This window comes from Clarias gariepinus, chromosome 14 (assembly GCF_024256425.1).
Source record: "Clarias gariepinus isolate MV-2021 ecotype Netherlands chromosome 14, CGAR_prim_01v2, whole genome shotgun sequence".
NCBI lineage: Eukaryota > Metazoa > Chordata > Actinopteri > Siluriformes > Clariidae > Clarias > Clarias gariepinus.
This window is the reverse complement of record NC_071113.1, coordinates 2,808,614-2,931,077: the sequence shown is the minus strand read 5'-3', so window position 1 is coordinate 2,931,077 and position 122,464 is coordinate 2,808,614. Positions and strand designations below refer to the sequence as shown.

Below are 122,464 nucleotides of genomic sequence, written 5' to 3'. Positions count from 1 at the left end.
CCTGCGTATAGGACGATAAATTCCATAACCATATGAGAGGACACCACTAACACCAATCCCCAACCATCCACACAGAAAAAAAGCTTCAACTCAACATAATTTTAAATTCATTCATATTGTATTGTTGGTCCAACTTCTTACAGTGGTATTTGTTAAGACAACAGATACAATTGTGCTCTTAAACTCTACATGAAGCCTTCAAAACCATTACTGGACTAAGACACAGGAGTTTTACAGGAGTTTACATTAAGGTAGCTCATTTTTATTATTGTGCACACCCACCAACCCACCCACACACACACCTATACAAAGGAAACCCACACACGCCCCTCCACACCATGTTTTTACTTCATCTTTTACACACGCTTCAGGGTAAGGAATTAGTTCACGTGCACGTTACCTGGCTCCGAATGCACGTCTCGCGCTGGGAGCACGCCTGTGTCCCCTTGATGTGCATGCGCCACCGGGGAGCTAAACGCTACGGCAAAAGAGAGAATGTGTGTGAGAGAAACAGTGCATGTAGTTATAACCCACAAAATAAATAAAAATAAAAGAAACCACGTGCACGATTGAGAAGAGAGAGATAGTGAGAGTGGTTTAAAGCTTACACTGTGAGAGAAGCGCGAGGAAGACCGCGAACACCGACAGGCTCGTGACGCACATCATGGTACTTCAGTGTGTTGCTTTTAAACGACAAACGAGCTCGAGCTCGAACAGGGCGATAAATAGGCTCGCGGTCCATCATCTCTCCTCACCTGGATTCACCTCACCTGGACATCGTTAGAGCAGTCAGCCAATCAGCGCGCTGCTGCCGCCACCTAGCGTCCGCTCACAGGAAGTGACCACAGTGCAACAGATTTCATCAGCGTTCTGAAATTTCAGCTTCAAATAGTTAAAAGTGGTGATGGCCAGATAAAGCCTCATTTAGGTGTCGATCCTTCCTATTAGTGGACAAACTTTGTGTAGCAACTAGATCATAACATTGCAAGCAGCATAATTAATATGTACATGCAGCTGCACTGGTCAAGGAAATGTTCGTGCACATAATCAACATCTCTGAATCTTTGAAAAAGTGAAGAGTGCACGAGCCTTTACTTAAGAGCCGAAGTCACGTCGGTCACGATTACGACAACCGCGAGGCTTCGTTTGTAATTGGTCACATGACTCTCAGGGAGCTTCGGAGCTTCTGTGTCAAAGGCTACGTTTACACTGTCGGGTAAATGTGACCCAAGTCCGTTTTTTGCTCATATGTGACACATATCCGATATGTTCTATGTCCATGTAAACAGGAAAAACCCGCATGCATTCCGATATTACGAGATCGGTTTCAGGCCTCCTTCATATGTGGAAATAATTCAGATATAAATCAGATATGTGCTAATGAGATCGGATTTCCTGAGTCATTGCGTTCTGCGACTTCTTCGCGGTTTAATGACGTAATGTTATTCTCCGGTGGAAGCGCGTGTGGCATTATAACATCGCAGGTGACATGGAAAAGTACCCCCCCCGTTTTTTTTTATGCTTATTAGGGCTAAGTAAATTTAAGAAATTAGTATTTGGTTAATAAAGCATATGCGCAGGCTGCATTATGCGGTTTTTTTCCCTCCTCCTCTGTTTTAAAACCATGGTGACGTTTTGCGAACTTTGCATATATCGCAGAGCGTCAAGCATACTTCACCTTCGTCTATCTTGGCTAGTGTGTAGCGCAAGAACCTCCCTTTAAGTACGCGCGATGCTTCAGATGGCATGGCAAGTGTAAACACGTGTATCGGATATGAGTCATAGTTGAAAGAACGTGTAAACAGACGGTCAAAAAAATTATAGGCAACAAATCAGAATTGAGCATCGAGGCCTGCAGTGTAAACGTAGCCAGAGTAACATTACTGGTGAAAAGGTTAAAGTTTAAAATAATCTGCAGATCTTTAATGTAATCAGTAATATTATTATTATTTCAGGTTAAAGCCCATGTACTGTACATGTCTGTCTGTCTTTCTGTACAGCAGAACTCTCTGTCTGACATATTAATACAAAGAAATCACATTCTGTAAGGTTGAGTACACTACGCCTTGTTGTACTTCTTTCGTCATCAAACAAATACACTCCCTGTTCGGTAATCGGAGAGTGAATTAGATGAGAAATCAAAAAAGTAGATTGTTTAAAAATATGGGATGAAAATATGAACTAATCCCCAGTAAAATATTTAGTTCAGCTTTTCTAATTAATATCTATTGGTGCAGGTGTTTGTTTACATTCAGCAAGTAGCTTACTAGTAGCTTATTGTAATTAAAACTCGAGTGGCATGGATCCGTGTCGGAAACGCAGTGGTTAATGACTGATTAAACAAAAACTCCATATATGGGTGTAATGGCTTTGCGTGGCAAGACAGGGAGGCATAAAACAAAACATACTGGTTGGGTTTCAGGATATGGCACATAAAGAAAAAAAAACATTTAAATCACAAAAATACTCATATTTTTAATGTTTCATAGTCATAAATTTAACTGAAACAACCGTAGAACCATGTGATAATGTGTCTATTGTATTTCTTCAGCTGACACAGGAAGTGGTGTGTGTGTGTGTGTATCTGCGTTCCATTCCGAAGCTTACTTCACAGGGTGCTCCCTATCCATGCTCCATTTGCAGGGAATGTTGGTAAAGAGCAGGGGTGAACTGGGACCAAAAAAGTGGCCCTGGACTTTCTGGCCCACAGCAGCTCACATCATAATACATTGGCTAATGAAAATATTAATTTTTAACACCAATTATAAAAATATAATTAACACAATACAGAAATCAATGCTATTTAAACATATTATTTAAAGTATTACTGAATATATATTGGGTCATATTAGTAAAACAAAGAAACAAAGGAAAGAACATCAAGACAAACTAAAGACAATATTTTAAAAAGAAAGCAGTAAAACTTAACAGGTAAGCTGGAATAAAATCAGTAGCAGCATTAGCTCACTCTAGTAAACTAGTTACTTATTTGAATTATTATTATAGTCAATATTAATAAAAAAAAAATTAAGAAACGTTATTTTGAATTAATATTGACTACCATAATAATTACTAGCACGAGTTAATGCTACTACTGATTTTATTTCCGATTGCCATTCTTTTCACTTGGCACTGGTAGATCAGGGGAGAGGTGTTGGTCATCATCAGCAGGCACTGGTTCATCATCACTGATCTGCTGCACTTACAGTTCACACTGATGAGTGGTGTATCTTACACTGCATCAAGATAATCTCTCTGCGAAATGTTCATGATATCTCCCAAACAATAAGGCCAATTTGTCTTTTCCTTATAAAGTGTTTAGATAAAATTCCACCCATACAAGTGTGACAAATATGCAAAGAAAAAAATTAAAAAGGGGCAAATACTTTTTCATGGCACTGCACATGTAGTCAGATTGTTCCACTGGGATGAAACTGTGCCAGATGGAGTTATAGCACTTTCAAAATCATACGATCTTTACACTGATCTGAATAACTTTGAAAGATGAATGCTTTTTAACACCCTTGTGACTCAATAAGAGAAAATGCTAAGAATATTTTCTAACAGCCTGTAAAGGCAGTATTGTCTTGCATCATTTAAAATAAATAAATAAATAAATAAAAATTCACAATACTGCCAAAATGTCTTATTTTGCTGTCAAAATGTTTATAAGCCTCCTGGGTCTTTATACAGAGTTTTATATGTTGTTTGTCTTATTGTTCTTTCCTTTGTTTGACAAATACAGTGGTGTAAAAAACTATTTGCCCCCTTCCTGATTTCTTATTCCTTTGCATGTTTGTCACACAAAATGTTTCTGATCATCAAACACATTTAACTATTAGTCAAAGATAACACAAGTAAACACAAAACGCAGGTTTAAAATGATGGTTTTTATTATTTATTATTATTTAATATTATTATAAAAATCCAAACCTACATGGCCCTGTGTGAAAAAGTAATGGCCCCCTGAACCTAATAACTGGTTGGGCCACCCTTAGCAGCAATAACTGCAATCAAGTGTTTGCGATAACTTGCAACGAGTCTTTTACAGCGCTCTGGAGGAATTTTGGCCCACTCATCTTTGCAGAATTGTTGTAATTCAGCTTTATTTGAGGGTTTTCTAGCATGAACCGCCTTTTTAAGGTCATGCCACAACATCTCAATAGGATTCAGGTGAGGACTTTGACTAGGCCACTCCAAAGTCTTCATTTTGTTTTTCTTCAGCCATTTAGAGGTGGATTTGCTGGTGTGTTTTGGGTCATTGTCCTGCTGCAGCACCCAAGATCGCTTCAGCTTGAGTTGACGAACAGATGGCCGGACATTCCCCTTCGGGATTTTTTGGTAGACAGTAGAATTCATGGTTCCATCTATCACAGCAAGCCTTTCAGGTCCTGAAGCAGCAAAACAACCCCAGACCATCACACTACCACCACCATATTATACTGTTGGTATAATGTTCTTTTTCTGAAATGCTGTGTCACTTTTACGCCAGATGTAACGGGACACGCACCTTCCAAAAGGTTCAACTTTTGTCTCGTCGGTCCACAAGGTATTTCCCCAAAAGGCTTGGCAATCATTGAGATGTTTTTTTAGCAAAATTGAGACAATCCTTAATGTTCTTTTTGCTTAAAAGTGGTTTGCGCCTTGGAAATCTGCCGTGCAGGCCGTTTTTGCCCAATCTCTTTCTTATGGTTGAGTCGTGAACACTGACCTTAATTGAGGCAAGTGAGGCCTGCAGTTCTTTAGATGTTGTCCTGGGGTCTTTTGTGGCCTCTCGGATGAGTTGTCTCTGCGCTCTTGGGGTAATTTTGGTCGGCCGGCCACTCCTGGGAAGGTTCACCACTGTTCCATGTTTTTGCCATTTGTGGATAATGGCTCTCACTGTGGTTCGCTGGAGTCCCAAAGCTTTCGAAATGGCTTTATAACCTTTACCAGACTGATAGATCTCAATTACTTTTGTTCTCATTTGTTCCTGAATTTCTTTGGATCTTGGCATGATAAATTTAAATTAGAATTATTGTATAATTTTAAAACGACATTGTCCTCATTAATAATAATAACAATCATAAAAAATACAGTGGAACTTTGGATTCTGACCAACTTGGTCTGCGAGCATTTTGCAAGATGAGCAATTTTTATTTATAAATTTTTACTTAATAAATGACCGAGGTCTTAAAATACAAGTAATACTCATGCGCTTTTTCTGCCAAGCATCATGTGATCACAACTGAGCCAGTTGTTCTTTCTCTTGTGCTGTGGGATTGTGGGTAATCATCTCCCATGCTTAGTCTCAGTGTATTTGCGTCACTTGTATAGTCAATATCTGCACACGCTTGTACTGTTTATTATAACATCGTGGCCACGTGTGTGCATGCATGGCATTTAAAAAAAATAGTTTCCGAGTGTAATTACTGTTCTTTAGTAACTGTACTGTAACAACAGGCCTCGTAAAGAAAAAAGTTAAACAGACTGTAGCAGTGCAGGAGATGATTCTGTTTAACGACAATGCAACGTCACATTTCAGCAAATCTTCAAAAGGAGGCAAAAGCTAGTGTCATTAGAGAGGTTCACTGTGTGTGTTAGGATAATTTTTTACATATTTCTACATAAATATATATTTTATTTTATTCTTTTTGTTATAAGGTAAAGTTTAATAGAAAGTGTTTACAGTTTAACTTGTGCGTATGTGTGTGCACGCACCATAAAGCATGTTGAACTCCTGCAACAAAATGTTTTTGGATTAGATTTTACTTCATAAGGTGTTCAATAGTGAAATTAAGGTTCAATCTGTGTGCATGTTTGAGAACAATTCATAAAAGCCTGATCAATAAACAATACTGTCTTTGCAGATTTTTAATATAAAAGAAAAATGTTTAGGAATAAACAATTTGTAAACATGATTTAGGGTGTTTTACAGCAATTGGTTTGAAAAGTCACAATATTTTAAATCTTTAGTTGTTTTCATAATTTAAATCTGTAATTACAGTTTGTGCGTTGACCTTTTTTTGATTTTACATTAACAGTTTTTGTAGTTAAATAATTTAAGGGTCAAATTATTGGGCTGCAAACAATAAGATGGGTAAGAACTAACTAGATTTAAAAAATGACGAATTGAGTCAAGAACCCATAAACTTGTTAAACTCTAGATGGATATCGCTAAACCATCAACTTTGTGAAAGAAATGTCAGGGGAAAAGAAAAAACAAACATGAGAGATAACATACACTTAAAGTTGCATGGCAAAAAAAATTAGTAAAAAAAACAGCCATGTTTAATAGTGCAAGTTACAGCATTTCCACAAATGTAATAAGATGAGAATGTCACAGCTGCGCATCTATAAGAATGCCACCTGTTAGACCCATACACTTTACCTCAGCAGGACTGAATTTTGTTGCCCATCATGTTTATGTGTTTTTACTTTACATTTAGCATCTCAACAGCAATTTTTTTTTCTATTACAGCAACTCAATTTTCCAACTGTTTTAGTTGAAAACTCCCTGAAGGTGAATTAAATCAAGATGGAAAATACAAATTTGAGGTCTACTGTACACTTATCCTAGGGATCACAGATGCTGCACTTTGTGAGGGTCAGTATACAGGTAATTTTAACTTAACATTCGAATTTCTGCATATACAAATTGCCTGTGATTTGCAGCCATCATTTGTAGAGGAGAACAAATCATGGAAAAACAAAAAGACACTTCAATCTTAATTACAAGAAACAGTCCAAGAACGTGGAAAACCTTGCAAACTTAGTTTTCAGTCCAAGTAAAATCAGCATCTACATGCACATGCATTTGAAAGAAAGTCATCCTACACAATAACCCTTCCCTCCTCCCCTGTAGGGGGTGGTTCGTCTCTTTTAATTATTTTTATATCATTGCAGTTCTGGGAAAAATAATTGAAGTTTCCATCATTTCTTATGGGAAAATTAGCCCTGGGGTTCCTCTTATTTAAGAAAGTCTCAGTATGGGTATGCTTTATATATTGCATGTTATGTCAACCTTCCCACTTCCAGTAAACTTAGGATAATTGGCTCCAAACACAGCCAGGACACTGCAAACATTCACAAATGGAGACATAGCCAATAAAGAGATGAGCCAACAAAATCTTTTCAGGAATCAGACATTTATTCAGAGCCATACATTCGAGGGTTCATTGCCGGAACTTGTGCACAGTTGAAGACCAAGAGCATTGAGAAACTGTTGAACTTCCCTCAGTGTCCATTTCCTTTAGGGCACGGAGAGGGATATTAATAAATTTAGCAAGAGTTGAAGATCACATTTTAGAGAACTTCCTACTTGAGGCTCACCATGTCAATGAAACCACAAAATTAGTTCTTCCATCCTGTATTAAAAAAAGTTACAGTTTAAGTGTTGCAATGGGCTCACACTGGAGACTCCTTCCATAAATGTTAATGCTTGTCGGAGCACAAATCATGTTTAGAAGTTACCTTTTCCCCATCATACAGTTCACACTGCTAGCATTCCCAATCCAGATCCTGCAACCAATTCATTTTCGTCCCGCAACATCGCTTTCACAGGGTGATGGACAGCATGAAAACCTGCACATAGAATTATGGGAAAAAAAGTAGGAAAAAAAAAAAAAAAAAAGAGAGAAAACACATCTCTCCACCCAGGTATCCCACACACAAACCACACCAGATTTTTACTTCATCTTTTACACACCCACTTTACACACAGGGTAAGGAATTAGTTCACGTGCACTTTACCTGGCTCCGGATGCACATCGTGCTCTGGGTGCGATCCTGTGTCCCCTTGATGCGCATGCGCCATCGGGGAGCCAAACGCTACGGCAAAGGAGAGTAAGAGAGTGTGTGTGTGTGTGTGTGAGAGAGAGAAGCATTGCATGTAGTTATAACCCACAAAATAAACAAAAAAAAATAAAATCACGTGCACGTTTGATAGAGAGAGATAGTGAGTGTGGTTTAAAGCTTACACTGTGAGAGAAGCGCGAGGAAGACCGCGAACACCGACAGGCTCGTGACGCACATCATGGTACTTCAGTGTGTAGCTTTTAAACGACAAACGAGCTCGAGCTCGAACAGGGCGATAAATAGGCTCGCGGTCCATCATCTCTCCTCACCTGGATTCACCTCACCTGGACATCGTTAGAGCAGTCAGCCAATCAGCGCGCTGCTGCCGCCACCTAGCGTCCGCTCACAGGAAGTGACCACAGTGCAACAGATTTCATCAGCGTTCTGAAATTTCAGTTTCACACCTCTGCTTACCGACATATACATTAAACATATGATCATTTAGGTCGGGATGATATTTTTTTAATTAAAAATATATATATACATAAAACTTTTCCCACTAAAAATATTGAATTATATGAGTTATGTGCAAAGAGTTTGTTGAACAAATTAAAATGTTAAAGCTGAAAATAAGCTGATCAGTCTTGATGTAATCAGTGATATTATTACTTCAGATTCAAGATGATAAATTAATACAAAGATTAAAAAATTAGCGAAGGTGATTTATGATGAAGTAGTTTGCTCTGGCTCCATCAAAATGCGATGTGGTGACATAGCTTACAGCGGGTTATGGTCGCTGAACTGCTGGATGTCCAGGTGGTGACCTGAAATATTGTGGGCTTTATAGAGAATTGGAGTACCTTTGAGAGCAAAGCTGGCCTGTTAGGCTCATAGCCTCAGAAGAGGTCTAGTTAATCAGTGACTACCCAGAGCCAGAGGTGGAAATTAACGAATTTACTTGTGTTACTGTAATTGAGTAGGTTTTTTGTGTACTTCCACTTCTACCTTTTAAATTAGTTTTTAAAATCTGTAATTTTACTTTTACTTAAATGTTTTGTTTGAAGTATTGTACTTTGCTACATTTGAAATCATATTCGCTAATCAGTAAAAAAAAAAAATGAATGGAAAAAATAAAGATAATGCAATGTAGAAGGAAAAAAAAATGCGCCCTGGAAACCATTGATGGACGTGGAGAACAAACCCGCTAAATTCACAAGAACGATGAAGACGGACAAAACAGATGCCAGTGATGCAGACCCAGCTGAAAGTGAAATGCCATTAAAATCTTATGAAGCAAACCCCTGGTCATTGTAACGGCCACTACTATGTTGTATGACACATTACGTATGTATGTTGCCGCCCCTCCCCCAGTGTGTGCGCTGTGGGAGTGTGGGTGTGAGAAGGAGAGAATGGTGTAGGAGCTCAGGTGTGCTGCTCACCCCCGAAACGCTCTATTCTTTTACCCTTCTCTTTACTTTTACTTAGGTTTTGTATTGTAATTTCGTGACACTGAAGGAATAGGATAAAGGTTTTGTGCTCAACGTTATTCTTGGCTCTGAGCTCTTTTTTCCCTCGGCTACCCGGCACAAAGAGTCACAGTATATTTTAGCAACCACTTTGATTTCAAGCACAAGAAAGACAACAGCTTTATTTTGCAAAGGTGTTCCTTCAATTAAAAACAACTAGTTTGAGATTTATAACACTAGAATCCCTCATCCCACCCCCGCTCTTAAAAAAGTAACTCGGTAACTTTTACTGAGTAAATTTTTAATGAGCTACCTTTTACTTTTACTTGAGTAGATTTTTTATAATGGTAACTTTACTTGTACTTCAGTTAAGTTTATTACTCTTTTCACCTCTGCCCAGAGCCCAGGCCAGGAAGCAGACGAACAGCCTAATATAACCATCCTCCAGTTGTACAAAGTCATCACTCAGGGTACACAAAATTTAAGAAAAACCCAGAAAGTCTGTTTTAGTAATTTAATTAATATAGAAACCAAAAATTTCTATTAAGTTTTAGTAATTAAATATTAGTTCTCTCACATTTTAAGCAGTTATTGTAAATGAAACTATCACAGATCAGAAGTTTGGTATACTGTGTTAAACAGAAACCTGGATTAAAGAGAACAAGTATATAGCTCTAAATGAAGTTAGTCCTTCTGAATACAACTACACCAGCCTCGGCTAACTGGTAGAGGAGGAGGCGTCGCAGTTATTTAAAATGATAATCTAACTATCGTACAAAAACACGGACACAAGTTTAATGCATTTGAAGCTCTCTATAGTAACATAAAAAGTGTAGATACAAATATGAAAGTCAGCTCAGTTATCACTTACAGACTCCCAGGGGCGTAATCTGAATTTCTCTGTGAATTTGCAGATTTCCTCTCAAATCTGGTCGGTTCTGTAGACAAAGCGTTAATTGCTGGAGATTTCAAGCTCTGTTAGCAGCTCTGTTCATATCTACATAGAAATACCATATATGAACTGTATCAGTCAGGATTTAGGTCTCATCACAGCACAAAGATAGCCTCTGATCAGGGTTGCGTCACGATACAGTGAAACATCAAATTGTGAGTAATGCGGTTTGCGAGTGTTCTGCAAGACGAGCAAAGATTTTGAATAAATTTTGACTTGGAAAATGAACAAGTCTTGGTTTACGAGTACCGAGTATCAGGTTTCATGCATATGCTTCTTATTTTTACGCCGATCGTCACGTGATCACAACTGAGACAATGTTTTTTCTCTATTTTGCGCTGAAGAATTGTGGGTAATAGTCTCCCCTGCTGGGTCTCATCAGCATCTCAATTATCATCAGCGGATGGTATAATCAGCATCCGTGCGCGCGTGTTTACTATAACACTGTGACCACGTGTGTGTGTGTGTAAAACGCATTTTATTTTGTGTCTGTATGTCTGTGTATAAAGCATGCATGTAAAGCAAAAGCAAGCCTCATTAGAGAGTTTAAAGATCCATTTTTTCTCTCTGCTCAAGATTCAGCCTGCTCAATATGTCTCTGTGCATGCGTCATTGGACACCATGCCACACACACACACACACACACACACACACACACACACACACACACACACACACAGACATCTCCTACTTTACAGACACACGGACACACACACACACTCTTTTTCTCTGCTCTACACAGAAACATTGCTCTGTCGTGATTCTTTCCAAGGGTAAAGTGCAGGTTAATTTGTTTTATTTTTACTTTACAGCAGTGATTCCATTAGTGTGTTACTCAGTCGAGTGTCATTAGAGAGATTTCTTGTTTATTTTTCTGATAAAACAGTGTTTCCATTGTGTGTGTGAAAAGAGTGAAGGGAAGGTAAACTGTGTAAAACCAGAAGGGGGAGAGGGGAGCTTACTTTAGATACACAGACACACACACACACACACATACAAAGCGCCTGTGCGCACAAATGGAAACACATCTGTCGGGATTTATTTTTACTTTTTTTCAAGGTAAAGTGCAGGTTAATTTGTTTCATTTTTACTTTATAATTTGTGTTTATTATTTTTATGTATTCTTTTTTTTTGGCCTGTGGAAAGAATAATTTGAGTTTCCATTATTTCTTATGGGAAAATTTAGTTTGGTTTACAAGTGTTTTGGAATACGAGTGCATTTTTGGAACGAATTATGCTCGTAATGCAAGGTTCCACTGTACTTCTGTTACCTGTTACAGTGCAGCTTTTAACACCATTAATTATAGTATTATCTTTTACAGATTAGAAAATGTAGAAGGAATTATGGGAACAGCCCTCTCCTGGCTCAGATCCTATTTGACTGATCAAGATTTCTGACTGATCGTTATCAGTTAGTCGATTTAAATGGCGACTATTCTGCATGTTCTCAAGTGCAGTTTGGTGTGCCACATGGTCTGATGCAGACAGCTGTTCTCTGAGGACTCATAACTGCAGTCATTTGTTTCCTACAGTCTGACTAAGCCTCTAATAATGAACTGGGCTCCATATTAACTTAAAGACATCAACTGTTATACTAAACAGCTTGTTCATCAGGGACAATGTAATCTTTTTGATTCATACACATTTTTCAAATTTCCATAATTTTCTTTTTGTGTAAAGCTGCTTTGCAACAATGACATATGTTAAAAGCACTATATAAATAAAATTGAATTGCATTGAATAATCTTTTTGATTTAAACATTTAAATCACAAAAATACTTATTTTATTGCTTTATAGTCATAAAATAACCTGAAACAAACATAAAACCATGTAATCATGTGCACCTATCGTATTTCAATTACGTGACACAGGAGGTGGTGTGTGTGTTCTATCTTGGAGTGTACTTTACAGTGTGTTCCCTACTCCATGCTCTGTTTGCAGGGAATGTTGGAAAAGAAAACTTCCGATGGAGGAGTTTTATTGAGGGAACACCCTGCCAAGTCACCAGCGCAGCGCTTACAATGGTAACAAGCACCTTGGATACCTGTTGCTGCTGCTGTGGAAATTTCACACCATGAACTAAATATTTATTGAAACAAAAATTGATATAAAACAATGCATATAGAAATGCGTATTACTTCATTTAGCTATTAATTTAGAGAACGTAGGGAGATTTATTTACTTTGACAGGTCATTCGTCCATATAATGAGTTCTTGATTCATTTTAAATTAAAATTGTATCCTTTTAATACTGTGTGACATTATCCTCAATAATAAATATTAATCCTTTTTCAAGCTTAATGAAAGATGGCTTGTTTAGATGATTTTTTACATGTTGTGATACATTTGTATCTGGCAACAAACAGCCACAGAAATGTGTGGTTTGCACATCCGTGAAGCATGCATACACCTGTAAAAAAATGTGTTTACATTAGATTTTACTTCTTTCTTATAAGGTAAGGTTTAATAGAGTAAATGACGTTCAACCTGTGTATGCTCGCACCATAAAGCATCTCCTTCCACCAAACATGTTCGGATTAGATTTCATTTTGTTAATAAAGATTAGTGTAAATAGCGTTTTTATCTTTGTGTGCAAATGTTTAACAATGCAAAAGTCTAATCAATTAAATTTGCCTAGACAGTATTTGTATTAGTTTAATTGTAGACAAGGTTTAGAGTGCGTCTCACCACAATTTGATGAATCTGATTAGTCAACCATGACATTTAAAAAAAAAAATTAACAAGTTGTGTAAATAAGGTTTAATTCATGTGACAATTTTAAAATCTATTGGATTTTAAATTAGTTATAGTATATTTAGTATATTTAAAAAAATATTTAGCAAAAAGATGAACTAGATTTAAAATTACTGGAACCAATTTAAGAATCAATAACATTAAAAACTCTGGAAGTGCAGTTTTGAACCATCAACTCTGGAAGAAAATGTAGTCAAAAAATGTTTAATATATATATATATATATATATATATATATATATATATACATATATATATATACACAGTGGTGTGAAAAACTATTTGCCACCTTCCTGATTTCTTATTCTTTTGCATGTTTGTCACACTTAAATGTTTTTTGCTCATCAAAAACCGTTAACTATTAGTTAAAGATAACATAATTGAACACAAAATGCAGTTTTTAAATGATGGTTTTTATTATTTAGAAAGAAAAAAAATCCAAACCTACATGGCCCTGTGTGAAAAAGTAATTGCCCCCCTTGTTAAAAAATAACTTAACTGTTAACTCTTAGCTTGCTGTGATAGATGGAACCATGAATTCTACTGTCTACCAAAAAATCCTGAAGGAGAATGTCCGGCCATCTGTTCGTCAACTCAAGCTGAAGCGATCTTGGGTGCTGCAGCAGGACAATGACCCAAAACACACCAGCAAATCCACCTCTGAATGGCTGAAGAAAAACAAAATGAAGACTTTGGAGTGGCCTAGTCAAAGTCCTGACCTAAATCTCATTGAAATGTTGTGGCATGACCTTAAAAAGGCGGTTCATGCTAAAAAAAAACTGAAATAAAGCTGAATAACAACAATTCTGCAAAGATGAGTGGGCCAAAATTCCTCCAGAGCGCTGTAAAAGACTCGTTGCAAGATATCGCAAACGCTTGATTGCAGTTATTGCTGCTAAGGGTGGTCCAACCAGTTATTAGGTTCAGGGGGCAATTACTTTTTCACACAGGGCCATGGGGGTTTGGATTTTTTTTCTCTCTAAATAATAAAAAACATCATTTAAAAACTGCATTTTGTGTTTACTTGTGTTATCTTTGACTAATAGTTCAATGTGTTTGATGATCAGAAACATTTTGTGCGACAAACATGCAAAAGAATAAGAAATCAGGAAGGGGGCAAATAGTTTTTCACACCACTGTATATATATATATATATATATATATATATATATATATATATATATGTTTAGTGAAAGAGCATTTCCACACAGAATTTACAAATGGGGTTAAACATCGTCCATAGGACAATGTTCATGTGTTTTTACTTTACATCACTCTAAAAAACTGTGCTGTTGTACTGTAATGTACTGTTTGGTGTAACATTTTTATACTTAAAAATTTTGAGTAAATATAAAAGTTGCAAAATCATATAAAATATTGTGGCGTGGGTGGGGTTTGGACTAGTAACCATCATGCTTTGCGGGAGGGGTTGTTAGGTGTTCACCATGTCGAGGAAAGGTGGTTGGGTTAGTGGCTTCGGCCAGGGTGTGTGTGTGAGTTAGAAGTGGGTCCTGTTGATCTGTGTGTAGTGTTACGTCCCCAGGTCTAGGGTCCCAGGGCGTAATAAATAAATAAAATCTTACAACCGACTTTGGTCTTTGTTTTCTTTTATTTTTTTACACACACACACACACACACACCGGAAGCTCTCGGCTTCAGGGTTGGGCCAAGGCCAAAACAACAAACAAAAACCCTGCCCTATCTCCTCCCAGAAACTAACTAAACTACAAAGAAAAACTAAACCAAAAACACAGGGCTAAACTAACTCCCTAACTAAACATTCAAAACAGGAGAAAACGGGTCTAACTGAAATGGCACCCAACCCCTACTGCTTCCATAAACGTAAATGTATAAACTAACAAAAAGATAACTATTTACAATATCTACAACCATTAACATAAACACAAAAGACCAAATCACACACCACATACGCTCACAACACAGGCGCGACCAACAGCTCAATTTTCAATACACAAACAAGCACAAACAACATCTCCAAAAATATCACACAGCGCGCGCTTCCGGCTTCCCTCGATGATCTTAAAAAGACGCGCTGGTCCAAAGACGGCCAATCCCGGCGCACGTCACGCACGTCCAATCAGGGCGGGGCCACCTGCAGGAAAGGGAAAGCGAGAGAGAGAGAGAGAGAGAAAGAGCGCGCGCGCACGCCGCCACCAGCATCCGCGCCTCTACACTTACATTTACATGCCACACACACGGGCATGTAACACCCCCACCCATAAAAGTCAAAATCCTATTTTGACTAAAAACATACGGAACGACAACAAAAAAATTATTGTTCACGACCTAGATAATGCGTCCGCTAAAATATTTTCTGTACCCTTTTTATGCCTTATGTCGAGGTTAAAACTTTGGACAATTAGTGACCACCGCATCAGCCTCTGATTTGAATTCGCCATTCGGAGCAGGAAGACTAAGGGATTGTGGTCTGTATAGACTACGACAGGTAGGGAACTACCTCCGACATAGACTTCAAAATGCTGAAGGGCGAGGAGCAATGCTAAGGCCTCCTTCTCAATAGTGCTATAATGCAGTTGTGCTTTTGAAAATTTTTTTGAGAAGTAGCACACAGGATGGTCAATTTCTGCCTCGGTTTCTTGTAATAAAACCGCACCTGCGCCCAATGCGCTTGCATCCACCTCTAACTTAAATGGCTTAGAAAAGTCAGGGGCGGATAGAACCGGCGCACTACACATAAGATCTTTGGCAGCATTAAAAGCATTATCACATTCGACACTCCAAGCGAAGGTTTTGGATTCACTCAGTAAGTCTGTTAAAGGGCACACAACAGAGGAAAAATTTTTGCAGAACGCACGGTAATACCCAATCATTCCCAGAAAGCGGCGCAGCTCCCTTTTTGACTTGGGAATGGAAAAATTCCTGATTGCTTCCACTTTGGCGCTAACAGGACGCACCTGGCCCTGCCCAACCTGCTTACCCAAGTAAGTGACCACAGCTTTCCCGAATTCACATTTTTTTAAATTCACCGTTAACGACGCTTTGTCTAAACGAGCAAAGACCGTGCGTAGCAAATTTATGTGGGCACTCCACGAATTTGAATAAACGACCACGTCGTCCAAATATGCCTCGCAATTTTTCACACCAGATAAAACTTTGTGCATTAACCTTTGGAAGGTAGCTGGAGCATTTCGCATACCAAAGGCCATAACGGTATACTGTAAGAAATTATCTGGTGTTACGAATGCGGAGATATCCGAAGCACGTTGTGTAAGTGGCACCTGCCAATAACCTTTTAATAAATCCAATTTTGTTACAAAGGACGAGGCACCCACACGGTCAACACAGTCTTCCATTCTAGGCAACGGAAAGCAATCAGGAATTTTTCCATTCCCAAGTCAAAAAGGGAGCTGCGCCGCTTTCTGGGAATGATTGGGTATTACCGTGCGTTCTGCAAAAATTTTTCCTCTGTTGTGTGCCCTTTAACAGACTTACTGAGTGAATCCAAAACCTTCGCTTGGAGTGTCGAATGTGATAATGCTTTTAATGCTGCCAAAGATCTTATGTGTAGTGCGCCGGTTCTATCCGCCCCTGACTTTTCTAAGCCATGACTGTTGACTGTGTAGTTTATGCTGTTTTGTGCCGTGATGAATAAAATACTCCCAGCCATTTGCATTGGGAAGCAAGGAAGCTCACTCGTCTCTCCAAGTCCCTTCGTAGCAATGAAAAACGCTACAATTGGTGTCAGAAGTGGGATGGAGAGTAACGGGTTAGAGCGCACCCCGGAGCAAGCTACAGCTCCGTGCGCAGTCAGCCGGCGAGGCGACCTGCAGCTGCACCTGCCGTCCTACAATGGCGCTGTCGAGCCCCACGCGTTCATCGCCCAGGTGGAGCTAGCCGCCGACTTTGCGGGCTGGTCCCCGGCGGAAACAGCCGTCCGGGTGGCCCTCTCGCTAGAGGGTGAGGCGCTCCGGTCGTTGGAAGACCTCTGGGCGGATGAGAGGAAGAGCTGGGCGAAGCTGTGGGAGTCGCTTCACTTCTGGTTCTGACCGTCAGGAGGCCGCGTGCGAAGAGCTAGCGGCCACTGGGGGCGTTCGCCATGGACTTGAGATCTCTCGCACGCCGGGGCTACCCGGAATTAGCGGCACCGGCTTCCCTGTCTGAGGTGCTACGCGAAGCCGAGCGTGCCGAGGCCATCATGGCAGAACAGCCGCTTGGTAGGTGAACCTAGCCGGGGACAGGGCTACCCGTCGCGGCTAGGCCTCGACTCAGCATCCGAGATTCCGGGACGACGCCGAGGCCAAGGACCGCTGGACTACTGCTGCAACGTTCTCAGGCCTGAGGACAACGTACCCCAGCAGCCGTTACAACTAGCTGCGGGGAAGCCGCCTCACACAGCCGTCTCTGTTTCCCCAACTGCCGGGCCCAACTTCCGGTCCGGTCAGGAAATCGCGCGGGCGTCTACGTAAATTTTGTGGCCTGGACAACGTTTCGCTACGGGCGCTCGTGGACACCTGCTCTACAGTTTCTCTGCTGCGCTGGGGAGTATTAAAACAGGGCGAGCGCGGTTGTATGCTGCCGGCCCCAGCCTTGACCATTCGCACCATGTCGGGGAGCTATTTGGAGATACGGGCCTGTCGCACTGTGCAAATACAAGTAGGTGCAACCAGTCTTTCTCATCCATTCTTTGTGGCAAACATTGAGGATGATTGTATCTTGGGGTTGGACATTTTGGAAAGGTGGGGTGCGGTACTGAATCTCGCTGACGGAACGTTACATGGTAACTTCTGGTTAGCCAGGTTGCTAGTTCCCAAAGCGCAGCCGGACGTGTTAGTAGCGCGCACCAGGGGGGCGGAACTTCCGGTGGACGCGCCATGTAAACATCCGGTAGCAGACCGAGCGAGAATAATGGCCGAGCTTATGCAGCGTAGCAGCATGGGGCTAAGTCAGACACAGACAGACACAGTGAAGTCCCTTTTACACGAGTTCGCGGACATTTTCGCGGCAGATGAGCGCGAGTACATACATACTAATTTGGTGCAGCACACGATTGATACGGGTAACGCAGCTCCTGTTCGACTACATCCGAGACGCCTTCCCTTAGCTAAACGAGCTATCGCCGAGCAGAAGCTGCGTGAGATGGCCGACTCGGGCGTCATAGAGCCAGCGTCCGGACCGTGGTCTTCACCGGTTGTGTTGGTGCGTAAAAAGGACGAATCGTGGCGGTTTTGTGTCGATTACCGGCGGTTGAACGAGGTAACGCGCAAAGATTCTTATCCGTTGCCGCGAATAGATGATGCGCTGGAACACGTTGCGGGCTCGGCGTGGTTTAGCTCGTTAGATCTGCGTAGCGGGTACTGGCAAGTAGAGCTTGCCCCGGAAGCGCGACCTAAAACCGCGTTCTCGATCGGGCAAGGGCTATGGCAATTCCGGCGCATGCCGTTCGGCCTATGTAACGCTCCAGCTACGTTCGAACGGTTAATGGAGAAAGTGTTGGCCGACATTCCTCGCAATCGTTATGTCGTCTACCTGGACGATTTACTGGTGCACGGCAAGGAGTTTGAGGTCGCGCTAGCTAACCTACGGGAGGTATTTTTGGCTATCCGGCGGGCGAATTTGCGGCTCAACCCGAAAAAGTGCCAGGTGTTGCGGCAAGAGACCGTGTTTCTGGGACATGTGATTAGCGCTTAAGGGATTGCCACCAATCCAGCCGAAATTGCTGCGGTACAGAATTGGCCTGAACCGTTAAACGTGTCGCAGCTACGCACCTTCCTCGGGTTAGCCTCGTACTATCATCGCTTTGTGAAGGATTGTGCCACAATCGCTAGTCCGCTGCACGGTCTCACGAAAAAGAATCAGCCGTTTCGCTGGGACAGGGTGCACGCGCGCGCTTTCACTCGGTTACGGGAAGCTCTGGTCACGTCGCCCGTTCTCGGATATCCTGACGCGTCGCGTATGTTTATCCTCGACACGGACGCAAGCGATGTAGGGCTAGGGGCTGTCCTGTCTCAGGTTTCCGAGGGTAAAGAGCGTGCTATCGCCTACTTCAGCCGCGCGTTGTCTGGACCGGAGAAAAATTACTGCGTCACGCGGCGCGAGCTGTTAGCGGTCGTCGCGGCCCTTAAACATTTTAGGCCGTATTTATATGGGCAATCCTTCTCGCTGCGGACCGATCACGCTTCGCTGGTGTGGCTGCTTAGTTTTAAAGAGCCCGAGGGGCAGTTAGCGCGCTGGCTCGAGCGGTTGCAGGATTATAATTTTACCGTTCAGCACCGAGCGGGAAAACTGCATGCTAACGCCGATGCTTTATCCCGCCGGCCGTGTAGCAAAGAGCGTTGTCGGCACTGCGAGCGGGTTGAAGAGCGCGTGGGTGGTCGCGACAACGAACACTCTCCGACCCCCGTGAATCAGAACATTCTCCCTGCGCAGTCCTCCGGAGCCCCCGTCAATAATCAGCCGACCGAGCCGGCGTGCAGCCGAGTTACTGCGTCGCCTAAATCATCACCTGTAGTCGTTCCGCCTGTGCCGCAGATGGACTGTGATCAGCTCATTGCCGAGCAGGAAAAGGATCCGGCGCTGCATCGGGTACTAGGTTGGGTTAACGCGGGCCAGAGACCAGATTATGCCGCGGTCGCTCACCTGGGACAATAGGAAAAAGCCCTCCACTCGTAGTTTAATCGACTCGTGTTGCGGGGGGGCTTACTCTACCGCCACTGGGAACGGCCGTGCGGCGCTGGCGAATCTTTTCAGCTGCTGGTGCCGCGGACCCTGCGGGCATGTGTGTTAGGGATGGTCCATGGGCACGTGGGCGCGGGACACTTTGGAGTCACTAAAACGCTGCGGCGGTTGCGCGCTCGTTTCTACTGGCCGGGCTGCCACACGGATAGTGAACTCTTTGTTCACAGATGCGACATCTGCACGGCCAAGAAGGGCCACCCCTGCAAGACTTTCGGGTGGGGGCACCTATGGAGTGTATGGGCGTGGACATTCTCGGGTCGTTTCCCATTTTCGATCGCGGGAACCGGTATGTGCTAGTGGCCATGGACTACTTCACCAAGTGGCCGGAGGCGTTTGCTGTGCCTGACCAGAGCGCTTCCACCACTGCCCGAGTGCTGGTGGATGAGGTGTTCAGCCGATTTGGCGCCCCGGAGCAGTTACACAGCGATCAGGGGCGTAACTTCGAGGCGGAGGTGTTTGCGGCGGTGTGTGAGCGCCTCGGGGTGAAGAAGACCCGCACCACGCCCCTTCATCCACAAAGTGACGGCCTCGTGGAGCGGTTCAATCGGACGCTCACCACCCAACTCGCCGTGCTGACCAGCGACCGGCAGAAGGATTAGGACGAACATTTGCCTCTCGTGCTGTGGGCATATCGCACAGCAGTGCAGGAGTCCTCTCAGCTGACGCCAGCTGCGTTAATGTTCGTTAATGTTCTACCGTCACGCTTCCAGGACTGAGTTCGTCATCGTGACCGGGGACGGTCCCAGCTCGGGTGGGGGCAGTGTGGCGTGGGTGGGGTTTGGACTAGTAACCATCATGCTTTGCGGGAGGGGTTGTTAGGTGTTTACCCTGTCGAGGAAAGGTGGTCAGGTTAGTGGCTTCGGCCAGGGTGTGTGTGTGAGTTAGAAGTGGGTCCTGTTGATCTGTGTGTAGTGACTGTTGACTGTGTAGTTTATGCTGTTTTGTGCCATGATGAATAAAATACTCCCAGCCATTTGCATTGGGCAGCAAGGAAGCTCACTCGTCTCTCCAAGTCCCTTTGTAGCAATAAAAAAACGCTACAATATACTTCATGAATTGATTACAAGTCAGTAAAAAAAAATAAGTAGACGTGAATAACTATATTTAGTAGAATGATGTACAAAATTAAGTAAATGTAATGAAAATCAGAAGTTAGTGCAAAGTGAAAATGGGTAAAATAATTGAGTAGATATACAGTAATTGAAACGGAAGGTAGAAGAAACTAAAAATTATACTATTATTTAACAAACAAATGTGCTACATTTACTTAATATTTTACCTGAATAAAAGAAACAATACACACATTAACATTTTAATTAAAGTTTTATTTGCCAAATTTGACAAGACATGAAGTCTAAACTCAACCTGGTTTACTTTGCAAATGACATGGAACAAGATCATAAACAATGAGCTGAATTGATCTTATTAGTAAACAGTCTTACAAACAACACTTCTGCTACAAGTATTATATTGTTAATATGTGCAAAGTAGACTTTTATATTAGAATCTAATGAGTCAGATTTAACATCTGAAAGATTGCACACCCTCACACTTCAGTTTCCTGCAAACTGTGGGATCCATACAAATGTGTGTGCAGACCTTCTCAGGTCTTAAAGAAGCAATGACAGTCTAAATAAAGACAGGACACTGAATATCCATGACCAACAGTACCATGCTTCATTCGATAATGATCAAAATTCCTTTTGATGATGCGACAAGTGTGCAGAGCTTACACTGCCACCCCATAAGCTGACACCCAAAAAAGGAATTATACTATACAAGTACGTACAAGTATGACTGTTACTATAAAGTCTACCAGACTGGTAAAATAGTACTTTCGTTCAAATGCATACTTTTTGGACTAATATACATCACACTGATCTATATGTAGTGTTCAAGTCAAAACGGGACTTGTGATAAATTTTCTGAAACGAAGATTTGAACTGATTTGATGTTACAGAGCTCATTGCTGGTAAAATTCAGGTGAACATTCTAGCGGAATGGTTTCACAAAAAAACGGACTGCTTTGATCACCAAAGGCATTTTGCTCTTACAGAACAATGCACAACCTTATACATATACTGTCGAAAAAAAATTGAGAGAGAAATAAAGGAAGCTTTTACTCTACTAAGTGCGTTTTTTGCACAATCAAATGTCCCGCTTTGACTTGAACGTCCCTTGTACATGTTGTCCCTTGTATAAAAATGAAACCCAACTTTATTTTACACATTACTATCAACTATCATTTTACTTTAGTTAATGAAAAATCTAGTATATTCTAGTGAAAAACTTAGAATATACTTTATTCTAAATTCCTTATAGGTAAAGTGAAATATTTCAAGCCTTGTTTTAATTTCCATCTTTGATTCAATGGTTACATATTTAATACTTCTGTAACATTTAAAAAGTTGACTCCTGTTTTATCTCCATTCTACTTTCTCTTCATTAGTGGTATTGGTGCTGTGAAAGACAGAAAATATATAACGTTTCTCACGCAAAAAAAAATAAAATAAAAATAAAAAAATCAGCCTTAGTTTTTTTTACTACATCAGATGCATAACATTTCGATTTAATGTTTTAATTTCATATAACTTTCTCCCAATTATAATTGAGATAGATGTACTTTCACTAAATCTTCGTATTTCATAGCTTTAGTTACTAGTACAGTACTTAGCACATTTATTTTATAACATCTACTGCAGCGTGCAGTGTTTAAACGAGCAGACTCGCCGTTCAGTTTGTGAGGAGGACCGTTACACATCTGTTAATTTGAACATGCTAGTTATATATCCTCGCCACAGTGGCGGTTGGCTGCGCAAAATCACCGCATTTGGCGGAAGAAATTTAAATATTGCGGCCGGTTACAGCGGGAAACCCGAAGGAAAGCCGGACATGCACGCGCTGCTGCTCGGTGTTAAATCTCTCCTTTTACACCAGATTTTAAGTGTCTGTATTAACCGCACTTTAGCTGAGCAGTTTGGTGGTTGGAACAAGCAAAATCACAATGAACACCAGGACTGATCTGCTGCTATGGAACACTGCTGTGACATGATTCAGAAGAGTACCTCACACCCTATAAAGTTGTGTATGCAGGCAGACAGTCATTACTTCAGTAACTTGTGTTAACAAATCCTGCCAAGTAAGCAGCTAAGTGTTTTGAGTGTTCTAGGTGCTTCATGTCCAGTCTCATCTTTACAGCCTTCTCGTCTCTGGTGTTACACCAGACATCCCATGAGCACTTGTACAGGGCAATTTACCCAAGTTTTTTGTCGAACAAAGAATATCGAGTTGGAATGAATGACAATTGTAGTTCTTTAAACTAATCAGTATAATTACTCCATTACCAAATATTAATTGAAATGCATCAAATATATTAAGTGCATGTTAGATATAATTCAGTTAGTCAAATACAAATTTTTACTAACGAAGTAAACTTAGTGTTAATTTAAGACAAAATTATGTTTTTTTTAGGCATTTATTTTTATTTCTCTAACTCAATCATGTGTGTGACTTGAGATTTTATTAAGGTAACAACCTTTATTACTGTTAAATTTACAAGGCCAAAGAACCTTTTTTAGAGTGATTTAACTCCTCTACTCAACTATTTTGTCCATTATAGCATCTCAATTTTCCAAGATGTTTTAGCATTAAGCTCTAAAATGGTAATTCAGAAACATTCATAGAAATTACAGATTACAATTTTTGGCTCTATTGTACATTTAGCCTGGAAATCATGTATGCCACTTTGAGGGTCAATATATTGTAAGTAAATGTTGAATTAAAAACTCAGTGTAAGCACCTTATATACAAAATTATTTCCAGATATTCTTTTAATGGGGAAACTTGTATACTCGCTCCAAAAAGTTTAATTCCAACCTTTCCATTTAAAAGACCATTGGCTTTAAAATGCAGCCAGGACACTGCGGACATTCAAGAATTGAGATGTAACCAATAGAAAGACAAGGCAACAAGACCTTTTCAGAAACCGGACATTTATTTGAGGATTCATTGTCTGAACAGATGAAGACCAAGCAAAGCAAGAGCATTGAGAAATGGAACTTCCCTCAGTACCCACTTCCTAGACAGGGGGGGAAGAGGAGATAAAATAAAAAGCAGTTGGCAACCGAAGAACACAATTACATTTTAGAGATGACTTCCTACTTGGGTTGTAGCAAGTTAATCATTAAAGCTTACCATGTCAATGAAACCACAAACTTTTTTAATACAGGAAGAAAGAATTGAAGTGTTGCAATGTGCTCACACTGAAGACTTCTTCCATAAATGTTAATGCAAATCATGTTTAGAAGTTACCTCTTCCCATCATCCAGTTCACACTGCTAACATTCCCAATCCAGATCCTGCAACCAATTCATTTTCGTCCCGCAACATTGCTTTCACAGGGTGATGGACAGCATGAAAACCTGCATATAGGAGAATAAATTCCATACCATACGAGAGACCACCACTAACACCAATCCCCAACCATCCACACAAATAAAGTATCTAGATAAAATATTGAATTCATTGATATTGTATTGTTAGTCCAACTTGTTACAGTGGTATTTGTTAAGACAACAGGTACAATTGTGCTCTTAAACTAGACATGAAGCATTCCAAACCATTACTGGACGAACACATCCTCCCCCACATGTACATGTTGAGACTTTTGTGCCATAGACTATTGTGTCCAACACATTGATGGGAGAAAGGATAATCTTGGCTACTTTTTGAAATCGTTATAGTAACAAATCAGTACTTTAAAAAAAAAAAAAAAAAAACCCCATCTAGCGTTATCTGGATGTTGTATTGACCTATCTCACAAAATAGAACCTGTATTCTTCTGGTTTATGCAGATCAGTTTTAACTGACTAGTTTTGGAGGAATACATTTTTTAAAGTAATGTTTGTGTAGATGAGAAGTTGTGCCAAGTCAATTCTATGGGATTATGATAAATAAAATCCACAACCAGTACTACTTGCAATGATATCTGAATTACAAGTCAACTAAACAGCAATGAAAAACATTGTATGGCCAGCAAACTCCTAAAAGTTGAGTAAACTTTAAAAAAGCTATGCGACTTGTTACAGGAGTTTACATTAAGGCAGTTTATTTTTTACACCCCCATCCACACACCTATAGAAGGAAACACACCATGTTTTTACTTCATCGTTTATACACTAAAGGGTAAGGAATTAGTTCACGTGCACGTTACCTGGCTCCGAATGCACGTCTCGCGCTGGGAGCGCGCCTGTGTCCCCTTGATGCGCATGCGCCACCGGGGAGCCAAACGCTACGGCAAAAGGGAGAATGTGTATGAGAGAGAAACAGTGCATGTAGTTATAACCCACAAAATAAAAACTAAATAAACCACGTGCACGTTTGATAGAGATAGTGAGTGGTTTAAAGCTTACACTGTGAGAGAAGCGCGAGGAAGACCGCGAACACCGACAGGCTCGTGACGCACATCATGGTACTTCAGTGTGTAGCTTTTAAATGACAAACGAGCTCGAGCTCGAACAGGGCGATAAATAGGCTCGCGGTCCATCATCTCTCCTCACCTGGATTCACCTCACCTGGACATCGTTAGAGCAGTCAGCCAATCAGCGCGCTGCTGCCGCCACCTAGCGTCCGCTCACAGGAAGTGACCACAGTGCAACAGATTTCATCAGCGTTCTGAAATTTCAGCTTCAAATAGTTAAAAGGTTAAAGCTAAAAAATAATCTGCTGGGCCCAGTTTTTTTTTTTTTTTTTTATAAAGTAACCCACTAGGATTTTGGATAACGGATTGGATCAACTCTTGAAAATGGGTTTTTCAAAAGAATCATCCGATCTTGGTTTTGATCCGGATTAAACCTTTAGTTTGGGTTTTTCAGAACTTTTTTGTAGGATTTGGATCACTTTGATCCAAAAAATCTGGATTAAACTGATCCCATCAGAACGGTGGATTCATCGTGGATTTCATGTCCAAAATGTAATGAAAACTTTAAAAATGTATCAAATAATACTATATTTGGATCATGCAGTATCTTACAAGATATCCTATTTATTTATAAGGTTTTAATTTAATTTGTTCATCCGTCAGGCTACAGTGATAAGGTAGGCTTTAACATATTTAGCCTTTCAGTATAGGCCTACAGCAAAGTAGAAAGAGTTTGGCCTCATAAAATAATCCCCCAAATATCTGTCAAAATTGACCAAAAACAATACATTTTATACTGTCACTGATTGATATATGTATTCATCACAATTGAAAATATTTCGAATATTTTTAGAATATAGTAGTTTTTAGAATATTTATTAGTGATGCATGCAATGATTACAGAATAACCAAAAAAATGCAAAGAATGGCAATCACTGATTTTTAAAATCCAAAACAAATCCAAATCAGGAATAGTGTCTAACTATTGCGTCCTTTGTTGCAAGTCCTGTTTGCTCGTTCTGGCAAAATGCAGGAGGTTGGTCAGGGTCTCCAAGGGGCTTGCATCATTGTCAGCACACAGAGGGACATTGCACTTAGTAGCGATGTTGTGCAGGACAATACAGGCAAGGGTTATGTTGCATGCTTTCTGTGATTCCGCTCTCAGGTAGTTAAGGCATGCAAAGCGCCTCTTAACACCATTTAAACGCTTAATTGCACATCTTGCTCTGCAATAAGCAGTGTTGAAGCATGCCTGCGCCAGTGTATTTGCTGTTAGAAAAGGAGTCATCAGCCATCATAGGAGTGGGTAGGCACTGTCTCCTAATAATATGCCATCTGGTCGGTTGGTTTGGAGGTCTCTATATATTGTAGAGCGCTCTTCCTTAGGATGCACGCATTATGGACAGACCCAGGCCACTTGACAACGCAGTTGGTGATGATGAGGTCAGCATCACACACAAGTTGGACATTGATGCTGTGCCTCCCCTTTCTGTTTATAAACTCCCATTCATTCTCACGAGGTGCTTGTATATGCACATGTGTGCAGTCAATTGCTCCAATAATATTGGGCATATTCCCCAAAAGAAAAAAGCTGCGCTTGGCCTGGGCAATCTGGTTATTCTTTGGAAAAGAAACAAATGTTTTGACCAAGCTGACCAGTGCAATTGACACATCTCTCACCACATCACACACAGACTCTCAAGCATCTGAATGGCAGCAGATTCCAACCTTTGGAAAGAATAATTAGAGTTTTCATAATTTATTATGGGAAAATTCGGTTTAGTTTACGAGTGTTTTAAAATACGAGCCCGCTTCCAGAACAAATTATGGGATTCACTGTAGTTGCAAACAACGATGATGAGCCCAAGCAGCTTGCCAATGCCACTCCGGGGGCACCGCACAACCTGTGTGTTATTTGAGTGTGTTTCGACCTCGCAAAAGCCATCGCCACCTAGTTGCATCGCAAAACTTGCACATGTCACACATTATACAGGGCTAATGTCAGTTTGAGCCCTTAATATTTGTTGAGTGCATGTGTGTTTGTGTGTGTGTGTGTGTGTGTGTGTGTGTTTGTGTGACATAAATATGTCAGTCTGTGTGTGACGAGTAAATGTGTTTGTGCATGTTTGTGTGTGTGGTGTGTGAGTCTGTTTTAACATTTGTGATGTGTATGTTAATATGTGTGTGATGTTTGTGTGAGACAAGTGACTTGTTAGTGTGTGTGGGTGTGGGTGTTTTTGCATACGGGCGTGTGAAACAGAGATGTGAGTATTAAAGTTGTTTGGCTTAATGAGCTCTAAATGTGCACAGAGTTTCGTGTGGCTACGTAAAAGTGTGTATGAACTATGCAGCCATTTCTGCATTATCAGAAAAGTTCTTGGATTACAGTAACACGTTATACCCAACTCTGGTGACAGGGATTCTTAACTCAGTTCTAGTAACTTCAAATATTCTTAGTTCTTTGTTTGATGTAGCCCAATAATTTGACCATTCTTAAACAATGACTTTTGTTTTTTGCAGTGTATTTTTTTTTACATGTTTTATAAAATAGTTTTTCACACGATTTTCTTAACAAAAATTTATTCATATTTAAGATGATGTTTTTTTTTACACATGATCAGGGATCAGTACTTTATATTCATGTATTTTTTATTTTTACATCATTTAAACATTTCCATCAGATTTTTTTTTACATCTTCAGACAGTTTGCTTATCTTGACATTGAATGATTATGATTTGTTTATAATTTATAATTTGTATGTTGTTGTTGTTGTTGGTCTTTCGGCTGCTCCCGACAAAAGGGGGCGCCACAGCGGAATACCCAGTCCACACAACAAATTGGCACAGGTTTTACGCCAGATGCCCTTCCTGACGCAACCCTCCCATTTTATCCGATCTTGGGACTGGCACTGCATCCAGTGGCTGGGGTTTGAGCACTGGCTGGGAATAATTTATAATTAGTATAGTCTATATAAATAAAATAAATGTGTTCTCTGTACATTGGTCAGAACTCGCTCTTTTTATTATATCCTTTCCTTTTCCTAGGTTGGGGTACCTGAAACCAGTCTCAGAAAAAAAAATCTGTCTGTCTGTATGTCTGTCCAGCCAGATTTTGCCACAGAAGACTCACACAACTGGCAGGGCAAAATTTAGCCTAATGAATTTAAAAAAACATATTATAACGACTTAAATTGTCATATATTTCATATGATATGATGTTTTACATTATCAAATGTATATGTCGGTAAGCTGAGGTGTGAAACTGAAATTTCAGAACGCTGATGAAATCTGTTGCACTGTGGTCACTTCCTGTGAGCGGACGCTAGGTGGCGGCAGCAGCGCGCTGATTGGCTGACTGCTCTAACGATGTCCAGGTGAGGTAAATCCAGGTGAGGAGAGATGATGGACCGCGAGCCTATTTATCGCCCTGTTCGAGCTCGAGCGTCGTTTAAAAGCTACACACTGAAGTACCATGATGTGCGTCACGAGCCTGTCGGTGATTCTTTTTGTCCATTTTGCGGGTTATAAACATGCACTGCAGGGACGGTAAACTGTATTGCGTTCGTGTTCGTGTACGCGGGGTGCCGGACAAACGAGTGGCAAATTTCTGAAAAGCATGTGACCTGATGATCTCTAATTAAATTTTTTCGAAGTCATCCTTGGAACCCTCCCACTTTTGTTCTTAGCGAATCATTATTGTTTTTAAATATTTGGGCTCATGTGAGTGGACCATTCTCAACGAGTCTTATTAACGGTCAGCAGATGTTAATGTAGTGAATAGTGATTGACGTGGAAGACAGCTAAATATGAGGAAATTCTGGAATTTATTTGCTAAAATACCCCTTTGCAAGGCGATCGAAGGAAGAAAGAAAAACAGTTAAAGCTTGGACCAGATCGACTTGATCTAACTAAGCAGCAGTCATGTGAGCACGGCCGAGCTGACACTCGGTGCTTTTCCAGCACTTCTTATGGCTATTTACAGGCGATTGATTGAAATTGCTTGCCTTCCCCCAAAAAAATTGCACCAGCCGCCACTGATGCACTGCTTCTCTCTCTTTTGCCGTAGCCTTTGGCTCCCCGGTGGCGCACGCGCATCAGGGGGACACAGGTGCGCTCCCAGCGCGAGACGTGCATCCGGAGCCAGGTGAGGGTGCACGTGACTTAATTCGTCCTTACTCTGAAGTGTGTGTGGAATGCCTGGGTGGGGAGATGGTGGTTTTCTCGTATGTTTGTGGAACTTATTGTCCTATACGCAGGTTTTCATGCTGTCCATCACCCTGTGAAAGTGATGTTGCGGGACGAAAACGAACTGGTTGCAGGATCTGGATTGGGAATGTTAGCAGTGTAAACTGGATGATGGGAACAGGTAACTCCTAAACATGATTTGTGGCTCAACAAGCATGAGTGTTTATGCATTTTGGATGGAGTCTTCAGTGAGAGCCCTTTGCAAGACTTTCAATACAGGATGGAGGAATTCATTTTTGTGATTTCATTGATGTGGTGAGCTTTAATGATTAAGTAGGTAGTCATATCTAATTTTTATTTTTTTTTCCCCACCCTAGAAAATGGACACTGAGGAAATTTCAACCATTTTGCTTCACTTGGTCTTCATCTTTGCACAAGTTCAGACAATAAATCCTTGAACGAATGCAGGGCTCTGAATAAATTTTCAGTTTCTGAAAAGGTCTTGTTGGCTTGTCTTTCTATTGACTGCATCTCAATTCATTATTGTATGCAGTGTCCTGGCTGCAGACAATAACTGAGTTTCTTATGGGAAATGGACCATTAAATTAACTTTTGACCAAGTGTAAAATAAATTCCAGATCGTTCCTTAGTTATTTAAATGACTGCTGTTGCATCCTCTTAAAAGTAACTGGTATTTGGTACTGTGAAATGTCTCTTTGCCTTTAAATTAAGGGGAATCCTAGTCACCATTTTGTCCCGGGGGTCCTGCACTTTCTTTAAAAAAGAACTACCTCTGACGGGCAAGGGAAGGTTATTGTGTAGGACAACTTTCTCTCGCACGAACTTTGCAATCAAAGTTTGTAAGGGAAAGCTCTGGCATTCTGTCGATTTTTCACTCTTGTGAATTTCCAAATATACAAAATGGACCATGGTTTGCGTCTAAAATTCATAAGAAATTGTGGAAGTAACTTGTGTATTATACAAAAATAGACACTGCAATCCAAATTTTTGAAAAATCCAAGTCTGGGACTACCTGTATGTGTGGTGATCACCATGACTAATTTTTAATATAAAAACGTGTAAACCTCTTCTGTTTTCCTTGCATAGTGTGTAACTTCAAGAGAATAATTTTTCATTACTGCAATGCATCCAGTTGTGTTTGTGTGCTATGTTGTAATTTAAACAAATTGACAATTTTAGCAACAACAAAAAAGTTGGTCTGAGATGATGGGGGGGGGGATTTGCTGAATAATTTATAATAAAGTAGAAAAATGTGTATGCCTGATCTCATCCTCTGCAACACTTTTTAAGGACTGTTTAAACACACAGAATGTAAATAAAGTTAGATGATGAGGGATGGAGCACATGGGACATTTATGATGAATACCAACTAAGATCATTTTATATATCTCCAGTTAAATATTCTGTTGTCAAAATGTTAACACATTTTGAAAATTTAGTTTTATAAGTTTTTGTTTTAAATAAATGTACTTTAAGGGCTGATTATATGCCCTGAGAAAAAAATTGTAAAGCAAAATATCCAGAGGTACCTCATCCTCCGCCATTTTCATACACCGCAACATTTAAGGCCAGTTGTGGTAAAGAGAACTTATGTTTCGGGAATGAGAATTTGGGCATATTGTGTGACTTTTAAATATCGCTTATGAATTTAATATTCATTTAAAATGTATTAACTGTTTATTTTGTTTTATGATTTGGTCCATTGTGGACAGTCCACAAGTGAAAAAAAAAAAAAAACTTTAGCTAAGGCCAGACTAAAAATTCAGGAAAAAATTAAACAACCCAGAACTGCTTAAGGAGTACAGAAGAACCCTAGAAAAAAAAAACACCCTACAGTGTTGGATACATCATCTCTCTTCACCTGTCCCTATCTTCTGCATACTCAACATTTGCACCCACTAGCTTCATATCCTCATTTATTACATCCACACTGTAAAAAGTGGGACTGGGCTTAACAAACTGGTAAAATAAAATTAGTAACAAGTGCATAATAAAATTTACTAACTGCATTCTGGAGTCAAATTAAGCTGATTTAAACAAATGCCGATTAATTCCATTTCAAGTTTTTTTTTTTTTTTTTTCAGTTTAAAATCAGCAAGGAAAAAATGGGGAAATTTAAATTTCATTTTTCTGGCCATATCACAACTAAAGAAATTTTGTAAATTTTACTCATTTAGAGAGACTAGGTTCTACGGCCGGGCAATTTCCGCCCAAGTTTTTATGTCCAGACAAGGTGGCACATACTCCAATATATGCCTTTTTCTTTAGGAGAGATTTGTTTAGTTAGTAATATGAATGTACAAATAATTTTGTAGCAGTTATTGATTTTATTTATTTTTTACGGACAGTTGTGAAATATACACATTAAGTTTAGTTAAGCCATTTCCTCTCAGTCTGTTCTAAAGCAAAGCTGTCCTCTCAGTCTGAGGACTGAAAAGTCGGACTTTGGTAGTTAATTCGGTGTGTGAATTTTATTACAATGTGCTTAATATAGTATGTAATATTCTTTAAAGAGGCAGCCGGGCTAGTCAATGTTTCAGCGTAAGCTTTCCCTCCCCCACTTTAACAAGTGATTAGCTCGACTTGGCACTGAGTGCCTAACTGCAGCAGTTCACCGTTGCTCTAGTAATTACTGTAACTTAAAGTTTTACCTTTGTAATAATCTCATAATGCTGTTTGCTAGTTTTAATGTTAAAATAAAAACTCTTGATGTTTCAGATGAAACAGTAATTGTAACATATTTGGCGGTATGTTCTTTTTTTGATACACAAAGTATAGAGTTACTGTCCATTTTACCAGCTTCTGATGCTGCATTAAAAAAAAAAATGTTGAACAATGATGTTTATCGTGTCTGCAAATAAATGTCAATGTTACAAATTTTAAATGCTATTCCTGTTGTTCTTATGGTAACACAGCACAAGCATTTAGGTAACTTAGAAATATTACAATTGTTTCAATGTGACATCCAATATTATTGAGTAGATTTTATTTTTAATATAGTGTAACTGTATTTAGGTGCAGATGAAGATTTATATGTAAAAGTGAATCAGGTTTACTTAAATATTTAATGTTAGTCAATTTTTCTCAAATATTCAATATAAATAAACCAATCTCTTCCAGATTTCTCTCAGATATTCATTAAATGTAACACATTTTTTTAGTAAATGTAAAACCTTTCTTAAAATGATTTAATTTAGCTCAATTTTTATGCCGAATGCATTATATTTTTAACAGTTAATATTAAATCCAACACAATAAAAGACTTGATTTCGTTTACAATTAAAAATATATTTTGTCTTACATTTAAATACTTTATTCTATGTTTCTTACTCATCATTATAGTAGTAATATTTACTTAAATATGTTAGGTGTCACTTTGTTGCCATAATTTCTTAAAGTAAACCCTAGGTCAGATTTTTTACAGTGCATGTACCCCTTCTTTGGCCTTCCTTGTTGCCTCCTGCCTGGCAGATTCATGTCCAACATTTTCCTACCAATATACCCACTCTCCTTCCTCTGAACGTGTCCAAAACATCTTATTCTGGCCTCCCTAACTTTGGCCCCAAATGTGCAACATGAGCTGTCCCTCTGATGTACTTGTGCCTAATCCTGTCCAACTGTGTTACTCCCAAAGAGAACCTCAACATTATTAAGTTCTGTCTTCAGTGACTCTGTTTCTAAACCGTACAGCATGTCCGGTCTCACTACTATTTTTTGCATCTTCCTCTTGATTCTCACTGATATTTTTCTATCACACAGAACTCTTTACACATTTCTCATTCCAACCTGCCTGCACTCACTTCTTTATCTCTTTCCCATACTCTCCATGACCCTGGCCTGTGGGCCCCAAGTACTTAAACTCCTGTTCCTTCTTCACCTATTCACCCTGTATTCTTACAGTTCCACTTCCCTCCCTTTCATTGTAGAATGGTAGTGTAGCAGGTTGTATATATTAATATACTGTACATGTGACAAGTTCTGACAAATCAAAATGTTGTATTTTGTCAGACATGGTAAAATGGTTCATGTTTTTTTTTTTTTTTTTTTGCATGTTGGAATGTTGCTTTGTTTATTCCTGTTTTAATGGTTTTGTTATTTTTTTTTGTTTTGGCTTTTATATTTTTGAAGGATTAAACAATAAAAAACTTGAATGCATGATTGTGCAAATATCTGCTTTTTTTCTGCATTATCTTAAACTAGTATAGTAGTCTCAGTATAAATGTAATACTTGTATACTTATCATTATTGAAATAATTAACTTCCTTTTATTAAACCTATATTTCATCACAACAGATGTTCATTAGATGTTAATTTAATTAATAAAAAATAGTACTTTGATTTTAAATGCATGTGCAGAATCTACAAATGATTTACTTTCAGGTTTGTCAAGTCATTAAAAAAAATGTCAGGTTTCATCGGAATATAAAAAAATGGTTGTAAATTGTGGAAGGTGTTGCTTTAATGAGAGAAATCAATAAAAAAACTTAGATTAAAAATAAATATTATTTCAGAACTTTAAGTAACTGTGCATGACTATTAATAATCAATTTTTGAAAATGTGAGAATGTATTTGCTTATCTAACAGTATTGATGTTTTCAGAGGGTTGCGGTAATGAAAATTTTTTAGGACTTATTTTGGAAATTAAAAAGTTCTGCCATGAAAGGCACACAGACATGTACGTGGGCTTCAACCTGAAATGATAATATTACTGATTACATTAAAGCTGATTAGCTCATTTTCAGCTTTAACATTTTAATTCTCCCTACAAACACCTTATGTGTACTAACGCTAGTGTACTCTATAATTCAATATTTTTAGTGGAAAAGTTTTTATGTGTAATGAAAAAAAAAAATCACGACCTAAATGATCATATAGCACTGTCGCCTTCCAGGGTCCAGGTCCGATTTGGAGGCAGGCTTGATTCCCGTCTCTGTGTGCATGGAGTTTGCATGTTCTCCCTGTGGTTGGTGGGTTTCCTCCGGGTATTCCGGTTTTCTCCCACAGTCCAAAGGCATGCAGATTCGGCTAACTGGCGTTTTCAATTTTCTCGTAATGTGTCAATGAGTGTGTGTGTGTGTGTGTGTGTGTCCTATGATGGATTGGCACCCTGTCCAGGGTGTACCCTGCCTCATGACCTAAGTCTTCTGGGATAGGCTCCAGGTCCCCACGACCCTGAATACAGGATAAAGTGGTATAGAAGATGAGCGAGTGAGAGTAAGTAAATGATCATATGTTTAATGTACAGTATAAGTCGGTAAGCTGAAATTTCAGAACGCTGATGAAATCTGTTGCACTGTGGTCACTTCCTGTGAGCGGACGCTAGGTGGCGGCAGCAGCGCGCTGATTGGCTGACTGCTCTAACGATGTCCAGGTGAGGTGAATCCAGGTGAGGAGAGATGATGGACCGCGAGCCTATTTATCGCCCTGTTCGAGCTCGAGCGTCGTTTAAAAGCTACACACTGAAGTACCATGATGTGCGTCACGAGCCTGTCGGTGTTCGCCGTCTTCCTCGCGCTTCTCTCACAGTGTAAGCTTTAAACCACACTCACAATCTCTCTCTTCTCAAACGTGCACGTGATTTCTTTATTTGTATCTATTTTGCGGGTTATAACTAAATGCACTGTTTCTCTCTCTCACACGTACACGTTCTCTCTTTACCCGTAGCGTTTGGCTCCCCGGTGGCGCATGCGCATCAGAAGGACACGGGTGCGCTTCCAGCGCGAGACGTGCATCCGGAAGCAGGTGAGTGCACGTGATTTAACGCGTCCTTACCCTGTGGGTGTATAAAAGAGAAAGTAAAAAAAAAAATGGTGTGTGGAATGTCTGGGTGGGGAGATGGTGGTTGGGGTGTTGCTTTTTCTTGGTCTCTCTCGTATGTTTTTGAAATTTATCATCGTCCTATACGCAGGTTTTCATGCTGTCCATCACCCTGTGAAAGCGATGTTGCGGGATGAAAATGAATTGGTTGCAGGATCTGGATTGGGAATGATAGCAGTGTGAACTGGATGATGGGAAGAGGTAACTTCTAAACATGATTTGTGCTCCAACAAGCATTAACATTTATGGAAGGAGTCTCCAGTGTGAGCACATTGCAACACTTAAACTGTAACTTTTTCAATACAGGATGGAATTTATTGTGGTTTTATTGACATGGTAAGTTTAAGTGATTTGCTACAACCCAAGTAGGAAGTCCTCTCTAAAATGTGAATGACTCTCCTCTCCCCATCCCCCCACCTTAGGAAATGGACACTGAGGAAAGTTCAACCATTTTGCTTCACTTGGCCTTTATCACAGAAGTGAAGAAGTTCACAGAAAATGAATCCTTGAATGTATGGTTATGAATAAATTTTTAGTTTCTGAAAAGGTCTTGTTGGCTCATCTTTTCTATTGGCTGCATCTGTTTGTCTGCAGTGTCCTGAATGTGTTTAAAGCCAATTGTCTTGAGTTTCTTAGTGGAAATGGGAAAGTTAAAGTTTGAGTTAAACTTTTTGGAGTAAGTGTAAAATAAATAGCAGATCTTTCCTCAATGTTGAATTCATGCGGTTTTATTTAAAAGGAAAACTCGTATTTTTTATTTAGGATTCCTATGCAGGTTTCTTTCACTTAAATGTATTGACCATCAAAGTGTGGATTCCCAGAATAACTCTACGTACACATTGTAATCTGCCATGTTCTCTGAATGTTTTTGAATTAGACGTAGTGTTTTAAACATCTTTAAAATTTGGTGGACAAAATAATTGCTGCCTAGGTGCCAAATGTCAAGTATAAAACAAAATGAAAATGTTGGTGCTAAACAACCCAGTCCTGCTAAGCAAATGTGTCAACTAGCTCTCTTTAAAAAAAGCTTTGAAGACTTGGTACACGTCTTTACACAGGGACAGATGTGTTGCACAAACTGATTTTACTTCAAGGTTAAGGTTCTTAATTGCTATTTTGTTTTGCTCACGCCATGCTTTTTGCTAAGCTTATGTTCAAGTGTTCATGCTGTAATGAGGCATGTAAATTTGCATGGTTTGGAGAAAATGCTTTGATATTTCACCTTAAGTGAACTTTCTACATCCAGGATAATGAACTAGAGTTTCAGTGTCCAAACCTCTGAGAATGTTTTTGTAACGCAGTCATTCATTTCCTGTTGGCTTTAAAGAAGGCAATCGTTCGATGTTGATTGTTTAAACTAGAGAGCAAGTGGCTGCTAGCTTTATTTATATATAAAATCTTTAATGACCATTAAACTGTGGTCAGTCCAGCCACAGGGGTGCCATTCATACATTAACTGTTTTGACCGCTTGGCAACAACTATAGCTTATATAATGTCCATGAGTTTAACTTGTTTTATTTCTTGCCTTCACTACAGTTGCTAACAAGTGAGTTGAGACCTTTTTAGTAATTTTAATTTGTATTAAGTGTGGTAAACAATGCCCCCCCCAAGATAACAGGGTTAAGTGCAATAAGTGTCCATTTTTTCAAAAGCAATAATTTAAACTTTTGAATATTGATATTTATTTAAATAAATCTGATTTGTGGAAGTTTTTATTTATATTTGAGGATAAAGCATAACTTTTAGTCACAGCTATGCATTTTCCCCCCTAGTGCTCTAGAGGGTTTTTTTTTTTATATTTTAAGTGATTTTATATGAAGCATAAACACTTTAACAGTGTAGATTACTATTATATGTAGTTTTTTGACTAATAAAAGTGAGACAAAATGACACCCTGATCATATAGTCTCAATACTAGAAAGTGAAAATGTTAGGCTAGTTATTAAGCCTAGTTTGCTAACAGCATAGGTCTGTTCATAGCTGTGGTTTGACTAAACACTGTGCATTTATCAGTTTTGTATTAAAGTTTAAATTGATTTGTGTGTCGCCCCCCAAATGTGTCACCACATATAATAACGGTCTATACTTTTGTTTTTATTTATATGTTTTGGGTGGCATGCTGGTGTAGTGGTTAGCACAATCACAGTCACCATTCCCAGCCAGACTTTATTCCCGTCTCTATGTGGATGGAGTTTTAGAATAAGATTTTATAAAATAAAATAAATACTAATAAGGAAAAGAATCATGGGTCGAAATATTCCTCATCGTGCAGTTTGGGGGTAAAAATGGTAATTGTTTCAGATCAGACAGTTATTAGGGAGCTAATCGCAAATAATCTCTGAAAAGCCAGAAATCCAACCATAAACACCCACAATATGTATTATACATTTTTAAGTGTTTACTCCTTGTTAACATACACCAATTGCAAAACCCATTGCAATTTGGCCATATGTACCATTTACCAATTACTTTGCTACTATTCCTACAGATAGATGGCGCACTAATCTCACAGCTGTTTCATTTATTGCAGATGATTGAGGAGCTTGCTTCAGTTTAATGTTAGATTGAACAAGTTCAGCAACAAAAAAGGATTGAGCCGCATACTTGTTTCACAAATGGTTGACTGTATGTCAGCTCATTGTGCTTGGATCACTAAGAGTAGATTCCTAAGTAGTTGAAAATGTCATTAAACCCGTTCTGTGTTTCATTTCAGTTTGATGGTCTTTTACCCATAAACGAGAACACATCCATGCCGATGGCATTTCACTGTAATCAGAAAACCCCTAATGGAAACCTTCAGGGGTCTGATAAAAAAAGAATCAAGTTAATTCCTGTTACATGATTGAAAGCATGACTTGTTCCTAATGGGTTTCTGGTGAGCTGTAATAGAAGTGCAATTGAATGTGTTGTTCCTATAATATGGAGTAGGAGCTGAGAACACATGCAGAATGGGACCCCAGTGCATGGCAGGGTGTTCAGGGATATGCAGCGCACTATAGGTGAACCTCTAATGGACTAGATTTGACTGACATGTCATTTAAAGAAAGCACATTATCGTAGCTTGGGTCATGGTCTATACCGGGAACACCAGGTGCTTGGCGAGTCTCTGTTTTAGACGCATACAAATCAATCAGCCCTAACATTATGACCACAAGCTTATTATTGAGTAGCCACCAAAACAGCCGTGGCCCCTTTAAGGCCTGGTTTCCCCATGACCTCTAAAGTGGTGTGGTTTCTGGTACTAAGTGATCAATAGCAGACCCTTTAAATTCTGTACGTTCTCCAGGTGGTGTCTCCATGGATGGTATTTTTTCCTCAGCACGAACCATAATTGCTTGATAACAGTCCATTGCTGGGGTGGCTGAGGTCCTTTACCAACTTCCTGGCACCATGTTTTGTAGATTGACAGCAGGTCAAGAAGCTTCGTGCAAATTATGAGCTTGGCTGATTGCACTACCCACTGTAGAGCTTGTCTTTCTTGCATGGTGCTGTACCTAAACCAGGTTGTGATGTTTCACATCAGGATGCTCTCTACGGTACAAGAGTAAAAGTTCCTTAGCAATAAAGTCCCTCAGGCGTCTAAGGTGGCAGGGATGCTGCCAGGCCTTCTTCAAAATAGTGTTGATGTGACTGAAGCATGACAGGTCCTGCATGATATGAACACTGAGGTACCGGAAGCTATCCACTTTTTCCACTGGGGCCTCATTGATGACAGGGATATGATAGTTCCTCCTCTGCTTTGTCCACTATCAACTTCTATGTCTTGCTGACATTCAGGAGAAGTTTGTTCTTCACTTCTGTACTGTAGGTTTCTAATCTCCTCCAAGTAGGCTGTCTCATTGTTGTCAGTGTTTAGGGCCAAATAAACTTCTAGAGTGCCCAGTATGATTTTACACAAAACTTGCATGTGCACGCACACACTCCAGCTGATGGTATTTTATACACACTTACATGGACACTCACATAATTCTGAACATTTAATTCATGCAACTCCTGCCCAAAAGCATGTAGATGGATGCCTCGTCCAAAATGTATAACCAGACACTTAATGTACAGCAAAGATTCAATAATAAATAAAATGAGCATTCATTACAAACTAAATCAGGAAACTTTTGGGTTGAACTATTCAGTAGGCTACATATATCAGATACATGACTTATAAACCCAGCTATATAAACTTGACAAATTCTTTTCATACTTCTTATTTTCTGTGTTTAAATAGTCAACTTAAATGACAACTAAATTATGCAGCTAATCCATGGCACTATAATGCAATAAGCTATAAACGGTTAAAGGTAGATACTCAGTGTGGACATCATGTTAATGCAGCTTAGATTTTTTTTTTTTTAGTTGCTGCTTTTGTGGTAGTTAAGGTAATTTTTTATTTTCTTTCTTAATACTAAAAACTTAAAATTTACTCTATATCTGCACTTTCTAATGTTTGCTAATGGTAATGTAGAAGGGCAGTTTAGAATGTAGTTTAATAGTGGTATGACAGTAACCTCACCTTATTAGTGAGATAGTTCTGGCCAGTCACAATTTGACAATGTTATGAAAACATCATTTTCTGATTGGTTAATCTTTAATTTTTTTTAGAAATGAAACCAAGCCTCCCTTCAGACATGGCGAGAAAAGTGCAACACGTGTTTCATTCACAACATAATGGAGGACGCTGTTTTGCATGCTGTTTATGGCCCTGTTTATGGCCCTGGTTTCTGCAAGTGTTTCACCATTCACCTCTATTAAAATGTATCACATGAAATAAGCAGATTTCCAGAAAATCTTTTCAGGAAATTCCAGATCTTTTATGGCAATCTTTATCAATGCTGGTGATTTAAATCAGAAGAAGAAAAGCCTATAAGTGGTGAAACTTTAAATCCGAAAACCTGGGGAAGAAAAACTGTTACAGCTGGTCCTGGAAACAGTTTTCCTTTAATGATGTGCAGTAGAGATCTAGACCCGGAAAAAGGTTGGAGAAGCAGATCAACACAAGCCTGACTGCACTTATTTACTTTTCTCAGACCACACTGTTGTCTACAGGCACCAAAGACTTACAGTGTTATGGATAGATTTGTAATGAGATTTATACCACAGCCATGCAGAATGCTGGATTCTGATGGATCAGAATGTGTGGGTTATTTATCCATCAGTGCAGCCCTGCGAGTAGTGCAGTTGTACGTTAAAGAGAAATTAGTTTTGTAAATTGTATACTGCATGCATTTATCGAAGTTTCTTCTTTCGTAAATGTAACAACTATGAAAAAAGGCTCCAGTGTCAGTGCTTTGACAAGAGTAGCAGGTTTTCTACAAAAAAAAAAAACAAATAATAATTGGGAGCCGACTCATTGGTTAATTAAAACTGAGAAGAGCTTTAATCTTCTATAAAGTTCAAATCAAGGCATGCTAATGCGTGTATGTCCAGTGATAGGGCCCTGCATCTCACATAAGCACATCTATACAATACACTGTAATATACATTTTAACAAATGCCAATCCTTTTTGTGGTGGGTGAACAGTTACCCACTCCTCTGGTAGGGTATAGTGACTTCTACACTCTGACCCCGTGCAATACTAGTGATATATGGTAATCGGACATACTGTAACATTAACACCACCCCAAAGGGAAATGAACAACAATTTGGTGTATATAATCAAATATACACTAACAATCAATGCTTTTCACAAAAGAAAGGCACAGAACATCCAGTGCACCAAAGCCTGCACTGGGTCTAGCAGACGAAAAATCCAAAGCCTCCAAACAAATTTCCTGAATCCCAAACCGATCAAGCACCTACGGAATGCACCAGCATGGAGAAGCCTGCTGTCCCCACCCTACAACTCGACCGACCCAAAGGATCCGCTGCCAACATCCTACACTGCAGCACCACCCAGATGCCCAGTTGAGCTATACTCTCATGAGCCAGATGCGCCCTGGTGGCACAATGGTAGTCTAAATCCTAGGTGGTTTTAACGTTAATGGTTTTAAAGCTATGGCTCTTTGGTGTATGTAAACGTGCACTGTGTACAGTATAAAACATAATGGACAGTAGGCAATGCATAAAATCTCCATTAGTAAGCCATTAGGGACTGCATACAATATATATGCATGCATTACAGTAGGGTAGAGTACGGTACGGTGGTTTCTGAACCTACAAAGTGTGCGTGGTCCAGCTTTTTTATAAAGTCTATTGTAGAGTGTCTAACTACAGGGCATCTTTCTGTATACTGAAAACCTTGTCTCATTTTATGTTTTTCACACTTTTACATATGATTGTTTTTTATATATTACCTCAAATTTATAGGATTAAATAGTTTTCACATTTACACAGAATAAACATTTTCATTTACATTTAATTTTAAAATGTTAATTTAATATAATAAACATTTACATAATTTATTTATTTGCCATTTTACACATTATTTATTGTTTATACTTAATTTATTGTTTATATTTAATATGTATTTTTTTACACATAGTTTTATTTTTTTACTTTAGTTAGGTTTGGACTCCTTTTTAATAAATAAAATCATCATTTGAAAAAAATGCATCTTGTATTTACGTGGGTTATCTTTGTGTAATATAAAAATGTGTTGGATGATCTTAGTCATTTAGCTGTGAAAAAAAAGCGCCAAGAGCCAAATACTTTAACAAGAATGCTATATATGTGGAAGCTAAACCATTATATAAAAATTAATGTGATATTTTATTTTGTACATAAGTGATTTATTTTCACAAGTGATTTCTTTTACACAGAATTGTATATTTTTCATGTGATTTTTTTTACACATTTATTTTATTCATGTGATTGTTACACATTATTTTTTATGTGAATTTTTTTACACATAATTCTAATTTTCCACAAAATTTTCACATACTGTATTTATTTTTATGTGATTTTTCTTAAATTTTATTTTTACAGGTTTAAGTTATTTATACAATTTTTTACAAGCAACTGTTACATGCTTATTTACATATATTTCACAATATTGACTGATTTCTACATATGATTTTTATACCATTAATATATTTTTGCATGCGATTTTTAAAAAATATTGTTCTCTTCCTTCCGCAAGTGACATACTTATTTAGCTATCTACTGTATGTGATTTTTACACATAATTCTTTTTTTCCAATGAATTTACATAATATATTTGTTTCCACATGATTTTTCTAAACATAATTAAATTTTTTTGACAATTTCATTTTTACATAATTCATTTTTATAAAAAAAAAAAGTTTTTACAGGTGATTCCTACATGGTTTTTATATTTCCATGTCATTGTTTTTAACCTACTTTTTTCATGTTATCATACATTTTTACACATTATCTACTTATTTTTACATTTGAATTTTACACAATTCCTTTATTTACTGTATATATACTCTTGCTTTTACACATAGTTCATGTTTTTTCTTCCACATGATTTAAATATTTTCACACTTTTGATTTTTAGGCGTGATTTACCAGTGATAGATCTTATTCAACAGATACTTTAGTAAGTGAATAAATCATGAAGCGTTTTTTGCCTTTGGTCCTGGAGCATTGCTACTACAATACATGATAAAATGTTTCCAACAGAGAGCACTTTTAAGACTGTTTGTTTCATTTTTTCTTCACTTAGTTTGTGATGAACAGATGTGTTTATGCACCGTCATCATCATTTACAAGCTGAGTTAGGAGCGTTGTGATGGTTCCTGCTAAAGTCATTAGTCTCCTTGACATCATAATTTGTCTTCTTGTCCAGGTACTTGTTTAAACATGATATACCAGTCATTATGGGTGAGTATAGAAAAAGAACAGTAAGAGTGACAGGAAGAGATGGACAAGGAGACAAAAAGAATGAGATGAGATAGAGATGATGAGATAAAGAGATAAGTAAGAGACAGAAGCAGAAAGTATGGGATTGTATTCAAGAAGAAATATGAGACAGTAGAAAAGATACAGAATGTAAGAAAAAAAAACAGAGGAAGAAAGATGTACTTTAAGAGGGGGGAAGAAAACAGACAAGGACAGAAAGGACAAGAGAGAGAGAGAGAGAGAGATTTTTTTTAAATATTCTTGTCCTGCACGGTCTCTTAGAGCGGAGGCTGAGGCCACGGCATCTCTCGCTCTCTCTCAACTGTTTACAGTTCATGTTAAACTACAACTTCAGAGTTTATTTAAGGAAGAAGAAAGTTGGCAAGATGTCAAAGAGCTCATACTGTATATTTATCACTTAACACTCATACATGCAGAGAGAGAAAGAGAGAGAGAGATTGAGATGTCACAGACAGAGCACATGGGAAAAGACAACATGTGGCAGAGAGACAGAGGGAGGGACAGAGTGGTTAAGAAAAAGAGAGATGTTGACAGGTGAAAAAAAAGTGGCATAACGGGACAGATTAATGTAAATGTAAATGTAAGATGCAAAAGAGGCAGAGAGTTTTTTTTTTTTTGGGGGGGGGGGGGGGAAGATAGTATAGAGAGATGACACCAAAGAAAAGAGAAAGAGACAGAGAATGAAAAGAAGTGAAGTAAAAAGAAAAGAAAGAAAGAAGAAAAAAGGAAACAAAAAGAAGGAGAAAAAGTGTTAGAACATGACAGAAAGACAGAAAACATGAAAGTAAAGAGAGAGTCTTCTGTACTAGTCTTCATTAACTTCTGTCCTAAATTATATACTGTATGATACAAGTTAATTCAAAACGAGTAATCTGATTTGGCAGAGGCATTCAAAAGTGACAACAGATGGTAAGAAAGATGATGACAAATGAAGAAAAGAGAAAATGGCAGAGTGGAATAGAAAGATAGAAGACAAGACAGAGATTAAGAGGGGAGTAGAAAAGAAAATTGTGGGTGCGGAAAGAACAAAAACAAAGAAGAACTGGGATAGAGAGCTGACACCAAAAAGGAGAAAGGGACAGAGTGGAAATGAGACATAAAAGTGAGACAGAGAATGAGACAAAGGGAAGGTAATGAAGAGAAAGAGAGAAAAAAATAGACAAAAAGAGAAAAAGTGATGGAACAGGGCAGAAAGATAGAAGACATAAAAGTGACAACATGACAGAGAAGAGAGAGAGAAGGGGGGGGGAGGAGAGAAAAGAGGAGTGCCGGATCATTTCCTCTCTATTCACTCGCTCTTCACTCACTCCTCTGTTCAGCCCGTAACCAGTCCGTCTCTCTCTCTCTCTCTCTCTCTCTCTCTCTCTATTCACTTCTGGACATCAATGAGCGCGCGGCTCGGAGCTCGCGGCCAGTGGAGAGTGTGCGCGCGCGGAAACACCAGAGGGATGCTGACTCCTGCGCCTCACGCGCACCACTGATTCTTCATCATCATCATCATCATCCACCGTTAATCAGCGCCGATTTCCTGAGCAGAGTCCGCGTGCACTTCGGAGAGGGCGCACGCACAACTTCACAAGCATGTACGCTGTAGTGCTCGCGGCGGCGGTGTTCGGGGCGGTGAGTCACCTGCTCTGTGTGTGAGTGCGTGCCTGCCTGCGTGCGTGCGTGCGTGTCGTACAGTTTGTGAGTGGTTTCCTCGCGCGTGCTGGAATGGCGTGCGCAGGACTGCACGCGCGAGGTGTCGTAAACACCGGACGGTTTATTAACCATTTGCAAAGTTCATTTAGATTACTTCTGTTAATAAACATTTTAAAGTTATACTTTTGCAGGGTGTATTTTTTCCCCGGAGTTTCCAGAGTAGGTCTAGGTTTGGTCTGTACATTGGTCAGAACTCACTCCATCAATGATATCTTTACGTTTCATACATCGGAGGACCGAAACCAGTCTCAGAATTCTTCTGTCTGTCTCTATGTCTGTCTGTATGATTGTCTGTCTGTCTGTCTGTCTGTCCAGCCGGTTATTGTCTCAGCACTATTCAAAACAGGCTGGAAAGAATTTTCATGAACCCTTTGCAGTACTTAGATATCTGCCTGAAGTTTAACCTGCACCATAAGGGAAATCAAAATGTTGAGTAAAAGTGATGTTGATGATGAACAGTTATTGATATGAACCTTAAATAACCTTTTAACTATTTCCACAAACAGTTTGACCGTCAACAACGACTGGTCCTTTTTAATCTGTAGGTCTGATTTAAAATACAGATTTCCCCCCCAGATTTATTTGAGGAGGTGCACTCGGACAGAGTCCACTCATACACTTGGCCGTGTGGAAGCACTGTGTATTGTGTTAGTTGTGGATTGGGCTCCATTGATGTTGCACGCTTCTCAGTTACACAAAGAGAGAAAGAGAGGTTTGTGTTCAAAGCAAGTATTTGAATCTTTTTGACACTCTTTCCAAGTGTCAAGGTTATGGTATCAGTGTTGAGCATGAATCTGAACTGCTCTGGTGTAGTTTTCTGTAAGGAGATGATTATGTAGGATTTATAAGAAGGAGTCTCCAGTGTCAGCGCTGGTGTTGGAAACAGTATAACACAGTTTGTCACGTGTTATTTACTAATCGGAGCACCATCATGTTACACTGTAAATCAGAAAGCAGAAATTGACTGTACATGCAACATGTACAGTAGACGTCTAAAACTTTAATCAAAACATTTTCTTTTACATCTATTGTATCCTGACTTTTTTTTTCTTTGAGGTCACAGTAAAGATCCATAATTCAAGTATTGCACCACAGCAACAGAAACCTTTTTCCCCCGGCCCCACAAGTGGATCTGCTTTGTTTATCGTGGCATGCGTTTATTTTCTGTCATTCACTCATTCTCTCGCTCTCTCTCACACACACACACACACACACACATACACAAACACATACTGACTTGCCCACAACATGCTCTTTTTTCTTTTTTCTCACACACACCCATCTTCACCCAGCCTTCAAATAAACTACTCTTGAAGTACTAGAATTGGAATGACACACCACAAAACCACAACAACTGCGTTTCCCAACTCATTTCCCAAATTGTCCTTTTCACTTTCTAAGGTTGTGAATGAGAGAGAGTCTGCTATTCTCCACTACAACGCGTGTCTGAAAGAAAGTAGGCATAATAACAGAGCACACAGGTCCTAATGGAAAGGCGATCAGGTGTTTAAGAGACAACCGAGTGGATCTGTCTGTGTTAGCTTTGAAAGACGCATACACTACAGCACATCTTCACACAGGCTTCAATAAACTACTTAGCATAAGAAACAGAAATCATGGGAATTTACAGGATTTTCATAAAAAAAACTAATTACTTCTGTAAAAGTCTTTTTCTTCTTCTTTGTCTGTGCATGAAAAAAAGTGAAGCTGAAACAAAGTCTACTGTAGCTAGGTGTGAAATATGCTAGGTGAGAAATATGCTAGGTGAGTCTTACGCATCCTTATACACAGTGTGTTGGAGTCGATGTTCACTGAAAACAAGAGATCCAGAACAATGAAGACACATTAAAAAAACAAGAAAGCAAATGATTGTCCTTAATTATATATGATACAACAGTTAGTTTCAACCGAGCAATCTGATTGGGCATTCCAGGAGTAGTGACCACAGACGATAACAGCACTGGGACATTTAACTATATGTATCACTCAGTGTCCCAGGTATTCTAATAATGACATTAATAATGACATTAATAATGACATTAACTGTTGGTCACAGCATGGTCTGTACGGTCTGCAGTAATGAGGAGAGAGCAGCTGCCTGGGAAAACCCACATTAAATTTACTTCTATCAGATAGGGCTGTCCACCACCTTTACGATTTATTCTCTTCACCTTTTGGGTACATTAACCCATGTTAATTACACTAATTGTCGGGTGCTATCTGTCAGCTGCCAGCTCCACCAATAACAGTTAATTAGTTCCACCAGTCACACAAGGATAAGTGCTGGCGGAGCAAAATAACTGGTTAAATAAACAAACAAACAAATCATAATCTGTTGATATTAGTGTTGTATAAAAGTAATGTCACACTCAAAGTTGTACTGAATATCAGCATGCCTGTGATCTCTTCAGTACTCAGGCTGCACCTTGTGCCTAAGACCGCATACCAGCTGTGCCGATCTTCAGTGCAACAGCACTCTACCTGGTGTCGTAATGCATTATTTAGCATGCTGACTATAATAATTGACTGTCCTTGTTATTTGTATACTGGCCTGTGTCACTGGATCTAATTTTTATTGTATGTGCCTTTTGTCCTAGCCAATATTCTCGTTGTCAATATATTTAAAAAAGACTCCATAATGACTTGAAAGTCAACTTATGCTCTTTTTGAAGTAAAATACTGTATACTTAACGTGACTGTGTAGTATTAGCAGAGCTTACATACTCCAGGCTCATGTCATGAGGTTATTGCAGAGCGGTAAGTCAGTGCTGACAGGTGTAGGGTTAAAAAGGTTAAGTGCTTTCATGTGAAAGTCACCTCGGATAGAAGCTTTCCGATTCACCAGTGTTTCCTAACTGCTCATACATCAACTGTAATTAATTGGTGCATTAATGGTGTAAGACGATGGTCATTGCCATCTTATGATGACTGAAAGAGTGAAAGCAAAAACGTATAGCAGGACATGAGAGTTATCCACCAGATACTGGAAGAGGATCTAGATTGTATTGATTAACTGAATGTTTGTAGAGCCTCATTAGCTGAAACTTTTGGTCTTTGAGAAAAAGCTTGTGTGCCTTAGGGTGGATGTAGGAGGTTGTGGTCCTAGGAAACTTGTGGAATTTAGGATGGTATGTTAAGGAACGTATTAGTGTCAAACTTTTAGGAATAGGAGTAAGAATGGGAGCTCCTGGACATCAGAAGGAAAATAGGAGATTGTGATGTTCTACTTGTGATACCAAGATAAAAGCAGAAGCATGAGATCTTTCTACAGGATAACAGTTTAAGATCATTGATTTGGCAGGAGTAGGAGTTTTTGGTCATCAGAATAAATAGATAAACTCCTGAATGTCAGGACGGAGTGAGTGTGTGCGACCATCAGAAGTGAAGTAGGAGATTATCATCTCCTGGACAAAAGTAATAATTTAAGATGATCAAGTTGGCAGGAGTTGGAGCTGGTGATCCTATGGATGGAAGTAGAAGTTGTGATCATTAGAGTGAAGGCTTGCAAGTATTTCCTGGGATACTTGTATAAGTTGCTTGTACACCTGAAAATAGAAGTAGACTCCAGTGATTCTCAGGACATAAAATAGGACAAGCCTCCCATTAGAAATGGGAGCCTTAGATGCTTAAAAGGAAATTAAGGCCTTTTGATTCTGATTGAAGAACTCTTGAGTCTTGGAATAGTAGGAGTAAGAGTAAGAGTTTGTGATCCTCAGAATGAATAGATAAACTTGTGCCCTTAATGATAGAAGAGAGATCTTGTGAAACTCTGGTAAGATCCAATCTTGAGATAGTTCCTAAACATTCAGGGTAGAGGATCACGGGAGGCCTGAAGCCTATCCCAGATGACTCAGGACACTGGACGGAATACATCCTGGGCAGGATTTCAATCCATCGCAGGGCGCACAAGCATATTCACACAATACAGCCAATTTAGAAACACCAGTTAGCATAATCTGCATGTCTTTGGACTGTGGGAGGAAACTGGAGGACCCTCAGGAAACCCACCAAGCATGGGGAGAACATTGAAACTCCGTACTAACAGATCGGAAGACGTGGCTCCAACTCTCCTTCTTGGAGGTATGAGGCTGTGGTGTCAACCACTATGCCATCATATACACCTGATAATAGAAGGATGTAAAAAGTAACACCTTCTGATCTTCATGAAGAAATTATGAGCTTGAGATCTTCAGGATGGATGGTCAGAGTAAGTGGGAGATTGAAATCATTAGAAATTGAGATCTTCAGGAATTAGGTGGAATGTTCTGGGGCTCATGATGTGAGTAGGAGCTTGACATGCTCAAAATAAAAAGAAGACCTTGTAATCCTCAGGATGGAATTCTTAGGTCTTGGAATGGCAGGAGTAGGATTTGGATCGAAGCAGAAGTTGCTGCTTGGATAAAGGCAGTACACGGAAAGGCTTAAAAAGTCAGAACCCTGTGGTTATCAGGCAAGGTAGAACTATGAGAAACTGTTTGTGGTAGTTTTCTATGATTGAGAAATTCATAATCAGATTTGATTCCAACTGTATGACTAATACACAAGCAGACCTAATTAATAATAAACCACTATATCAGACGGCACATCAGAGTAGAGTTATTCTGATACAGAAAATTACAGAAAATGTATTGCTATGACAGAAAGATATTCTTCAAGCATGTATTTCATTAATTTTGTGGTATTTTATTGTAAGAGCACAGTGAAAATGCTCATGTCTATAATTTATACATTCCTGAAAATGTTTCAAAGATCCCTGTGACAGAAGCGAACTTGAATCATCTGTGTCCAAGAGATCCATAAAGCAACTGGAATGAATTATTGTCATATGTTAAAATTTGTGCAAGTGTATGTGTGTTTGTGTAGGTGGGGGACGGAGTGGGGGGGGGGGGGGGGGGGGGGTTGGATAAGGGAGAGTAAAGGCATGTTATTGCGAAAAGAAAAGCTGCGAGACAGATGCAAGGAACAGTGCAATTTATAGGAGCACCACAAGAACTTTTGCATTTAAGTGTAATCAGAACGCAGGTTTGAGTCAGGAGCGAAGATTAAGAGTTTAGTGAATAAATCAAAATCTGAAAAAGACTAGAAGTGCCAGGATTATAGAAGGAATGATGACACTATTGAAGCAGGATGCCTTATGTCAAAGAAACAGGAAAAGAAAGAAAGTAGTGCTATAAAGATGAATGAAGTTTTTTTGAGTACAATATGAGTCCAAATATTCGCAACTATTATGGAAAGCCAAAGCGTCAAAACATAGCAGAGCTTAACCCTATTGAACAGCTTTAAGAGAAATTGAGATTGGAGCCTACTTGTCATTTCACCTTCAGTGCCCGATCGCAGTACACTGCGCACTTCAACACCAAGTGCCAGGAATTTTTCACCTCCTAGGTTGCAGATTTAGAAATAATGTGCATATGTGAGGGCATGGTCATGTTCTTGCTTCTAAAGTCCATATGCAAGAAATTATCCGCATATTTTCAACCATAGCATGTTTTGCACATGCTCGAACAGTTTCTCAAATGCATTTATTCATTTATCTTTTAAGCATGGGATGATATACAGGAGAAAACAAATGCAGTGACAAATTCGTTTTTGTTGTATACTATCTGTGTTTCTGTAAACAGGTTCTGTTTTAGGCATTTATTCTGTCGGTGTGCTTGTTTGCGTGTCCTTACGTGTGTGTGTGTGTGTTGGTGGGTGTGAGAAATGAGAAATTTAGGTTGGCTCAGGGGCAAGGCGGTAGCACGTAGAATTCCTAGTGACAGATGTGTTTGTTTACAGTCGATGAACAGACATTGAAGAGAAAGGTGAACTCAAGTTTAGGGATTATGACAGTTCCGCACTCAGAATAACGTGCCCGAGTCCTCCTTGTTTTTATTAACAATGGATAAAAAAAGAAAGGGAGTAGAAAGTCAGTGGGTGGTGCCATTTAGGGTTATTTACGTAACTGGTACAATAAACAACATTTCACACAAGCTGAGTTCGATCATGACAACTGATATGTGCTCGCTCTACAAGTGAGGCAAGAATATGTGAGGGGGGGAAAAAAAATTGCAATCGCAATGCAATTACCAAGATCACGCCTTCCTTAGTCCGAGTGGGCGGGAACGCATCAATGTCTGAATACAAACGCTGTGCTAAGTCATTTTTATGACCTTGTTCTGGCTGGCTGACAACACAAAGACGTGCACATGACCTGGTAGTTTTTGATTGCTGTTTGAGTTTGGAATGATCGCCAGAGGGCTTTGAGCAGGGTGAGAGGCTAGAAATGTGAGGAATGCAAACTCGGGCAAAAAGTGTCATCTTCCTTTTTAGCCTCGCGCTGTGGTTGATCCAGCTGACTCGAACATGCCTGGAGGTTGCGCTGTGCTCGGTCTTTATCTGTTTTCTCTCCCAGTGAAAAAAATTCCACCTTAACCGCTTGACACATTTCACTCAGACGCTTGTCGACAGTTTCATTTACGTCATTAATCTTCACTGTAATTTCATGTTTGAAAAGGTAACTCCTACATGCAAGATCTGTGGTGCGATACTCGTCAACGAGCGTGCCACGGGTGGGAATAAAACTCCTTTAGGTTTAAAAGAACACTCCATAGTCTGAACTAGGACCTGCATGCTCATCATCATAAGTGATTAATACTGTTCGTAATCAGTAATCAACTTATGCTTTACTTCTCATGTGTGTTCGTGTTCTTAAAGTGAAGGATGGTAAGTGTCATGTACACTAGATCTAAACTGCGATACAATTTTAGCCCAGAAAATCGCACACCAACCATCATATGCACCCAAATAAATGTAGAAACTACAGACAGCCTTATTTATTATTTTATTATAAATAAAATGTTGGTGAGATGTACAGTTTTGTTTAATTTGTTTTTAACGGCTGACAATATATTTCCTAAATTTTAAATATAACTATTGTTATTTAGAGTGTATACAGTATTTAAAGGAAATGACAACATCACAACACATCAAATTAACCTATTGCTAGGTAATGCTATATAACATTAAGAAATTACAGCATGTTCATGTGTTTTGGCATGCCCTCCACCAGTTTTTCACGTTGTTGCTGGGTAACTTTATACCACTCGTTTTGCAAACAAGCAAACAGCTCAGCTTTGCTTGATGGTTTGTGACCCTCCATCTCCATCAAGTTTTCTGAAGTAAATTGCAGAGCTTTTTTTTTTTTTTTTAGATCTATCTATCTATCTATCTATCTATACAGTATATATACAGTATATACAGTATATATATACCCTTAGGTTTTAGATACCCAAATCAGCAAAACGAAAAAAATTATAACCAATATGTTATAACAATTTTTTTCCTTATTTTCCTTCTACGTGTCTCAGTCCCTGTCTGACTCTGATGTGTGATCACTGCACCAGATCTAGTGCTAGACTGACTGTCTCCACCTTCATCTGAAAATAAAAGGGAAAAAAAGTAAATCTCAAAATGAGCAGACAAACTTCAAAAAGATCAAAATTAGAACAATAATGCCTACATTACAAAATATTTTTGAAAAATCAGATTGAAAAATCTGACATTATGACTCATTTTTGTCCATGTCTGAACTACAGCTCCTGTATTCTTGCTTCCTTTATTCCTATATAACATAATGTGATATTTTGTATCTGATCAAATACAAATGTAACTTTACAATAAATTATATTAATGTCTCTTAGCTTATAGTATTTTAAGTGATGGTAGTATGGCGCTGTATCTATTATTTATTTGCACTTGAAGCCCTGAATAATTCTGAAATTGTGCAACATTTCGCTGCTTCTTCTTGAAGTGCTTTCTTCTTGTGTGCCTTTTTGCTTTCTGCTCCACCTGGCCGCTTTCTCTCCATCCTAACATGTCTGTTTAACCGCTGTGCTGCTCTGGGGAGATGCGAAGCGAACTTAACGTAAACAGATTAATATTCTTCTTCTTATTTTTTTATTAAATTCGACAATCATAACTTAAGTACACTTACTGCTAGTATACTAACTCTAAAAGTAATTTAGTGAAAGTCAGCTAAGTTTTAAATTAGCTGAATATACAACAATTACACTAACTTTTTAAGTTTACTTAAGGTAAGTTAAGGATATGTCAAGTGTACTGTATATACCGGTAATTTCTAATGAACTAGTTTGTCCAAGTATATGTAGGCTATACAACTTGCATATTATGTTTGGTAGTACATGTTTAGTTCAGCATTATTTTATAATCATTAATTACTTAAATAAGCTCATATGTCCATCTATCCAGCCATCCATCTATCTAGTAGTCCAACTGGGGACCATGGAGGCCTGTGTCGATTACCATTGTATTTATTCCCATTGTTCGACTGTGGTAGGACCTCGGTCAATATTCACGCGCACATTAACGCACTATGGACAATTTGGGAACGCCAGTTAGCCTAATCTGCATGTCTTTGGACTGTGGGAGGAAACCCACCAAGCACGGGGAGAACATGCAAACTCCATGCACACAGACCCAACGCGGCGATCAATGTGCCAGTAATGTACTAGTGGTGTTGGTGAATGATTATTATCTTTCAATTTTCAAGGAACAGGGGCTGATTAGCCACTTCTACTTACAGCATTCTTTTAAATATTTTTGCACCATTTAAATGTTTTACTGAGAGTCTCATCACCTACCGTGCTTGAAGTCGTCTGTAAATGTCAACCGCTTTTATGCCTTCATTCACCAGAAATTTCATCCCAAGTTCCAGGATGACTTGAACACCTCTCATATAACCCCACTTTCACAACCCAGATTTGAGAAAGTTTTATTGTAAAAATAATTGAATCTGTCATAATTAAATATCCAGGTCAGATGGTTTGTGTCAGTCTAGCAATCCTTTTTGCTTTAGTACAAATTGTCTGAGATAAAGCAGGACCCTTTGCCAAAAAAAAAGAACCTCACAGTTTGACAAAATCTCATAACGTGACCTATATGTGGACTTTCAGAGATTCCCACGCTTCTTCTGTTTTTGCAGTTCTCTGCCAAAAAAAACAAAACAAAATCATTACAGTCTTGAATGTAATCCAAGGAGCTTAATTGAAAATATAGTTGTCATACATTGATCGGATATTTCCCTTGTTGTTTTCCAGTCAGACTTAGAAAGCTCACTGTTTCTTAAAATATGTTGACCTCTGGATGTTCCCGATGATGTTTTGGGGTGTATATTCCAAAAGTGTTCTGTCTAAAAGGACTAACCTCTGCCAACAAAAAACAGAACACTGTGTACTTTCTCTATGTTTCCAGTCTCCAGTTGATCCCTAGAAAATAATCATCATCATCATTATAATAATAATAATCACTCAAAATATTTGTACCTTCATAAATAATAAAACATGTACGAACAAAGGCCATGGGGTTCTATATGGGGAAAAAAACGTCTCTTTGATGGAATAAGTTCAGACATATTTTCGCTGCATTAAACCTGCCTCACCTGTCCTGTTTGATGGATGTGCTTTTAGCCAATGTTAAAACATCGTGGCTCAAGGTTAATGCTAACAGTGAATTTAGCACTAAAGGTTTTGTGGGAGATAGGACAAAACAGTCATTGTTTATGTGTGTGTGTGTGTGTGTGTGTGTGGTGCCCTGTTGATAGACTGGCATCCCATCCGCGGTAAAGATTTCCAACATAAGGTTTTTTTTTTTTTAATTGTCTTGAGGTCTAGCAACGTTTACTGTATCTAAAAGACTCGTTTCAAAGAGTCAGTTTGCTGAGCACCACATTACTACATTTCGAGTTTAAGAATTAAAAACAGTGTATAAACTGGACTATAGGTTGTAAAAATAGAATAAACTAATTTTTTTTTTTTTTTTTTTTTTTTTTTGCCAAGCACGTTAGCATTTTGTTTTAAAACTACATCTCAGGTTTTTGGGTGCTTAATAAAACTGTCACTTTTGCTACAATACATTCAATAGTTTCACTGGTTGTTAGTCCAAGGTGGACTTTTTGTGATCTTTCTGCTGCAGTGTCTATTTTCTATTTGTACTGTGACGGCTTACTATTAGCATTCAGCTAGTGTAGCTATTATCCTACTAGCTGACATGAGAGACAAGGAATAGAGAGGGTCATCCCTATGTTCCCAGGGCCCTACAGTTCCCAGATTTATATTTAATATGTTTCCTGAGCCCTGTGTGTCCCTGCTCTATATATGTACACATAATGGAAATCTGAAAATGATGTTCCCCAGCTCTCTGTACTGTATGTTGGATGAAATTCCCTCCAAAATCAGTGATAACCATTAATGTACTGTAATTCTGTTGTGTTTAAAAAAGTTTTCTGGCCTTGTATCAATAAAATAAACTTTATAATATCAAGGAAATATGTTAGCGTTATATGAACTACATTTAAAACATATACTAAAAAATAAAAGGGTTAATGTGTGATAACAGGTTTGCTCCTGAATGAAGGCGCTGTTAGTTTGCCTAAGCTGCACTTTTTCTCTCTCTTTGTTTCTTAGTGAAAGAGATGCTAATTTGATGTGAATTTATGTGTTTATACTTTTATAACCTTATGAACTTATATAATTTGAAGCCAAACTTTTACCATTTATTAAGATGAGTAATCATACTACTTTTTAAAGCATTTCACTCCCTTTCTTGCTAGCTTAAACGGACAGCTCCGCATGCTAGCGTTACCTCCTTTGTTTCTGACGGATTGTGTTTTTTATAAAGGAAAGAATCAGTTTTATTAAAGATGCCTGTAGAGTAACACTTTGTCTGTGTTTGCTCGAAGGTGGGTGTGTTCTCGGCTCAGGAAGTGTGTCCTTCAGGACAGAAAACCACCAGCGGCGAGTGCTGTAGACAGTGTCCACCGGGCGAGGGCGTGGTCCAGCCGTGTGGAGAGACGCAAACAGTGTGTCAGCCGTGCCAAGACAGTGAGTACACAACGAAATCTGACATTTCCTAAATACTTGCGCTCTGTCTCCGCCCCTTGCGCTGTCACTGCTGTGTTACCTGATTGTGTTCTGTGTTTCGTCCTTAATTACTAAGTTTATATCTTTCCCCTTCTTATCCCTCTGTCTTTCTTGCAAACGAGCATGTGATATCCCTACTATGACATCATGCTGGGGAAGTAAAAATTACACGTCCCATATTAATTAGCACAAAATGTATTATTTTTTTTCAAGACAAAAATAAACAAACTTTAAAAGGATTTTAACTAAAAATGGAAAAGATTTTGACAGGAATATTGTAAAACAAAAATAAGTAGATAAAGCATTACATTTTCAGTTTTGCTTAAAAGGCCAGCGATTTTCATTAAATTTCTCTTGAGAATTTAAGGCCCTACCTCTTTGTAGCTACTAATTAATTTGGCTGTAGTCGTATATGCAGTGACCAATATAAAATCTTCTCCAAGGGTGTTGCTTTACGTGGACTGTCAGTTTTTTCTTTATACCCATGTATTTGGCATTTGCACTGGCAATGTATCTTTTTCATAATGTTCACATTGAGTCATGCACTTCAGTCGCAGATACACTGCGAACAACTGCATGAGACAATCCTGAATAACGAATGCTGACGAAGATCTGTCGCGGCTGTTTGGATAACGGGAGTCGGCTTCTAATGTCGATGTGTCACTTTAAAAAATTTAATATGCATTTAACACGAGCTCCCTTCCAGGAAAGGAGATAATTGTGTGCAAACAGAACACAATACGTCTGAGCTTGAAACGTGCAAATTCCACCCCGGGGCTAAACATCTGAGCACGGCATCGGGGTCAGTGTGGTGATTAAAACGTGTCATGTTTGATGCTGAACAGAAGGTAAGGGGTAGAGCTCTCGGGCTTATGCTGCCACGAGTCTAATAAATTATAGAAATATAGGAAATAAGTTTAAGCAAATGTTTTCTTTGGATGAGTGCTTTCATACTTGTAAAAAAAAAAAAAAAAAGTAGTGTTTCTTGATCTTCTCCATGTCTAGAGGGCTGGATGAAGACCACTCCAAAGAAACACATGAACCTAAGGCAAATATTTAATTTAGTAATCCTATAATGCAATAGTGACAGTAGTGCAGCTGAAACACTAAGGATTGTAAAAGGATCGAATATCTTATTGTCTTGTAGATATAAATGGATTTAAAAATCTGAATGATCAGACATGGTGATGTTTTCTTTAAGGAGATTTTAATTAAATCTTTATTGAACGAACTTCTAGTCAGTGTTTGTAGGAGTTAAATCTGGAACTTTGCAAATTTTGTAAGATGTTTAGGACTGAGAAGTTTTCAAGTCGTGGTTTCTTGAGAAAGTTGCAAGCTGCAGGTTTTTAGCTGCTACAAGTGAGATTGGTTTGAGCTGCTATAACAAACTGTGAAAAAGGTTTGTTTTTTTGTTACCTTGTTACAACAAAAAATTTAATTTTAAATCCGCAATTCGCCAGTGATTTTTCCTTAATTAAAAAGTCTATAATTACCTGCATTTGTAAGTAAAAATCGTTTTTTTTTTTTTTTTAAGTGAAATGTCATCATGCATTTCATTAATTGGGACTACACAGTGATTTTTTCTTATTTTCAGGTGTAGCTTAACATTTTATAAACATTTTAACATTCACACCGATAAACCTGGCATATTTCTGAAGTGACACCCTAAAAGCAATCTCTGTGGGTCTATATGCTATCTGATACTCCCACGCTATATCTCAAGGCCCACCCTGAACCTGCTAATCACCCGCCTTCTTCTGCCTTTCACATTAAAGAACAAGACCGAAATCATTAGACTCAGGTTGTCTTTTAGTCAAATTGACCTTCCTTTTTTTTTTTTTTTTTTTTTTTTACGAAGCAATGCTGAAACCTTAGATCTCGAATAAACATGAAGGAAATGACTAACACCACAATTTGAGACGAATGTGTAAGACATTCTCCTGTACAATATTGAGTCGGATCGCATGAGCAGCTCAAATCTTTTTGATTTTCTGCCTCCAAAGCTATTATAGATTAAATCTAGTGAGCATGCTAGGCTAGTCAGCTCAATATTAGAATAAACAAGGATTGGTAGGAGTGTTATATTATGATTATACCCAGATAACAGATGACTTGGACTTTGCTTCTGGCAGATCCGAATCGGAGACTTGGAGGCTATGTGGTTAGTAGGTGCTTCGTGTGAAGCTGTTACATCTGCTTCAAATTCCCCAGATAGTAAAAAAAAAAAAGGGAAGCAGTGTGACGCTCCAGTCATTCACACACACCTGCAGTAAAATCAGAAAATGTTGTCCATGAAATATCGCTGAACATAACTCAAGGGTTATCTACAACAAGCGGAAGAACAACTGAAGGTGATGCTAAAGACCGTTCCAGAAACACCTGTTTTTCTTTTGTCAGCACAATGATTAATGCCAGTACAAAACCGACAGCACTTGACAAACCTGGACATTTCGAACAAAAATATGGCTGTATAATTATTAGCATTCGTTTCTGATCTCAGAAAGTTCAGGCACCATTTCCAGATGGCCTGTTTTTTTTTTTTTTGGATTACTCTATTAAATTAGATTTCTTATTGTGTATTTAGGTTCTCATTTGTGTAAAACCATGTGACTGAAAAACTCACCAAAGTTGCATTCCAAAAAGTGATGTTTACACTGAAACTTTACCCTCAAAAAACGTCATCGTGTTGCCTTGAGCTTGTGATTCGTTGTGTTTCTGAGGATCTGATAAGCCTTTAAAGCAACCATGCGTGCGTATCTCAATGGAACTCCCTCGCCTCGGGCCAAAATACTCCATCAACACACATCATGTGGCCCTTTAACTGCTTTCTGATCACCTACCTGTCACTTTTTTCCCCATCCATCTAAAGGTCATATAGCAGGAATAGGTTTAATCTGTACCAGGTAATTAAGTGAAAAAATTCCTATCACTTTTGACCTACTGTATTTCCTTTGTTATTATAAAACTTTACATTTATTATTAGTCAAATACAATATTTGTAGCCAGTAGAAAAGAACACTTCAATTTATCAAAAGACTAGTGTAAGTACTCAGCATTGACGGTTAAAGAGTTTGTAGAAATAGTTAAAATGTTAAAGTTAAAAATAATCTGCTGATCTTTAATGTAATCAGTGATATTATTATTATTATTATTATTATTATTATTATTTGAGGTTGAAGCCCACGTCCATGTCTGTGTGTCTCTCTGTACAGCAGAACTCTCTGTCTAACTTATTAATACAGAGAAATCCCATTCTGTAAGGTTGAGTATCTTACGCCTTGTTTACACTAAGTTGTCCTTCTTTGGTGCTCAGACAAATACACTCCCTGTTCGGTAATCGGAGAGTGAATCACAGATGAGAAATGGAAAAAGTAGATAAAAGGATAAAGATGAAGTTTTGTCTTAAAACCACTCCAGCGTGTTGAAATTCACTTATACCACTTCAGCGCTGTTATTTCAGCCAAAGTGAAAATATGAACTAATCCCAGTCAAAATATTCACTTTATCTTTTCTAATTAATATCTATTGGTGCAGGTGTTTGTTTACATTGAGACAGTAGCGCATTAGTAGATTATTTTACAGTAGATTATTAAATCCCACACATAACTGTTCATAACATCACTTTTACTCCACATTTAGATTCACTGATGGTGCAGATTAAACTTCAGGTAGAGATCTAAGGACTGCAGAAGATTCAGTAAAATCTCTTCAGACAGTTTTGCGTGATGGTCTGAGAAAATTAGACAGACAGACTGACAGAGACTGGTTTTGGGTCCTTCAATGTATGAAACTTTAAGGTATCATTTGAAGAGCGAGTTCTGATGGTTTATATAAATAATATCTCACCTGCTACCATATAATTAGTATTTAGTATTACTTGTCACAACAAGGTCCTTTACAGAAATCCAGATGTGAATTTTAATCCAAGACAGTGGTGACAGTGGCTTGGAAAATCCTCCCTAAGATGATATGAGGAAGAAACCTGGAGAGGAACCAGACTCAAAATAGATCGGGTCCATTTCCTGGTTAACGTCTGATTATAAACTGTTACAGTAAACAGTAAAGTGTAGACTCAGTACTGAGTTGTGTTTTACAAACACTGGACAGAGGACAAATCCACAATATCCAGGTCAGATTAAACACTCAAGCAAGGCTAATACCTGGGTGCAAATATTTATGGGATCGAAATTGGACCATCCACAACAGGAGAAGGTGAGTCAGAATATGTAGAGAACCGGGATAAATCAGGAGAGCAACAGACATATATATGGTATAATCATTTTTTTTACACTCTCTACATGAATGGAGTGAAATGTGAGTCTTCCACTCAGATTCCTATTTCACTCAGGAGGCTGATATGATAAAGGTGTTTAAATAACTTCAGGATGTGAGCTCTAATCCTCATTTCCTTTTCCCTGCTCATAACCAGCTTATTAGGAGACATCTAAAAATCCAAATGGCTGAAATTAGGAGACATGATAGCAGCATGAAGTTGGGGAGTGCAGACAGTGGCTTGATCGAGAGATAAACACATAGCTTTAGCAATACACACACACACACACACACACACGTACACACACACAGACCTTGTGAGTATGGAAAACAAGCACAGCCTTTAGCAAATTTCTAACATGAATACACATTCAGATATATCAGAGATATATACAGATTGTATACCCTTGCTCTTTCTCTCACACATGGACACACACACACATACACGCACACACACACACACACATACACACACACAAGAGTAAATCATAGCTCGCCACATTAGTTTGCCTTTTATGGCCACACAGAAGTCATTAACGGAATGTTACATCTGCTCCTCTGTAAAGTATCCAACCATGATACTGACACACACACACACACACACACACACACACACACACACTCATGGTGCAGTCTCTTTGAAATAATGCACCGATATGCATTATTGATGACGCACATTATGGCCGCAAGAGAGGAGGAGACAAGGAGGGGAGCAAGAAGAAAAAAAGATGGAATGAAAACAAGAGAGGGGGTGAAAAGAGAGGAAAAGGCTGAGTGGGTGCTTTCCTTTACTTTAGCCATCATCAGAAAATCCATTAGTGACCATAGTGCATGACACACCAGGGATTCCAGAGAGGTAATAATCAAGTGCTGATGAGCATGTGAGAGCGAGTGGAGAATGTGTTGGTGTGTGTTGAGTGTACAGTAGGTGTGTATGGACGCATTGCTCCCCTGATGTTGACTTTCCCCGTTTTAGCAGCATATGGTGTCCTAGTCTGTATTAATACATTAATATTAATCCCTTATAGTGTAGCGTAAAAAGAAATTTTACTTGTAGTAAAACAGTTTATGAGGAGAACATCTCAGGCTTCTGGTGGCCTTCATCTGGACATATTAGTTTATTATATCACATCAGGATCATTGCAGCAGGATCTAGATATAAGTCAGAACTCGTAGGCCTCAGGATGGGAAGAGGAGCTTGTGGGCGGCAGGAGTGTCTGGATGTGGCAGGAATTCAAGAGCTCAAAATGTAGGGAGTGTTACTGTATCTGGATGGGCAAGAGGCTTGAAAGCTTCATCAAGAATTCTGATGTTGGATCCATATAGGTTGGGAGCTTTTAAGGCCTCAAAATGGCAGCCAAAGGTTATGAGTTACAGGTGGCTTGAGTATCAAAATGGAGCAGGAACATCTGGGACTCGGAATAGAGGGAGTTGCTTATGGATTGCACCAGGAGATTGTATTACGGGAGGGTGGCAGGAGTAAGATCTGAATAGAGTTATATAGTACATGTGTATAGGCTTGGAACAGCCTGCAAGATAGCACTAGTTAGATCCAGATGGAATTAGGAACTTCAGAATGGAGGTTAAAAGAACCTTGAAGAGCAGTTGATTGTTGCCAGGATGATGATAGGATGACAATGAGGATGTGGTAAATCTTAAGTTTTGGCAGAAGAATCTCGTGGGCCAAACAATTACAGGTGTTGGATTTGAAAGGGAGCAGGATTTTAAAAGCCTTAGAATGGGAGCAGAATTTAGCCTTTTGGATGTCCAGTAGAATCAGAGTGGAGGCAAAGGTTCATAAACTTTAGTTTCTGAGTGGCAGGATGAAAACAGGGGGTTATGGATGGGGAAGAAACTTATAGATCTTATAATCCTCAAATAGGTCCAGATGATCCTCAGAGTGGAGAAAAGAGCAACACAGAAGGATAACATTTTTTGAGATTAGTATGAGACTTATGAGGAGGACGTGGTAGGTCTAAGGACATAAACCAGGAGCTTTATCAGGTGTGGGATCTAGATTTACTCAGAAACATGTAGGCTTTGGTTCCTGGGTGACCACTATAGAATCTTGATTGGCCAGAAACCTTATAGTCCTCGACAGTCCTTATATGTGTAATACTTTGGCACCATGGTGGCATAAGTACAAAGAGAACATGGCAGTCCTCAGAACTTGTAGGAAGACAAAAATAGAATGGAGCAAATACATATAGCCCTCATGGTCGTGACAGTGAAAAAAATCATAATAGAAGCAGAAGCTTTTAAGTATTAGAATGTATTGGTGCAAGAGACCCTTGGTGTCCAAGTGGCAGGATTTGGAGATTACAGTCATCAGAATAGATTAATAAGGAAGGTTACATATAAATTACCATTATATTATCATTGCCTGTACCTTTTTAACACAAAGAGGTCAAGATTTAGGCTTTTTTTCATGGTAGAGAGAGAGAGCGATAGAGAGAAGGAGTGTGTTAATCCTGATTATTGTCTGGAAGGGATTTCCGAAGCCTAGGAGCCATGAAAAAAAAAAATCCACTGTGGTCTATTGGTATTGATCAGGGAGCTGCATTTAGCAACCATAGAGACCAAGTGAGATTGCTTAGGTACTACTCTAAACTACTTAGAGCTTTAAATGTCAAAAGCAAACCCACTTTACAAAACATAACAGCCGGCCAATGTACTGTAGATTGGAGGCAACCAAAGTGCTCAGTGCTTCGACTTACTGTAAGAACTCTAGACTTACTGATGCTTTTTAGAATAAAAGTTTCTTATCCATATAGCAGAATTGAAAAAGACTCTTACCATCAACATCAGAATTCAACCATAAAAGTAAAGTGGAAGTGCAAGAGGTATACATAGTGGAATCCACGGTTTGAAAGAAATGTGAGAAGCCCTCCCTAAAAGAGCCAAATATTGAGTGTGGAGTGTGGCCTGGCATTTACAGTAAGCTAACTCCATAAGAGAACATTGCCATCTAGTTTGTGATGCAAAAGGTTAATATAGTACATTGGGTCTAGCTGATGTAAAAAACACATACAAAGAAAACAGCAGAAGAAAAATAATTTGTCTTTGTAGTCTTATGTATTTAACCTATTTAGGGTCAGATTTTTCCTACCAATTTAATAATTTGTCAATTCCCGTACTCTAAATAACTTTGGCAGCTACCAGCCATGAAGGGTGAGGGCTAACATGTGTTCCCTCCAGAACATGTATAGAGCAGACAATTCAAAGATCATTTTAAATGATCCAGGGTGCACTAAACTTTGAAAGAAGCAATGAGTTCAGGGTCCAAACCACTGCTGCATTCTGTTTAAAAATGGAACAGTTTGTGGTTGGCAGAACTTAGAGGAGTGCTGGAGGCGGTCAAGCTTCACCTTTAGTGTAGGTAACAGTGGGAACCAACCATCATATATGGCCATCTGCCACTGTATGCATTATGTTAAGTGCTTTGGGCCCAACATTGCTACGTATTCTGTCAGATGAGCTGGAGCTTGCACGCTCTTTCAACTACAGTATCTTTGCAGTTATTGTAGATCGTCCAGCTTTGTTCTGCACTTTCCAGCACTTGACAAATGCGCGTGAAACCTTTTTGTTATTGCCGACCAACAATGGCAGCACTTACAACCCAATGCACCCAATGCAAATGCTGGCCAGCCCATTCCAAATAGAATCTGAATTTGATTAAATTTTTTTAAGTAAAAAGAAAAAAGTTTCCTTAACTCAAACTGACAGCAATGACAATAACAAATCCAGGGACAACTTTCTGAAAAACACTTTTAGCATGCAAGCTCCAAATCATGCAGTTCCTCAAATGAACACTGGGAAGGCTGGCTCGAAAAGTGATTCAAACTCCACAAACCCCCATGTTAAAATGTCCAGTTTTACAAGAAAAATAAACATGTTTGAAGCCTGGCACAAAAAAGGGTTTTAGTCCCCATAGATTAGGGTAGGGTAGGGTTTGGGTGACGGATGCAAATGCAAAGCATCATTAGCAAATTAATTAACGTTACCCACCTTAGCATTTTAGCTAAGATAGACTAAGTTTTCCATCTAACAACGGTGTGTGAGCTCCATTTGCTCCGACCATTTACCCATTTATGGATTAAATGGGAGTTAACACGGAGCTTCAATATTACTCCGCATTAAACCTATTGGGTGATGTCACAGAGCATTTATCCAGTTCTTATACAGTCTATGTGACAACCCAACAAATCAAGTTTTTCAGCATCATGTAATGAGAGAGAGAACAATAGAAAAGGAAGCAAAGCTTAAGGAAACAGCAGGACAATACCCAGGTCTGTATTTGGGCACCGGCCAGCGTCTGCAGTGGCATCTGAGACAGAAACAGGGTTAGGGCAACAAATAGGAACAAGACTGAAACACTAGATGCAGGAATAGGTGCTCTAATGGGAGAAGGGATACTGCAGACAAATAACACAGCTTTTGGTGTTTAGATAATGGAAATGATCAACATTGCATAGTTGATACGTCTTTGCAATGAATTTAAAAGATTGATGAAAACATGTCCTGCTTAAAAATACTGTATACATCAAAACAAAGTAGTGGAATCTCTGATGAGGTCACATAAAAGCACTGCAACAGCATTATATCTAAACAAGTAGAAATATCTTGAATACAGCCAAATACATCTACGTTTATATGTACTATTAATATGTTAACTTATAAGATTGCGATAAACCAAATATAAGATTATTAAGCTTATTTCTAATCAAATTGTACAAAAAAGTTTAAGCTAAATTTCTTTTTTAATTTGCAGATCATTGTGCTAGTTTTAGAAATGTATATATTTCTTGAAAGAAGCAACATTTTCTTCCAATAGAATAAGAAATTTCCTTAAAATTTTAATAACAGCGGCTTAGTGGTTAGCACTGTCGCCTTGCACCCCCAGAGTCTGGGTTCGATTCCTGCCTGTCTGTATGTGTGGAGTTTTTTTTTTTTTTTGTATTTGGTGTGTTCCCTCCCTCAGTCCAAAGACATGCAGATTAGGCTAGTTGGCATTCCCAAATTCCGTAGTGTGAATGCACGTGCGACTATTGACCTACAACGGTTGTAAAAATGGAAATAAATACAGCGGTCACCACTGGCCCCCATGGTGGATGGAGAACATCCATAACACGTCAGATTTTAAAGATAAAGTATTTACAGAAGCAATCCTAAGTTTAGGTGAATCTTTCTCATGTTCTCTTCAAGGATGTTTTTCCCACATTACACCTGAGCATGATGAAGCACTTACTGATTGAAGATGAATGAATAAAAAGTCATAATTAGTCATTCGTAATCAATGTTTTTTTCATCATCTTTAAATGTTTAAATGTATTTTTTTCCCAGAAGATATGGTTGCTTGCAATCTTTCTGGACCTTTCTGACCCTAATCACAATGTCTAACCTGTCTCAAATTTGCAAAACTATTTCTATTTCTGACTTAGAATATTGGACTAGTGGTTCATTTCGGGGAAGGTCAGAGGCTGGAAGCGGGTCAGATGAGACCCTAAACACAATGCTGAGCTTCCTTATTTTTCTGATTTCACGCTCTCATCACAGGGTTTGCTTTTAAAACAGTTTTTATTAAAAGCTTTTGAAAACATCATATGATCATGTGAAGTGAATGTGCTGAATAAACCTGAATGGATCTTTTGTGTTTAATTTAGATCAGCTCTGCAAAAATTTATACGACGCAGCTACTAAACTTATTTTTTATAACAGACTTTATTAATGAACAAACTAATCAATTGATCTGTCTGTTTACTTATTGCTGGTTTTTAATATCACATGTGATGATAATGATATTTTTTCCCTAATACCAGTTTAACTAATAATATTATAAAAAATTACATCATAGAACATGATAATGAGCTGGGGCCTAGCTTTAGAAGTCTTACATTGTTTCCTTCCTTTCAGGTGAGACGTTCTCAGAGAACTTCAGCCACACTGAGCAATGCATGAAGTGCACAGACTGCACCGGGCTGTTACGCATGGAGACGCCATGCACCGACGCCAATGATGCCACCTGCGTGTGTGACTACGGCTACTTTATGTCACAACTTTCTGGGCGGTGCGAGTTGTGCACGGCGTGTCCAGTGGGCAGCGGCGTATTGAGGCGCTGCTCTGCCCTCGAGGACACCTCATGTGAGACCTGCACAGAAGATACATACTCAGACCAGGAGAGTGAGCTCAACCTGTGCCTGCCGTGCACCATCTGCGAGGACACAGAGGAGCTCCAGCATTGCACATCCTTCAGCGACACCGTGTGCCAAGGTAAGAAAGCGTGGCTGGTTTTCCAAGATAAGAGAATTCCCTTTACCACTTTGAAGAACAGTGTTTTATTTAGCACAGTATTTGCTATTGATCACGTTTTTTTGTTAATGAACCAACAACCTATTACCACAACATTTAACATTTGCAAAATAATGCAGTTCCTATTCTCATTTATTATACAATATAGCAACTATATACAGTATGCAGCGAGAGTGAGCTGTAAACTGAGAGAGGGAGAAAGAGAGAGAGAGAGAGAGAGAGAAAGCTGAGATGCTCCTGAACAGCAAAAGCCAGGTGATAAAACAAAAAAGTGAAACAGGTGAGAACTTGCAGAGGGAAGCAACACTTGATAATCGTAAATCCTAAAAAATCCCATAAACCCTTCAAAACAACGCGTCACTGTTGCCAACCGCCTAGCAACCTGAACACCAAGAGGTCAGGGGTTAACACTGACTGTGACCTTTACCCCTCTTGTTCACTTGTTCCCCATGTGTTCATCTAACCTGAAAACTGTTATTTTTGGTTTTCCATCCACTATGGATTCATGACATCACTTTTCTTCTGCAACTCTCAAACTGGCAGAGTGAACGCTAGAACACTATCAGTCAAGGATTCATACAGCTGAAGTCAGAAGGTTTCATTTACTCATTCTCCATAACGCTCATTCTGTACAAGGTCGTAGAAAGCCTGATTCTCATATCCCAGGAGATGGTGCCAATCCATTGCAGGGCACACACACCGCGGGCAATTTGGAAACACAATTTAGCCTACTCTGCATGTATTTGCACGGTGGTAGGATACTGGAGTACCCGGAGCAAACACACCAAGCACAAAGAGAACATGCAAAGTCTACACACACAGAACTGTGCCATGAATTGAATCCTCAACCCTTGAGGTGCGCAGTCACAGTGGTCACATCTCCATGCCTTAAAGTTTGCATACATCTTATCCAAAAACATTTAAACTCAGTTTTTCACAATTTTTGGAAGTATGATTTGGGTCATTGTTTATTTGGAAGACCCATTTGCAACCAAGCTGATGTCTTGAGATGTTGCTTAAATATATCATAATAACCTTCCCTCCTCATGATGCCATCTATTTTGTGAAGTGCACCTGTTTCTTCTGGAGCAAAGTGCCGCACAGTATGATGCTGCCAACCCTTTGCTTCGAGGTTAGGATGGTGTTCTTTGGCTTGCAAGCTGCCCCCTTTTTCCTCCAGACAACAATGGTCATTATGGCCAGAAAGTGACGATTTGTTTCATCAGATTTCTACAAAAGGGAAGCTCTTGAAAAAAAAGGATGTGCAGCTTCAGACTGTAGATTTGAAGCAGTAGCTTCTTCCTTGCTGGGTGCCTTCCAGATTACAACAATATTGGTCTTGTTTTAGTGTGGTCAGTAGATATTTTTTGTTTCTGTTTCCTTCAGTGTCCTCACAAGGTCCTTTGCTGTTGATCTGGGATTGATTTGTACTTTTAGACATTTAGAAGTAGACGTTCCCTTTCTGAGGGTAATTTAGTAATATTGTTGGTACAGATGATGTGGTACCTTCAGGCACTTGGAAACTGCCTGAACTGATGAACTAGTGACATGTGGAGGTCCACATATTTTTACCTAAAGATTTTTTTTATTTTTTTTTTTATTTAAAAAACCAAGCTGGAACCAAGGTGTTTACAAACATATTTAACTGAATATATGTAAACATTTGACCCCCGGAATCATAACTCAACTCAACTCAACTTTATTTGTATAGCACTTTAACAACAGAAATGCCCCAAAGTGCTTTACATAAATAATAAAATAATAATAAAAAAAAAACAATTAAAAAAGCATCACACACATATCTAATCAAACAGAATATATAAAATCAGAGTTTTAAGATGGGACTTAAACAGCCTCAGTGATGTGGCCTCACGAATAGTCAATTGTGGGTCATTTTACAATTTGGGTGCTGCTACAGAGAACGTCCGATCACCCCTAAGCTTGCATTTGGTTTTAGAAACAGTCAGCAAAAGTTTATCCGAAGATCTGAGAGACCGGGGTGGGGCATAGGGCTGAAGCAGATTCGAGAGCTAGGGTGGGGCACGGCCATGTAAACATTTAAACGTGACCAAATTTTTTTTAAATAAATTCGGTACTGTACCGGAAGCCAATAAAGGGAAGCCAGAACTAGAGAGATATGTTCTCTTTTATGGGTAGATGTTAAGAGTCGAGTTCATAATATAATGAAGTATAAGTGACATTATCTATACGTACATAATTGTTAAATTGTTAATTATTGTCCGGACATAATTGTTAAAAAAATTTCTTGTGTAAAGTAGACATACCCAATCAACCTATAGTTTGTTAACATGAAATCTGTGAAGTGGTTAAAAAGTCAGTGTTAACAATGTCAACTTAAACTTATGTAAACTTCTGACTTAAATTATAGACTAAATCGCTTGAGAGTGTCAGCAAAGTAGCCAAACACAAAAAAAAAACAATATATCGCATAACCTACTAATGACAAGACACTTTTATTTTGCTTAAAGTTTGTGCACTACTGTAACCTTATTTGAATATTAAAATAAGATGAAATAAAATGAAATAAAAACAATTGCATGAGGCAGCTGAATGTCAGTAGTTGCATTTTAAAGCATTTTTTCTTGGCTGCTGAGAAAAAAAAATATTTTCCTTGCTTCGTAAAAATAAACCAATTTTCAAACCAATCAAACAACTCTATTAGCAAAGCTAAATGGCTAGCTAAGGAGCCATCAGCTAAAGTTTTAGCAATTACCAAATGCCTGAAGGTATCACGTTCATCTGTACCAACAATACGAAGGAGACATGCACTTTGGAACAAGTACTAGCAGTTTGGAAAAATGTTCCACCTCTTGTTAAAAAGAGCTAAATATTTCTACCACAGACAGAACAGCAAAGCTCTATCATTCTAAGGTGATTGTCTTCTAGGAATAAAATAGCTTTATAAGCAGCATGGTTAGCTATTTTAGTTTGTTTGTTTCTCAGAGCATGCTAAGTCTGTACGCTAGGCGCTAGGGAGATAAAGGTCATGCTTTCACATGTGCAAATACAGATCGGTTAATGACAGCTCTTCTGTCAAGTAGTAACACGTCCTAATTAGTGACTTTTTCCTTCGCTTGTTTTGTACGTTTTATGTCAGTTTGGCTAACAAGTTCTCTGTGGGCAAGTCGTTTCCTCTACATGTGATGACAAGCCTGTGGCTAACTCATCATCTGTGGGAAACAAAATGTCTAAAAGTTTTATCTCTCTGTTTCAATACTTATGACACCACACGACTTATTTAAGAGTGACACATTGCTCGTTGTGAAGATTATTATGGAGGGGGTTTATCTTAGAGCAGGAGGTGAAAGGTCAGAAGTTGCAAGAGCCTGCTGTAGGCAAGGGGTTAATAAATAGAGTGGATGACTTGCAATTTGTGTTGATTGCTTCTGTAAACACGACATAAAGCGTTCAGCTGATGAAAGCCCGGCAACAAGACAGGTTCTTATCTCCTCACAGCCTGTGGGTTTCAACCTAAACTATGTGTAGAGTGGTTTTCCCCGACCATGATAAAGTCGAAATCAAGCAAAAGAAACAGACGGGAGACAATATTCAGAAATAATTTTTCATCTGAACCGATTGTGCCCCTGGGTCTTGCTGCGATGTGTGTGTGTGTGTGTGTGGTGGGGGATGGGGCCACACAGGAAGCCATTTGGGTTAGCGGAGGAGGCTCCGTGAAAGTGGTGTGTAATCTCATTAATAAACGGATCAGTTTCAGAGCTTCTACCATGTGGGCGTGTGATGAATGACCAAGGGGAAGTGAAGACTCCCAGGAAAGAAGGATCCAATCAATTACACTCGTTTTTAGCCTGACAGGGTATGGTTTAGCTTCATTGCTATATCGCTAAATCTACTTAGTGACATGGATACAATGGCAGAGACAAAAGGTAGAGGTCATGAACAAGGGATCAGACAGTAAGTAAAGGGAAAAAAGACAAACAGGATACATGCCCTTTTTTTCTTTTTCTTTTTTTATCTGCATTTCTCTTCCAGTCATTTGCAATTCTCTCCCACCGTTACCAACCCGGGGAGAATGAACAGGAACACATGTTTTCTTTGAGAACCGTTAAGCCAGCCAAGTGCACTGCCGTGCGAACATGCACACACACACACGCGCGCGCACACACGCCCACACACACACACACACACACACACACACACACACACACACACACACACACACACACAGAGTCTTACACACTTTCTATCAGCCAGGAGTCAGGAGAGATCCTGAATGGTGCAAGTGATTTTCTACATGTCCGTCTTGTCATGAAAGAAACACAGGAATTTATTTCTCCTTACAGAGAATTTCCATTCCGTCCTGTCTGACTAAGAATCTACAGTCGTGGCCAAAAGTTTTGAGAATTACATAAATATTGGAAATTAGAAAAGTTGCTGCTTAAGTTTTTATAATAGCAATTTGCATATACTCCAGAATGTTATGAAGAGTGATGAGATGAATTGCATAGTCCTTCTTTGCCCTGAAAATTAACTTAATCCCCAAAAAAACGTTCCACTGCATTTCATTGCTGTCATTAAAGGACCTGCTGAGATCATTTCAGTAATCGTCTTGTGAATTCTCTTGTGAGAATGTTGACGAGCACAAGGCTGGAGATCATTATGTCAGGCTGATTGGGTTTGAATGGTAAACTTGACATGTTAAAAGGAGGGTGATGCTTGGAATCATTGTTCTTCCATTGTTAACCATGATTACCTGCAAAGAAACGCGTGCAGCCATCATTGCGTTGCATAAAAATGGCTTTACAGGCAAGGATATTGTGGCTACTAAGATTGCACCTAAATCAACAATTTATAGGATCATCAAAAACTTCAAGGAAAGAGGATCAATTCTTGTTAAGAAGGCTTCAGGGCGTCCAAGAAAGTCCAGCAAGTGCCAGGATCGTCTCCTAAAGAGGATTCAGCTGCGGGATCGGAGTGCCACCAGTGCAGAGCTCGCTCAGGAATGGCAGCAGGCAGGTGTGAGCGCATCTGCACGCACAGTGAGACTTTTGGAGGATGGCCTGGTGTTAAGAAGGGCAGCAAAGAAGCCACTTCTCTCCAAAAAAAACATCAGGGACAGATTGATCTTCTGCAGAAAGTATGGTGAATGGACTGCTGAGGACTGGGGCAAAGTCATATTCTCCAATGGAGCCTCTTTCTGATTGTTTGGGGCATCTGGAAAAAGGCTTGTCCGGAGAAGAAAAGGTGAGCGCTACCATCAGTCCTGTGTCATGCCAACAGTAAAGCACCCTAAGATTATTCATGTGTGGGGTTGCTTCTCATCCAAGGGAGTGGGCTCACTCACAATTCTGCCCAAAAACACAGCCATGAATAAAAATAGGTACCAAAACACCCTCCAACAGCAACTTCTTCCAACAATCGAACAACAGTTTGGTTGCATTATCCAGCACGATGGAGCACCGTGCCATAAGGCAAAAATGATAACTAAGTGGCTCGGGGACCAAAACGTTGAAATTTTGGGTCCATGGCCTGGAAACTCCCCAGATCTTAATCCCAGAACTTGTGGTCAATTCTCAAGAGGCGGGTGGACAAACAAAAACCCACTAATTCTGACAAATCCCAAGTAGTGATTATAAAAGAATGGGTTGCTATCAGTCAAGATTGGGCCAAGAAGTTGATTGAGAGCCCAGTTGAATTGCAGAGGTCCTGAAAAAGAAGGGCCAACACTGCAAATACTGACTCTTTGCATAAATGTCATGTAATTATCGATAAAAGCCTTTGAAACATATAAAGTGCTTGTAATTATATTTCAGTACATCACAGAAACAACTGAAACAAAGATCTAAAAGCAGTTTAGCAGCAAACTTTGTAAAAACTAATATTTGTGTCATTCTCAAAACTTTTTTCCACGACTGTAGAATTCAATGGTGCTCTGGTATAAATGGAGAGAATCAATGCAAGCATACTACATCCACAAAGAAGCAGGAAGTGGTGCTTGAATGGAAACCCAAGGGAATTTTGTGGGTCTGACCTCGAAAGTTCCTGACTCAGAGGTTCGAAACAAAGCCATTATGGAAGATCGGGTTGATTGAGTGACTGTGCGGCCCTGTCGAATTCCAGTTTCTGTCCGTCATTCGATTATCACCCGGAGTGTGTGTGAGAACACATTGTGCCCCGACCCTCCACAGCAGGGCATTGATAGAGTTATCATGGCTGAGGCTGACCTTTCACCTTAGCCCGATGCCTCGTACAATGTGTGGCTTTTGTGCTTGGAGAGACGCTGCATTAATAGGCTTCTCTATCTCTCATTGCCGTCCTTTCTCTCACCCCTGCATCCCTCCATCACCCTCCAATTCGCTGCGTCTTTCTCGCCACGCTTCCATGCAATAAAGTCTGTCCAGTTCCTATCATGGCGCCTAAAATGTTTAATTTTTTTCTCCCCACCACAAAGGTCCAAGAGGTAAAGCTCAAGCACGTGGCTTATAGCCCTTGGCATTTTTTCGACCTCAAGGACTGAGGCCACCATTACATTTCACCCGAGCAGAATCCCAGTGTCACTCCCTATAAGGAGTGAATGCTTGTGTCTTTTATGGTTTTTTTGTGGGTTAAGCTTGTGTTCTCTTATCTCACCATCTAAACTGCAAGAGTGCTCCGACTTCATTAGCGGCAAAAAAAGATGCCTTTATACTGCATCGCGTCAAGACGTGAGACAACCGATAGAATTAGACATGTGCTGGGAATTCGTTCCAGAATTTCTGCTTCTAGTGATGGCTTTACTGATGTCTTAAAGGACCAAGGTGAAGATCTACAAGCTGTGTTTTGAGAAATCATCACTTAAATTAGGTTCTCGTATTGAATACCAATGTCAGGGGTGCGAGTAACTCGTGGGGATACGGTGGGGATACTATGTTTAAAAAAAACAAAAAACATTTTCTTTATTCAGGGTCCTCTATTAGTTTTTATGGCTGCGACTAATAATCAGTGATATATTTGTGTTAAATTTCATTCTGTAGTTGTGCTGAACAGGATTACCTCTGATTCAGAACAGATGAGAGCTCAGAATAAACACACTTCTTCATCTCGAAGGACAAACATTTGGTTTTGACTGACTTAACCATGACAAGCTGCCTTCAGCTAAATAATTGACATCAGTTCCTATGATTGGATAAACTGAAAGCCAAAATTTGCTATATATGCCATGCTTATTCCTGGATTAAAACCAATTCAACTTTCAATTCAAATGTATAGTTTTATTTGGATGTCTGCCAAAGTACTGTACACTCTCACTGAATTCTGAACCAATCTGAAGAACTTTGGCGCTTCCAACATCCTCGTGAAAAAGTTGAGATTTTTTTTAACGCTTTCATCTTTTTTTGGTATGTGCATATGACCGAAGCTGTACGTCTCAGGAGTAGAAGGAGGAGGAGGAGTAAACATGCGACGAGGCAGATGCACTCTCAAGATGAAAAACGGATAAAAAAGAAGTAAAAGGAGTGAAAGAGCAGATGTGGAGAAGTGAATGCAGTCGATAAGAGAGATAAAGTTTCTTTCCTGCCTTATCAGGTTTCACAGTCTGACCTCTGGGAACGTTTCTGCTCTAGAGAACCCGGCTACACACACACAGAGGCACATTTTCTACCCTGGCCTGGCATGACAAGGCTTGCTCCGATGGTAGCTAAGTAGTAAGTGCTCTAAAAACAAAATAACCCACATTGAGAGGTGGGACGAATCATTTTTTGTGCTTTGTCACACCTTTAAGCTAACGAGGCGTTCACACCTGCACTAACACGCGCTGTATTTGTAAGTGTGTGTATGGAGAGGGAGGGGGGCTTCCTTTTTTGTCGCAGTGACACAGGGTAGTAAACTCTGAGTAATAAACAAGAGTAGATGAATGGTTTTCCTCCCAGACATGCTCCATCTCGACTGGGGTACGCACCTGTACTGATCCTGGTATCGCGAGCTTGTGTTTCAGGGAAGGAGACAGATGTTAGACAGTTTTAGTTAGACGTGTACACAGTTTTGCTAGCAACACCCAAGAACAATGTATAGGGAGCTGAACACAACATTCCATGGCGTCCTCAATTGGTTGGTACAAAGTTCATCTCAGTGTCTGTATCGGCATAAGAGAGTAAAACATGTCTCGTTTTGGAAAAAAAAAGAAACATTATTGTTTCTCCCTAGCTTGTGTAGGATCTAGTTTTATGAATTTGTTCTACTGATATTTTTACTTTTACGACATTTACAGACATACTGATAGTGGGTGGAGCTTCAGACGTTCGCTCCGTGTGGGTTTCCTTCATGTCCTCGTCCTAACCCTTTCTCCCACTTCTACAGAACATGTATGCAGATGGATAAGTGAATCAAAAAGTGGAAATACTGAACAAACAAAAATCATGTTTCAGATCACAAGTTTATTTATTTCCGTACAAGGATGAGTCGAAAATTATCTGCACCACTCTGGCTGCATAATATAATTCCATTTAAAAAAGACAAATATATAAATTTCCTTCCTTTTCAGTACACTTTGTCTATCTGTCAACAATCTTTCGAATTCTCTCATTAAAAATGTTTTAGTGTAGAGCTGCAAGCCACAAGTGCACCACTGTCTTCACTTCTTCATCGGAAGTGAATCTTTACCCTCGTGTGGCCACTTTCAGGGGACCAAACAGGTGAATGTCCGATGGAGTGAAAATCAGGACTATAGTGAGGACGCTTTAACACCTCAGTGTCGACAGTGTGGGCTGAAGAGTGCAGACGTGCATCATCATGCAAGATCTCGACACCCTCACATATCAGTCCTGTGTGTTTAATCTGAAGTCTTCAGCTCTTTAATAAGCATCTTACTGTAACGAGCACTGTTGATTGTTAAACCTTTTTCCTGATGATGTTCCAATACTTCTGACTCTTGAGAATCCCAGAAAACTGTATGCACTGATGAATTTTCTAGCTGATGGTCGACTTTTGAACCTTTTCTTGGTCCGCGATTGACGGTGTTTCCGTCCGGGCTCTGCCGTTTACTCTCAGGCTCGAAGTGATGAAGCCACATCTCATTACCAGTAATGATTCTCTCTATAAGAAACTTTCTCCTTTCTTAGAGTATCCAAATTTATTTATTTTTTTTGCAGATATCCAAATGTTTTCTCTAAAGTGTGCACAAAGTCTTTAATAAATAATGGCACCAATACACCCTCCGAACTCAAAAACACAAATCATTGCATGCTGCTTGTCCTTCGTGCAAATCCCAAATCCCAATCCCATTATATATATATTTTTTTACAAATGAACTGATGTAACACGTTCACACCTGCATAGCAGTGAGCTGGAACTGGTAACCTTGAACGGAAAGCGCTGATAAAATAATATAACTGTATCAATATAACTGGAGTGTGGATAATTTTAGACACACTGTCAAATTTATTTATTTTATTGGCCCTCTGGATAAACAAAGTTGTGTGGAGAACCCTTTCTTTTTTTGGATTCTACAAAGTCCTAAATGTTTTTTGTCCTTATTTTCATGTTAACATCAGCAACTGACAGTTCAGACGTGCCTGATGTACGTGTCGTTGGTCTCCAGTAGGCGTGGCCCGACCCGTGTTTATTCATTAATTAATTTATTTTAGTCGAATACTTGGCTTTATACTCGCTTTGTTCTTGGAATTATGGGTATTATCATCTCCTACGTCTTCTGAATGGCAACGAGCAGCCTTCGGATCAGCGCTTAATGCGTATAATTGCTTGTTTTTTCCACATAAATCAAATCAACATATTCGACCTAGAGCGAAATTGAAATCATTCGAATTTTCTCATGTCATTGAATCCCTGTTAATTGATATTTAAATAACACTCATACACCAAACCAATAAAGCGTAACCCAATAGACCGTAACCTAATCTCTTAAAAAACCTCTCTGAAATGGCAGAGTCCATCTGCTTCCATTTAGAGTGTAATTACTGTATCTAATGAGGAAACATCCATGCACACACACACACACACACACACACACACACCGCAATTCTCTCTCTATTTTGTCTGTCTTCTTTCACCAAAAAAACCAACAACTGGGAAGTCTGATAACAATGAAGTGGTAAAAACATGAAGTGCGGAAGAAGAAGAACTGAGAAAGGGTACCGGGAGGGGAGCGGGGGGAGTGAGACGGGAGTCTGGTCTTTATTGATGGAGTCCGCCTGAGCAGTGCATAAAAGAGATGCGAAGATAAAGAGAGAAAGAGAGAGAGAGAAAGAGAGAGAGAGAGAGAGATAGAAGATGAGATATATGGAGAGAGAGTGCAACCAAAAGACTGAGAGTGTTTTGTACACCACAAAGAGGATCTCTGTCCATGCTGGTGTCTGGTGTCCTGGCTCTGGGGAGTAAGGGTGTGTGTGTGTGTGTGTGTCTGTCTGTGTGTGTATTGATATGGTGTATATATGGCACTGGGAAACGGGAACAGGGAGTTCAGAAAAAAAAAACACAGTATACAAAATAAAACCCTAATTTAAAGCTCATATCATTTGATTTGGTTTTCTGTAGATATGTGTTTATTTACAACTTAAGGAAGGAGTCTCCAATGCAAGCTCTTTGTAATAAAACTGTAGCTGTAAGTTTTTGCTCCATGATCTTATTGCCATACTTTCCTCCCATAAACAATACCTTCTCCTTCCCCCTCCATCATTGTGTGGTGTCCCCCCCCCTCCCCCCCCCCCTTGCATCTGTGCTCAGAATATCAGATGATCCTCAATATGTGCGTCCATCTGTCCCTGCAGCAGAACATCCTGTAGCTCCAGGCCCAATATAGCACGTGCCTGCTTTAGTGTGCATTAGCCTTGACTCGGAGCGAGAGTGTGTTTATTACGGCTTCCGATCGAATCATGTCTAATCTCATCCGCCTGTCCATCTCTCACTCGCTCCAACTTTTCACAGCAGACAGAATAAAAGCAGCCGTGGCAGTAATGTTGTTTGCTTCTTGCTTTGTTTTTCCTCCATGTTGCCCGAGGTCTGATGTCTCTCGCCGAATTCAATAACATTTTCTCCTAACATTAAAGACAAGGATGAAGCTAAAACCTGTTTACAGATTGGAACATGCTATCATGGTAACATTGTTTTTCTCCTCCTCCCAGTGGACTTAAGTATTGTGAATACTTCAAGCACGCCACTGCCCACTCTGGAGGACAGTGAGCCTCCATTTGATGTCAACTTTCCACTGGAAGGGCCACCAGAACCTACAGAGATCCCTGAGAGTAGAGACCCCACCGTTGGGCCAGAACCCACGAAGCTGGGCCTGGGTGACAATCTCATTCCCCTGTATGCCTCCATCGTACCGGCTGTGCTGCTTGGCCTCGTCGCCTTCATCGTCATCAAAAGGTGAGCAGAAACACTTGTCCCCCGCCCCCCCGGTCATGTTTAACTGCGCCCCTACCTCATCATGGTTCAATTCGATTTAATTTTTTTTGTATGGTGCTTTTAACAATGTCCCTTGCCTCAAAGCAGCTTAACAGAACTATTACAAATACACATTAAATTCACATTTCACCCCCCCTTCTTTCACACCCAATCACATTTCACCTCCTCCTCCTCTACACCCAATCACATGTCACCTCACCCTTTCCCACACCTGATCACATTTCACCTCCTCCACTACATCCAATCACATGTCACCTCCCCCTCCCACATCCAATCACATTTCACCTCCCCCTCCCACATCAATCACATTTCACCTCCCCCTTCCACATCCAATCACATTTCACCTCCCCCCTCTCACATCCAATCACATTTCACCTCCCCCTCTCACATCCAATCACATTTCACCTCCCCCTCTCACATCCAATCACATTTCACCTCACCCTTCTCCACGCTCAATCACATTTTACTTCCCCTCCCCCACACCCACTAACATTTCACCCCAAGATTTCACTCCCTCACACCCAATCACATGTCACCTCACCCTCTCCCACACCTGATCACATTTCACCTCCCCCACATCTACTAGCATTTTACCCTCTATAGTTTACAATTCACCCTCCCCACACCCAATGACATTTCACCTTCCCCTTCCACAGTCAGATTTCGTTCCCCCACACCCACAACTGGTCACACTTCACTGCCACCTCCTCCACACCCAATCACAATTCACTTCCCCTTTGAAGGTGTAGAAATAGCACCAATCAGCGAGAACATTAAAACACCCGGACTAAGATGGTGTAGATCATGTGCATCTAAAACAGCTGTGTCTTGTTTAAGCATGGAGTACTGAGGCGCGTGACCCTTTATGGATCACACTTGTTCGTCCAGCACATCCCACAAAGGCTTAATCGGATAGAGATCTGGGGGAATTAGAATCGAAACGAACAGATAAAAAGAGAGAGAGAAACAAGCACACACAGCATTTATTAGTTTTTATACTATGACTCTCAACCACACCACCACACAGGACTAATAACGTCTTTTTAAACTCCCAACATAAATATATTTATAAATATATACACTTGCACTATATATTTATATTTAAATTTCTGGACCATTGCACAAGACACTTTAATAAGTCACTTTTTATGCATATTTGCACAACCATTGTCACTTTCAAAGTTTAAAAATTTCTCTCTCTCTCTCTCTATATATATATATATTTTTTTTTTTTCTTCTATATTTCTATATTTTGTAATAATTTTATTATGCCCTTATTTGTACAGTTTATTTTACTAGTTAAATTTATTTTCTTTCGTATTTTTTTGTATTCCTATTTATTTCTTACGTATAAGTTTTTATTTTTTAAGGTCACTGGCGGTCGTATAAGCATTTCACTGCATATCGTACAGTGTATGACTGTGTATGTGACAAATAAAATGAAAATTTGAATTTGATTTGAGTTTGTTATCAGTGTGTTTAGGAATCCCAGCTGCCATTTTAGTCCTTATCCTTCAGCCACTGCATTAACATTAAATTAGCATTTTCTCCTTTTTTTTCTTCTTGGAACTGCTAACAGCTTGTCGAGTGGATGTAAAGGAAATGGGATTTGTGTCCAGTTAAGAGCGTGTCTAAGTGTTGGATTGCGTATTGAGGACACGTGAAATATTTAAGCAACTCGAGGCCTTTGACCTGCTTTAAAAGAGCAGGAAATCTGGTGTCTAATACATTAGTGTATATTGATCTGCTAAGGCAGGCCAAGGGATGTAAAGTAACCAGTGCCTGTTATTTAAATAAAAATCCTGGACATATTTTCCCTGACAGTTTCTGACCATCTCTCACCAAATCCCCAAAATAAAGTAGGTTAGGGTCAAACAAATTGTGGTGTCTTGCACATAAGCTACACTGTAATGACTATAGCAGAACAGACAGGATTATTGTGTTTAGCTTCTAGTTTCTATTTATTAGAAGGCAGTCAGATTTTCTTACTGCACCCTTTTTAAATGAATACGGCATGAAGCATCAGCCGAGCTGTTGGACTGTGGGTTGGATACAATTGTCCGATGTCGAGAAAGCAGGAAGTTTTCCTGCCCACGAAATGTTAAACAGACAAGGGAGAAAATGAGCAAAAGTTTCATTATGTCTTATTCATATTATTTCATCTCAGGGATTCAGAGTTTAACATCGTTAATGTTTGTTGACAGCGTGGTGGTGTGTTGGTGACCAGGGTGGAGGAGCGCTCCCCTCTCCTAGGATCATGTGTTCAATTTTAGAAGTAGATTTTAGAAACATTTGTCTGTGTGTGTGTGTGTGTGTGTGTGTGTGTGTGTGTGTGTGCACTGCGTGTTGCATTTCAGGTGGAAGAGCTGCAAACACAACAAGCAAGAGGGTAGTAATCGATCCGGCACAGAGAACCCGAGCCAGACGCCGTCTCCCGAGGGAGAAAAACTACACAGCGACAGTGGCATTTCTGTAGATAGCCAGAGTTTACAGGAGGGACAAGGCCTGTCTCACACAGGTACACACACAAACACACACATACTGTACACACACGTTTTTAGGTATGTATGTAGCTACAGGGCCATTTAAATAACATCCAGGTTTGGGGAAAAGAGAAAAACTCTGCCATGCTCTTGAACCTGCACACGTATCTGTTATACCATGAGGCCAAAAGTTTATAACAATTGAGTTGTTGTTTGGGGTTTCTTTAAAGGTTTTATAAAGATTCATTGAATAGTTTTTGTCAGCTTTAACTTTAAACTCTAGTTTTTTGATAACGGCATGCAACGGTTGCTTATAGACCTGTAAACAAATAAAGACACCCTAAAATGCCGGAATGGCAAACTTTAAAAGTGTATTTATCATGGACAGTGGCAGCTGGTGCAATTTTTATTTATTTATTTATTTATTTTTGGGGGGGGGGGGGGGGGGGGCAAATAAAATAAAAATTAAACTTTTGTTAATCGCCTGTAAATAGCCATTTACTGTAACAAGTGATCAAGCATCATTACTAGTCATATAAAATAAAAGCATGACTCACATCGCATCCGGTCAGCCAGCTCCGCTTGCCATAAGAAGTGCTGGAAAAGCACAGAGTGTGAGCTCGGTCGTGATCACTTGACTGCTGCTTAATTAAAAGATCATGTGGATCTGGTCCAAGCTCTTTTTTTCTCTCTTTGTCCAATCGCCTTGCAAAGGGTTATTTTAGCAAAGAAATTACAAAATTTCTTCTCATATTTATCTGCCTTCCACATCAATCACTATTACTACTAACAATCTGCTGACCGTTAATAAGACTCGTTAAGAATGGTCCAATCACATGAGCCCAAATGTTTAAAAACAATATTGATTCGCTAAGAACAAAAGTGGGAGGGATTCAGGGCGCACAGTGCTGCACCCCAAGTATGATTTGAAAAAATACAATTAGAGCTCAGCTTAAAATCACATGCTTTTCAAATATTTTTTAACAATATTGTGACTAAATGACTTTATTTCATTATTAAAATAAATATTTATTATGTTAAATAATTACATGTTAAAGTAACATTCTTCTTTAACACATGCCTAACTTTAAGGGGGCGGCGCCCCAGCGCCCCTTATTGACCGGCCGCAACTGATCATGGAGCTAAAAAGTTTATAATTTTACTTAAGATCCTCCATTAGCCATGAATAATGTATATAAAAATCTCTCTCTCAGTGGTGAAGATCGACGGAGGCCTGAGTTTGCCGCTGCATGCTCGTGAGGAACTGGAGAAGCTCTTGGAGGATGAGGGACCTCTGGAAAATGACTGGTCCAGCCTTGCTGGCTTGCTCGGCTACGAAGAAGAGCGCATCGCCTCTTTCGGCCAGGAGGAGAGGCCGGTCCGAGCGCTGCTTAGTGACTGGGCGAGCCACGACTCCGCCAGTGTTGATGCGCTTTGTGCGGCACTTAAAAAGATCAATCGGGAAGATCTCGCTCAGAGCATCATGCCCAAGTCCACGGCAACCTCCGTCGTGTGAGGAAACCACATTCCTGTTCGTCAAGCCATAGCATCTGCTTAATCATCACAATCACACGCTTCACTAATGTATTACATGGTCTAGTTATGTGCATTTCAAACAGCAACTCTACCTAGCTTGTGCTGTTCCAACATGCATCGTTAGCAACAAAAAGCCTCTGCGTTCACACAGCAGCAGTTTACTCAGTTTAATTACTTCTCAGGTTACAGTGATCAAGTGAAGGGAATAAGGATGCTTCATTACTCAGCAGGAAATATTTCCTGTTTTACTGTGCATTTATTCTTGGCACACAAATATTAACCTTAGCAAATTTTCTAGTTTTCACATTTATTTTATAATTAGCATTTTTACTTGAAATTGTCTGATTGTAATTATTACATTAATCACAGTGAATCTGGTTTAATTGAACTCTTTTGCTTCCGCCTCATTATTCAGCAGGTTATAAAATAGCACTTGATGCAGCTCATTCTATTATTTCTTAATTTTTTTTTTTAAAGCATGTAAAGAATAAATTGAAAAAGCAGGCATACAAGTAGAGCTAACTTTAGACTAATTCCCCCTTTTCTTTTTTTGTTGAGAAAAGCAAGACCTCTGGATAAGATACGTCTCTTTCTGTGTGGGAAAAAAATCAAGAAGCTTTTCTTTTGGCCAATATTTTTACTTAGTGTGAAATTACACTATTAGTTTCTCACTACCCACACTTCCCTCTGAACACGGCTCACAGTAATACGTTCCCAGTCAGAGATCTGAACTCCTGATGCTGAAACATTCAGGTGATGACAGGCTGTAAAAAAAAACAAAACGAGCTGTGTGAACGCAGGGTGACTTCATGCTTCGTCTCGACTTTTGGAATCCACTCAGATGACGCTGCAGGACATCAGTCCGTCTATCCACTCCAGTCTGCACCGCTAACGCAATTATAATCCTTACAGTGCACATGCTCTCAATAATCAAAGTTTCAATGAAGCTGTTGCTCTGTCTTGGCTTACAGTAAAAAAAAAAAAGAGGTAAATTATGTAAAACATGCCATAAATATGCAATGTTGAACATTATGCAAGTGAATAACTAAAGCCATGCTGCCTGGAGGCTGAGAGACTGCTGGCACCAAAAAACTACTTGAAGGAAGTTTAAAGAAGAAAGTCGAGCTATAGATAAAGAAATTTATGCTAAGGATGTGTGCTAATGCTAACTCTTTTTTTTTTTTTAAGAAACCATTTGTTTTTGTTTTCATGGTAACAGTTTTTGTTTTGACTGATATAGTTGCCATGGTAATTGATAATCTTTTTTTTATGTTGCCAATTTTTTGTTGCTATGTTGGTTGAAATGATAACTTTGTTACCACAGTAACCATGTGGCAATGATAACTTTTTGTTGCTGTGGCAACTTTTATTTATTCTTATTATACCACAATAACCCTGTTGTCATGAAAACATTACTAAAATGTTTTTTCTTTCTCGCTATGGTTGACTCAGTAATTTTAGATTGCTAGAAAATGGTAACTTGTGTTACAGTATGTTGTCATGGTAACTCTTTTTTTAGTTATCATAATAATAATCATGTAATTTTTTGTCTCAATGGTAATTATTTACCATTATAACAACTTTTCGTTGCCATGGTAACTTGGTGCTATGGTAAATCTTTAGCTTTTTGTTGCCATGGTAACTTCTTGTGCCAATGGTATTTTTTCTTTATTTTGTTATGATACAGTTTTGATGAATAGGAGATGTTGCCATGGTAACTCTTTGTGCTGACGGTACTTTTTTAATTACATTTTAGGGTAAATTTGTGTCGTCATGTTTACTTTTTGTTGTCATAATACATTGTAGTTGCCATGGCAACTCCATTTGTCATTAATACCTTTTGAGTTAACATTTTGGTAAAACTTACTTTTAGTGTTACTCTGTTGCCATGGTAAATTAAGTTAACAGTTGCTACCAGGTTTATAAGTCCAACATGTTTGCGGTAATAATTTCTGCTAGCCGGTTTTATCTTTTTTTTTTTTTTTTTTAAATTACTTTGACATTGAAGCGAAGCATGAAAAACTTAAGGAACAGAAAACAAGGTCTGGGTGTCATGGTGGTCCTGGTAAATGCAGGGAAACTGAACAGGAAAGTAAGTTGATCCTGTAGCTACCTGGTCAGGGTCATCACCATGACAAAAGAGCACGGTCATACCATAGTGACCTAGATCAGGAATGACAAAAACATGAGGAAAAAAACAAACGCGCAAGCACACATGCGCACACACACACACACACACAGCAACCTGATGCCCTATTAAACATTCAGGTTAACTAAAATCAAATGGCTTAAACGAAGGCTGTAATAAATGAGAGACACAGGACTCCACATAAATAGCACACGGTGACCGCTGACTTAATATAAACCAGAAACAACGAAGAAACGCAACACACAGCATCACAGCATGCACTTCCCCAGCCATTCAGGCTGACCTGAAATCAGAGGGCTAAAATTAAAGACAGGTCAGGTGTGTGAAGTGAAGTTTGCTTCTTCATTTTTGCATTGGGACTATGATGCGAGTTTTGTCTAACAAAATGGCTGATGTGGCTTCTGATACGCGGTTAAAAAAACAACCATACAAAAGTTTGTAGCATTTCGACAAGAAAAATGATCACCAAACCTGACCACATTTCCAAGCTGTGCCTTTAATTCTTACCGCTCTCGACAAGTTAATGAGAGTGTGTGTTACTAATGAAAGCTACAAAGCTAACCATAAAGAGAAACAGACATCCAGAGGCATGGAATTATCTTCAGGTTCTACACTGGTGACACTTTTAAACCTTTAAACGTCACACTCGTTGTCCACTGTAAGGCTCGGTGTCATCTCTGGCACAGGATTTATTGAGGTAACTGCAAGTTAAAAAGACTTTTAGACCCAAACAGCCCTTTTCATGATGAATAGGAGATGACAGGAGGCCTGTGTTAGGGTCAAGGGTGTACGGTTCCCTTTTGATTCTGACAGCATGGGACGACTGGCCGTAAACTCTCAGGAGACAGTCGACGCTGAAGTGATAAACTCTGCCCTTATGTTTTTTATTTTAATTAAATTACGTTCAAAATGACCGGTGTGTTAAAAGGTCACTTGATCTACAGAACGTATACCTTTATGTAACGTATATTACCCCAAATTTAGATGTGTTTGGCGTCTGAAATGTCGTACAAGCCTAATTGAGCTAAGCAAAATTGGAGCCTAGTCCCTTTAATCTCATGGGAAATGTGAAGTGTCATCATGGCGTCTTGGGTTATTGGATTTGTCTGCCATTTTTTGTTAAAAATTTTGCCTGGAACATAATTATCCTCAAGCAGGAATTCTTTATGATACCAATTACAAATCTTACTTTATAACTGTCATATTGTAATAATAGTAATAATAATAATCAACATATATCACATTTTTATTATTTCATTATTATATAAGTGATCTAGGAACAATTATTACGAATCAGGCAGACATACTCTGAGATACTGATTACAAATCCGTCAGAGACAGTAGAAATTAGACAGATTTACTTGTTACAAATCAGGCCGGTATACTCTCACATGCTTATTACAAATCAGGCGGCAATTTTGGGTTTAACTAATTTCTATTGCGTGTAAGCTATGTTAGCATTAAGCTAATTCAGCCTTCCAGTGCAGAAATAACAAAGTAGATTTGCAAGTTTTCATAATTTCTTAATTTTTTTTTTACTTGTTTTTGAGTTTCTTGACCAAAACTGTTGTAATATACTGTATGCAAACATACAAACACACTGTGGAAATATTTTATGTGTAATGAAGGTGTTCCCTTTTTTGTAAGAGGGGTTTCTAATTTTACCAAGAAGTGTAATTATGATTTTATTTTATTTTGTACATGTATTATTATTATTATTATTATTATTATTATTATTATTATTATTATTATCATCATCATTAATAATAATAATAATAATAATAATAATAATACTATTATTATTATTACAATATAATAAATAGCATGTAAAAGTATAAGTATACAGAGTCTCGAAAGTGCCTAAAAGGAACATTATGTGTTTAATTTTATTTTTTTTTACTTTAGTTTATAATTTCCTTGAAATTAAATTTATTTACCTCAATTTCGATTCATTTAATTAAGCACGTATATGGTACATCTCAACTTCACAAAAAGCAGAAAACACTCAGTCAACAAGGGGCGGAGCATTAATTAACCACATCACTGTGAACACATAAAACATCTTTTTTTTACACACTGCAAAAATTATATCATAGCAGCTAAAAATATCTTCTATCTAGTCTTATCTTCTATCTATTTGTTCTTAATATAAGATTACAACAAATCCAAATAGCAAATTTTTCACCCTTTATAGGACACTAATGGAAATTTCATGATTACAATACTTTTATATATATATATATATATATATATATATATATATATATATATATATATATATATATATATATATATTCAATTTATTATAGTTATTTTTATGTTGCAAATAAAGTAAATTCAGTAAAGTTACTATATATTTCTCGCCTGACTAGGGTAATCGTTTTTCCAAAATTCTTAAAAACATAATTAAACTCATATTCATTTAAAATTTCAAAAATGCAAAAAAAAACAAATATACAAACATATTTAACCAATGTGTTTTTCTTGAGGTACTGATACAAGTTACCAAATGTGGCTCTTAGCCCAACTAAGACAAGCTTGAACTTAATAAATTTATATTTGGCTTGTTTTTTATTTAGAAATTTGGTAACAAATTAGACTAGATTCAAGATATTTTCACGTTATTTTGAAGTTATTTTTAAAGTGTATACTGTAGTAATCTCATAATTATAGCTAAACTAGCCAGCTAAATAAATGCACCACTACTCTGAGACACAACTCAGCTAAGTAGTGAGCTTTGCTAATATTAATAGCATGCTATGAATTAGATTGTATCATCAATATCTAATACACAAAGATATTAGTGAGCTATTTAATACCAAGCTTGCTAACAGCATAATACAGTATGCAATGTGTTAATAGTAATATGTATTTATAATATTGCTAACTGCATAGCAAAAAACTGCATAATTATACTTCATAAAAGCTAGCTAACACAAAATGATTATGTCATACAATCAGATTTTACTTATAAATTAAATTTTACTTGAGCCCTGTCCCTTGTTGATCGAGAGATGCTGTCATTTCATAAGGTTGTGAGTAATTTCCATCACATACTTGTAATTAGCATTACTTTTTTATGTTATGGTGATTTTTTTTTTTCACCACACTGCACTCTGACAAACGCTATTCTGTGGAAGTGTTCTGAGAAGGGAGATAATGTACAAAATTCTGAGTGTTCCTAACATTTACTTCTATGTACACTGTATCATATACATGTGAATTTGCTAGAATTATTGAATAAAATAGGCAAGAAACCAAGAAATAAACTAATTTGAGTTGCGACACCATACAGTACATCTATTTGTCATGACTGTTTTGTTTTGCCCCATTTGGTCGGGTCAGGACATGGTCTTAAGGTCTGGAGGTTACATTTACAATATAGTTTTATTTAATTATTACAGGAAATAATGCTATCAAGACCAAAATGTCGTTGTATGAGTATTACAAGTGTAACCATCTTGAATGAAACAATCATTTATTTGAAGACCGCGCTTTCTTGATTGACATGTTTATTTTGTTCTCTTTATCTTTGGCTACGATGCAGCCAACTCACCACTGATTCTGAGCTTGTCAATCATAAAAAGCATTATGGGGGTTTCTGATCTCAACACAAGTCCAAAATGTACATGTAGCCATTTTTTATTTAGTAAACCCAATGCCTTCTTACTTCCTGTTAGTGGGGATAATGATAGACTACTGTACAGCAGGTAGCTTCTCTGTCTACAGTTTGACAGTACTCATCGCATTGACCAACACACAGTACAATAGGAAAATCCAGGGAGGCAATGTACAGATCTGAGAAAGAGGATGGTAGATCAGGAACATTTCTTGGAGCCATGTATAAACTTCCAAGACCAGTTAAAGTTTAAGTTTTTGGGAGGTGGAGCCACCTTCTCAAGGTCAGGAAGGAGAAAATTGGTTTGTGGATTAGAAACAACCCAGGACCCAACAAGGCACAGGCCTGCCATGACCACAGCCTGGCCAGTTTTACATCAACATGCACTAAACGTCTACCTTCAACGAAAAAAGCCCCTGCTTTGAAATCCACACCTGGATCTCGACTAATGTTTGCAGCTGAACACACAAACTAAGAAAAAGACTTTGGAGGACAATTCTGATGGGAGGAATGTTAGGAAGAGTAAAAGTGAGGCCATTAAGACCAATTGTTAAGTGTGGTGGTAGTACTGAAGCATTTTGCTTTGGGGCTGTTTTGCTCTCAGTGGAACTGATGTATTGCAGAAAGTGGATGTGTTCTTCAGAAGAACCTCAAATAACCAGCAGTTAAAATTTGACCCCAAAAACACATCAACGCTGCTTGTGGAACGAATATAGCAGGCTTATAAAACAAAAAATTTGTGGACGATGCTTAAGAATTGGGTCCATGCCAAAAAAACTAAAAATTTATTTGAACACCGACTCTGCCAATAAGTGTGGCAAACCATTTTTCTTACTTTTTTTTTTTTCAAACATACATCACTTATGGCAAATAAACATAATGTCATTATTATTATTATTATTTGTATTATTATTATTATTATTATTATTATTATTATTATGGATACAGTATTTGTATAGACAATGTGCATGCTTATGATATATTATGGATAAAATGGGAATATTTATAGAGAGTTAAAATGACAACAGACAGTTGTTAGAATGGCTTTATCTGTTATGAAAAACAATCCTTTTAAACAGAAAGCTAAAATAAAAACATGATAAGGGTATGTTAGCACTTAGCTACCGTTCTGCTCAATCAAAATCAATGGTATTCATCAAGTCTGATGGAGGTGTTTCATTAGAATAAGCACCAGTGTTTGTTTGGAGAACATCAAAACCTGTGAGCCAGTGTAAGTGTCGAGGCAGAGGAATGTAAATTATACCCAGGGGACTTGTTAATGAGCTGAGAGATGGAGTGAGAGATAAGAGCAGGGTCAAGTGGACAGGTGGAGGGGTTTGCTTTTCAGACTATACAGAATGTCATATGTGTTATTTCAGATATGGTTACATTTTTGTTACAGCCCACTACGCTGGTTTACTCCTAACACACATCATTTTATACGATTATATATACAGTAGTATAGTTTAAGGTATATATTTTTCTTTTGTATTTTCACCTTGTTATATTTCAATCTAATTGAAATTTATCCATTTTTAAATGATATATAAAATATGTGCAAAGTCAAACATTTTCCCAGCAAAATTATTCCTTTTGATCCTGCACCTCACCTTCTACATTGTGTTCCACTGTTTCATGAAATTCTACCAGAACTGAATTATATTTCAAAAATCTTAAATTGTAATGTACAAATATCAAGATTTAAGAACAACTATTATTCCAACTCAATAATAAATTCTGCTCATATTTTTACTCAATATAAAGCATTAAGGAAAGCTTTAAAAAAAAAAATCTGCCAGACTTTACTAATAAGGTTATCATCACAATGCTCCATGGGAAGAAACTGGATGATGTGTGAAAGCAGTGAAGGTTTACGAATCCCCGGTTGGGTTCTAACACCAGGTTGACCTCTGGTTCTCACAGCTAGTTGCCTCTCAGGGATTCTCTGCATTAAAAAGGTGTTGACACTGAAGACCTTGGAGTCTCTCAGTGATTCTGTAACCCTGGGTCAATTTCCCAGCACATTTATAGTGTTGTGTGTGTGTTCGTGTGTGTTTGTTGTATGGGTGTGTGAAAGAAATACAATGATAGACAGTAACCTCCCAAGTTTGGTCCATTTTATGTCAGTAAATGTAACTATTTACACTACATTTACATTTACAAAATGACAAGTGAATGATTCCGAGGGTCAATCCTATGGCTTGTGTAATCTGTTGATTTTATTTATTCTAACCTTGTTTTAGTTTCTATGTACTGTTTTTTTCCAACACACAATAACGGAACAATATACTTTTAATGTCCGCCTAAAACCACCTCCTCAACTAAAACCTCCTTATTTCCTCTGGAATCAACATGACCCCTCACACTGTGCACAGTGCGAAGTTCTCTTTTTAATGCATTTAGCTTTTTTGGGGCTGAGAGGAATTATAAATTAAAGTTACGTGAGGTTCAGTGTCTATTTAATTCATATTTTACTTTAAAATTAAATTTACTTTAAATTACATGTCTTTTCTAAAAGTTTTGATTGTTTTTATTGTCTGGATTTCAATGGTGCCAGTCACTTGTTCATGTGAATGTATTTTTTGCATGTTCCAGACCACAAGGCACCAGAAGGTTGGCTCTAAAATCATGGTTTTTCCTGGTGCAGTTGCACCATTATATTGAGGTTTTCTTTTATTTGTACAGCTAGTATTAAAGCACAGGCAGTAAGATAATTATGGGCGTAATTAATATAAATTGTAATTAATGTAATTAATATATTGTCACAAATAAATATGACAAATTCAATTTAATATCATATCATGAAACTCAATCACTATAAAACAAAATGCAGTAGAAAGATCTAAGCGGCTCAACTTCTCAGGGCACGCTGTTTTTTATTTTATTTTATTTTTATAAATAAAAGGCATGTTTTGTGGCTAGGACCAAGTGCGCGTTTCTCTTTTTCTTTTCACCAAACAGAGCACTGAAGAAAATTGATTTGCAGCACTGTTCATTACCGGTCATAATAATTTTTTTAAACCGCATTAGCTAATTCTCACACTAGAGTGTAAATGTATTTCTACTTTCCTGTTCCATATCTTTCACTTGACCCAAGCTATTCTGGACTGGAATGCAGCCTCCTGATCCCTAAAGTGCCCTCACAAACAGAACATTAACTATTAGCAAACACACACACACACACACACACACACACACACACACACACACACACACACACACACACACACAGAGTAAATATGTGGAATACAGCAATTAAACACACATATTAAAAATGTAAATGAAAATTATCCAATATGTGACATTTCACAGGAATACTGTTTGTCATTTTCCAAAAATATAAGAAAGCGACCGATTTTGCTCATAAACACCAGATTGAGAAACAATTATTTTAAATAATTCCCATATATGGATGATAAACACCTTACTTATTTAGTTCGTTCTTACTTCGGTCAATCATGGATTTACGTATGTGAAATAGGAAGACAGAATCATCAGCAGTACAGATATGCTTGGCTGTGTGCAAAGCCTGGGAAAGTGAGTTTAAGTAGGAATGCCAAAGGGGTCTAGGGACAAGACGAATCGTCCCCAAGCTCCCAGCTCGTCCACGTCGATATTTACTTTGCCCCCCAAGCTACGAGCCTCTCTAAGCATGTCAACACCATTGACCCTAACGTCTGACCCAACACCAGTGGAAACTTTGCTTGGCCACACAGGGTGTAAGGATAAATTAGTCTTTTATCACAGGAATGGTGTAGTGAAGTGTGAAAGCGGGTTAGTAATGGGACAACCTTGATTAGTCAAGAAGCACAAGGTGCACCTGCCAAGTGAGGAAGAAAGAAGACCCACACGCTTGACCTGAAATGGTTTTATATACTGTATATACATATGGATGTGGCAACACACAACCAATCCACAAAACCATTCCACTGTGTATGCTCCAGTGTCTCATTACCAAGGTTAAGAATGTTCTCATTATGATATCTACAGCAACTAACCAAATGATGTCTTCAAGGGCTAACACCGGTTACATTTCACTCTGACAGATCATCATATATCGTACAACACTAGCACAAAAGTGCCACATCCTGTTCGGTCAGAGAAACGTGAGACATTAAATGGTGAACCAAATTGGTTAAAAAGCATGTGTTCCGTACTGAAGTAATGCTTCAGGCAGCTGCTCCAGGAATCTTTTTTGGGCTGAAAGTAAGAAATGTGGGCAATAAAACGTTTGAAAAATTGAATGGCTGCTTGTCATGTGTAAACCATAAATGTTTGTTACGAGGCGCTTAATTACACTTGTTTACCACATTCTTTTTATTAGGTCTTAAATTAAAAACGAAACATGTCATGACTGTATCATTTCTTATATGGCTGGATAAAATGGTGGTACTAATTGAGAACACCCTGGACTCAGTCATGTCATACTTCAGGCATTTTCAGTGGTTTGCTATAAATCTATATGGTAAAACATAGACGGCTCTGTATTTAAAATTGTTGGCATCTATAGAGGCAGCTTAGAGTTGAAGTGGCCATATTTTTGCTACCTTTAAATCAACAACAGCAAAACTCAGAACCCATAAGAGGTTGTTACTCACTCATTCACTCATCATATATAACCCTTTATCCTTTTTTAAGGATTGAACAAAAAACAGAAAAGGTTCTTAGTAACCTAGTAACCCAGTGAGGATTTATCCAATGACGTAAACTTTAAAGCATCTTTACATCTCTCTAGATAAGAGCGTCTGCCAAATGCCTAAATGCAAAAGTAAACACTGGAACACCATTAAGGTGGGTTGCCAGTAGATTCTTCCTTTGTCTATACTGCTATCCTGTGTAGAGTTGGGTGGGGCCTAGAGTGTGTCCCAGGCCAAAGGTGGTATACATCCTGGATGCAGTGCCAATCCACAAGCACACACATTAGCACACCCAATAATACACTGCAGGCAATTTAGAAATGGTAAATAACCATAACACACACACACAGTAACTAGAGCGAGGTAACACACACACCTAGTAGCTTTATATTTTAAGAAGTTAAACGCAGTTCAATTAATGCTATTGGGAAGAAATCTCCTTGATTGTAAAAGTGTCCACTAAGATCCCATAATTCCCTGATGAAGCGGATAAGCCCCAGATTTCCTGTGTGAAATCTCATGCTGCCATCTCTGCCACACCAGATTTAGTCTCACAATGAGACTAAATGGAATTCTGATGAATATGAACCCTTTAAAATGTTTTAAAACAGAAAAAAATAACATGCAGGGAAAAAAAAGGATAAAAATGGCCCTGGTGGGAGGGGTCATCAACCCAATATCGATTATTAAACCTAAACCAAGTCATGTGCAGTGCTGTTATGGCAAATAAACAAATGCCACAGGTGGCATATTTAGAAAATCTCTTTTGTGCAGAATGACGGATGGAATACAACTTTGGCAGATACAGTAGGCTGGCCTAGGAACCAATAGGGAAAATGGAATGGGAGGGAAATTACCTACATTTGAACATGTGCATCAATTCACACCCTGTATCTAGAAAGGATTTATTGAAAACTAAGGGTCTCAGGCTACAAGCAAATGGCCAAGCTGAAATCATCAGGAGGTGGAATGGTTTCTCTTAATTTTTTTGTGAGAAGAACCCACACAGTTGAGTACAAATACTTCCCTGAGCACAATATGTTTGGAACTATATTGAGGACTGTAAACATCCTCATCCCCACCCAGTGGGTCCTCGGGTATCAGCCCCTATAATTTTCATGGAATGCTGCCCCATGGATGCTCCAGAACTTCCCATGAATATCAACCAGATGATAGAGTGTCTTGCCACTAAGAATGCCATTAATGCATTTTAGACTAAACAATTTAGACCTTGTCAATTGGGAGGGCTATGGACCTGAGGAAAGGCCCTGGAAAACAGGGGTTGGTTTATGTCCCATTTACCCCAGAATCGGCATCAAACTCCATCTTTAAAAACAAAGTACAGTATACTGACATACTGTAGCTGGAGCAGACTCCAAGTCCCAAATCATACAGTCAAGTTTTGCAGATTATTGACTAACACCTGCACCCAACTATATGAACACAATGACTTGCACATATACCTGTTGTTGCTTTAGTCTAGTCGTTATTCAGTATTGACTTTTATTTAGTGCCTGTGTTTCAAATATATACTCCTGCCATGTCTCCTTGCAGTGGTTCGCTGATTTACTGACGGAATATCAAGTTTAAAATACAGGGCATTTTAGAAAAGGAAATGTTTGTTCACTTGTCTATGGCATATACTGTACTTAAGTGGGCATGAATACTCTGTGTTATGGTAACCACAATGCACTTGGAGAAATGGCAAGGACTTAGACTTGAGAAATGTATACACATGCACTTTCTTCTTTCTATTCTAGAAAAGCATTCAAAAGAATTTAATTGAAGCATTGCGACATGGTGTATCACTCAGTAAACAGATTTACATTGCTGTTCCCAAGATGAAGGACTGAAGGATGAGTTGTAGCTTGCTGCATGCACATTAGAATTGTAACATTCCACTCAACAACGCATTGAGCCATGCAAGCACGTGGGACCTGGAGGCGGTGGAGTAACTGCTTCATTGAGGTTGTTCCAGGAATCAGCTTCAGAACAGGTCAAACAACTCACTACAACTTTTATTTATTACATAAAAGTCGTTCTTGCCACCTATTGCCACAACTGAAATGTATTCTTGCAGAAATACTACATATATTTATTCTATTGTAAAATGTTTATTAATGTATTTCTGAAATTTCCTGGTGTGTTTTTCTGCCTATTTCCAAGAAAATGCTTACATTTACATTTACATTTAGTCATTTGGCAGACGCTCTTTTCAGAGCGACTTACATTTTTATCTTATGCTTCATACACACTACCAAACAGTTTCTTCATAATTTTCTTCCAAAGAGCTAGACTTTTTTTTTTTTTTTAATAAAATGACTTTTAAATACAGTGGAACCTCGGATTGCAAGCATAATTTGTTCTGGAAGTTATGTGCGCGCACACACACTTGCCTTTACAGCCCCCCTACCACCTCTCCTCCTCTCGACTAAGTCGGCCGGTGATTAGTATACAGTGCTGCTGATACTGAATGCTGAGTGGCTGAAACAGACGGGAGGGAAAATGAGGCTGCTGCTGAACTTGTTACGTAAATAACATTTGCCGCCTGTCACAGCATAATATTTGTTCCCATTTCTTTAATGTAATCTACATTGTTTAATTTAATTTAATAAGAAGGAATAAGGGGATGGCTCAAGACTTTTGTACAGTGCTGTAGCTTCACATAATAAAATATTTATAATGAACCAATTAGAGCAACTCAAGTGTTATGAAAGACCCCACTATCCTTTTTTGCATCATGTAGTAATGTAATATTACTATGACATGCAGCTCTGGCAACTCTCTGAAATTATTTTTAAAATTCTATTATTTCTATGTTGCATGTTATACTACATGTCCAACATCATCAATGACCCTAGTTTCTTCTTTCAACAATTTTTAAGTCATTTCTAATATTTCCATATGTTTATGGATTGTCCTTGATTCACCTTGACGTGTCATTTTACAGGAAAACATTGATGAAGTGAGTGAATTAATATTAGGAATGGATCTGTGGGCACAGCGGCAGTGTAATGAGGTTAGAACAGTGCTTGTCCCGTCTCCCACCCAGGGGCTTTGAACAGGTTTCCTGTTCCAAAGCTCACTTTACTGTTATAATACAGATGAAAGAAAAACTGTGCTTATGGGAAAAGAGACCTACAGGGGAGTCTGAACGAACATTCCAGAATAAAACACATGCAGTGACTAGGCCTGGACAACATGGCAAAAAAACAAAACAAAAAACATTTTAATTTATTGAGTGTTCACAAAAATCTTGACAGGAGAGAGAAATTAATAATTTATTTGTAAAAGTAAAAATTTTTATCTATAAATTAATACAAATCCTAAAGCGATCCATGATATTGTCTTATTATTTAGACCTGAAATCATGTTCTTTATAATACAATTCCATTTCTCGTAGTGTTTTATTCTTCTTATCTCTCTTGAATTGCCAACAATTACCACTGCAATGCTTTATTTTTTAACTGATAATTTTAACTCTTTTGGCTCTTAAAATTATGGAGACAAAAACAATTGCAGTTTGCAAAGGAAAGTCCTCTGTCTTGAAAACAAAAGGTATGAACTGTCATGAATTTCCGATGCTAGAGACTCCTTTCCCACACAGTGAAATTCCAGGTCGACGGAAGTTGTCCATTAGTTTTGCACTACATCGAGCGCTGTTTTTTTGACCGTTGATAAAACTCAGCCATTCAAGGTTCAAAACCTGAGACGAAACCTGCATAAAAACCTGCAGACAAAGGGAAATGGTGCGAATCCATAATCATGTTTCCAAAAGAACTGGCAGAGTTCCAAAAAAATAGAGCAGCCACAAAGCTGCTCCTGCTCCATTACAGCTCCACCCTCGACCTCGAACATCCCATGTGTCATGTCTATATTGTTCTCTTGTAATCCCACTCTAGCCTTTATGGATAATTATACTATATTCCTGCACTTTTTCTAGAGTCAGTGTTTTGCACTCACTATAGTTTTCTTATTCCCAGTTTCCATCATTGACTCTGTTTGGAGAACGTTCTAATTAAAAGGACGCACAACTGCCCATGGCTGTCATGTGTTAAAACCTGTCCATCTCCTGTTTTTCTGTGGTTTAAAGACAATTTATTTCAATGGCATAATTTCACTTTGGCATAGACTTAAACACTGGTTTGATAAAAGTCTAAAAAAATTACAATTTGATTAATGACAATCATGCTGGTGAACTTTAATTCAATTTGGAATTTATTCCAGAATGGAGATACTGTATGGCTCCCATTATATGAAGTATGTCTGATTGTTTTAAAGTAAGTTAAAAATCTCTAAAATTTTACAATGTAGCTAATAAATACATTTTACTTGTTACTGATCAAACAGCAGCAACATTTACAGAAAAAACAGGACATTTTGGATAAATTGCTGTAAGTGGATAAAACTGCTGTACATGCAGCATGCATAATTAATTCACATGTTTTACCCTATGGATGGGACGATGGGTCATATAAACCATTAGCATTAATTTTTCATCTTGTATAAGATTAAAGATTGGTCAGTACATTAGACATGTGACTCTGTCTTTGAATGCACAGGAAAATATTTTGTGGTCAACCAATTTGCTTGTTCCTTTATCCGTTTCCTCACCTCAGGCTTTGCCTTTCGGTAACTTTTGGTGACCCTCAGCTGAAAAAGGAGACAATGGTAGCTCTACTGAGTAATGAGGTATAGTGCAAATTTGCAAAAAAATGTGTATTATTTTGCTTATGAACCAAAATATTTTTATGACAAATTTTTTTTTGCGCCTTTAACACATTACACATTGGCTAAATTAAATCCCAATGAAGACAATTTCCGTTGTAGATTACAGGTAACATTACAAATTTTGTGAAAAGTGATTTTAGCATCAGTGAAGCAACATTAGGACACATATTGGTAAACAAAAGGCATGAACAAGCTTAGTATCAGTAAACTAATTGGCATCATGTTTAATGCATTTACTTCAGCTGAAAAAAAAATGAATCCACAAAATACATGCAGTGAAACCTCGGATTTCAAATAACGTGGTTTGCGAGTGTTCCGCAAGACAAGACAAGAAGATTTTTAATAAATTTTGACTTGGAAAACGAACAAGTTTTGGTTTACGAGTGCCGAGTATCATGTATTATGCATGCGCTTCTTGTCTCCCCTGCTGGGTCTTAGTGCGCGTCTCTTACTGGTATAAGCAACATCTGTGCACGCGCAGACACACAGACCCCTCCTACTTTTAATGAATTATGCTCGTAATCAAAGGTTCCACTGTATAATTATTTACATTTTATTTGTAATAAGGTTTAAAGACAACTGCAGAAACTATTATGCTTCATATTAATATAAAAATAATAATTTGTAAATGGTTGTCATTATTTAAAAAAAGGATAACCCTTCCAAGTTTTAGTACAAAAATGCAAAATTAAAACATGCATTAGCAATATTTTATTCTTATTATTTGGAGCTTGTGCTTTTGTTTTTTTTTCCAATGTATAACTCTTTAGAAGTTTTCAATTGGTAACCGTATACATCACCGTATATAATCCATACGCTTTCGGTTGTGTCTCTTAGTTTGTTGTTTAAAATACCAGCGTAAATGCTAAATAAACCTGGACTTAATACTAGTAAACTAAACCAATACTATCATTTTATGCTTTGGTCAAATTAAGTGTGAACACACCCTACATCTGGTGTTATTGCAGTTTTCAACATTGTTGTGCCTCTTTGTGGTTTTTGATGCTCAGCATTTGATCTTAATGATCACTTTTATTATTATTATTATTATTATTATTATTATTATTATTACTATTATTATTATTATTATTATTATTATTATTATTATTATTATTATTATTTTTACTTTATTAGTACAAGTAAAAAAAATAAAAAACAGTTTTGATACAAAAAAAACCCACTTTTTTTTTTTTTTGTATTTCCACTAGGTTTTTTGGAAAGCTAAGTTTTTAGCTACATACTAGCTCTTCATAATCATTTGTTGAGAGATTGTGTATGATTGGGTAGAAGATTTTGTCTTAAACAGTAAATGAAAATTACATATCTGCAAGTACTTGCACATAATCCATGTAGAAAACTGAGTTCAAAATAAATCTCACTTTAAAAGCTTTTTCTTTTTAACCATGAGGCATGGAGAGTAACCAGAATGCTAATGAGGTGTGTGCTGAAGTCCAGAGTCAAACTGCTCTAAATGAAGTTGTTATTGTAACACACAACACTCCTGGGTATTGTCAAGTACATCAAACAACCAGGGACTGAAAATCATAATATTATCATCTGGTCCTGGATGCGCACACATCACGGCACAGCTGCTAACTGGTACACTATAATTCACATGTTCATATTTCACACAGATGGATTTAAAGGGGAGCAACTGAAAATAACTCCTATATGATTTCTATCCATAACTGCCAGATGTCTAAGTTACAACATGGCCCATACATGAGCACCAGAAGTCCTTGAATTGATTCTGTTGTCTGAATATCTCTCAGTAAATGAATAAGGAAACCAGATGATCATCTACATGTGCAGTCTCAGGTTATAATCCTGACTCAAAATTCAATAAAATGAATTGACGTTAATGGCTAAACAATATGTACTGGTGAAGAATCATTACGGTAAAAGCCTCTATAACCTTCACAAAGGACAGTCTGGGATTCCGAATCGCATTTAGAGTCAAATTTCACCGGAATCCATCAGCTCGCTATAGACAACGGATGTCTCCCAATGTCTCAGTTTTCTGCTACTTTGTTGATGCTTATGTGGCGGAATATAAAACTGTACATACGTTCACACAAATCACATAGTGAACAACGCCAAAAAACATCTTCTGTTATTAACAGTGTAAGTGTTAAGTTTGTCGTAAATATCAAATTAGTTTGTTTTTTTTAGCCGCTTCTATTACAAGGTCACCACAGCATCTACATACAACTTGGCATAGATTTTTTACATTTGACATATCAAATCAAACCGAGGCTTTCTTCAAAATTTTCAGCAGGATCCCCAGATTTTCTCAAGCCAACTCAACAATACACTCACTATATGATTGAATGGATTTGGACACCTGACTCATATATTGGCCTTGCCCAAACAGTTGGAAGCTGCAAATCGTCACTGCAACTAAAGAGCCCAAAGCATAGCTACAGACAAGGGGCAGGGATGTAGAACTACTACATTACGTATGCTAACAAGATCTATTTGTCATTAAAACGCTCTCTTTTTGTATATATATATGGTTTTAAGATACTTAAACTTCTTCACCAGGAGCAACATCTCACCTGTCCCCTGACTGAAGCGTCCATACTTGATCCATATTCTCAGAGGACATAAAGATGCCAGGTCCCATTCAGATTGTGCCAAGCAGGATAGCTAAAAGCGCTGTGACATTTAAGTGCCAGAAAGTTGACTGATCTGAGTCTTAACTGCTGTGCTCTATTAATTAAATTAATAATTGAATCCTTTAAATTAGGCTTACAGTGATAATCAATTTCTCTGATACACTGGCTCCGACACACTGGCCCCTGTTTCCTGCCCAACAGTGTGTGTGTGTGTATCTTTTCTGCCTGTCTATTGTATTGCTTTTTTGTTTTATTTACTAAATGACATTTTTAATTTATTTATTTATGTTTTTTCAACGTAACACATAACTCTATTACTATTGTGTATACTGTACTGTTAAGCTTTCTTTAGTAGTAGTTCTAAACTTTTTTTGCCATTTTTTTTTTCTGGGTTCAGGTTGTGATATCGTTTTATAATAGCTGGCCAACTTTAAAGCGATCTACTGTGGCGCACCGCAGAGCTGTGTCGCTCCTCTATGAACGTTTTGTGGGTTTCCTGTTGTTGTGATGAAAGTCTGTTTAGCAGGATGTGGACAATCATGGCTGAAGTATTCTAGAAATGCAAATCCTGAGATTTTGTCAGTGAGATTAATTAACACATTATATATATATATTGAAATTCAGCAAAGGTTAAAGCTTTCTAACTGCATTTTCTTTAAAATATATTTTTTCTATTTAAATTTTAATATTTCAAATTTCTTTTGCCAAACAACATCCCTACTTTACATACACACCATCACAGCATGTTTCACAAATGTCTGCCATCATAAAGGGTCAGTTGCTAAAAAAAAGGAAGCTTTTATTTGTCTGTCACAGTTTTAATTTGGAAAGACCTGAGAGCAAATAGATGTCATGATGAAAGTGTCCAGATGCTCCAGAGCCTCTCTCCAGAGTCATAGAAAAAATATAATTAGATCCAACAAAAGATCACGTTGTATTTATAATAAGCATAAAGGTTGTTTGAAATTCGATTTTGTACTGTAACATTTAAAACAAAAAGTTGCTTTAAAGTGTACAGAAAATGTGTTTTTATTTATGGATATTTTAATTTAGGATTTTTTTTTCCATTAAATAAAACATTTGCTGTCGCCTTATGTAGTTTAAAAGTGCATCAGCAATTTCAGATAAATTAATGTCATTTGATAGAGTAAACGTTTGGTTAAATATTTATTATAATACTTTTTACTAAGTCAGAAAATATTTATTGAACATTTCTGATTTTTGAACATCAGTATTCTACCACAAAATTAAATTCACAGAAAAAATATTTGTTTGCCAGAAAAGGAAGCAGTATATTGTTTACAGGGCTACTTTGTAGACAAAAAATAAAATAGATGCTGCTGGGTGTGGTCCTACAGGATGACCAGTAAAAAATAGCAGCTAATTTGCTTACAAAACTTCACAAATTGTACCTCAGACAAAAGGGTTCTCAAAGCGTTGTCACATCAAATACTGAATTTGCTTTGACTGTTCCTGAGATTAATCCAAAGATCATTTTTAGAGATCACTTTTATCCTGTGGTGAAACATTTCTATCCTGATTGGTGTAGTTTTCTAAGCTGATTATCAGCCTTTCACCAACATCAGATAATTATCAGCATCACATTGTGTCTTGGCTTGGCTTTTTTCCCTTTAAGAAGCTTTAGAAAATCCCCTTTCCTGCTCAGGGGCCAGATTTGAGTATGAGGTGTATCTTTTCCTTGCATTTTGAATTGCATTAACTCCTACTACGTTGCACTTGCAGGTAATAAGTAATGATTGAAGGACAAACTTCTTTAAGCTTGCATGGCACACATTCTTCAAACACAGCTTGCTAAAATTCTTTTTTATTTATTTATTTGCCTGGAAATCAATTATTTTAAAACTCCTGTTCTTGCACTTACAAAACTAAATTATGCTTCTCTATTTATAAGAGTAATTGCTGGCTAGAAAAGTTGATTGCCTGATGAGGCAGTTGAAGATGAGATTTATCCTCATACATTTCAGGAAGGGCAGCAAAGAAGCCACTTCTCTTCAAAAAAAAAAAAAAAAAAGCATTAAGGACAGACTGATATTCTGCAAAAGCTACAGGGAATGGACTAATGAAGACTGGGGTAAAGTAATATTCTCTGATAAATCTCTTTTCCGATTGTTCATTGTGAAAAAGCTTCTCCAAATTAAGAAAAGGTGAGTGCTACAGTACCATCAGTCCTATGACACACCAACAGTAAAGCATCCTGAGACCATTCATGTCTGGGGTTGCTTCTCAGCCAAAGGGAGTGGGCTCACTCACAATTTTGCAGAAGAACACAATCATGAATAAAAAATGGTACAAAAACATCCTCTGAGAACAACCATTCTCCCAACCATCCAAGAACAGTTTGGTGATGAACAATGTCTTTTCCAGCATGATGGAGCAGCTTGCCGAAGGGCAAAAGTGATCACTAAGGCTACGTTTACACTGCAGGTCTCGATGCCCAATTCTGATTTGTTGCCTATATCTGATTTTTTGACTGTCTGTTTACACAATCTTTCAAGTCTGACTCATATCCGATACACGTGTTTACACTTGCCATGCCATCTAAAACATCGGGAATACTTAAAGGGAGGTTCTTGCGCTACACACTAGCCAAGATAGACGGAGGTGAAGTATGCTTGACGCTCTGCGATATATGCAAAGTTCGCGAAACGTAACCATGGTTTTAAAACGGAGGAGGAGAAAAAAAACGGCATAATTGCAGCCTGTACATATGCTTCATTCAACAAATACTGATTTCTAAATTTTATTTAGCCCTAATAAGCATTTAAAAAGGGGCTGGGTACTTTTCCTTTTCCATGTCACCTGCGATGTTATAATTCCACACGCGCTTCCACCGGAGAATAACATTACGTCATTAAACCGCGAAGAAGTCGCAGAACGCAATGACTCAGGAAATCCGACCTGTCTGTTTACACGACAATCACATTAGCACATATCTGATTTATATCTGATTTATTTCCACATATGAAGGAGGCCTGAAACCGATCTCGAAATATCGGAATGCATGGGTTTTTTCCTGTTTACACGGACATAGAACATATTCGATATGTGTTACATATAAGGAAAAAAACGGAATTGGGTCACATTTACCTGACAGTGTAAATGTAGCCTAAGTGGCTCGGTTAACAAAACGTAAAAATGTTGAGTCCATGGCCAGGAAACCCCATCAGGACATCAAATTCCCACAAATTCTGACAAAGTCCAAGCAGTAATTATGCTAGAATAGACTGTGCAATCAGTCAGGATGTGGCCCAGAAGTTGTCTAACAGCATACCAGGACGAATTGCCGAGATCTTGAAAAAAAAGGTCAACACTGCCAATATTGACTCTTTGCCCAAACTTAATGTAATTGTCAATAAAGCCCTTTGAGATTTATGAAATGTTTGTAATTATAGTTCAGTATACCATAGTAACATCTGACAAAAAGATCTAAAAACACTGACTTTGTGACATTTTATATATTTTTTGTCATTTTCAAAACTTGTCTACGGTTGTAATTAGTTTTTTAATTAGATTTTTGTCAGCATAAAGTGTCCTGTTAATTATATTTATCAGCTCTCCTAAAGAGGCGGCACAGTGGCCAAGCTTGTTTCCTTTCTCTGTGTGTAATATGCATGTTCTCTCCATGCTTGGTGGGTTTCCTTTTACAGTCCAAAGACATGCAGATTAGTTTAACTGATGTTCCCAAATTGGCACCCTGTCCAGGGTGTACTCTGCCGTGTGCTTTAAGTCTTTCCAGGCCCCCTGTGACCCTAAATGCAGGATAAAGTGGTAAGTTATGAGTGAGTGAGTGAGTTCTCCTAAAGACTGAAGTTTGAATATTTTCAATATGGTTTTTATTTGTCATTTATTTTTATATACAGTATGTTGTTTCAGTAATAGATATATTATGTAGATGTGCCATACTAAATATACAATTAAGGTTCAGCAGCATAGGGTTGCATGGGAGGGAGCCAAGGCTTATGGAGGAGTACAAATGGACCAAAGCAAGGCTGGATAAGACACTTGGTAAGACAACAAGAATTCTTTGACCCCTTCAGAAGAGATGCTGCACCAATCATCACAAACAGGGAGATGATGGGATCTAGCAGAGACCAAGACTCTATAAAGGTCTAAAGGTTACTATATAAAATCCAACATAGAATACAGTAGGGGGACTTGATTTTGGCAAAAACACCCACAACACGTAGTTGTTAAAGGTTACACCAAATGAATGCTGGCATCTAGTGTTAGAGGAGGTGCACTGCCAGGAGGAAGCAGCCAGATGTGCTAGAACAGTATCCCATGCCCAACAAGTCTCCTAGATTAGGTAGGAAAGCGCAGAGCAAAGCGAAATCACACAGAGCAAGCTGTGGAATATGGAAACAAACAGGGTCAGTGTCATTTTCAGAGCCACATATATTGTGCTACCTTCTCTAACAAACTCACATCTCTGGCATGGAGGGGCTCCAGCCTGTTTCCAGTATGCAGCTCTGGCAACACTCAAACACTTAAACACTAACAATTCTTGTGGGTTAGAAGTAGACCTTGAGGGGTTGGGTTGTGTGTAAGAAGGTATACTTAGTGCAAATGTACAACATGTATCCATGTACAAAGGTGTTCAGAGTTTCAACCAATGGCATCCTAGTAAAGGCCCAACTACCTTACAGCAACTAACAGCATTTATTTTTGAAGAGGAGAAACAGTGGACCAAACCCTCACCACTGAACATAGCCAAGAATTGGCAAAAGCATAGATCTGATCTTCTAGTGTCTTCATCTCTGAGCTGACAGTCTCTTGAGAGGATGCCATAAATGAGACGCACTAAAGTAAAAAGCTGTATGATAACTTACTAGCTGAGGCAGAGGAGCAGGGGTGGAAGGTGAAAGTGCCTACAGTGCAGGTGGAATATGCAAATATGCATGAATGTGTTGAATGAGGGTTGTGATTAAAAGGGGAACCCAGTGAGGCTGGGGTACATGACATAACAAGTTGTCACTACTAAGGGGGCATCATCAAAAGTCACCACATCAAAGACGACATATATACAATTAATTCAGATTATAATTTAATGCTGCCTAAACTTAGAGTATGTGGAAATAAATTTGGACTTTAAGTGTGAGACTTATCTCAAACATCACAAACCTGCACTATAGCGCCACCATCAGGCTTTTTTTCAGTCTGAATCACAAGAGGAACCATTGTTTGCCTATTATTTAAACTGAATAACCTTAAGTATCAATTAAACACCAGCAAGAATCTTGGGTTCCCAAGGCTCCTTTATGGCTCTAGAGACCAGCCTGTCTGGTCCAATCCCACAAGAATGCTAACATAGTCTGAACCGCTGAAAATAGTCTGCTCACTATGGTGGAAAGGTATTAGAACACCCAGTGCATCACAGCCTGCCATGTATAAAGCTTAGCAGGCCAAGAGTTACAGTAGAGGTTGATGACCTGGCTTACAAATTCCCCAGATCTCAGTCTAATCAAGAATCCAGGGGATTTGCTGGACAACCAGGTCTAATTCATGGTGGCCCCCACAATAACACTTGGCACTTAAAGGATCTGCTGCTAACATCCTGGTGCCAGATAGCACAGCACACCTTCAGGTTGATGGTCTTGGCGAATCAAGTCTCAAAGGGTCAGAGATGTTTTGGTGGCACAAATGAACCCTAAACCTTATGTGATTTTAGTAACAACAAAAATAATAATATATGTACTTGTTTTGATGGCTTTCCTTTTAAAAAAAACTCATTTTTTTTTTCATTCCTTCCTTATCTTAAATAATTTCATGTCACTGGTGTGTGTTTAGAGAAAATCTTTTTACAAGAACTTGGAGCAGGTCATTAAGTGAATATCCAATTTCACTTTTGCAATAAAATAGCTTGTTTTCAATTTATTTTCACACAGACTTTTTTCCCTCTTCATGGGAACTCATGATTAGATTTTAGGCTCTTGTTAATTTTATACCCATGGGAAAACTCAGGCATGCAGACTTGATCAGTTTAACTGTATTTAATTAGAATGAAGCAGAAAAGTGAGTCTTGGCTCTGAAAGAGATACAGGTGTTTCCCATCCATGTAGGCAAAGATTAATAATGTCTCATTTAGAATGAACAGACAATATGTTCCAAAGTTATATAAACATAGATCAAATCTGTGGTATTGTGGTTGTAGGACTGAGACAAAGGTCGTGCATCGCAACTTGATTCAGATGCTGATGGAGGCAAGCTGCTGAGACAAACACAGCATTAATGACTCATAAAAAGCAATTCATAACAGATCTCCCCCCAGATTTCTGCATCTCCCCCCAGCATTAAGGATAGTCTGCATGTGTGTACTGTGGGGAGAGCTTCTCATGTGATGCCTTAAGATTTACTGCCACCTGATGGGCGGAAATAGTATTGTAACAATTACTTATTCATCTATAGCGCTTTATCCAATATACAGGGTCGTAAGAGGGCTGGAGCCTAACCCAGGAAATTTAGGGCATTCGGCAGGACACACCCTGCACAGGCTGCCAACCTATAACAGGGCACACACATACACATGGGCATTCACACACTACGGGCTTCACATCTCTGAACAGTGAGAAGAAACCGGAGCACCCAGAGGAAACCCACCAAGCAGGGGAGAACATGCAAACTTAATGCACACAGACCTACAGTAAGGCAGGAGGTGCCTTGCACCCCTGGAGGTGCAAGGTGACCGTGCGAATCCTAAATCACTGTGCTGCTCCCTGTATTAATAACTATAAACTAAATCAGCTTCCATTTTTTTGTCTGTCTTTTTTATTTAAATCTTATTTATTACTTACAGTTGATGCCAAATAATTACATCCATAGGTTTAAGATACCCAATATCCGCTTATCATAACCACATATGTCTTGTTAACATCTTTATCTTTTTTAATTTCAATTATTATCTACAAATTTTTTAAACAAAATATAACTGCAAGCAACGATGAGCGGGCCCAAGCACCTGTGTTATTGCCACCTGGGCAATAACACAACAAAAGCCACACAACATGTGTGCCTTTTAAGCACGCTAAGATCTCTAAAAAGCTCTGGACGCTGATGTCACTGAATATGGTATAAGTTTAGGGCGTCGTCATGACTGGATGTTGCTTTATTGTGCACCTGCGCCATCACCAGCTGTGTGCAACGTATAACATGTGTGCCTTTTGTGCATGTTAAGACCTCCAAAAAGCCCTGGTTGCTGATGTCACTTAATATGTAGCGTGTGTGTTTAGGTTGTGTAGTGTGCGTAGACTGTTTGTGTGTAGTATGTGTAGTATGTGTGTGTATAGGATGTGTAGTGTGTGAGTAATGTGTGTGTCGTGTAGTCTTTGTAATGTGTCTATTGTGCGCAAAATGGGGTTGATGTAAAAACAGATTTATGTTAGCTTTAATTTCAGTATAATCAGATTTTTAGTGGAGGTTCGTGTAAATCAAGGTGACTATTTCTTTAAAAAGAGTGATAGCAACAAATAGTCGTAAAGAAGCCGACTTTCAGAAGCCTCAGTTGTTATACAGTAATGTGACCTGAGGTCGATTCATGAAAAACGAAACACCAAGACTACAGTGGAAACAAACTCGGACTTGCACCAATCCTGTTACTCTTAGTGTGCAAATCTAAAAACCTTGGAACCATGAAGATACTTCCTCCTTTAGGAGAGAGGCAGAAAGTTGCAGTCAGCCATAAAGATTTTTTTTTTAAAGGTTGAACTAAACCACAAGACAACAACTAAGGAACTGGTAAATGAAATCAAGGCATCAGCTACTAATGTATGGACATTGAGAGACTCCTACAGCACCATGGCTTGTCGTGTTAGGAGGAAGCCCCTGAGGTTATGATTATGATTTAGTATGTAGGGAAATGTAAGGATCTGAGCAGCTATAACAAGGGCCACATTGTGATTTCTAAATGACTGGAACAGAGCTCCTCTCAGGAAACAGCAGGTCTTATGGGTGCCTAAGGCTCACTGATGTTTTGTGAAGGGGGACGGCTTCCTTGTCCAGTAAGATCCCACAGAAGAGATACAGTAGCACAGATTGCTAAAAAAGTGAACGCTAGCTTTGATGGAAAGGTCTCAGAACATATAGTGCATTGCAGTTTGTGGGCTGCTTAGCTTCAGACCTGTCAGAGTACCAATGTTGACCCTCATCCACCACAGAAAGCACCTACAGTACGATAGGCATGTGAACATCAGAACTGGTTTATGGAGCAAACAAAGAACGTGACATGATTGCATTTTATTTTATATAATGAAAGGCCAGTGGTATCCAGGTCTAATCGTTGATTGATAGCCTCACTCTATCACAGGAGTCTATATGAAAGTAGCATTTTAGGACACCAGGTGTCAGCATTGCCTCTTTTATAAAGATTGCACAGCCACAGAAATAGGTTAGAAAAAATGCATGGGCTGTGACTGGCCTTAGACTTCCAAGATCTATTCAAGGCCACAGAGATATTTATCACACCGTGTCTATTATCAGGATTTACAGGTTTTCTTTATTTACTGTATGCATGTGCCTCATGAAGAACTTTCTTCCCAGCCTCTCTCTGACAAAGTTTACATTGCTTTCTTTAAAACTATTTTTGTTAGTCAGATCAACACTTACCATCTTTTTGGTCTGGTGACTGACTAAAATGTTTTACCGCTAAGGGAAAAAAAAGCTCCTTTATTGTACAGGCAGTATGTATTTTTTTCTGCACAATTAATTTCCTCTTAATTAGTTCAGATTTACACATACTGTATGTAAACTGGCAGACAGAATGTTTTTGTAGACGTCTATTTGTTTATTTGCTTCCATCATGAGTTCCATCATCAATGATGCTTATTGACCATATTTCTGAAGCAGTGATACACTACATTTAGGCATTTGACAGAAATTTAGGCATTTGACAGATGCCCTTATCTGAGCAGTTGAGGGTTAGTGCCTTGCTCAAGGGCCCAACAGGGACAACTTGGTGGTTATGGGGTTTAAACCTGGGACATTCTGAACTGTAGTCCAATGCCTGAACCACTGAGTTACCTCTGACCCTGCACCTTACACTACCTGTGCTTGACTCATGTCAACTCATATGCTTTGAATCAGGAGCAGAATCCCTTTGTTTCTCTACACTATAGTCTTTCCATTAGTTTGGTAAAGGTTGGTAGACTTGTGTGCCTTATCTCTGTACTTTCATGTAAATAACAAACTGGCATTCTGATTTTTACTTTTGCTGAGGTCTTTGCATCTTGTGGCATGACCTCTATATTGCTGATTTTAAAAATCTTCTTTAAATAGTCAATTGTGTGACCTTCACCCTTGCCATGTTGAGGTAGTTATTGATGACACAAACTTGTTTAACATTTTAAGTTACATTCCATAACTTATTTGGTTCATGGCAATAAGAAGAGAATTCAGAATACCGTGCTGAAGAACGAGAGGCATGTTGACTGACGAGATTGGAAAAATCCCAAACAATTCTATTAATCATTTTCTTTTAATTGTTCAAGTTATTTCTGCATATTTGTTTAAAGGTGGTTCTTGTCAGAAAAGCAGTTTATCTTGAACATGGGAGCCAGATGTAGGTTAATTATAATTAAAATGCTTGTTTAAAAATCTTCAGACAAATAACCACATTTACTGTTTCAGTCATAGTCAAAAATATCCTATTGATATTTTTAAACGATAAAAAAATCTCAGCTCTCAACATGAGGTCCAAAGAGGTTTCTTTGCAACTGAAGGAGACTATTATTAGGGTAAAAATAAATAAATAAATGAAACCACAATAAAAAGGAGCAGAATTATTAGGGGTGGTCAATTAACTATTAATGAATTGGTCTGCAGTCATAAGACGACTTTATGAAATAAATAAAGACATTTCACAACAAGCTGTAAAGCACTGGTATTGCTCAGGAACAGAAAGGCCAGATTAGACTTTGCCAGTAAACCTTTCCACCTGGTGATGCAACCAAAATGACCTTTTTTAAAGCATAATCCATCATCTGTCAAATATGGTGTTGGCAATGTATTGGCATTTTTGTGTATGGCTAAAATAGATCTGGGTCACTGGTCTTGATTGATGACCTGATTCCTAATAAAAATAGCACGATGAATTCTGACGTCTATAGGGCTGCGCTCTCTGCTCAGATTTAATGCTACAAAATATATACGACACTTAAAGGACAGTAGAGCAGGACAGATGGCCTCAGTGGGAGTGCAGTGCTATCCTCCAGGCAAGACCCTCTCTCCCAAAGCACAGGGTCAGGAGCCAGTGCAGCCAGGAGAGGTTCTGTCCCTGTCACAAAATCATGCGCTGAACAAACTAATAAATTACTTCAAATTTACCACTGAACTTGGGCTCACTCACCTAGTCATACATGATATATAAATTCTGCCAAGCATGACTGTCAACCTTTAATGCCGAAGTGGCCAAAATGCTACAAGATGGCATCATAGAGAAGTCTACCAACCTCTGGTCCAGCCCCATTGTTGTTCAATAAAGTCCTTAAGGAGAAAAGCTCCAATGACTTCTGGCATTTAATTAAATTTTTGAGTTTGACGCAATCCCACTGCTGTGACATATTTATATATATTTATACATCTCAGGCAGTGTATAAATATGTGATTCCTCCTGGATTTACTAGCATTAACATTAGCTAATTCAGTGTTTCTTTAAGAAGGTTTGACATGACTCATGAGTAACCTCATGACATAACTTCCAGGTAACCTCACCTGGATGACTAACAATCTTTATAGAGATCCACCCACCTAGCTGGGAAACATGATCTCGACAAGGTCTTCGAAGGAGCTCAGAAAGGCTGGGTTTATGGCAACGCCAAAGAAATGTCACCTGGGGCGAAATGTTGCACATTGCACATCTTCGGCCAATCTGGCCCTTCGACCAACTTTGACCACCCACTGCTATTGCTGAAGGTCAGAGGATTGCATGCTTTGCACCAGTTCGCCTAATTCCCACTTCTACACCCTCCTTACCGAGTGATACACTATATCCCTTTTCACTTTTTTGTTTTCATCCTGCTGTCCCTGCATTTGTCTTCTGGCCTATCCCATCGCAACACCTTACAATGTATTGACCTTGACATGTGACTACCTGTGATGTAGATTCCTGTTTTCTAATAATTTAACACAAAAGTTTCTTGTTTGTTTTGGCATCTCAATTATACTGATTTTTTCACCCCTTATATTATGGAATTTACAGTTTTTATGATTTAATTCTTATTGCATGTTTCACTTTTTTTTTTCACATGCTTTCCTGTTTTTTTTGGAGAATGCGTTAGTTTTTTTTGCTCAAGAACAACAACCAGAGCCCATCCACTAACAACAAAACTCAACTACAATGTAATGGCAACATTCATTGTTTGGTGTGTCGAGTGCAGGATGTTTAGACGTGTTCCTCCATGATTGGTGTTTATTAGTTAGCACTGTAAGAAAGAAGATAGTAGGAATCCATCCAGACTTTAGAGAGGGTTAGAGAGCATAAGAGCCATCTCATTGTTTAGGTCTAGCCAAGCATTCTGTAAATTAATTTGACTTACAGTACTGTAGGTAAAGTATCTATAGTATGTCTTTGTTTCTTCTGACTTAACTTCCTGGGAAGGCTGAGGATGGCCTAATTTCATGTCGCTCCTTAGCTGTCAGTGATTCAGGTCCCCTCTGACCTCTGGACCTGCCTGACTCATCCTGGTTCCCTGTATTTGGTTGGAGATCTTGTCATGTAGAGGCCCCTGTGTGGTCTGCGTGGGTTGAGTGTGGCAATAGAGGACGGTTCCACTTTAAAATGAAGATGGTCATGGACTCAGCTGAGACAGCTGTTCTCTGATGGCTTGTGACTGCGGTCACTTAATAGTTTAAGACTGAAAATCCCACAAACAGTTTTGTACCTGAACCTGCAATTTTGTAGATTAAGTTGACTCATTAATGTATATTAATGTAACACATCTCCTGTTATACTAAGCATTTACAGTTGCCCTTGACTTGCTCATCAGGGACAATCTGATGATTATAATTTATACATATTTCTTCACACTTTTTAAACTCATTTCATAATTTTTTTTATTCTGTAAAGCTGCTTTGTGATAATGACCCTTGTATAAGTGCTATATGAATAAAAATAAATTTAATTGATAATTTTAGATTCATAAATTCATAAATGCAGGACATTGATTTGTTATCATAACTTTATTATCTCAGGCAGTATATAAAAATGTGATTCCTCCTGGATTTGGTGGCATTTACTATCATTAACATTAGCTAATTCAGTGTTTCTTTAGTTTCACTGTAAGAAGGTTTGACATGACTCAACTTCCAGGTAACCTCACCTGGATGACTAAGAAGCACGACTAAGACATTTAGCCTGTTCAGAAGCAATTTAAAATGACTCGGTTAATTAACAGTTATTAAGGAGACACAGTGTTGTTTAAGGTGACATAAGGTTATCAGATAGGCTTTCTTGACGAAGTTTAAATGTGGGTTTTGATACTGACATCTGGTAAGGTCGCTTTTGCCATCTAGAAGCAGATGAAACCATGGCGAACAGATATCCTGATTCCATGTGCAAAATCTAAGGTGTGTTCAAGTCAGACTGGGACTCTGATTATGCAGAATAACAGAACACATTTTGAACTGCTTACTTCACGTCTAAAACGCAGGCGTACCGGGAGCTCCTTTATTTCCCCATACATGTGAAAATGGTTCAGTGCGAGTTCAGGACTGTACGGGGGATGTGGCAATATCTCCCAGCCGAGTTCCTGTAATGTGCAAGTGGTGTTGGTGAATGACTGTGTGCACAGCTGACACAGACAGATGTGTCCTCCCACAAGCTGGTGACAAGTTATTCATAGATTTTCAAAGATCAGATTGACTGATTCGGAACAACTGCACCCCAGCTGAGACCATCATTTACAGGCATATGGCCATCATTTACAGGCATATGGCTTAAAATGCTTGCAATGTTCAGATAATTACTGTATCTAAGAATCTTATCACCCATCACAATCGCTTTTACACTGGTATTTTGTCATGCATTCAGGTATCTGCTCAGCCGGTTCCTTAACCTGTTATTTTTATATAGCTCATGATAAAGACAACAATGACAAAGTAAGATCTTTATTGAAGTCTATATGTAGGTGGATAAGACATTTAAGCCATGTCAATCTTACAGTTGTTCATCTTAGAAGTGTACTATTCAGTAACCATTGTTAAAGTTGTGGCTTCTGGTAAAGACATTAAACCCCAATAATCTTGTTTTGTTTTCTCATGCGTACATTAGTTTAACACCTGGTATGAAAGTAGAGTCATGTTGCTCTGGTTTTAAAAAAGACAAAAAAAAAAAAAAATGTTAAAAAGAAAAAGACAAAAAAGATAATGTTTAAAGAAAAATGTGCTTCCAAGAAAAGAGAATTGAGACTGTTTGTTAAAAAAGAAAAAAAAATCCTATGTTGATTATAAAGAAAAGAAATTGCATGTAAGAAGAAAAGAAAAAATATTTATTTTTCTTGTAAGATGAGATCCATCTGTATGATTCTTCTACTGAATGGGAGGAACGATCTCAGAAAGAACGCAACGACTCCTGCAGTCTGTTGTCACATCACTAAACACTGCATTGGGCTCAATACACTCAACCTTCTTCTTCTCCCTGTGCTTTACACATTGCATGCAGCTCAAACTAAATAATATATATATTTTTTTTATGTTATTTAATGTCATTTTAAATTAAATGTGCAAATGTATTTTTGTTAAAGTGAGGACAATCTGACTATTTTGATTCATGCATATCTTCTCACATTTTATACACATTTCCATAATTTTTATTCGATTCTGTTCCTGTTTTGCAACAGTGACCATTGTTAAAATAATAGCCAAACAAAAATGTATTTTAATTAAATATATTTTTTTTTCAAATAAAGAAAAATATGTTTTCAATATTATTATCTTGTATTATCTTGATGGTATTTTGATAAGATATACCGTCTTATATATTCCTCATCTGCAGTGTGCTTAACAGCCCAAGACACTATTTTAAAAACTGCAATTGCATAGTGGAACTAGCAATAAAATCACATAAACTTCTTTAGATAATATTTTAAAGTTTTTAACAAAAATGGCTATTTATCTTATGAATAATGACTAATTTACTTGGTTACACTTACTACTACTACTACTACTACTAATAGACGTTCAGTGGTAGGACTAACTCCTACTTTCTGTACTGAGAACCTGTATTTGTATTTTTATTCATTGTATTTACACATTTATTAATCCAAGCTTTTAATCTTTTAACTTTTAACCTGACTGAAAAGTGAATTTAATGTTTTTTCATTTATCAAGAGAAATCACACTTTACAAAAAGACTGCAGAATTACACTTCCTGAACTACTGATATTATAAATTCAGTCAATTTGACATTTTAAAGTAACAGCACTTACTTTTAATAACTCCATTTAAAACCAGTTTTTTAAAGCCACTTAACAAGAATGGAAAGATAAGCAGTTAATTGTACATGATCAATTTTAACAGGTTAATGTTAAAACATGTAAACAATTTAACACACACACACACACACACACACACACGAAACACAACAGGATGCCTTCACTCGTTTCACTTTCCTATTCAATATCCTTAGGCAACATTTTTATAATTTTTTTTTAAACATTGTATTTTTATTAAAACATTATATTCTTTATCATATATTTTTTTTAGACTACTTCCTAATTACAAATGCACTTACCTACCTGTTTTATATCTTCTAATTTGCACTCCTGAATTGCCCTCATTTCTTGCCTATAACAATTATTTATAGTGTAATAGTAAAAGGCGGCACAGTAGCTTAGTGATCAGTACTGTCGCCTTGCACTTCCAAGGTTTGGGTTCGATTCTCGCCTCCATATGCATGGAGTTTGCATGTTCTCCCTGTGCTTGGTGGGTTCTCTCTTGGTACTCTGGTTTCCTCCCACACTCACAAAAGACATGCAGATTAGGCTAAACATTGTTCCTAAATTGCTTGTAGTGTGTGAATGAGTGTGTGAGGGTGTGTATGTGTGTGGCCCGAGATGGATTGGCACCCTGTCCAGCTTGTACCCTGCCTCTTGCCCTAGGTGTGCTGGGTAAGGCTTTAGGCCCCCAGAAACCCTGAATACAGAATAAAGTGGTATAAATGATGAGTTAGTGTCTAATTACCCCAGGAACAATAACTAGCTTTCTTGCTTCTTACTCCTTCTCCGCCTTCCCCTCCTACTACTAATAATAATGGGGTGTTCATTCTAGGACTACTACTAATAGAGCTGTTCTGAGAATTTGATTTTGTATATTCATTTATTGTAATTACACATATGTTAGTCCCAACTTTTAATCATGGCTCATTGCTATTGACTTCTTAGTTTACCTTTCATAACCTTGACAGTATAAAAGTTAAGCTGAATGTTTTATCAATCTTCAATGGAAATCACAAACTGCAAAAAGGGAGTTGAATAACATATCCTGAACAATACATATATTGTAAATTCATACCGAACAATATAATTCTAGTAAATTCAAAGTTGTAAAATAACACCACTTATTTTTTTAATTCTATTTGAAACCAGTTTCATAAAGTTACCCAACAAAAATAAAAATATGACCTATTTATTGTCCATGATTGCGTAAAACACACAAACACATACACAATTCAACAGAGCGTTAAGTAAGAAAATACAAAATGTACTAAAATATAAATAGGTTCATTTACTCCCTGCAATGTTGCAAAACCCGTTAAATCAGTTTTTTCCTTATTTTCATTGCACATGACCTTTACACATCTACACCCTTGTTCATGTAAAAGTTTATAAAGTTCAAGATGCAGTAAAAATAGACTTATTGCAGATGTAACAACAGTAGACAGTAGATGTAAGTTCCATTAACTGACTCCGTAGATTCATCGATAATTATGATATGTACGAGGTGTTTTTGGAGCTAAAAGTAAAGTTTAGAATGAGTAATTGTAAAGTTTTAAAAGTTGCGTAGTAGAAGAGGCGAGTTGCTCGGTCTGTCCACTGTGCTTTGGTAAGCTTTTCTGGTGCCAGGAGAGACTCAGTCAAACACACACACGTCTGTCAGAAAGGTCTCTGTTTATTAACAGCAAAAGATGGGTTTTTTATATGTTTGATCAAACGCCTCTGCCATAGACATATGTTACTACAAAGAACATGAACCATTGTAAATGTCCTGGTGAGATCCTGAAGAATCAAAGGAGAGGAAGATGTCCGTCCAGAGACAGATCACAAGATGTTGGCTCGAGTTAGGGGGAGAGGGGACAGAGGAAAATAGAGAGAGAGGAAAAGAGAGAGACAAAGAGAAAATTGGTTCACACCTTTAAGAACAGATGCAAGAGGAGACAGGAAGATAGCAGCAGGAAAGATTAAACACGTCAATATCAGATCTATGAGGAGAAAAGTAGAAATAACTCCTTTATATATAAAATAATTCTAACAGTTGCCCTCTTAAATTCTAAAAGAATTTGTGAATGTCAATTAGGTAACATAGCAAGAGATATTAACGTGAAAAAGCAGAGATTCATAATTAGTAAAGTTTTTTTTTAGAATTTTAACTACTATTGTTGGATTTTCTTTTGAGCATAGAAATGCTTCTACCCATTTAGAAAATCTGTCCACAATTACCAGCATGTATTTAAGATTTCTGACAGGTGGCATGTGTGTAAAGTCAAATAGTAAACATTGAAATGGTGCAATAGACATTGGCAAGGCATCATGTTTAACATGTTGTCCTTGTGTATTTGCACAAGCACAGATCAAACAGCAATCTAATAGAACAAGCGTAGCCTGTTTGATATTGCGAATGCAGAATCTGTCATTAATCATACGGATTACATTTTTGTGAAGCTGCTTTGAGACAATGACCATTGTTAAAAACACTATATAAATAAAATTGAATTAAATTACCCCCAATTTTGCGACATGTGAAATATCATGAAAATAACGCACTAATGGGAGGACAGATGCTGGAAGGGCTATACGGCCGTTCTCATCCCGAATTAGCATATTGCTGCCGGGTGAACACTTACTGGAAGCCTAAAAATTTTAATCTTCATGTGAAGAATAGGTTTGCAAGAAGGCTGTGTCAATGTCAGATGACAAACCTGGGACAGAGACATGGGACGTCAAAGAGAATACAGTATCCCTACAAACCTGTGGGGACAAAGGTGCTTCCTTAGCGGCCCATTTAGCAGCTTCATCAGCCAAACAATTACCTAAAACCTCTTCAGAGTCCCCAGATGCTGTCATGATCGGGGTGTTGTGGCAGGTGTTGAACGCCGTGGGCGGAAGGAGCAGGCATAAAGACAGAGGGGTGGTGTAACCCAAAAGAGTCTTTTTAATAATAGTTAAACACAAAGTATAAATAAAGAGACAAACAAACTCAAACCATACTTAACTTTGTGCTAACAGGGTCTCTCTGGCAAGACACAGACAGGGGAACAAACACACGCCCTGTGGCGAGACACAGGCAGGGGGACAAACACATAACAGGACATAAATGAGGCGTGGAGCTAAAACGAGACACTAGAGAGAACGGGAGACACTAGAGAGAACGGGAGACACTAGAGAGAACGGGAGACACTAGAGAGAACGGGAGACACTAGAGAGAACGGGAGACACTAGAGAGAACGGGAGACACTAGAGAGAACGGGAGACACTAGAGAGAACGGGAGACACTAGAGAGAACGGGAGACACTAGAGAGAACGGGAGACACTAGAGAGAACGGGAGACACGTAAAGGCGAGAGACGGGACGAGGGCTAAAGACATGGCAATCAGCTAGGCATGGCTTTTAGCTAAACATGGTTAAGCTAAGCTTAACCATGGCAGTCAGCTACACATACACCTAGCTAAGCATGTCTTTAGCCCCAACATGCACTAAGCTACACTTACCTAATAGCTTAAACACACTAGGGAATAGGGGCTCAGAAACAGACAAAGGATACCCAGTGGCTAGGCGAGGCAGCCCTCCCAGACTAAGCGAGGCGGCACTCACAAGCTAGTCGTTACTCCCCAGCCAGGAGGGACAACACTCTAAATCTAGGCGCACTGGGACACTAGGGGGAGAGGAAACACAGGACAGCTAGAGACACAAAAGGGATATGGCTAGAAGCATGTTAGTTACTGTAACACAATATAGATCTTAGCTAAACACGCTCCTAGCCAAACACACACCTAACTACTTACCTGCTCTAGCTAACCACAAGAACACAGGAGGACAGGACTGAATCAGCTCCACTAACACAGACACACAAAACATACACAGAAACATTGCCAATAAGAGAGCCCAAGTCAACACAACTAAAATCAAGGTACAAACTAAACAGATAACAAAACAGAACAAACCAAAATGCCCTCATAAATGACAGTGGTGGTACCAAAAATGCTTGACCCAGTTTCCCAGTCTAAGCAGCTATTTATAGATTGATTGATGGCTACCTCGGTTCAGGTGTGCACCCGCATCAACTGACCGAGGTGCCTGCTGGGAAACTGAGTCGGCCAACAAAACTACAAAATAAAAACAGTGACCTCTAGTGGAGGACCCTTACAGATGCATGACCTTTGACCTTCACTATGGCTAATTGTAAGGGAAGCAAACTAGACTGTAAAAGATGAGAGACAAGATTAGCATGTGATAATGTCAGCATTGTGAAATGAACCTTCTCTAGGATAATGTCTCCTCTGATAAGAAGCCTCTGTCCATCCAGCCAAATTATTAATGAAAGGCTGAACAAAAATTCCAAATCCTTGATTATATATCCAATCATTAGGAGTAAGAGACTGTTTGGAATGACCATTTCCCATCTTGTTAGTAAGTTACAGTTAGTAAACAAACACTTTAAGCCCTTCCTTTATTCCGGTGGTGGGACATTCGAACAGAATGTATAAGTATATATTTAAAACTGAAGAAAACTGTAATTTATAAGTGTATTATTAAAAATTCAATTCAATTTAATTTTATTTGTATAGCGCTTTTAGCAATTTTCATTGCCGCAGAGCAGCTTTACACAGTCAAAAGAATTATTTAAGTTTGTATGAAATGTGAAATTGTATGAATCAAAATGGTCAGTTTGTCCCTGGTGAGCAAGCCGAGGGCGACAGTGGCAAGGAAAAACTCCCTGAGATGGTAATAGGAAGAAACCTTGAGAGGAACCAGACTCAACAGGGAACCCATCCTCATTTGGGTGAAACAGAAAGCAGTAAATGATCTGCATTTATACAGTGTGTAGGGTTTGAGGCAGTTCAGCTATAATAGCTGATGTTAATTGATGTTAATATGGAGTCCAGGTAGTTATTGAAGACCCAGGTAGACTTGTAAGAAGTTCCAGTCCTGAACTATCGAACTGTCAAGTCCCCAGAGAAACAAGGCCAGAACCATTTTCTAGGTAGAGAGAATCATTCCCAGACACCAGACGCATCCCAGAGAGACACACGGGGCATCCATGTGACGAGATCTTCAGCCAGAAGCGGGGCACCAGGATGGGTCAGACAGGTCCAGAGGGCAGAGGGAGTCTGGATCACTGGCAGCTCAGGAACGACATGTGTAGCTCGACAGAGAGAGAGAGAAAGAGTGAAAGGGGGAGACACAAGTCAATGGAGGAGGAGAGAGGAAAGAGAAAGAGGGGGGGAAAGAGAAGAAGAGGAGAGATGGCAGTTAGGTATGGTCACAGTCACACAATGTACAATGTGAATGTATATTAACTGTAGAGTGCAAGCAGAGACTCCGGCAGGACTAACTATGACAGCATAACTAAAAGGGAGAGCCAGAAGGAAACACAAACATGAGGGCTTCCTGACATGTAAAGCAAACAATCACCTCACCGTCAGCAAACCTGAGTGATCAATGAGAGTGAGGAAGACAGCATCCAAACATACCAGTTCACCATAATACTCTACGTCCATGAGTCCCCCAGATCTGCTCCTTTACCTATGGCAAATCTATTTATAAAAATGCTTGGCTAAATAAATAGGTTTTTAGCGTGGACTTAAACACTGAGACTGTGTCTGAGTCCCGAACACTATTTGGAAGACTATTCCATAATTTTGGGGCTTTGTAAGAAAAAGCTCTGCCCCCAGCTGTATTTTTCATAATACGCGGTACTGACAAGCAGCCTGCATCCTTTGATCGAAGTAGGCGTGGCGGATCGTAAGACACTAGCAGTTCGCTCAGGTACTGCGGCGCGAGACCATTTAGTGCTTTATATGTCAAGAGTAGTATTTTAAAATCAATGCGAAATTTCACAGGGAGCCAATGGAGTGAAGATAAGATAGGGGTGATGTGCTCATATCTTTTGGTTCTAGGAGGACTCTCGCTGCTGCATTCTGGACTAGCTGAAGCTTATTTATGCATCTAGCTGAACAACCAGACAGTAAGGCATTACAATAGTCCAACCTAGAGGTGATAAAAGCATGAACTAGTTTTTCTGCATCGTTTAGCGACAATAAATTTCTTATCCTGGCAATATTTCTGAGGTGAAAGAATGCTATCCTGGTAATATTATCTACATGTGCTTCAAATGAAAGGCTGGAGTCAATAATCACACCAAGGTCTTTCACTGTTGCATTTGATGGAACAGAAAGGCCATCTAAAGTTACGGTGTGATCTAAAATTTTACTCCTAGCTGTATGCGGTCCTATGACTAGAACTTCTGTCTTATCCGGATTTAGCAGAAGGAAGTTAATTAGCATCCAATTTCTTATGTCCTGCACACATTGCTCAATTTTAGTAAGCTGTTTTTCTCATCAGGTTTTGCTGAGACATATAACTGTGTATCGTCAGCATAACAATGAAAACTAATACCATGCTTACGAATTATGTTGCCCAGAGGAAGCATGTAAAGGGAAAAAAGCAGTGGACCTAAAACTGAACCCTGCGGAACGCCAAACTCCACTAGAGAACATGCAGAATAATCACCATTTAAGTCTACATACTGATAACGATGGGTCAGATAGGATCTGAGCCAGGAGAGGGCTGTACCCTTAATTCCTACTACATTTTCTAATCTGTGAAAAAGAATAGCGTGATCAACGGTGTCAAAAGCTGCACTGAGGTCAAGTAATACAAGCATAGTTACACAACCCTGATCAGAGGCCAATAGAATGTCATTTACTACTTTAACGAGTGCTGTCTCTGTACTGTGATGAGGCCTAAATCCTGACTGATACAGTTCATGTATGCCATTTCTATGTATATATGAGCATAGCTGCTCCGCTACTATCTTTTCCAGAATCTTAGAGATAAAGAGGAGGTTTGATTTTGGCCTGTAACTGGACAGCTGACAGGGGTCGAGGTCAGGTTTCTTAATTATTGGTTTGATAACTGCTAATTTAAAAGATTTTGGAACATAACCAATGCTGAGTGAAGAATTAATTATTCTCAACAGGGGTTCTGTTATTGCTGGTACTATCTGTTTAAGAAAATGTGTCGGTACAGGATCTAATATACAGGTTGATGATTTTGAAAAAGAGATGAGTGAAATTAGTTCATTCTCTTTAAGGGGAGTAAAGTATTCTAGGTTCTGATCTGACATGGCTAGATTAACATCCGCATCAATTACATTGTTCGGTTTCAAAACTTAAATTTTATGCCTAATATTTACAATTTTATTATTAAAAAAGTTCACTCTATTGCAAGTCCTCACTATTGCATGATATTGTTGTGGAGATTTCTGCAGTGGTCTTATTTCTGGTTAATTTGGCTACAGCATTAAATAAGAATCTAGGATCATTTTTGTTATTTTCTATAAGAGTGGAGAGATATGTTGATCTAGCTACACTAAGAGCTTTTCTATAGTTCAGGATGCTCTCCTCCTTTTATTTGAAATACTAGTAATTTAGTTTGACGCCATTTACGTTCTAATTTCCGAGTGGTCTGTTTTAAAGTGCGCGTGTGATCGTTATACCAGGGAGCAAGTTTCTTATCTCTAATAATTTTTCTTTTAACTGGAGCTACATTATCTAAGGTATGGCGAAATGTCGACTCTAAATATTCAGTCGCCTGATCGAGCTCTGTGGGGTCAGACGGTGATCTAATCGAAGTTGGGAACTCTGGGAGATTACTGATAAAACTCTGTTTGGTAATTGATGTGAATGTACGTTTCATACGGTAGCGCGGCGCTGTGTGTACATTATTACTGTGACACACTTGAATTGAGACAAGATAGTGATCTGAGATAACTTCAGATAGTGGAATTGTGAATAAATTTCTTATACTTAATCCGAATAATATTATTAAATCTAAAGTGTGACCTGCTTTATGAGTGGGTCCTACTACACACTGATTTACTCCTACCGAGTCCAGTACGGACATAAATGCTGTTCTCAAAGGGTCTTCTGGGTTTTCAAAATAAATATTAAAATCTCCAGCAATTAAACCTTTGTCTACAGAAACGACTAGGTTTGAAAGGAAATCTGCAAATTCACTAAGAAATTCAAAGTACGTCCCTGGAGGTCTGTAAATGACAATTAGCGGGATCGACTGAGCTGACTTAATATAGTTAAATACACTTATGTTACTATAAAGAATTTCAAATGAATTAAATTTGTGTCCGTGTTTTTGTACAATAGTCAAATTATCATTGTGAATAACTGCGACGCCTCCTCCTCTACCAGTTAACCGAGGCTGGTGTATGTAGCTGTATCCAGAAGGACTAGCTTCATTTAGAGTCACATACTCGTCCTGTTTAATCCAGGTTTCTGTTAAACAGAGTATATCAAATTCCTGATCTGTGATAATTTCATTAACAATAACTGCTTTAGATGCGAGAGATCTAATATTTAACAGTCCTAGCTTCAGATCAGAGGTGCCGGCTGCGCATTCAGTCTGATCCAAGTTTGTGGTCTTTATGTTAATTAAATTACTAAAACAGACTTTCTGAGTCTTTCTAAATTTGTTTTTAGCTTGGGGAACAGACACAGTCTCAATACAGTGAACCCTGGGTGACGACTCTATGCAGCTAGCAGACGGTTGGTTTAGCCTGTCTGTCTGCTCCCTGGCCTGGGCTCTGGATTGTCACCGATTAACTAGGCCTTTTCTGAGACTATGAGCTATACTGCAAGAAATGAGAGCAGCACCTTCCCGAGTGGGATGGACACCGTTCTGCCCTAACAGGCCAGCTTTGCCCTCAAAGGTCTTCCAATTATCAAT

At 38.6% G+C, this 122,464-nt stretch overlaps 1 protein-coding gene across 1 annotated transcript; it reads left to right on the top strand.

The window, feature by feature from the left end:
• Positions 1-44,245: 44,245 nt before the first annotated feature.
• On the top strand, positions 44,246-81,813 carry ngfrb (nerve growth factor receptor b). Its single transcript, XM_053510915.1, has 6 exons — positions 44,246-44,548; positions 55,368-55,509; positions 65,734-66,090; positions 77,223-77,466; positions 79,863-80,023; positions 81,203-81,813. Exons 1-6 carry the CDS (start codon positions 44,510-44,512, stop codon positions 81,502-81,504), a joined length of 1,245 nt encoding a protein of 414 aa, XP_053366890.1. The 5' UTR covers positions 44,246-44,509; the 3' UTR covers positions 81,505-81,813.
• The last annotated feature ends 40,651 nt before the right edge of the window (positions 81,814-122,464 follow it).

Excerpts from the sequence above, each read along its gene's own strand:
- ngfrb (XM_053510915.1), top strand. The coding sequence starts at position 44,510 with ATGTACGCTGTAGTGCTCGCGGCGGCGGTGTTCGGGGCG. Across the intron at positions 55,510-65,733 it reads GTGTCAGCCGTGCCAAGACA|GTGAGACGTTCTCAGAGAAC; the intron begins GTGAGTACACAA and ends CCTTCCTTTCAG. Across the intron at positions 80,024-81,202 it reads ACAAGGCCTGTCTCACACAG|TGGTGAAGATCGACGGAGGC; the intron begins GTACACACACAA and ends TCTCTCTCTCAG.